Genomic DNA, 114,513 nt, shown 5'->3' on the forward strand with positions numbered 1-114,513 from the left:
TAGCAGGAAGTTGAAAATACAGATCGGGGGCTCAGCACATATATATGTGGCACTCTTCAATGTAAAGGACACAGTTGAAACATGGAGTGAAGTAGATACTCTCGTTTGGTTCATGCACATTCATTCTGACACATATTATGTTAGTCCTCTTGTACCATAGATGAAAAACCTAACAAAGTCATTTTCCAGGCACGTTTCCAAGTAGAGCTCTACATGTGGCCTGGTCCCATCAAGTCTTGTGTGAGTTGAATGTGAAAGTGAGCAACAAAGGCAGCTGGCAGTCACAAGGACAAGTATTTCCAGATGGGCAGGTGTGGTGGCAGAGGCCCCTGGTTCTTCTGGAATAGCTGTGGCAGTTTCTAGCCTCCCCTGCCCAGCATCAGGAATCTACTGACAAGCCACAGTGACTGTGGTTTAGACTGGACTTCTCTGCTGGCTGCATTGCTGCTGGTTTTATATCTCGGCCTAGTTCTCTGAAGTTCATATGAGTTTCCCCATGTTTTATGAGTCTCTTTATGTTTACCTGAGTTTATATTATGTTTACGTAAGATTTTATGGTTTGCAACTAGGAGTAAATTACCTAAGGCAACAGAAAAATAAGAGATCCAAGGTAAAGGCATTGGACAAATTGGGGGAAAAAAAAACTATATCCAAGAGGAGATGGTGAAACAAGAGAGCACAGGGTCCTTGTTCTACCCGCAGGTATTATACAAGTTTATATACTATTCTGACATTAGAGAAGAGATGAATGTCAGCCCTAGTTGGTCTTTGGCCAGGGTGTCTCATCCCGCTACAGCCTCTCTCTCTCTCTCCCTTGCTTGGCTCAGGAAAAAACGTTCTACACAACTATCTGTAAGGTCACATCTGGTATTGGGGGTATAATTTGCTACTGATAATATCAGATTTGGCTACCCCTGCTGATTACAAGGTCTCTGCCCTCTGTGACCTCCTGGTCCTAAACCCAGTTTTCTTCTCTTTAACTGCCCCTCTCAGCATTTCCAAGCCTTTTGTAGGCCCAGAAATTCTCAGGTGCTTTTTCCACCCTTCAAAGCCACCCTCAAATCCACATTCCAGGACCTCTCACTGCCCCTGCCACCATGCCATGTGGAATGCAGAGCCATGTCAAATTGGGAACTCTCTGGAGACTTGTCATCTCGGCAGAAAATGGCCAGGAGTGAGCACCAGACCTGATACTCTGTTTGAGTGAGAGTGATAATTCCATTGTCCTCACCCCTCCCCTTGCCAGAATTTTAACAGACTCTAAAAAGTCTAGTTTGAAGAATTCTGATGTATTTCCAGTTGGGAATGTATATTATTGCCACCTCTATGAAGGGTAATTTGGTAATATTTAACAAATTTTAAATACACATGGCCTTAAACAGCAAGCCCAACTTTAGGAATTTAAACTACAAATAAAATCATGCTCTCACAAAATGGCCTTTTTATGAGGTTATTCTTTGTGGGACTGTTTGTAATAGTGAAAGACTGGATAAACCAAATGTCCATCAATACGAGATTAGTTAAATAAAAATTGTAGTGAATTCATACAACAGAATATTCTCCTGATTCTCCAATAACATTGATTGTCTGTGCAGAAAAGTAGGTGAATAAGGTTCAGAAGAGGAAAGGAGAATTTTCACCAGATATTCTTTTATACTTCTTGAATTTTGAACCATGTGAATACTATAAATACTTGTACATGCGTTTTTAATCTTAAAAAATACATTTAATTTTTCAAAATCTACCTTTTTCCTTAAATCTTATATAAAAATATATAATTATATTTAAAATTACTCTATACTCTAAAAAGCAATTATTTTTTGTTCTTTGGATTTTCTATATTCTTCCTAAAGCTAAGATTGCTTCAGCTTTAATGATAGAGGGGCTTTAGGTCAAAGAGAAACAATCTTAGTTCTCCAGAATAAGCAATAACTGTTGACTAGAATTTGAAACATATTTATATAATGTTTTCAAAAATTGCCATCTCTCTAAACACAGTCAATAGTTGGAATTTTCATCATTCGTCACTTAGATTTTTGTGTGTTGACTTTTTTTCCTTTGTTCATCTCCATGTTTACATTAAAACATTCTAAACATGTCATTCTGTAGTTTTGTGTAGATTCCGTAAAATTATATCACTTGCATATAAAATAACAACCATGGGCTGGGTGTGGTGGCTCACGCCTGTAATACCAGCACTTTGGGAGGCCAAGGTGGGCACATCACGAGGTCAGGAGTTTGAGATCAGCCTGGCCAACATAGTGAAACCCCGTCTCTACTACAAATGCAAAAGTTAGCCAGGCGTGGTGGCGGGCGCCTGTAATCCCAGCTACTCAGGAGGCTGGGGCAGGAGAATCGCTTGAACCCAGGAGGCAGAGGTTGCAGTGAGCCCAGACTGTGTCATTGCACTCCAGCCTGGGCGACAGAGTGAGACTCCATCTCAAAATAGATAAATAAACAAAATAACAACCACGAACCAGTCTTTTGGCGGTTCTCATATAATGAAAAACAGCTAGCTGACTTAGAGAGTGCACAGTATATATCGAATATTTCCTAGGTTCTTTCTTTCTTTGTCACAATAACCCTATTAAGCTGATATTTTTTAATTGCATTTTGTAGATAAAGAAACTGAGGCACAGAAAAGTTTGCCAAGGACACATAGATAAGATGTGATGGAAGGAGGATTCAAACACGTAGATCCTGCTCCATTTATGATGATGGTTCTACTAACAAGTATCTAGGAAGCAGCAACTGTGTGTCAGTCACTGCCCTAAACACTTCCATGGATTAACAGTTTTTTAAGGGCTTATTCAATTTAATCCTTACAACAAAGCTATGAATAGGTACTTACTGTCTTCCAATTAGATATAAGGGTATCAAGACAGAATGTTTAAGGAATTTATCATGTTCTTAACCGCTATATTATAGTATTTTGTCATCGAAACAAACCCATGGGGAAAATTTATCTCTGGCTACAACTTAGTTCACATAGTAATGAGAGATGGAAACGGGGTTTAAATCTAGCCCGTCTGCCTTCCACAATCTGGGACCTGCCTCTCCCTAAAGAAAGATTCCTGGACTACATGGCAGGCAGCTCTGGCACTAACTAGCTGCTTGTTTTGTTCATGTTTTCTAAGCTCTCAGGATTCTAATGGGCACATTTTAATGGGAGAGGGGAGAACCAGATGGTGACTAAAGGTCATTACAACTATGGAAGTCTCTTCTGCTCAACTTTTCTACTCTATCCCTTTAGAAATTCTATACAAAGAAATCCCTATTTACCTTTCATGTCCTGATTCTACAGGATGCAGGAAAAATGTCTTATGGCTAAATTTTAAGCACCAAGTTTGGAGTTCCAAAAGAATTCACATTGGTCTGATAGACCCAAGTTTGAATCCCGGCCTGGTTTTAAGTTGTGGCTCTCCTGTGTATGAGCTGCTCCCAATTTAAACCCTCAGGGTTCTGTGCCCTTTGTTTCTATTATTCCTTCTCCTTCCCCTTTTACTTTGAGGGCCCAAATCCAACATATTCTTCAAGTTCCATTTTAATTGCCTTCTCCTCTAAATTCTCCTTTGTTCTTTCCTCTCCCTGCATTTGAAGTATGGTTAAATACTTCCATCTGGTGAAATAATTTGACAATGAACGTCAAAAAGACAGAGAAGAATGAAATTTTATTTGTTTTGTGCTTTCATATAACGTTTTTTCTGGTCAAGAAATTCCTTATTATCCCAAGTTAATTTTGCTTTTGTTAATTTTGCCTACAGTAGAAGCCTGTCGTCGTCTTCTTCTTCTTTTTCTCCTCCTCCTCTTCCTCTTCCTCTTTCTCCTCTCCTTCTTCTTCTCCTCCTCCTCCTTCTCCTCTCCTTCTCCTTCTCCTCTTTCTCCTTCTCCTTCTTCTTCTTGTTTTTACAGGTGAATGCTATGACATGGAGATTTATTGAACAAGCAAAATGATCCAGGTCCTTTGATCTTTTCTAAAAGGGGATTTCCTTCCCTGTTAAATACCTCGGTTTCTTTTCTGTGTCTCTCTCCATCCTCTCTCTCTGTCTTTCTTCTTACTCCTCATTTCTTCCTTTTTAAATGTGTAAATTCAATTCAATTTAATAATATTAAAGTTCAGCTATGTACAGGACTCTATCATTATTAGCATTCTAGACGTTAGAAAATTTTTAAATAATTTCTCCCCTCAAAGATTTTAAACATATTCAGAAAAAAATGCAACTACTAATTATGACACAATACACTTAAATGCTTGGGAAACAGAAGATTTATCTTGTTTAAAACAAATAATGCAATTCACACACACATAAAACTAATTTGAAAGCAAACTAAAGAAACTTATAAACTTTTTTAAATGTTATTAATTTTATTAACAGAAAGCTCAAGACACAAATTATGTGTAATTTGAAATTTCTACCAACTTTAGTAAGACAGAAAACAAAGTATATTTTTATTGTTGGTATGCAAACTAACGGGATAAATTTATATCTAAAAGATCAAAGCAAGGAGGGGAGGAGCAAGATGGCAAAATAGATGGCTCCACTGATCTCCGCCTGCCAACAAGGACACCAATATAACAGCTATCTACACAGAAAAAAGCAACTTCATACAACCAAAATGCAGGTGAGCACTCACAGTACCTGGTTTTAACTTTGTATTGCTGAAAGAGGCACTGAAGAGGTAGAAAAAACAGTCTCGAATCGCCAACACAACCCCTCCCGCACCCCCCAGCAAAAGTGGTATCTGGAGAGCATTTCTGTATGCTGGGGAGAGGGAGAGCACAGCAATGGTGAGACATTGAACTCAGTGCTGCCCTGTTATAGCAGAAAACAAAATTGGACCAAACTCAGCTGACGCCCGCCCATGGAAGGAGCATTTAAACTAGCCCTAGCCAGAGGGAAATCAGTGATCCTAGTGGTCCAAACTTGAGTTCTCACAAGCCTTGCCACTGCAGACTAAAGTACTTTGGGACCCTAAATAAACTTGAAAGGCAGTCTATGCCGCAAGGACTACAACTCCTAGGTGAGTCCTAGTGCTGAACGCAGCCCATAGCCAGTGGACTGGGAGCACATGACCTACTAAGACACGAGCCAGGGCAACTAAAGGAGTGCTGGCCTCTCCCCTCCATCAACCCCAGGCTACACTGCTTATGGCTCCAAAAGAGACCGCTTCCCTCCACTTGAGGAGAGGAGGGAGCAGAACGGGGAGCAATTTGTTTTGCATCTTGGATGCCAGCTCAGTTGCAGCAGGATAGGACATTGATCAGAGTTGTGAGGTCCCCTTTCCATGCCCTAGCTCCCAGATGACATTTCTAGACACACCCTGTGCCAGAAGGGAACCTTCTGCCTTTAAGGGAACCTCCTGCCTTTAAGGAAACAGCCCGGTCCAGGCAGCATTCACCGGCTAACTGAAGAGCCCTTGGGTCCTGAATAGCCAGCAGCGATAACCAGATAGGATGTTGAAGGCCTTGGGTGAGCCTCTGAGACTTGCTGACTTCAGGTATCATCTGGTCCACAGTGGAGTAGAGCACCAACCAGGCACTTGGGGTCCCAAATTACATGATTTGGCTCTTGGACAGGCTTCCTGGACCTGCCCTGGGCCAGATAGGAGCCCACTGCCCTGAAAGGTGAGTGCTAGCTAGGCCAGGCAAAATTCGCCACAAGCTGACTGAAGAGCCCTTAAGCCTTAAGGGAACATCAGCAGTAGTCTGTCAGTATTACCTATGGGCTTGCAGTGGTGATGACCATGGGGTGAGGCTCCTTTGCCTTTGGAAAGGAGAAGAAAGAGTGGGAAGGACAGCATCTTGTAATTTGAGTGCCAGCTCAGCTGCAGTACAATAGAATATCAGGTAGGCTTGTAAGGATTTTGACCCCAGTCAGTGGCTCTTGGATGAACCCTCTGGACCCACTTGGGGCCTGGAGGAACTTCCCACCCAGAAAAAAAGGAAACAGGCCTGACTGGCTTTGCCATCTGCTGATTGCAGAGTCCCAGGGCCTTGAGTAAACATAGGCCATAGCCAGGGAGTGGTTATAGCAGACCTTGAAGCAAAAAAATATACAATAGATACACATACACAAAATAAAAACAAGAAACAAAATCATATCAACAGAGAAAATAACCTTCACTAGAAGAGAGACAGGAAGGAAAGAAGGAAGAGATGATCACAAAACAACTAGAAAACAAAATGACAAAATGCCAGAGTAAGTCCCTATTATCAATCACATTGAATGTAAATGGACTAAACTCTCCAATCAAAGGACATAGAGTGGCAGAATGTATACAATAATAAGACTCAATGATCTGTTGCCTAGAAGAAATTCACTTCACTTATAAAAACACACATAGACTGAAAATAAAGGAATGAAAAAAGATTTTCCTTGCCAAAGAAAACCAAAAAAGAGCAGGAGTAGCTATGCTTATATCAGACCAAATAGATTTCAAGACAAAAACTGTAAGAAGAGACAAAGAAAGTCACTATATAATGATAATGGTGTCAATTCAGCAAGAGTATACGACCATTGTAAATATATACACACCCAACACTGGAGCACCCAGAAATATAATAATATTTATTAGAGCTAAGGTGAGAGATAAACCCTGATATAGTAATAACTGGAGACTTCAACACCCTACTTCCAGCATTGGACAGATCTTTCAGACAGAAAAAACAAAGAAACATTGGACTTAATCTGCACTATAGGCCGAATGAACCTAATAGATATTAGCAGAACATTTCATCCAATGGCTGCAGAATATGCATTCTTTTCCTCAACGTGTGGGTCATTCTCAAGGATAGATCGTATGTTAGGTTACAAAACAAATCTTAAAACATTTGAAAAAATTGAAATAATACCAAATATCTTTTCTAACCACAATGGACTACAACTAGAAATCAATAACAAGACGAATTTTGGAAACTACACAAATACATGGAAAGGAAACAATATGCTCCTGAATGATAAGTGGGTAAATGAAGAAATTAAGAAGGAAATTGAAAAATTTCTTGAAACAAATGATAGAAGAAACACAACACACAACATACCAAAACTTATGGGATACAGCAAAAGCAGTACTAAGAGGGGAGTGTATAGCTATAAGTGCCTACAACAAAAAAGAAGAAAGGTTTTAAGTAAACAACCTAATGATGCCTCTTAAAAAATTAGAAAAGCAAGAGCAAACCAAATCCAAAATTAGTAGAAGAAAATGAATAATAAAGATTAGAGCAGAAATAAATGAAATTGAAATGAAGAAAATAATACAGTTAATGAAATAAAAATTTGCTTTTTAAAAAACTAAACAAAATTGACAAACCTTTATCCAGACTAAGGAAAAAAGAGAGAAGACCCAAAGAAATAAATTTATATATGAAAAGGGACATTTTAACTGTCAGCACAGAACCTCAAAGGATCATTATTGGCTACCATGAGCAACTACATAACAATAAATCAGAAAATCTAGATAGAATGGACAAATTCCTAGACATGTACAACCTACCAAGGTTTAAATTCAAAACCTGAACAGACCAATAACAAGTAGTGAGATAGAAGCCCTAATAAAAAGTCTCCCAGTAAATAAAAGCCTGGGATCCAATGCCTTCACTGCTGAATTTTAAAGTAGAAACAATACCAATCCCACTTAAACCATTCTAAGAAATAGAGGGGGAGGGAATACTTCCAAACTCATTCTGTGAGGCCGGTATTGCCCTAATACAAAAATGAGACAAAGACACATAAAAACACAAAACAAAACAAAATTTGCAAAAACAACTACAGGCCAGTATCTCTGATGAATATTGACACAAACATCCTCAAAAAATAATAGCAAACCAAATTCAACAATACATTAATATGATCATTCACCATGACCAAGTGGGATTTATCCCTGGGATGCAAGGATGTTTCAACATAAGCAAATCAATCAACACAATACATCCTATCAGCAGAATGAAGAACAAAAATCATTTTAACAGATGCTGAAATAACATTTGATAAAATTCAACATCCCTTCATGACTAAAAAAAAACCTCAAAAAATTCAGTATTGAAGGAACATACCTCAACATTTAAAAAGCCATATACTACAGACCCACAACTAGTATCACGCCAAATGGTGAAAAACTGAAAGCCTTACGTCTAATATCTGGAACATGACAAGGATGCCCACTTTCACCATTGCCATTCAACATAGTACTGAAAGTCCTAGTTAGAGCAATCAGACAAGAGAAAGAAATAAAAGGAATCCAAATTAAGAAGAAAGAAGTCAAATTATCCTTGTTTGCAGATGATATAATATTTTATTTGGAAAAGCCTAAGGACTCCACAAAACCTATAGAACAGTTAAATTCATTAGTTACAGGATACAAAATCGCATACAAAAAGCCATAGAATCTATATATACCAACAGTGAACACTCTGAAAATGAAATCTAAAAAATCCTATTTACAATTGTCACACATAAAATTAAATACCTAGGAATTAACTTAACCAAAGAAGTGGAAGATCTCTGTAATGAAAACTGTAAAACACCGATGAAAGGAATTGAGGAGGACACCAAAAATGGAAAGATATTTCAGAGTCATGGATTGAAAGAATCAATATTGTTAAAATGTCCACACTACCCAAAGAACACTACAGACTCAATGCAATCTCTATCAAAATACCAATGGCATTCTTCACAGGAATAGAAAAAAACTATCCTAAAAGCTATCTTAAGCCAAAAGAACAAAACTGAAGAAATCACATTGCCTGACTTCAAATTGTACTACAGAGCTATAGTAACAAAAACAGCATGGTCCTGGTATAAAGACAACACATAGACCAGTACAACAAAATAGAGAACCCAAAAGCAAATTCACATATTACAGTGAACTCATTTTCAAGAAAAGTGCCAAGAATATACACTGGGGAAAAGACAGTTTCTTAAGTAAATGGTGCCAGGAACATTGGATATTCATATACAGAACAATAAAACTAGACACCTATCTCATACCATATACAAAAATTATATAAAAATGAATGACTTAAATCTAAGACTTATGCTATGAAACTGCTACAAGAAAACATTGGGGAAATTCTCCAGGACATTGATCTGGGAGAAAAATTTCTTGAGTAATACCCCACAAGCACAGGCAACCAAAGCAAAAATGGACAAATGGGATCGCATCAGGTTAAAAAGCTTCTGATTAAAGGAAATAATCAACGAAGTGAAGAGACAACCCACAGATGGGAAAAAACATTTGTCAACTACCATCTGACGGGAATAATAACCAGAATATGTAAGGAGCTCAAACAACTGTATAGGAAAAAATCTAATAATCTGATTTTAAAATAGGCAAAAAATCTGAACAAACATTTCTCAAAAGAAGACATACAAATAGGAAACAAGCATATGAAAAGGTGCTTGACATCACTGATCATCAGAGAAATACAAATCAAAACTACAATGAGATATCATCTCACCCCAGTTAAAATGGCTTTTATCCAAAAGACAGGCAATAATGAATCCCACTGTTAGTGAGAATGTAAATTAGTACAACCACTATGGAGAACCGTTTGAAGGCTTCTCAAAAACTAAAAATAGAGCTACCATATGATCCAGCAATCCCACTGCTGGATATATTCCCAAAAGAAAGGAAATCAGTATTTTGAAGAGATATCTGCACTCCCATGTTTGTTGCAGCACTATTCTCAATAGTCATGATTTGGAAACAGCGTAAGGTGTTCATCAACACATGAGTGGATAAAAAAAAATGTGATACTTATACACAATGGAGTACTATTCAGCTGTAAAAAGAATGAGATCTAGTCATTTGCAATAACTTGGATGGAACTGGAGATCCTTATGCTAAGTGAAATAGCTGGGCACAGAAAGACAAATATCACGTTTTCACTTATTAGTGGGCTCTAAAAATCAAAACAACTGAACTCTTGAAGATAGGCAGTGGAGGGTTGGTTACCAGAGGCTAGGAAGGGTAGTGGGGCACTGGGGGTGGGGTGGGGATGGTCAATGGGTACAAAACATAATTGAAAGAATGAATAAGACCTAGTGTTTGATAGCATCACAAGGTGACAATAGCCAATAATAATTTAATTGTACATTTTGAAATCACTAAGAGTATAATTGGATTGTTTGTAGCACAAAAGATAAATGTTTGAGGGGATGGATACCCACATTATACATGATGTGATTATTATGCACTGCATGACTGTATCAAAACATCTCATGTACCTCATAAATAGGTACACTTACTATGTACCCACAAAAATTAAAATTAAAAATTAAAAAAATCAAGTGACTTTTTTCTATAATTATTTAAGCAAAAATTGGCCAAATTTCAATATAATATAAAAACTTACACCATAAAATAAAATGTTTTGTTTGTTTTCATGTTGGAAAAGTATTAAGGCAGCCTTTCAATGGACCCTAAGTGTTTTATGACAATATTTGTAAGATAATGTTTGCTTTGTGTGGAAGAGTTTCAAAACAGGATGCTATATTTAAGTGATGAAAAGCTGTTTAGAATCCTAGGCAGTCGAGTACACATTTTTCACTTAGACCAAAGACTGCCTCTTCCCTATCTTGTATTTCTATATTCTAGAACAGGTGGCTTAAAAAAATCTTTGGAATCTAACCTCTGGTGGAGATCAGTGATCCATCTGAGCCAGACCTCCCCTCTTCACTAGTCACTTAGAACGCCCCTGAGGCTAGTCTCTTTGCTTGGCAGTGCTCAAAGAAATTTTATCCATTTCTCTGTCATCTTTAAATGAGCTGGTCCAGTGCCCCCCACACCCCACCACACACACACAAGTCTTCATACATTTGTTAATATATTAGGTCAATAACATAGCAATGTATTGTTTTACTTTTGTATTGAAGAAATACAGACAATCCAGATGACACTGCCTGGATAGTATAATGCAATTACAGCAATTGACATGATAACATTGTTAACTTTGTTTTTTGTTACCAAGATCAGAATATGTCTCAAAATTTAGGCATTATACTTATTGAAATAAATAAAAACGATCACACATATTACTTAAACATAAAAATTATACACATATGTAAGTGTAGATAGAAGAATCAGAGAGGCAAAGAGTTTGTTACCCTGCCACCTGTTACTTTACAAACAAAATCCTTCTATCAAATTGGCTTAATTTTTTTCTTAGCACCGCCAAAAACCAACATTCTAAAATATCTTACCCATTGAAAAGTAACTTAATACAAAGCTTAGGGAACAAATGCTCTACTGAAAACAATTTTGGAAAAAGAGTATCACTAAACTAAAGTTGTTCATCCATAGAGTCAGTCATATAGGTATTTATCATATTCCAATTCATCAGCTTAAAAAACTCAGACAGTATACAAGTGAAGCATACTAGAGCTCTCCCATTAATAACAAGGAAACATAAATAAAACCTCCTCTTTCATCCGGGGTATGCTTAGCAAGGCTTGCAATGCATTTTATTATTATATTCTTATAAACTATGCAAAGGGAAAGTTAAAGTAGAACATACAGGTTTGATATATTTCTATTCCTTTTCAACATTTCTTCTGATATGGCTTTGAAATAATGATAACACTTTATTTTAGTCAAGAAAACCAATATTCTGTTGTTACAAAATAGATTATAGAAAATTTAAAAATATGCATAATAGGAAAATAATGCATTGGCTGAGATTCTTTGTATGTCAAAACTTCTGTATCAACAGCATAAATATATTTTAGAGATATGACACATGATGAATTTTGTTTGGCCTATGAAGGTATTTTTATCTCTACATATCCTATTTTGAGGAACATTCAGAGAATGGTTTGCTTCAGACAGAAATGTTTAAAAAAGAAATCAAATAACATTTTGGAGTTTTTTCTTTATAAATATATACACACTAGATGCAGAAATTTTGTATAATACAGAAAAGTAGGAAGAAAAACAGTTGCTCATAATCCCACAGATGATTAGTAATTTTTATTTTATTTTTTTCTTAATGCACAATTTTTGCTTAGGAGGTTTATTTTTTCTCCCACGGTTAAAATAATACATTTTGGTATTTTCTTTTTTTTCACCTGCTTTAAGTGCATGGAAAGGGATAATTAGAATAATACTCAGATTTCTGTTCCAGTTCTGTCTCTATCTAGTTTTTATCACATTGATAAATTACCTATTTCTCTAAGCCTTAGATTTCTCATCTATAAAATGGGATAACAATGGTATTTATCAATCCCTGTTGAACCTAAGCGAATACTGGTCTTCACAACTACCAGGTTCTTTTTGGTGAATAGTGGTGACCTGCAATAATTAGGACTCCTCCGCTGCTACTTCTCTGTCAGGGGACCTATAGCAATGAAAGCAAGGCTCAGACTGATTTCTGCCAAACATACAAGCACTCTGTGGCAATGAGGGATGCCAGTTCTTTATCTTTACATAATCCCACAGAAGTTTTCTTAGAAGTGTTACTCAGAGACTACGCTGTTAACAATATTCCAAGATGAAGATCAGCTATCATAGTTGGAACAGATAATGAAATCTAAAGTATTGATCCAAAGGTATTAGGTTATTGGCCTTCCTAGATTTAAATATACCATTCAAGCAAGTTTGTAGGTATGTATAAAATAATTCCTAGTCAACATATTTAGCATATCACTCATTTCAACAATAAGAAATCTCCACTAAATGTCTCTGTCATAATTAATGAACTCAATAATGAAAAATCATACAGTGATACCGGAAACACTGGTATAGGCACATCTGAAGTCTAGATTCCTAATCAACGCCTTTCAGTATTAACTAATCACCTCTGAATGAGAATTTCCGATTAGAATACTTGAATTGTTGACTAAATGTCTTTGGGTTATATATAAAAACGAATATACACACATTTATATCTCATTATCTATGATAAAGCATTTTAAAGAAAATTAGGGACATTTAAAAACTATCTCATATGCTGTCATAAAGACTCAATGAAATCACTTAATAAATATTTATTGGGATCCTAAAAATATGTCAGGCATTATTTAAGGTTTTGGAAATATGGAAAAGAGTATGAAAAAGCTCTGCTCTCATGGACATTGTATTGACAGTGTCTAGACACTGTGTTCTCAATACACTATTTACCAAATTAATAAATGTTGGATGTATTTGCTGCTATCTTAAATATGGTGATGTTAATGATTTATGTTCCTACTGTATACATAGAGTGTTACACACACACGAGCATTTCTTCCTGAACATCATTGTTACTTCTATAGAGTATTCCAAAGTCTGAATATTTGCTTAACCAATCTTTTCCTTGGCATTTAAGCTGTTTTAACTTTTTTGTAATAAAAATAATACTGTGAGAAACATCTAAGTATTAGATATTCTTCCTTCTTTTGTTTTTCTGCATACCTCTCTTCCTCCTAGTACTCATATTTTTAAGATAAATTTTTCCTAAGAGAAGATTTCCAGAAATTCATGCATCTTTGCCCACAGATGACATGTCTAATACTAAAGAGGCTTCTGGGTGATGTAGCTCAAGCAGCCAAGTTCTTTGTACTCGGGTGGGTCTGCTGTAGAAAACCTTCCTTATGGCATTTCTCAATCAATGTTGGCAGCCTTTGTTATCACCTGGTAAATCAGTTAGAATCATTTTTCCAGCCTGGGAATATACTGCTTTGATAACCTGAAGTAGCCTATCTGTCCTTGTAATTTCTTCTAAATGGCGTGAGGTACAACATGCCATAACTTGTTCTCTGCTTCTGAGAGGATACCCCAACGTGCTTCAGAACACTGGAGTATTATAGTCTATATTGATAAGGACAAGTCTCTAAATCATCATAGGGTTTATTTCTTCCCTTTCTGGAATGCAGCACCTTAACAAAGCCTTTAATGTACTTGTCAATTGTTGCTCAGCTGGTCCAACTGACATATCATTGATTGGATGGACCAATGTGATGTTCTGCTGTTCATCTCAATAGTCCAAGTTCCTTTAACTATATTATGACAGAAGGTAAAGGTAAGATAGCTCTGGAGTAAGAGAAAAAATACATATACTCTTCTCCATCCCAAGTGAATGCAAACTATTTCTGATTGTCTTCCAGATAGGGCTGGAAAACAATGTATCACCAGGTCACTGGCAGCATACAACACACCTCAGGCCAGTAATTCTGCTCTGGCAAAGATAACACATTTAGCACAGTTCATTCTCATCCTTCGGGATTTGTCTGGTTTAAAGAGAATATGGTAGGAATCACCAATTCTGTATTCTTTAGGTATTTAAGGGCAACTCTAATCCCTGCTAGTCCCCAGTGGAACGTAAAAATTGTAGTAATTTACTGTTTTGGGATGGGTAGGGGAGCAGTTTTAACTCTTATTTCACAGACCAAGGAATCACTGTGGAGGATTTGCCAACTACTCTGTATGTCTATTATAATTATTCATTTAGGAGTGGGAAAATGACCACTTGTGGTTCTCTGGATCACTGTGAGGCAGGACCTGGGCCAAAAGTTTATTTATTACCCAAGCCTTCAACCATACCCACTATAATAAGGGCATTATGTTGCTACTTTGTGGCTAGTTCCCAAAGGGCAATGTGAAAAGGGTTAGATAGTACCTGAACATGCAGCAGAGTTTAGCAAACATGAGTATTTTTTTAAATTTCAACTTTTATTTTAGATATAGAGGGTACATGTGCAGATTTGTTACATGGGAATATTTCCTGATGGACCTGAGTCTTTTACAATGGGCAATAAGCATGCCTGCCCTTTGCTCTGTGGGAGGATACTATCTCAGTCTTCCAAGACTGTTGGTTACACAAACATCCTTGAATAGATAGTTGATACAAAGGGCAGTCAGCACCTCACTTCTCAAAATGTGGAGAAACATAACAGACTCATGGAGAATTGTGTCTGAAAACTGATAACATACACTTTAAAGATTCATGGCATTTGTTCAATTAAATATGTAGGATCTGTAGAAAAGTTACAGTGTTGGTCCAGGGAAGTAAAACCTTGATGAAGGAATCGCAGTGTTTATTCAGGGTAGTAATTTGTTAACGATTGCTTTGTTAGTTGAGATTTGTAACTTAACGGATTCTGTGATTTGAAGCCTTGTTTACTATGGAGAGGTTAATTTCCTTGATTCTATCTGAAATTATATTTCATTGAATCTAAGATCTCATAGATGTAATGTGTACCATTATTCTATTTACCACTAAGAAAAAATTGTCTAATAACTAAATGTTGCAATACTTTATCACATTCAATGTAAAATGTATAATTATTTTACAGGCATTAAATTATGAAATATATATATGTCTTCAAATCAATTAAATATAAAAGAAGACATACATATGGCCAATGGGAATATAAAAAATGCTCAACATCACTAAACATCAGGGAAATGCCAATTAAAACCACAATGAGATATCACCTCACATCTGTTAAAATGGCTGTTGTCAAAAAGACAAAAGGTAAATGTTGTCGAGGATGTGGAGATAAGGAAACTCTTGTACACTGTTAATGAAAATGTAAATTAGTACGGCCTTATAGAAAACAGCATAGAGGTTCCTATAAAACTAAAAATAGAACTACCATATGATCTAACATTTCTACTTCTAGATATATATTCAAAGGAAGTGAAGTCAGCATGTCAAAGAGATAACTGCACTCCCATGTTCATTGCAGCATAATTTACAATAGCCAAAATATGGAATCAACCTACGTGTCCATCAATGTACGAATGAATAAAGAAAATGTGCTCTATATATACAATGGAATACTACTCAGCTATTAAACAGTAAGGAAATCCTGCCATTTGAACGACATGAATGAACTTGGAGGACATTATGCTCAGTGAAATAAGCAGGGCACAGAAAGACAAACACTGCATGATTTCACTTATATATGGAATCAAAAAGTTGAACTTTAGCAGAGAGTGAAATTGTGAGTACCCAGGGGCTGGATTGGGAGAAAGGGGGTGATGTGGATATATTGATCAAAGTTACAAAGTTTCAGTCAGACAAGAGGAGTAAGTTCTGGAGATCTATTGTATAGCATGGTAACTATAGTTAACGTGCACTTGAAAATTGCTAAGACAGTAGACTTAAAATGTTCTCACCACAAAAAATGATAAGTATGTGAGGTGAAGTATCTGTTAATTAGCTTAATTCAATTATTGTACAATGTATACACATATCAAAACATCACATTGTACACTATTTATATAAAATGTTTGTCAATTAAATCTTAATAAAGCTGGAAAAAATCAATAAAATATGTATTTGTTTATTGCCTTTTTCAACTAGAATGTAAGGTCAAGGAAGGTAGGAATTTTGTTGACATTAGTCATTAATATATGCCTGGTGCCTAGCACTGTCTGGCACATAAAGAATATTCATGAAATATTTACTAAATTAATATAGGAAAAATTGTAGGCTCTATCTCCCTCCCTGTTTCCTTTCTCCTCACCCCCAACTTTGGTCTATAATAGTAGTTCTCAATTCTACCAACATACAGAATCATCTGGGGAGCTTTAAAAACGTACCAATTCCTGAGCCTCATCCACACTAATTAGATCAGAATTTCTTGGAGCAAGGCACAGACACAGGTGGGCTGTAAAAGCTGCCCAGGTGAATCTAATGCACATTAAGACATTCAGAATCACTGATCCATGCTGTTCCATTAGTAGCATATACATGTGCAGCAGCCACGTATCTCCACATTGCATCTTCTCCTCCGTATGTAGATACTTGGTCACTTGTTCGGTAAGAAAAAGCTTTCTAAAGGAAATTATTGATATTCCCTCAAAGGATAATAATCCAGTATGATTGCATAAGACATCCATATTAACTATACCCTCAAACAGTCAAGTGAGGAAGATAGAGCAAATATTATATACTAAAATTAGAATCTGAATCTCAATGATTTGCTCAAGGGAAAAGGAAGAGTATCTACACTTTTCTCCTCTTTTGTTTTATGATTTAAAAAAATTATTCTAAATTATCATTTTATCTCTGTATTGAAACAGCATTTCAGATCTGATTACTGTGAGCCATTCACTCATTTAACAGCTACTCATTGAATAGTGACTGGTTTGTTGAGTGCCTATAATGTTCCAGCTGTTATTCTAAGGTAAATTGAGCTTTCCTTTTAACATTTACTCCGCCCAAGCAACCTGTACCTTTTCTCACCCTTCTATCTTTCACCACCTTGACCTTCGTTAACCTATCCTGATTTACGCCAGTGCTTTAGATCAGCAAATAACACAAGTCTATTAACGACTGTTAACTTACGGTGTCCTGCCGTCTTCACACTTTATTTCACGATTCTCATCTCTTTTCTTTCCCTCGCTAGATTTTAATCAGTGAGTTTGGGGCCTCTTGAAAACAGATTAAAGAACGCTAAGAATAATATCCTATTAACCATTGGAAGATTAACGCTTGAAAACTGGGGTCAATTTTGGTTTTTGTCTTTCCAGAGAAAGCAAAGTCTCTATATCTCAAATGTGCTGGAAACCATTTTTCCTCGAGGGTGAAGTGAACCATTAAACTCTCATTATCATTTTACAAAGTAGGAAACATTCCCCAGCAACAGGGGAATCTGTACTTAAATGATCTTATGTCCATAAATGAATAAGACTTACAATAAAGCATTTTCCTGAAACAACCATTAAAGACTCTTAAAATCAAAAGTCCTCATGATGAAGATGTAGGCAAAATAGGCAGACTGTTCTAATGATCTTTAGGGGGCAGACCTAATTTCCTCCTGTGGTATTATAACATTATTAAAAACTTAATGAGATATCAGCCATCCTTAAAAACCTTTAATCCCAAGGATGTATGTTACACAATTAAGGTCCTCCTTAAAGAATGTAACATCATCCATAAACATTTGAATTTATATGGAAATGATAATGCCTTCTTTTGGTTTTTATGTGGTTTCCTTTAAAATTTGAAATGAGGGGGAATGTACAAAATCCATGATTTCTGAGTACATATCTAAAACCAACATTTCACAAACACTTTTAAACACAGACCTTCGACATATTCCACATATATTTTGGGGAGATGCTATATACTATTTTCTTCCCAAGCAAATGTTTATTATCATTTTAAAGATTCTAACATGACATACAATGAATTGGGTGACCATACTTCCATAGTTGCCTGGAACAATCTGATTCATGCTTCCCCTGGCATAATATCAATAGTGCTCTCTTTTTCTCTCTCTAAATTATCCCAGTTTGGACAATAAATCATGTGGTCACCCTCCCAATTTTAGTTTAGCATAATATAACCTAACATCTCCCAGCCTTACTTTTCTGTGGAAGCGTTTCTCCTGTAGTACTTATCAACTTCCCAGGGAAATACTATTTTACAGATTTCCTACTTAATACTTAATATCTGATGTTAGTTTAAATTTACAAAAATTTATTCTTTTCCCTTTTTGGTAGCAACTGTAAAAGTAACTTACAGGAAGCAGATGGGGTAGAAGAAAATGAAGACACATTGAGGCGTGTGGGAAGAAGAATGCAGTGTATACTGTACCCTTTTCAGGTTGAGGACATTGTTAAATTGTAGCTGTGGAACAGTGAGTGGTGGAACCCGGCCTATTGCAGGTTTCCAAACTCAGTTGAACCATAACAAACACGCTGGGTGGAATACAGCTGCAATCTGTAGCCAGCAGGTTTCTTCATGTCCCCACCTTAATTACCCAAATGTATTTCCTCCCACTAGCTACAGGCTATTAGCCCCCTTAAAATATCATTCATCCATGTCCAAAAAAAAAAAAAAAAAAAAAAAAAAAAAAAGTACTGCTCAGTAGCCAGTAGTGAAGTTGTACTCAGAAGCTTTGTAATTATCCAGCTTCCATTCAATTCCCACACTGGACTTGGTTGGTTTGGGGAAAGAAAACATCAGAATCAGAGTAATTCAACTGCTTTCCGTGGTACGGTTTTGTCTGTGGCAGTAGATATCCAAGGAAGTGTGGTTGTCCTGAGAAGTCAACAGCGGCAAAGGACTCCTCTTTGGAGACATGAATGAACATGAGACCAAGGTATGTTCAAGGTGAGTATTCCATCTCTTTCTGTATATCTTTTCCTATGGGGTGCAAGAGAGAGAGTTTCATAACCATTGTCACAGGACCTCACAGGGGGAACCGTTCAAACCCACATAGGTCAAAAACACACCAATAGCATTCAAATTCTTCAAATATTTTAAGTTTTTCCACCTGATTTACATTTAACAGCAAACTCAACACCAGAATAAATCATTACATTATCCAAGTAAAAACCAATCATTACATTGAAATAGACAAATGATACCTGCCAATAAAAAAAGCAATTGCTATCTCAAATAACTTGTTTATAACTACCAAGTTACCCAGTGTTTATTGGAAACCATTTTCTGGAGATTATTTGAATTTAAAAAGACTTTTAATATTGTCCCACACCATTATTAAATATCTATATGCATTAATTTCCCTTGTAGCAATAGCTATCACACAAAGGTTTACGCATCTAGGTACCATTCTAAACACGTTTCATGCATATACTCATTTAATCCTTCTAGCAATGATCTGAGATAGATAGAAATATTACTGACCCCATTTATAGATGAGGAAACCAAGATGCAGAGAAATTTACTAACCTGCCCATGGTTATCTGGCCAATAAGTAGCAATTTGTCTTTTCCTCACCAACTGCCTCTTTCTCTTTATATTATATAAAAATGTAGTATATTTTTATTTTAAAGCTTTTGAGGAAAAATACTATTTCTTGTTTGTGTTTCTGTTTGCAATATCTCATGCCCTTCTTTGGGTATTGCAAGCAATCAAAAATGAATAAGATAAATATTTCTATCAATAGTAATCTTGTTTCAGATAAACGAAAGACCAATATTCTATGAAGTGCTTTGGGCATAGTAAATGTTCAATAAATATTTGTGGATTCTTTCTGCTAAGGTATATGAAGACTACGCAAACATTTTCTAAAATAGCAATTATTATTATTCCCCAATTCTTTAGTTTGATAAAATTTAACAAAAATTAAACAATGTACTTCCCAAATGTAATTGCTTAACTACCAGTTCACAATATGAACACCAAAAATGTATTTTGGGCAGTTTTTTTAAACAGTCAATTTTTATTTGCAAAAGATATAACATTGTGCTGTGTTGAATAGTGTCCCCAAAATTTGTGTTCACCCAGACACTCAAAATATCATCTTATTTGGAAATAGGGTATCTGCAGATGTAATTAGTTAAGATGACATCATGCTGGATTCAACTGGACCCTAAACCCAATAACTGCTGTGCTAATTAGAAGGCTCAGCTGGGTGCGGTGGCTCACACCTGTAATCCCAGCACTTTGGGAGGCTGAGCCAGGTGGATCACGAGGTCAGGAGTTCAAGACCAGCCTGGCAACATGGTGAAACCCCGTCCCTACTAAAAATACAAAAATTCGCCAGGCATGGTGGTGGGTGCCTGTAATTCCAGCTACTCGGGAGGCTGAGGTAGAGAATTGCTTGAACCCAGGAGGTGGAGGTTGCAGTGAGCCAAGATCATGCTGCTGCCTTCCAGCCTGGTGACAGAGCGAGACTTCGTCTAAAAAAAAAAAAAAAAAAAAAAAAAAAGAAGGCTCTGTGCCAACAAAGAGACACAGAGGCATACAGAAAGAATGCCATGTGGTAATAGACAGAGATTGAAGTGATTCAGCTGCAAGTCAAGGAACATTAAGTGTTGTCAGCAACTACCAGTGCCAGGAGAGAGGCATGGGACACATTCTCCCTTCAGTCCTCCAAGCGGAATCAATCTTGCTCACACATTGATTTCAGGCTTCTAGTCCCCCAGAACTGTAAGAGTATAAATTCTTACAAGTTTGTGATAAGTTTCCCAGGCAGCCCTGGGAAACTAATGTAGACACTAATGTAAAATTCTAATATTTGCTCATTGTTAGATAGAAATTTGCTGATACTTCAGTTGCCTAGACATCAGCAAGAAAAAATATTCTATAAATATTATTCTTTATTTTAAAATATATATTTTTAAATTTGCCTAAAATGATCACTTTTCAAAGCAGTATTTAAATATCTTCCTAAGCTTTTAAATAAGCTTAATCTCTACCAGTTAATTATTATTGCTATGTAGTGATATGAAACTAGAGTTATATTTTCTCTGTTAACATCTATTACGGTTTATTTTATTTCTACCTCATAGGTAATGTTTAAAGTTTCTCAAATTGTACAATTAATTTCATAGAGCCCTTGGTAAAGGGCAATTCAAACCTACTCCCACTGTCTTTTCAAAGCAGATAATCTTCCTTGCCTTCTTGGTTATTCATGAAGATAATACAATAGCTTTGGAAATAATTTCAAAAGCTACGTCTAAACTATTCATTAATTAACTGTGAATAATAAATTTGTCAGCTATTTTTTAAGTTGACAAAAAAATTACTGAAGTCAATTCTAATTATATTAAGCCATTCTGTAATTATACAAAACGGCTTAATAATTTGTTTTATTTGCTCACAGCAACCCTTCCTTTTTTGTCACCTTGAGAATGTTTACTTTGAAACAAGGACAAAAAATATTACTCATATTTACATTTTGCTTTTGACACGATTTGGCAACTGCATTAAATTCTGAAAATATAACTCAAAGATACTTTAAATAATGACAATGTTAATTGGAATCTAGAGCTATAAGTTATGTTTTAATTATAGCAATTTCTTGGTTTTCTAAGAAATACCACTTAAGAGGCTAAGGGTATTTCCAAGCAACAGGAAGAAATATGTGATTTTCAGTTGGTACAAAAGTAATATTTACCTTTGGAATTTTTTTCCAAATTTTGCATTTGGGACTTAAGTATGTTTGAATCACTGGAAAAGCTTCTGGATCTTTGGTATCACCTACAGATTTAAAGATACACTAGAACTGTATCCTTAGGGAAATAACAGAGAAAAAGAAATGAGAGAGGAGTGTGAGTTGAAGATGCTGACTAGTTCTTTATTCTAGTCATAAAAATACAAATGACAGTTTATTAATTTTTCATATGTAAGGTAAAGATATGATCATAGTTTCTAACCCCAAAAAAATGTGCTTAAAGAGGCAGTATAAAATCTCATGTTTCCTTTTCAAATGTTGGGCTGGGAAACATGTACAAGTAAATGTTGTAGTCCCTCTTAATTCATCGGTTCTATATATGGATGACGATACTCAGCTCAGTTACTTCTTCATTAAAACTGATCATACGTTCATATTAGAGTTCACACATCAAATTCATACTATACTATTCAGTTTCCATTAGTAATGCCTGTGACATTCTTTAATGGCTATTGAACAGTCTATGCTAAATGAGAAAATTCTCTCTATTGTAGATATCAAATAAAATCAGTAGTACTATCAAGCCATAGAATGTCTGCTGTTCTAAGCTATCAAGAAACCTGAATTAGCATTAAGTTTCCTCCCAGAAGTCAATCCCTGGCATAATGTAGACTTTGTCTTGTTATCCTTCTGACATCAAATATTTTAAAAATAAATAAGTTCAGGAAACTATGCGATGTTGGCTGGTGGCTAGTTGATCCTCCACACTGAACTTTGGCTCACAGCATCTTGATGTCACCAGCCTGATAGTGCAAGGAGAATGAATGGTAGAGTGAGGAGGAAGGAAGCAAAGCCAAGCTTATCTATCCATAGGTAGCACACATCAATTCAAGAGCTGAGCGCAGGCCACAGGGAAACACCAAAAGGATTAAAGTGCATATATTCCTCTGTTCTATGTGCATACAAACAGGCATTTATTAAGTCAGCTGTTCTGTCCTCAAAAACCAGGAGTATTTCCAGGTGTGGGGCTAAAACAGGAAAAAGCAGAGGAGAAGGATGGTAATCACAGTCTCCATTCTATTAACCTTGACTGTGCCCATGTGCCTTCTTACATCTCTGAGGAAATGGAAGCCAAGATGCTATAAAAAGGGAGGATAGCAGAAACTCCCAGGCACTGTTAACACCCACTCCAAAGTAGGGATGCGGAATAAAGCTTCGAAAGCATTTGAAAAATCAGGGTCAGCAATCTGTTGGGATGAAAGTAAGAGAGTTTGCAAAGAGCCATAATCTTTAAACTGTAATGCAAAATATTTTTATTACTTTACTCATAGCTAAGGACAAACAGGGTTGGCAGCTTTAGGCACATGAGTCTTCAGTCCTCTGTCTTCGTTCTCCCACCTCTTGGCAGCCAGGATCCTCTGGCTCTTTACCCAGCGGCACCCTAGCTCCAAGTTACAATGGTTCAATGATATGCATTTTAGTTACCTGAGATTCTGTGGAGATGAATAACCTGCCTCATCCAGACAGCCCACTATGTCAACACGTTCATCCCTGATTGAAGACTTCAAGTCTTCGAGTCTTAGTGTTCAGTTAAGAAAATTTCAAATATTGGTAGGCTGGTTAGCAAACAAACAAATAAAAACAAGAAAAACTAAACAGGAAATAAAAAGTGGGGAGGCAGAACAACTGGGGAGCACCTGCTATGGTTCATTGATTTTTATACAGCCCTGTGAGATATTGCACTGGTAAGGCTTAGGGAGGTTGAGGAGGTGGTTCCCAGGACTTTCAGACAAAGATGCTTCCAACCCTGGCTATGGTATGGCCTAACCAACTCTCCATAGAGACTACATAACTGTTTCCTTAGCTAGGATAGTCATCTTATTTTCCTAATGTATTATTAATGTTTTGTTAGTTAAATCCATAAAAGTGAAACTTTCTTGCTTAAAGTAAGGCTGTGGATGGTCAGGTCAGTTTGGATTATTACTCAACCCACTTCGGCCAGAGCAACTGCTTAATGTATTTTTCTGTCTCCACCCAGAGTGTCCAAGTCACTGAAGATTAAAGAATGTTTCCTGTGGTTGAGATCACTAAATATTTCATATATTGAAAGCTCTGATATGCCCTAGCTACCACATGACATCATTCAACAAGAAAAGATGATAAATCCCAATTTAGTCTTCTGGCCTCCAATGTAAGAAATAGTACAGAACTTCCATTTCCAGTCTCTTTCTCATTGAGTCTTAACTTAAATGTAAAGGAAGAAAAGAGGAAGAGGAACTTAGGAATTGATGGAGTCAGATGATCCAGTGATTCCAACAACAACTTGAACATTGCTACAATTGTTCTTATTTGCAAGTGAGAAAGTGGAGACACAGAAAGATCAAGAAGCTCATCTAACTTCCGGAAGCTAGTGAATGGTATAGCCATGGGTGAAATTCCTATCTTTCTCCTTATGTCACAGCAGGGAGAAGCATAAATGCCTGGGTCTATTATTCCAGAGTAGAACCTGGTTCTATTGTCCCGTCAACGGTAATTGGCTCACCATCAGGGCATCATGATATAATGATGAACACTCCGTTGAAACACAATAAAATAGGAAAGACCTGCCTATGTTTCTTGAGACTTTTATTTTATTTATACAATATATACACATATATTCATACACATTGTTTCATGATACATTTATTTCTTCCTGTGGTCTCAGTTAGAAATAAAACTAATTAAACTGCCGAACAGCTCTCCTATTGGGATTCCGCGTTATTCTATAAAAGCCAGAGTTAATAGGTTTGAGAAACATTGTTTTGAGGGAAAGCAACTACACTAGTAGTTTTTCCTCTAAGAGCAGAGATTAATAAAACTACTGACTCATGCAATTTCCCATTGCCATACTCTAAAATTCCTCAGTGCGAGGATACAGCTGTGAAAGACAGCTGTATCTCACTTTTATATAATATTTGTAATTATTAAAAAACTACTTCACCATAGACAATGTGGCGTGCCTACAAACAAGGGTATGGGCATGTGTGTGGTTAGTGGTTAGAGGATAGTCAACTTAGGAGGTTAATATTGGTGGTGCCTAATTATGAATACACACCCAGCAATGGTTGACCAGCTCTTAATCTAATATAGTGACTCAATCCTGGCTCTACATTAAGATCATCAGAGGGCTTTCAAAAATATTTTAGCAGTTATACTATTTTATTTTTAAATTATCATACAATAGAATCAATATTTTATTTATTTGTTGTATAGTTTAATATTTTATTTTGTTGTACAGTATATTTTATTTCTTTTGTTGTACAGTTCAATGAGTTTTAATACATGTATAGATTTGTATAACTACCCCCACAACCCAAACACCATTTTACTACCCCAAAAAATTCTCTCCTGTGTGTTCTATCCCTTCAGAGTCCCAATCTTCTCATAACTATTACCCCTATCAATCATAATTTGTTGAGAAGCTTTTAAAAAATATTAATGTCAAGCTCTGCTCTCAGAGCTTCTGATTTAATTAGACTGGGTGGGGTCTGGAGGTCTTTTTTTAAAATGTAATACACAGCCAGGGTTGAGGAACTGGTGCTCTCATCAAAGTCCACACTCTGAAGGCTACTACCAGAAATGCTTCCAATATCGTCATCTCAACTCAGCATTAAGTGTTTCATTGGCCAGCACTATGGATATTAAAGACTTCTTTTCACTGGGGAAATAGTGTTCAAAATATGTGAATGAGTTGTAGGAAGTATGGTATGGCACCTCTACCCTCTCACAAATAGGTATGAGGATCTGATAACTCCAACACCCATTGCAGAAGAACACACACCACTTAAGGGAAGGCTTGGGCACAGGATGTAACCAGAGGTTTGACAGAATTCTGCTCCTGAAATATTATAGGATTTGTCCTGAGCAAATCCTTCATGCCTGTCTAGAATTCCTGAAAGGATTGGGAACTATAATTTCATTGGGCCTTCAGAAAACTTTAGATGTCTGTTTCGACTTGCCTGTAAATATTTGCTTTGCCGATTTGGTCTGAGACTTGCTTTCATTGTAATTTGCCATCTGGTAGAGAAATGTTGAGGTGGGAAGTTTACTCTTTCCAACTTCTAACTTACAAAGCAGTAGTTCTCAATCTTGGCTGCACATTAAAATCACCTAGGGAAATTTAAAAATCCTGATGCTCAGACTGCAATGCAGAGCAATTAATTCAGAGTCTCTGGGAATGGGATCCAGGCATCATTATTTTAAAACTCTCCAGGTTTGTAGCCAAGATTGAAAGGTTACTAATATCTGCCAAAATATTATCTAATAATTTTGAACATATAAATTGGCTTGAATCTATTCAGCTCATTAAGCTGAATTCCATCTTCCTTCACCAACACATCTAAACCTGTCTTCCAGCAGAGCAGCTGGCTGGCTGCCCAGTAACACCATGCAGCTGCAGATCATCTTTACCCTGACCTCTCCCTTTTGAGTCATAAACTCTGCCTAGAAGATATATCAGTTATCTATTGTTGTGTAACCAATTACTCCCAAACCTAAAAGAATAAACATTTATTTTCACATAGTTTGTGTGGGCCAGAAGTCTAGGATAACTTATCTGGGTGGTTCTGGCTCAGGGTTTCTAAAACGGTTGCAGTCATGTTGCAGTCATCTGAAGGCTTGACTGGGGCTGGAGGATCTGCTCCACGCTCACTCGTGGCTGTTCAGGCTGTAGGCAAAAGGCCTCAATTCCTTGCCACATGAACGAAGGTCACATTACAAGGCTGTTTGAATAGCCTTATAACATGATAGCTGGCTTCCTTCAGAGTCAGTGATCCAAGAGAGATAACATGGAGGAAACTAAATTGGCTTTTATGACTGAATCTCTGAGTCATACATGGTCACTTTCCTTCAGTTTTATTTGTTTGAAGCCAGAAACTAAGTCTAGCCTATGCTCAAGGGAAAGGGAACTAGGCTCTATCTCTCAAAGGGAAGATTATCAAAGATTTTGTTGACCAATTTTAAAACCATTACAGAAGATAATTGACCAGGTTTTATGGAATATAAAATGTATTTTGACTCTCTTTATGAAATAGAGTCTAATTCTACTAGGGTATATAAACTTAACAGGAATTAGATACCCACAGAACCCAAAACACTCAGAGCTAAGACCACAAATTTGAATTTAATGTATTAATACACAGCTATTGTAATTGGTATCCATACTTTAAATTTTGAAAGAAGAAAGGACACACCAGATCAAAAGATATCATCTCATCTCGTACAAGCCCATGTTCCAATGAACCAGTTCTTTAAAAGATATGTACTTTATGAGACATGCTATGTATGTGTTAATAACAGATAAACGGAAATGACCCTGAATTTCAAGCTCCATTAGTAACATACAGGGAATGAGGAGAACAAGGTCAGCCAAGATGGTAAAGGAAAAAGGATTTCATTTCCAATTACTTAAAATAGTGTACAAATGTAGCAACAAAGATAATGTTGAGTGCTTGCCAATTTAAAATAGAAGGGATTATAACAAAGAACCAGAAAGCCTTAATAGCTGATGATCTCAAAATCTTCTATTGTCTATAGAAATAACTGTTTTTACAACAAATATTTGGACCATGTAGACTAGGTGTTTACAGTCTGAAGACCAAACCTGACCTGCTTTCTGTTTATGTAAATAAAGTTTTATTGGCACACAGCCATGCTCATTCCTTTACGTATTGTTTCTGACTGCTTTCACAGTACAAAGGCAGAACCGAGTAATTTCAAAAAAGGCTTTACGGCCTGAAAAGACTAAGAGATTCACTGTCTGCCTTTTACAGAAGAAGTTTGCCAATTTTTGATGTAGACGAAAGAATGGGGATACAAGAGTATTCATAACTTCATTAACGATAATCCTTAAGCTTTTATCACAGATCCTCTGGGCCTCAAAGACAGATCCAAGAAGAAAAAAGATTGTTTGTTTGTTTTTTTTTTTTAAAAAAACCATGTCATTATTTATTAAAACTTACTACATTTGAGGCCAAAGGACTAAAAGTTAATCAAAATATTTCCTTTGTCACGCTAATATTGTTCTGCTTCATAAAATATACTATGCTGAAGTAAGTCAGTTTTCTTTAGTTTGGTCAGTTTAAGATGCTCAAACTAGTTACGATATAAAGGGTAGGGAGATTTACTGGCAAATAAAATCACAGGAAGGCAGAACATGGGAATTTGAACACCATTTACTTTCTTTGTGCCTTTCTCTGACTCTCTCCTTTTCCTGCCTTCTCCCGTCTCCTCCTTCCCTCCATTCCTACTCCTTTTTGTGTATTGGCATCATTCTTTCTTGCTGCAACTTGGTTTTCTCCACGTGATGAGGACTATGACTCCTGCAATCTCCTGGTGTATGTGTTTCACGCCATCTCCAAAGCATCTAGACGGCATCTCTCTTATTCAGCCTCAGTGCAGAAATCTCAGACTGAGAAATTGAAGGGCTACTTTGGGACATGCTTGCTTTCCTCCATCAATCACTATGGTCTAGAAGATGTGGTCTAGAAGATCAGGTTTTGGCCTGCTCCTGTGGTTACAGGACCTGCTACAAACGACGGGCAGAAGTGTTAGTGTGGAGACAAAAGGCCGACCAGTGGATGATTACATATCCTATTCCACCATAACAACTCCCATCACAGTCACAAGACCGAAGGAACGTGTTGCAGATATAGCATCTATTCCTCAGCTTAGGCAGGCCTCTTAACAATCACAATTAATTATTAAATATATTCTAATTTGAAAACCTCTCTAGATTTCACAGATTCATTCACTTGTTTCTCAAGAAATTCTTTATTCTTTATGCTACAATTGATGCTTCAAAGAAGACAGACATACAATGTTATTTCTCTCTTTGACTATCTCTTTCTTAGATCAAGTAATTCCAATTTCTTGGTTCCTCCTCCAGAGCCTGTGGCTGAGACTTCATTCATTTTTTGACCCTCTTAGTACTTGTTATTGCAGAATTTAATATATACCTTCTTAATATATGAAACTCAGAATGTGACAGTGGACAATGATCCAAACAATTCTTGATATATTTGAAATTAACAGTGGAATCTGATTGATCTGGGAAGAATTCCTAGCTCTGCCATTTATTAATGTGTGTCATATGGTGTTGAAATAATCAATATTTCCTTTTTACAGATGAGGACTCTAAGCTATCAATTTAAAAAATATTTATTGAAAATTTACTATATGCCAGTGCTTGGGATACAATAATGACAAGAGAAATATGGTCTCTACTTCCAGAACATACATGTCAAGGAGAGTATAGACAAATGTATAGACTGCTTCCATGCACTGTGATATGATATGGATAACATGGGTGCTATAGAACAGAAGGGTATGCATCCCAGACTTAGGAGTCAGAAGGGTGGGAGGTAGACTCTTCCCAGAGGAATTGGTATCTAAGATGAGACCCAAAGCAACCAGCCAGGCAAAAGAGAGGAGAGCAAATAAGGGTTGAACAGAGTTTCCAGGGAGGGTAGGTGGCAAATATACCATGATATAAAAGAACATGATGATTTAAAGGAACTGAATGTAATTCAGGTATTAGTCCAAAATCTTCAGGTGGCAAGTGACAGAAATGCAACTAGGTCAAATGAAACAGTAGATTTTATTAGATCATTAACTAACCTATAGAGAGACTTCGCTGGCATCAGGGATGGCAAGATATAGGGACTGGAAAAAATGCCACAACTCTCTCTTCATCTCTGCCTCTAACTTTTGCATTTCTTTAGAGGTAAAATTTGTTGTCTACTTTTATAGACTATTTTTTTTTCCACACAACAAAGTAAATGAACACCAGAAGCCCTGAATTCATGACATAGTAGTTTTGCCATTGGGAGAGAAAACAGAGCTGCTCTTTTCTATTTGCCACAGCGTGCAAAGATGCCAATGATTGTGCAGAGTATGAGATTTTATCCACCTTACAACTAAAAAGTTTGCCTGCTGCAGTTTCATGGATGGTGGCAGAAGGAACTACACTGCTGGGTCAGAGACAAAGGACTCCATTTCTCATGATCCAGCAGCAGTCGTGAGCTTCATGTTCACATCAGTTCCCCTTAGTCTCCGGGTGTCATGAGGTCAATGCAGAGCAGCCCAAGTGGATGTTGCACACACAGTGGGCATCTGTCATAGCTGAGGATCCCTGATCTTAGGAAACCCTCATCTTACAAAGAAGCTGCTGTCAAACCTGTCTAAACTTTTTCCCAAAGGAAGACATCATTATTTAAGTCAAGAAACAAATCTGCCCTCTGACCCAGAAAGAGATACTGTCTCTAGCTTCCAAGGCTTTTTGCTGTGCACGTATCATTGAAAACACAGTCTAGGATAAAAACTGTCACAAGCTGCGTAGAAACTCCATGGAGGGATTGCCTTCCAACAAAAAATTCCAGGGAAGGAATCAAAATTGATGTATTTTAGGTCAAGTGCCTGTCCTCTATCAAGCACTTTGTCCAAGGAGATGGGATAGTATTACTAGCTCTGCAAAAGTCAATTTCCCATCCACACATGGGTTAAGGTCAGACACCAAGACATTAGGAGACGAATGTGCTTGACAAATATTAATCACATTTATTATGATTCAGTATTAGAAGGGATAAGATAGGGCCAGATCATAAAGAATTATGCAGGCTATGTTAATTAGTTTGGATTTTCTCCTATAAGCAATAGCAATTTGTTAAATTTTATAATGGGGTAGGTGTGGTATCCTTAGAAAAATCACACTGGTACAGATTTTAGGGATCGGCAGTAGAGAGTAAATGAAGAAACGAGTTAGAGAACAGTTATATTAGTCCATGTGAAAGGTAACAGGGGTCTGAACCAGAATAGTGAGTATGGAGAGAAGTGGGCAAATCTGAGGATATTTTTGGTAGCAGTCAAAAGGAAAGAAGACAGAATCAAGGACAAACATCATGTTTTTGTTTTGGGAAACGTCACGAGTTGAGACAGAAAGCCTAGAAAGAGAAGCATGTTTTAACAAGATAAATTCAGTTTTGAAACTTACATATTTTACATAGGATGGGACACAGAAAGCTAGGCTAAGGAAATGGATTCAAGACATTTGTATAACACATGGATGGGAAGAGGATTGAACAGAAAAAATACCTCTAGTACAAAACCTGAGGAACACTAATATTGAAAGAGCAGGCATAAGAAGAACCTGTAAAAAAAGATAATGTAGTCAGTATGCTAGGAAAAAAACTAGGAGAAAACAGTAGAACAGAAGCCACAGAAGGTGATTGAGAAATAGAATTAATTCACTGTTTTTAATGGCTGTGTAAGATGACATAGTATAGATGTACTACAATGTAATAGAACTAAAAACAAAACTAAGCATTAAAAGAAGTTAAATGTTAAGTGCTTTGGAAGACAAGGTTCTTCAGTTGTGAGAAGCTGATTCCATCAACCTTACAGGAATACTGTGGGGATTAAAGTGGATCCTATTCACATACTTCTTACACTATGAGGGCATTCAATACACGTCAATAGTTTTCCTTGTAAAATTAAGTCACTGGCACATGTGGCTAAGATTATGCTTTTACTCCTAGATCTCTTCCAAATCACTTGCAAATAACCAGTCATTGCATGTGTACTAGTTTTGTTGTGCCCCGTTAGACTCATTGCTAATAAACGTGCCTTCCTCCCACAACCCCCACCCCCACCCCCACCCCGACTATATTCTTGGTACCAAATCCTTTGATTTACTGGTTGCACCAAAGTCACAGACTGGCAGGATGAATACTGGTGACATTTTATTTCTTGTCACCTCATTAACGTAGATCAGCTCAGGCTGATTAGTTCTCCTCTAGACATTAGTTAGAATGGCCCTGTAACTTGGTGCTATACAGAGAGTAGAATGGTTTGTGATTGTTGCTTTCCTAGGGGGATTTAAAGTTTTTCGTTTATTTTTTGTGTGTGCATGCACGTGACACTCTCGTACGTTCTGCCCCATTTCTTTTTTCTTCCCTCAGAACTGGCTCAAATAAACATCTTTAGCTCTTTCTTTAGAAAAAGAAGGGAAAATCACATGCCAATCCAAGCAGAGAAAGATACAGAAAACAGAAGCAGGTGGGAAAAGGCACTTTATAATTCATTCATTTATATTGGTATCTCTTAAAATTTTTCTTTTTATGAAAAAGAACAGAAGAATGTTAGAAGGTCATAAACTAGTAAGAGTCCACATAGTTTAAAAGATTTGCCACTTTTTTTTTTTTTTAGCTTTATTGACTATTACCAACTTTCAGTATGGTTCAAATAATTAAATACTGCAACTGGGACATTAAAAATACAAACTAATTTACCAAAATAATTGTATTCTGAATATTATGTACAATATTACATATTTTACATTACATAATGGGTTTTTATACATAAAGGTAAGATTTCTGATTATTGGAAATACAAAGTACAACTGAACAAAACATTCCTATGCGTACATACACAATCACTCAACTGGAACAATCAAAACCATCTATGAGTGTGGTTATTAAAAAATAAAATTACATTCATACAATGGTAGAAAATGAAATGTTTTTATTAATTTGATTATTAATACAAAACCACACATATATGAATTATATAACCTAGTGTTATATATTTAAAAATCTTTATGCTTGCAACTGAAATGTCTCTACTCCAAGGGAAGTTTCTGATTTTTAATTTTCTTATTTTAAGGAATCTATTATATTCACAATGACTAAAATGCCTTACACATAGGCAAAAAGCAGACTCAATCCCAGCAAACAGAAAAACCATTAAGAGTCTATCATATCACTATATGTTTCACCATATAGTTTTGAAAAATAATCCTATTTGCAGTTTGGTATGTCTTCATATTTATACTTATTATCAAAGTGATTGCATATTGAGGCACAGAGCTTAAAGAGGAAATATATATTACTTATAGGGAACCAGACACTGAAACAAGAATATCAATCAATGGCTTCAGACAAAAAAAAAAAAAAAATTGAGAATGGGTGCTCGCATAGAAAACACCACACACAAACACTCATTAGTTTTTAACCAAGTCACTAGTCCTTAAAAAAGGTGAATATGTTGATGTGTCCACACCTTGTTTGAACACTGCAATACCTGATTAAGACCAGGATACTGCCACATGAGTTTTAATACTCTCTCATTTTTAAATTCAATCCCTCTTAAATAGAACAGCTATGATTTTAAAGCAATGACAAACATTTTTCTAACTGATCTGAAAAGTCTGAAAAACAATGTCTTTACAACAAAAATGGATTTCCAATTGTATGTCACTTTGTACATAGATCTCACTCCAGAGATACATAGACTGGTGAAAATTCTGTCAGAGCTATACATAAAGACATCAGAAGGGCAGCAATTAGTAAACAGGCCATTCTCTTTAAAGTCTGCATGGCATTTTGCAGTACTCTCTGTTCTTAAATCTCCTGTATTTTACCAAAGGCAAACAAAGAACACCTGGAAACTGGAAGCCAGAAAGGTAACATGCTGAAACATATACAAAATCAATGACCTTTCCAACATCACATAATCTATTTAAAAAATTGGGACTTGGGGGCTCAGGTTTACTTTATTGTTTTTCTTCTTTTTCATGTTTTAGCTTGAATATAAAAGAAGCTCTAGACCTACGTTATCAAAATATATTCATATAAATGTATGCGCATTTCTAATACAAAAGTTTTAAAAAAGTCTAAGTTCTTAATTTTTGTAATTAAATATCCTAGAGTTCAGTAGGCAGATTTATGTTTGAGCAGCTTGAAAAGAATCCGTTGGCTGAGCGTTGTCTAGAAATTGGGTGCAGCTACATTTCAGCTCTTCGATGCGATTTCTCAGCAACTGCAGCCCCGTCTTCTTCCTCCTCTTCTTCCTCCTCGTACTGTTCCTCTCCGCCTTTGGGGCGGTTGTCATCTCGAACTTCCTGCTCTTCTCCATCATTATTTTTATCATCAGCCTTAAAATTAAAAGAAAAAAGAAAAACTAAGAGATAGTATAGAGTTAGTGATAATAATTCTCTCTAAAAACAGGATGAAAAATTATTCATTTTTGGAGGAAAAAAACAAGGAAGAAAAATGATATGTAAGCAACAGTGCTGCTGTCTCTCCTACTTTTCATGTTGTCACAACTTTTCCTAATTTCAGGTGGGCCTGTTAAATTCAGTTGTAACTCAGAGGTACCATTACCCACTGGTACCTATCCCAAATACATATATCTCTCCTATACACATGCACACCCACAAACACTCAAGTGCTCAACAGAAATATGTATCCCGGTCATACATTTTCATCATTTTCACCATAGGTCTCTTCAGCATTATGCTCCAGTTCCCTTTTTTTCTCTTCAGTCAAATCTTCCTGAACCTAAAACAAACCACAGATACCATTTAAACACTTTTGACTTTTAAGCACTTGCGATAATATATTTTGACAATGTTATCATTTAAACACTTGCAATAATATATTTTGATTTCCAAAAAGTTCACTCAAAATAGCAGAAGCAAAATTAAATATACAATTGAAAAAATAGGTCAACGATTTATCTACTAGGTGTGAAGAAATGTATAATACACCTATTACAAAAATCAAAGTGATTGATCCTGAATGTAGGACTTTTGTTTGAATTTCTGGTTTATTTGAATCATGGTTAAAATTCCAAATATAAAACATCTGAAGAAATTTAGCTTATAAAATCAAAAATTCTGGCCAGGCATGGTGGCTCACACCTGTAATCCCAGCACTTTGTGGGACTGAGGCAAGACGATCACTTGAGCCCAGGAATTTGAGTCCTGGGAAACAAAGTGAGGCCCTGTCTCTACAAAAAAGAAAAATTTATAAAATTAGCTGGGCATAGTGGTGCACGCCTGTAGTCTCAGCTACACGGGAGGCTGAGGCAGAGGATCGCTTGAGCTCTGGAGGTCAAAGTTGCAGTAAGCCATGTTTGTGCCACTGCACAACAGCCTCGCAGCAAGACCCTGTCTACCCAAAAATAAAATAATAAAATTAAAATTCCCATTTCTCCATATGGGAGAACTGTAGAAATTTGAGAGCTGTGACACAATGTAAGTTCTATGGAGGCAGGAACTGTCTGTCTTATTCAAGTCACTATCTAGATCAAGCTTGTCCAACCCGCGGCCTCTGTAAATCCTCTGTAAAGGCACAAAGAGTAGACACCACTGCCTACATACAATGTAGTAGAAATTTTATGTATCTGTTCTATACTTAAGAATATATTTCTCTGGCTAAAATATCTAGAAAATAAAATACAATCATTTCAATTTCTTTATGAAATAGTCTATTGAACTGCCTCAAAAATTCCTCTCTCTCTTTAGTGTTCTAATACAACCTTTCTGTTTTAAGTAGTTTTCATTCTTGTGCACTATTATTACTGTGTAAATGATCCCACTATTTATCTCAAAATGTAAACTAAAGCAAGCATCCAAATATTTGTGCTAAACAGTCTCTATTTAATGATCATATCTCACAGAAATACAGGGTAGGGCATTTTCTAACTAGTTAACTATTTTGAAAACCATACATATGCCAAAATGTTTAAGTCACTTGAATGCATTTCAAAAAAACTGGTGAACATCGGTTAAGTATAATGCAGTCTCCTAATACCAAAGAAAGTCCGATCTCTTCTAGGATCAGAGAATAAGATCCTTGAATAACACAAAAATCACTTATTTTGGTGGGGGGAGTGGAGGAGACTGTGGAAAAATCTAAGAAATGAACAAAGGAAGGAAAGTATACAGATGCTATAATTCAGAAGAAACAAATTACGTGCTGCCTGAAGGTGTACAGCCCAGGTGAGACAAGAATGAACTGCAGCCTCACAGAAGAGTTTTCGACAAAACTTGGCCTGTTGAGAGCCTACAAAGGTGACTCTTCAAAGATACCCTGGGCAGAGCCAAACCTTTGTGAACCTCTTCTAACCAGTCCAACGCCAGTTTGACCCACAGCCTCTAAACTAACCTCAAAATAAATACATTTTGAGGACAAAGGCATTGAATATCTATTGTATTCATATTTCCTGGTGGAATGAGCTAAAGACACCTATCTTGTCTCACCTTATGGTTCTATCAGTGGTCCATAACATCTCCTCTGCCCATAGTCGTAGAGCCTCATAGTGACATTCCACAGGACATTGGGATGAAAACAATGAAGTACTTACTTCAGGCTATCTTAAGGTCTGACTAATTGAAATGTCATTAAATTGCTGAAGTGTCCCTGTCAATTTTGATTAACAAAGACATGTCTTTTACAGCCTTAATAATGAAAATATATTATTTATAAACATTAAAATGTTGTAGTTGAGACTGGGGAAAAAAACAGCCTTGAGTCTATGCCGTATGGCAGGAAGAATATCTAAATCAGAGATCAGCAAACTTTTTGTGTGAAGGGCCAGATGGCAAATATTTAGGCTTTCTTGGCCATAAGGTCTCTCACAATACAACTTGACCACTCCATGTAGCACAAAAAAAAAAAACCAAAAACAAAAAAACAAAAAACTATAGACAATATGTAAACAAGCAGATATGTTTGTGTTCCAATAAAACTTTACTTCTGAACTAGGCTGCAGCCTGTAGTTTGCCAACTCCTAACATAAACTATGGAGTCAGAAAGACCTGGACTAAAGCCTTGGCTCTGCAGCTTTTCTGACTGTATAAATCATAGGTCAATTGTTTTGGTTATGAAAATCTTCAAGCACATGCAAACGAAGAAAATCATTCAATAAACCCCTTAGAGCCACCACCAATGTTCAAAAGCTATTTCAATATTGCCACACCTGCATCATCTATCACTTTTCTATTTTTTACAGTGAATTATTCTTAAACATTCTAGATATCATGTAATTTTACCTTCACATATCACAGTATATATATCTAAAAACAATAAACAACTTATATAATCATAATGTGATTATCACATCTGATAAAATAATTCCATAATAGCATCTGATGCCTCGTCCATACTTACATTTTTATGATTGTCTTAATGTCTGTTTACAGTTGGTATGTTCTAATCATGATTTAAAGGAAGAGAACACATAACATGGGACGCACTCCCCTTTTTTCCCTACTGCTATGGATTTGCAGTTCTGTAAAATGACCCACATTCTGAATTTATTTGCTTCTTTATATCACTTAACTCATTTCTCTAGTCCCAACATTTCCCATAAATGGAAGTTAGCATAAAAGTTTGAATGAACTCAGGTTCGATTTTAAAAATAAGGGTATCTCAGAGGTGATGGTGTACATTTCATGTATTTTTTAAATCACATCAGGAGGCACACACATTTATCTGTCTCACTTTTAGTAAGGCTAAGGTTGGCCATTGAGCTCAGGTGGTGACAGCCTGATCCCTTCATGGTAAAGTTCCCTGACCTCTGTTCATCTAGTAACATCATTCATTGATGACCGTTGCTTAGATCAATTGCTTCAATTAGGGGTTACAAAAAAAAATGGTCACTTTCTATTTCCATCGTTCTGTCTATATTCACTAATTTGTATGAAGAACTTTCCCATATCAGCTATATAGTTACTGTGCATGTTACACTTAATTATGGTAGCCTTTAAAATCAGACCTAGGTGAGCTCTAATCATGTTTCTAACAATAAATAAAACCTATGCAACCTTCCAATTTTTAACTAACCCCTCTGAAGCCCAAATTTCTTATATGTAAAATAAAAGCATTGGGTGAAAAATCAATGATCCTTAATTTCCTGTATGTATGTGTGGTTGGGGAGTCAGGGACCCTTTTAACACTTTGGTTAGAAAGTCTTTAGCAAATGGTCATATACACACAGATAGGAGTTTCAGACTTCCCAGATGCCATCCACAACTGTCTGCCCTAGGACTATTTCTCTAAACAGTATGATCCTGAGCCGTCAGGATCAGCTGGTGGTGGGTGGGTGAAGGGGCACTTATGAAGAACTCTGCTTCCTAGGTTCCATAACAGATAAGATCAAAATCTCAAGGGTAAGGGTCTGGTCCAGAAATCTGTGTATGCCACAAAGTCTTCAAGGTGATCCTTATTCACAGCAAAGACAAAGAACTATTTCCTTGAGTAACGATGGATGCTAGGTTATCTCATTAGTCTCTGGAGATGGGCTATAGAAAATTTAGCTTGTTCACCAGTTGTCAATATAATCTTATTTAGAGACCACTGATTTCAGTGATTCTTTAGGAAACCCACAAATGAAAATTTTCTAATTTTCCACACATATAGAGAACAGACTCTTAGTTAAATACACATTATTATTCTAGTAACATATTACTGATATTTGGGGCAAAAGCAATGCAAACTCATCTTAAAGGCAGTAATGCCTTTAAGTAATGCTTCTCAGTAAGGTAAAGGAACAAAATGATATGGAGGTTCTAACTGATCTTTAAAATATGACTAGACTAATAAGCAGAAGCCAAATGATATTCTTTTATAATGTAGACATACAGATTATGTCTCCCACAACTGGCCCTCTTAGCATCCTGCTAAAGCTATCACAATGCTTTGTCAGATTTCCCAAACAATGCTTCTTGTTACTCATTTTTATCTACTGAAATATGTTTTAGGCATTTTAGAAATGAGCCTTAACTGATGACACAAAGTTTAATAAATGGCCAAATCCAAAATAAAACAGGTCCACTGAAAAAGAGTCTGAAATGGGCTTTGGCTAGATACCCTCTCTTGGTGTCTATTAACACCTTTCTTTTACACATTGAAGATATTATGGGTGTGCCAGGGCAGAGAGCTGAGCCTCAAGTAGTTAAGAACAGTAGGATCCAAAGAGATAGATAGAATGTGATGAACAAAAGGCCTTCAGCAACATTAGCTACAGTGACAAACACCCTGCTTTAACAAGAGAGTTTCTTCCAATTGAAAAGCTTCTTGGCCAGGCATGGTGGCTCACGCCTGTAATCCCAGCACTTTGGGAGACAGAGGTGGGAGGATCACCTGAGGTCAGGAGTTCAAGACTAGCCTGGCCAGTATGGTGAAATCCCGTCTCTACTAAAAATACAAAAATTAGCCGGGTATGGTGGCAGATGTCTGTAATGCCAGCTACTCGGGAGGCTGAGGCAGGAGAATTGCTTGAACCCGGAAGGCGGAGGTTGCAGTGAGCCGAGATCACCTCATTGCACTCCAGCCTGGGTGACAGTCAGACTCTGTCTCAAAAAACAAAAAACAAAAAAAAAAGAAAAGCTTCTTGACACTGATTCACAGGCTGGTAGTCTCATGTAGGTGTATGTACATATTTGGCCAGTGAAGGTGAACAAATGCCTTGTACTTGTTCTCTTCTGCACGTTCAGATTAATCTGTTTTCAGTTACATTGAGGGAAATTAAAGTATTCTGATTTCTTGGTCATTTAATCTATATATTTTTGAACATGTAAGTAATTTTAAAGTGTACACGGCACTTTTTGGCAATGCCATAAATCGTCTTGTTTGCTTACAAGGCGATAAAACGTTTGGAATGTAAGCAACATAAGGAAGGGATCATGCCTTCCACTCAAACAATCCCAAACAAGAAACAAGAAATGCTTGTAAGTAATAATAATTTTTATGTCTTAGAAAGATGACACTACAGCACTAAGATAAAAGAAGGCAGGGTAGTATAAATTTCCTAAAATCATACTTCTTTTGGGTCCTCTTAGAGGCCAAGTCTGTAAGTTTGATGGGCTATACCTCTGAACAGGTGGGGCCCAGGCAAGATGCAATTCTTCCCCAGGAGGAAATGCTGACAGAAATAAGTTTGTGCGCTGGAGGGGAAGGGAAGTGATGGCAGCCACAGGCCATGCATTCTAGTGGTTAGCTGGGGCAGCTGCAAGACTCTAAGGTTAAATGGAGATTAAAAAACAACAACAACAACAACAACAACAACAACGCACAGTTCCATAACATTTCATGGTTTTCAGAGTGCTTCCACCAATGAGGTTTCATACACATATGCACGTATAAACAATGCAGTATGCGTTTCCATATTCTACGTTCCCCTTTATTTTTCTCATTTTGCCATAGTCTGACAAGAACTTTGTCTCTATCACTAGTGCTTAAATGGTATTTGGGAACCACTCTTCTCTCTCAAGGGAAGACCTGGGAACGATGGACAGAGGTGGGAAGATGCAAACATTAATCATCTCATAACCACAAAAATACAACACAGCATGAACAAGGGACACTCGGGGGCAGAGAGGAAAGTTTACACTGGGAAGAAAAAAAGGCACGTGGGACTTCCACTAGGAGCACATGGAGCAACAGTTCTCAGTGACGGGGTGGCAACCTGGAGCACATGCCGGAGGAGGCCTGAACACTGCTTTAAGAAGTTTTGGCAGGGACCAGGTAAACAGAATTAGGACCTGGGGCCAGGTGCAGCAAGAGGAAGAGTCCTGTCAGTCCAGCAGATCTGAAGGGGATGATTGGTGGGATGAGGAGCAGTTGCTGAGTTTAGGCAGCACTCAGCCAGGACAACCTCCTCTGTCTTAGCACCATTTCTCCTTTCCTCTTGCCTCTTTCTTCTCTTTCTACTCTTGATTCCTCTTGGATCTCAGGATTTCTCTCCTGTACCTTAACTGATCATAATATAAAATTGAAAAGGAATCAGTAAACACCGGTTAAAATTTTACGTTTAACCTTCTGAATTTTTAAAAAGAAGCCAAGGTGAACCTTTTCTCTTTTAATCCCTCAAAAATTCCTAGTATTGGACATAATAAAACAAAGTGGTATTAGTCTAGACATCCTGTTATATGAGAAGCCTGGATGAATATCTTTTTCTTGCCAAATGTCTTAATATTCAAGGTCGCTATTTTTTCTGCTGCTCTCTTTCTGACAAGACAGCCAAGGGTCTTGATTAGGATGAGAAACCAAAGAACAAAAAGATCAAGCCAGTTAAAGTGCAACTTATTAGAGATGTTGCCACTGACCTTAAAGAGCAATATCCTTTTCTGTTTTCCTGGTATAAGCACAAATTTTATCATCAGCTCTGAAAAGTTTACAAAATCAGTAAGAACAAGAAAGCAGACCTAGTCGAGGGAACTGTGTGTGTGACAGCACAGCTCATGATTTCTGCACAGGATCTCCAGTGGTGGGGTGTGTCTGTTTAGTCTGCCATATGTCCACCCTCCCATGGGGCTCCCCTTAGGGATAAAACCACACATTTGCAAGACACCTGGCTGAGAAGCAGCTCTGAACCAGGGTTTTAATTTGGTAACTACTTACTGGTCCATAATGAGACTAAATACAGGGTCTTGGCCTAATTTGTATCAGACTCTTAAATATTGCAGTTGTTTATGCAGCGGAATGCTGTGATAAAATGGCTACAACAAACAGCATTCACCAATTACACCACATGTAGCACCACAATAAATCAATTACACCATAAGTAGCACCACAATAAATGCTACTTATATCTAATTAACAACAAGATGCCCGAAGTTTACAATGAAAAGCAGACTAAAATAAAATATTAAGAAACTCTATCCAAATGCATTTTATTCAACTGAACTCTTTACATCTTTTTCCTCCTCTTTTATTGTTAAATTTAACTAAGATACTGAATTCTTACGAGGGAAGAGGCCAGAAGCAGAGACTGTAAAATTTACAAAAATGTTTGGAGGGTGTTAAGTGGATTCCGACAGACACTATGGGGTATTCCTGTGAGGTAGGCACTGGGGAGATGCCTGAAGAGAAAGTTACAGGGGCAGTCCAGATTCCCTCAATGCGCACAGGGAGACAGAAGAAAATATTCTTACAAAAGATCACACAAATCTAAGTCCACCATTCCTGGAAAGCCAAATGCCTTCTTAGTTCAAAATTTCAGGTGAGAACCAAAGAGATGGATTCTATTACCCTGCTTTTGTTATCTTCTAACCAAATGTCTCCAGTGCCATGATCCATTTTTGCTTTAAACCACCCTTTCTTATCCTGCTTAAATCTTTCTGAACATTTCTGTGGAAGGCATGTCAAAGTCAATACTGCTGAGGTTTGTTTAAGGTTAGTGTGTGTGATAGACCAATCTGATCAGTCTCTGGGATTCAATTCTTACTACCTCCTCTTCTGCCTCTTCCTGGTACTGTTCATCAACATTATCCTCCTGCTGGTCTGGATTTCCTGCCATCTGTTGAAACAAAAGGGCAGGTTCATGTTACTGTACATCAGAGATGCCTTTTACACAGTACTCTGGGACAAAGAACAAGCATGCCACCATGAAAAGGGCACTTTCAAAGCGTCTGTAGCCAGGAAATGATGAGTAATCATTTCCAATACAAAGCCCAGGATGTCCGCTACCCTCTCTCTCAGAGTACAGGCATATCATGCCATAAAGTGGCCTAAAAACCACCAAAGTGGCAAACCTTCCGTCAATGCAGAATACGACTAACCTTTTACATAAACCAGATGTTTGTTAAAATAGCCCAGTTAAATCCACCCTTCCTGGTGGCATCTGCTTACCACCAAATGTTCCTCCACTTCTGTATTTTCTTGCTTTTGATTACTTTGTTTTTGCTCTTCATTTTCATCTGGCAAATTTTCTTCTCTCACTTGCTCGGCTTCTTCAAATTCATCCTCACCTTGATTATTAGGGTCATCTGCTGGGTTTATATCCTCTACAGCTGCCCTCTGTAAAATTTTAATAAAAAGCAACTATCACTTCAAAACTGAGGATCAAGTTTAATTTCATTTGAAAAGGCTGCCCACTGGCAGAAAATGAAATCGCCCTTCCCTCAATTGTTCAGATCTATCCTTGCCAAGACTCACAAGAATCAAGCATTGCACTGTCAAAAGAGAAAACTCCTGCTTTACTTGTCAGAGGCTTGATGAATCAGAATGAGGTTCAAATAGCACTTCTTTCCTGCAAGTGATTTCAAAATAGTTCTCAAAACTCTACTGACACAAGTAATGTGAACAGAACTGAATAAACAAGAAAATAATTAATAAAAGTCAGAGGACCAAGTGAGGAAAAAAAATACTAATTTAGGTGGGGGATTTAGATGGACAATTAACTCTTTTTGCTGCTATGTTGATTTTTATACTAGCTTCCCTGTGCAAGCAATTTTTAACATGTCAGCAGGTGAAAAGTGGTTGATGGGAAAGAAGGCCCATACCAGAAAGGACCCATAAAAAGGATATGAAAAAGAGACAAGAAAAAGGCTAATTCAAAAGGAAATGGTCATTGTCTAGTATGGATCCAATTTCTTTATTAACAGTCACTCCCATGAAACAGAGAGATGTTGAACTGGCGAGGGATGGGAGTTAAAAAGGGCTGAGCTACCCACCTGCCCAATAGGGCAATATATTATGAAAAATGTCCTCCCCAACTCATCTCCCAAATTACTGTGCTCAACAAAGGCCCTTCATATTATCAACTTTAGAATTATTTCGGTTTTCCACATAAGCTCCCAAAGCACCTTCCAAATAATACATATCCTAATAAAGATTTAGATTTTAGAGCCTGAGATGGGGAGGAACAGTGATGCTTGTCATGAGCTTCCCCAATCATTCCCAGGTCATCAACAAGACACTTACTAAGGCTGTAAATGATTCTAAGAGACAGTAAAGCCACAGAGTAGGATTTGGTCTCTATCAGTATTCTCCAGACAAGATTCTACTTCAATTCACTTGAACATGTTTGAGAGTTCACTGCCGTCTCAGCTGATCTATTATCTGCACATCCCTGGCCATGAATGTTACTTCAGTGCAAATGACACTATTCTTGGGAATGTAGAGACTACCAAATTACCACCTTCACACTAAACTCTAATTACTCCACAATCTCTTGTCATATGGATTTTCTTTAGTGCACTATCAAAAATTTGTATGGAAATACAGGAAAAATGTAACATATTCTTTTCAGAAAAAAGTACCAAATATCTTTTGCAAACGTTCATAAAATTGACTAGCTCAACTCCGACCAAGTAACAGGTATGAATTAGCAGGCACAGTTGTTACGTCCAAATAAAATAGAAAAAGAGAGGAACAAGTGGGATTAACCATTTCTAATTAAAAGGAAGAATGGTACAACAAAGGCCAATGTTTCCCAGCATGTTCCCCAGAACAAATAAACAGACGACAGGAAAGTAAAGGATCATATAGTCAAGAAATCAAAGCCTACAGCAGTTCCCAAACAAGTGACTGAAATGCCCTTCCTCCCACCCCATGCACATTTGCAGGCCTTTGTACACTTGCTTTCTTGCTCTCTCCTGGATAGTCTCTTGCTCTCTCATATGTTTCTGCTCTCAAGTATTTGCTCTTTCCTGAAAATATTTCAGGACTAGGTGCCCTGGAGCATATTTTCAGAAATCCTGATGCAAGGAATGCCAGGGAAAGGTGTTCTGCCACATCTCAGTGCAAGTTAAGTGGAAAAGCTGTTTCCAGCAAAAGGGCTTTAAGTAGCTAGCAGGATGACTTTCTTGATGATTAGCAAGGACATGGGTCGTCCTTTTAATCAGGGCTCATGTGATAGCACAGACTGACTGTTATAAACATGGTAGTTGATCTATTAGCAAGAGATGACAGGGCAGCTAAAATAAGTTGTAAAAGTCATCTACACATACACACAGGAACAGGCTCACTAAACATTTGCTTGCTTCACTTGTAGGCAGGGCCAAGGATCTAGCCCACCCAGCTGAACTGGAGGTCTCAGTCTTTTTTGGTAAACACAAATAACAATGCTGGTTATTAGATGTCTACCTACTTATATTATAAATTTTCTGTGCCATTGCATACCTGAACAACTCTTCATGTCTCAGACCACATAGCCTTATCCACATATTTATTAAAATGGTCACTAGACTGCTAAGAGATTACAGAGAGTCACACAACACACCTAACACTCTAGCAGACTGCTCAACATGCTCAGGAAGGGTTAGTTTCCTTTCTCTGGTCCCATCTCCAACTTCCACATTTGCCTTTTATTCCTCCTATCTTTCAGAGTTACTACATATTTCAATGTCTCTCAATTTTGCTTTTCTAGGTTTTAGTTTTATTAATCTAAAAGTTATCAGAAAAAAAAAAATCCTGGTTTTGTTTTTTTTTCCCCAGAGCAACTTTTAAACCAGCTCACACATACACGTACACCATGGTTTACAGTTAAAAACACTGCTCATCTATAATTATGCAAGCCATTTTCCTTCTGGGCTGAGGATATAACAGAAATATCTGGGGCTGGAGGCTGGTGTCAGGCAAGTTTTCAACTCTCTTTCCCACCTTATGAGTTTACATGTGTCAGGGGCAGAAGAGAGGATACTTACATCTGCCTCAGATTCTGGGTCGGCTTCTCGGGGTCCTTGTTCACGAGGCTCATGTCTATTACCTGGATCTCCTTCTGCTTCATCTTGGTGCTGGTTGTCTCTTTCATAGGCTAGCAAATCAAAGGAACTAAAATCAGTCCAAAATGAATCAAACAGGATTTCCCTTTCAACTCAAAGAAAAGCTACCAGTGGACTTTTCTACAGACTATAATACCTCCACCTCTGTTAACTCAACATAAGGCCTATGTCCTGGCTTTTCTGAATAAAGTTATGTTCTCTTCACAGACTGTGTGTCTAAAGAGATGATATGGGTCAGACACTTTTCTTCTAAAATAAATATTTTTCACAGGGGCTGTAATTTTTCCCCCATATGCAAGAAAACAACAACAATCAAAACTCTCTCAATAAAAGAAAGCCCAGTTGATTGGACACTGCTGAAGAAATCAACTAATGTTTGATAATATCAGAGGAAGTAGCTGGGCTCCAAAAGAAGAAATTGATAGTTTCAGGAAATGCAAGGAAGAACTGCCCCATCTGTGGAGCTCAGAAACAAATATAGCCCATCACATGTTTTCTGATACAGTAATGATGACGACTGCCACAGCCCAGAAACAGCACACATTCATACTCAGACATTTACTTGCTGCTTTTTGAAAAAATATTTAGATAAAGAGAATTGTATGAGCATAAAAAGAGAAGAACAAATCACTTTTTAAAACAAGTAAGATAGAAGAGGAAAGTTTAAGTATATGGAGTGTACTAAGCCTAGAGAAAATAATGAAACAGGGTAACTTACCATCAGGCTTCAAGTGCACAAAGGGGTTTACTACACAGAGAAGAGGACAAGCCATTCTCTAGTCTTACTGATATTGGAACAAAAGAGCTTAAAGTGCCACATGGGGGACATAAGGAAAACAATTTCTTGACTGTAAGAGCTGTAAGATATCACAACGCGCTATTGAGGGAGGTTGTATGTAATCACTTTCTCTTTGACTTTTTAGAAAAGATACACATCTAAGTGTTAGTGGTGCCAGAGACAGTAAGTTACATTCTGGTTCTATTATAACAGTAAGCAGTATTTGATAAATTACATATTAAGTGCTTATCATAAATGAAAGCTACTATTGACTTAATTTGAAAACATTTTAAGGCAATGATGTAAGGACTTCCAAGGTAAGGAGAAAATGTAGATGTTTCCCAAAGCATAATAATCCTATAATAATTTGTCAGAAATATTATAAATATTTAGTATATAAAAAGCTTAAACTACAGGGAAAATGATAGAGAGGAAATAGATTATCTTGAGCATTTTTCACTACCAGCATGTACTGTTTAAGAGGATTAAGAAAAAGACACGATTCACAAACCTCCTTTGCACTTAGGTATGCATACAGCTCATTGATGTTATATAATATTGGCTCATTGATAATATACAATGTTATCAAGTAATTTATTAAAACATTCATCATCTAGGAAGTCTCACCACCTCCTTCCTCTTCTTGGATTCCCTGGTCCTCTGCTCCCTGAACGATATCATTATCCATAGCATCATAATGAGCTTGCTGCCTACGAGAGACACAAACATGATAAATCCAGTGAGACAAAATTCAGAGGCACAGTTTGACATAGGTCATTTATCTTTAAAGACAGTAATAAGTAATATTTCTCAACATTTTTAAGAAGCCATGAAAAATTTTTAAAAACCTCTTATGTATGCAATTAGGTATAATAAAAATTCCAGATACACTTTCAAAAGGTATCTTAAAAAGATAAAATATCTTTTAATGATAAAATAAAATAAAGTTGGCACAAAGCCTGCAAGGCTATTTGGAGACCTAACCTACTGCTTTTGAGCAGAAAAAAATATCATTTTTAAAATTAAATATTTGGTATTTAATTTTCAAGTAGCTGTCCTGCCTTGGCTATTTGGGCAATATGAGCCCCTTAACTTCATGAATCACAAATGCACAAAACTGTTTTTAATTTGCGTATGAAAACTGGAGCAGGGGCTGTCTTCATTCATTGAGGAAGGGGAAGGCTACCGGAGCTGCTCTTGGTGCTGCGGCCGGCCCTCCTCAAGCTCAGCCTGCCTCTGCAGGGCCATCTCTCTTGCCAGCTGCTGCTGCTGCTGCTGCTGCTGCTGTTGCTGCTGTCGTAGTAAGTGCCCCTGCAGCCTCTGCTGGTGCAAAGCTTCCTGGTGTTCCCGCAGCCGCTGGGCCTCCTCTGCCTGCTGCACTGCCAGTCTCTGCTGTTCCAACTGTTCCTCATAGGGTGATTGGAATTTGATCATTGGCTTGGCTGAAGGGTATACCTAGGGTGAAAAAGAGTTGGTGCAGAGCAAGAGGGGTTAGCTCCTCTGGGTTTTCTCTTCATTTATTTCTCCTGACAAACGCAGGAGCAGAGCTGGTTTATTAACGACTATCTGTCAGGTGAACTGTGATTATACATGAAGTCCAAAAACTCCTATTTCCCAACTTTCTCTGAATCACCCTTGGCTTCTTTAGCAGCTGATATTTCCAACTGTTGGTATTAAGGCAGATTTTCAATGTGCTCCCTTCTCAAATGGAACAGAAGGCACAACAGAAGATAACGGTTTCAAGCTATAAAATTTATGTTCACAAAGCTCTGATATAAACAAGTAGTTGGTAACTTTGGTAACTTCACATTAACTGGGCAATCTGTGACCTGATGCTATGCCTAAGGCTTTTTCCATGAACAGTTAAAGACTGAGGGATGCTAATTAACTCTAGTAATGTATATACCAATACCAGGCTAAGCATAGCCAAAAAAAAAAAAAAAAGCCACATTCCAGATAATAGTGGAAAAGCAGATATTCAATTTTTTTTCAAAGAAACTAAGAATGGCTGAGAAGATGGTGCCTTCTGATTAAAGGGAAATCTGATACAGCAATTCTTAAAACTCTGCTTCCCTGAGATATTATCTCACCCCAGTTATAATGGCTTTTATCAAAAAGGCAACAACGAATGCTATGAGGATGTGGAGAAAGGGGAACCCTCATACACTGTTGGTGAGAATGTAAGTTAGTATAGCCAATATGAAAAACAGTATGGAGGGTCCTCAAAAAGCTAAAAATAGAACCACCATATGATCCAGCAATCCTATTACTGGGCACATATCCAAAAGAAAGGAAATTGCTATATTGAAGAGATACCTGCACTCTCAGGTTTATTGCAGCATTACTCACAATGGCTAAAACATGAAATCAACCTAAGCATCCATCAACGGATGAATGGATAAAGAAAATGTGGTACATATACACAGTCATAAAAAAGAATGAAAACCTGTCATATGCAGTGACATGGATGGAACTGGAGGCCATTATGTCAAGTGAAAAAATTCAAGCACAGAAAGACATACATTGCATATTCTCATTCATGTGGGAGCTTAAAAAAGGGATATTGATAAGATAGAGTGGATTGGTGGTTACCAGAAGCTGGGAAGGGGGATGAAGAGACTGATGAATGGTACAAACATAGAGTTAGAGAGAAGGAATAAGACCTAATGTCTGGTAGTTCAGTAGGGTGACTACGGTTAACAATAATCTTATATTTCAAAACAGCTAGAAGAGAAGAATTTGAATGTTCCCAAAATAAAAAAGAGATAAATGTTTGATGTGATGGATATCCCAATTATCTAGATTTGATCACTATACATTATATGAATGTTTCAAAATATTGCACATACTCTGGAAATATATACATATATTATGCATCAATAAAAAGTGTCTGTACCCCATTGAGCTACTACCCATCCTCCCTGCCATACCCCAACTAACAAAAGCACACACAATTCTCACTAAAGGAAAGAGGTAGAGGGTTGGGAAGTAAAGCTGGTGGGGAATTACTTCCCCTATTGGGGAAGGACACAAGACTGGAAGAAGCTTTCTGAGGTTAAGTTTGCAACTACCTAAGAGGGCAACTACAGAGGTCTTCACACCTGCTTAGCCTAAAGCCTCAAGCAGCTTGAAGTCTCCGAAAATCTGAGGCCAAATAAAACGTCAGAGTTATAAATAGAAGGTGATCAGCATCCATGTAAAGACCAGGTAACCAACTATTGAGAATCAGTTTAGAGACAGTAAAAGAAAGGCATCTAGCTGCACTAACTGTTGGTTTAAAAGAAGAAAGGGTAGAGTTTTCTTTTAAAGCATCATTTATAATAATCCTGGCCATTTTTTTTAAGAAAGGGAAAAGTCTTACGTGTAAGTGGCGTGCCCAGTAAGGGATCCTGAGCAGAGGCTGTTTAGATATGCTCACCAAGTAGAATATCTCCAAGTAGTAAAATCAGATTTTTGATAATTAAATAACCACCTTGAAGGTGAATGCAAAAGGCAACATACTGACAATAAATGAATAGGGAGAGGAGGATGCCTCTTCATAGAGAATAAGACTTTTCTCTGCCTCAAGATGCTCAAGACAAAACTTGGGTACAAACTGGGAAGGTGCCCCATCAGGTACCTGTTCTACTCTATTAAGGTGATGTGAGAATGAATCTCTGACTGTGTACAACTGACAAAAAGAAGAATGCACACATACAACAGCTGTGCTCTCTCATCACCAATCATCTTTCTGAGGTATGCGAATAGCTATGCTATTAACATTACAAGAGAAAACTTAAATATGAGCACATAATGTTTAGTAGAATCACTCACATTTCTATTTTAGAGATTGTGATGTATTACCTTAATATGTAAAAATAAAGCCAGGTTTTCCATCCCAGTACACCATACCAGAAGCAGGTGACCTCATACCTCAGCACGTGCATGCCCTTCCAGGAGGTTGGCTGCTTCTCGTTGCTCATGCTGCTCTTTCCACTCCCGATCCTGCTCCTCTGGTGATGGATCGTGTTCCTCCTCAAGATGTTCTGCTTGCCCAACCTGCTCCATTTCTTCCTCCTCCAGGGCCTTTCTGTGCTCCTCTTCCACCTGATGCTCCTCAGGTTCTCTGCGTTCCACTTCTTGTTGGATTGGCTCTGGGGGAGCCTGAAATTCTGCCTCCTTATGGGTGGGAGCATAGAGTTTTGTGTCTTCTGCTCTTCCAGGAATTGCTTCATGGTTGTGCCACACATCACTATTTCGAGACACCTAGGCCAAGCATATCACTGGGAATGACACTCTTCCATTTCAAAAGCAATGATGTAATTTCTTTATTTCTATGTCTGTGGGGCATGGGGCTACAACAGAAGAAGGTGTCTAGAAATATATACAGTCCTGGCTTTATGGCTGCAATGGAGTCACTTAAGTTTCTTACTGTGTAATCTCACTTATAAAATAGATATAATATAAGCAAAACTTCATCTGTGAAGAATACAGTAAATAACCTGGAAAATAAAACCTCCAAGTAACCAATATCACAGAAGTACTCTAATTCCTATTTTCCCTTAGAATAAAAAGGAACAAAACCTCAAACTTCAAGTGATGAAATGTTTACATAATTTTCTTCAATGTAAATTTTGTTTTCAATAATTATTTGAAAAGAGAAGGGTAACATAAAATTGAGGAGTTGGGTTTAGTTTTTACTAGTTTGGTTTACTAATTTAAAAAAGAATGCCATTACTAATGAACTTCCATGTTAGTTCAACATAGTGCCTGTTAAACAAGATACAATAAAATATTTTTAATGTATCAAAGTAGTAATTCTTTGTAAACCAGCAGCAGTCTTTTGTAAACATTTTTTATTGCTAATATTGAAAACCCTAAGCAGAAAAAAAAGAAATGTCTTTTTCAGAATATCCCTCCTCTAAAATTAGTTGACTCAAATCAGTTCTCCCTGTAAGTTTCAGCGATCTCTATATGATCGGCACTACCTAGAAAGTGAGGAAGAAAGAGAATATAGTATATCAACAGAAAGAAATGTCACCCTTTTTTTCTCTTTAACCTTCAGTATCAGAAAAAAAAAAATCTTCTTTGGTCAGATTGCTCTCCCAAAATTGAAATAAATGTGAAATCCTATTCTTAAATTAGCCGAGATATAATTATCAAATCTGATAAATTGGACTGTATTAATAAACTGGGGAGAAAAGTCCTTTCTCAGACATTTGAGGACAACTGGAGTTGCACTTTACACTGACATCCTCACATATCTGGCAAGTTTGACATAATACTGCCCCGGCTTTACAGAAAAATATTTCTCTAAAGAGCTCTAAGTACTTTCAAACACTTGTCATTTATCTCCACAATATCCTAGCGAGGAAGGTTAGTGCAGATAACTCCTATCTCCACCTCAGAGATGGAAAAACTGAAGATCTGAGTCACTGGAAGATTAATCCAGTAAACTGACAGTCTGACAAGGGCAGAAAATAGAACTAACTGCCAGGCCAGTGATCTGGTCATGCTCTCTTTAGTTATTAACATAAGAACCTGAGAAAGAATAAGAGTCCATGAGGATACTGAACCTGTCTGTTGAAGGAATACCCTGAACAGAGTGAAGAGGCTCACATATGAAGTCTACTCATATCAACTTAATTATTCCCGTAACTTGGAGGAAAGTGTTCTCAGTCTTCTCTTTAATGTTAAAAACCACTTTGTGAGCAAAGGACGTGAATACACACTTTTCAAAAGAAGACACTGATATGGTTTGGCTGTGTCCCCACCGAAATCTCATCTTGAATTCCCACGTGTTGTGGGAAGAACCCGGTTAGAGGTAACTCAATCATGGGGTCAAGTCTTTCCCGTGCTGCTCTCACAATAGTGAACAAGTTTCACAAGATCCGATCATTTTAAAAAGAGGAGTTCCCCTGCACAAGCTCTCTCTCTCTGCCTGCTGCCATCCATGGAAGATGGGACTTGCTCCTCCTGGCCTTCCACCATGACTGTGAGGCTTCCCCAGCCATGTGGAATTGTAAGTCCAATTAAACTTCTTTCTTTTTTAAATTACCCAGTCTCGGGTATGTCTTTATGAGCAGCATGAAAACGGACTAACACAAACATATATGTGGCCAACAATCATACAAAAAAAAAAAAAAAACTCAGCGTCACTGATCTTTAGAGAAATGCAAATCAAAACCACAATGAGATATTATCTCACACCAGTCAGAAGAGCTATTATTAAAAAGTCAAAAATAACAGATTCTGGCGAGGTTATGAAGAAAAAGGAATGCTTATACACTGTTGGTGCGAATGTAGATTAGTTCAACCATCATGAAAGACAGTGTGGAGACTGCTCCAGGACCTAAAGCTATAAATACCATTTGACTCAGCAAAATTCCATTACTGAGTACATGCCCAGAGGAATAGAAATCATTCCATTATAAAGACACATTCACTGCAACACTATTCACAATAGCAAAGACATGGAATCAACCTAAATGCCCACCAACTATAGACTTTGATAAAGAAAAATGTGATACATAAACACCATGGAATACTATGCAGTCATAAAAAAAGAACAAGATCATGTCCTTTGCAGGGGCATGGATGGAGCTGGGGGCCATTATCTGTAGCAAACCAACACAGGAACAGAAAGCCAAATACTCCATGTTCTCACTTATAAGTGGGAGCTAAATGATGAGACACATAAGCACATAGAGGGGAACAACACACTCTACAGCCTATCAGAGGGTGGACGGAGAGGAGCAGGAATATAGCTAATGGCTACTAGGCTAAACAGCTGAGTGATAAGATAATCTTTACAATAAACTCCCATGACACAGTTTACCTACGTAACAAACCTGCTCATGTACCCCTGAACTTTAAAGTTTAAAACAACCACTTTGTCAGAAAGATAACCATATTGCCTATTTTTTTATTACAGATGATTGGAAAAAAAAAAACAAACAACAACCTTTGTAGAAATTAATGGTAATGGTAACTACTTCTGATGTCTCACTCATGAGATAGTCTTAAGTAAGGCTTAATTTTTATAAAGAACAAGAATATAAAAAGGTGTATTATTTGACTAGCACTCATGCCCGTAGGAGTGTCAAACAGGTCATTTAATTCAAATTTTGACATGCTCTGTGTAGATCTAGCACTGCTCCAAGTTCAAATATATTATTAACTTTAATATTTGAGTGGGTTGACTATCACATAAAATCCTCATGATCATTTAACCTTCTCACCCTAACCCCCCAAAATCCCCAACCTTGAAAAACTCAGATACTGCAGCTCCTTGAAGACAAATAAACCTACATGAATAAAGACAAAGCCATTGAAGTCTTTCTCAGAAAATACTAGCAGCGGCCGGGTGCGGTGGCTCATGCCTATAATCCCAGCACTTTGGGAGGCCGAGGCGGGCAGATGACCTGAAGTCAGGAGTTCAAGACCAGCCTGGCCAACATAGTGAAACCCTGTCTCTACTGAAAATTCAAAAATTAGCCAGGCGTGGTGGCGGGCGCCTATAATCCCAACTACTCGGGAGGCTGAGGCAGGGAGAATTGCTTGAACCCAGGAGGTGAAGTTGCAGTGAGCCAAGATTGCGCCACTGCACTCCAGCCTGGACAATGTAGCATGACTCCGTCTCAGGAAAAAAAGAAAGAAAATACTAGCGGCAGTTCTCAAAGTGTGCTACTCAGACCAGCTAAATCAGTTAGAAATGCAAATCTTTAGGCCTCACTCCAAATTAACTAAATCAGAAACTCTGGGCCTGGGACCCAGTAATCTGTGTTTTATCAAGCCCTACTGGCGATTCTGATATACTAAAATTTGAGAACTACTGCCCTCGGAGAAAAGTTGGCAATATTAAAAGCGGGTCACCTCTTGGCAGCTTGACAGAGAAAGTGACCTAACCATAGATTACCAGTTCACGCCTCTTACCTCCTGCACCTCTCGGGTTGGCTTCTCCCTTGCTGTGTTGTAACCTCGTGGAGAATGTGCCACCTGGGTCACATTTTGCTGTTCTGCTGGATCAGGTTTTCGAAGGCTTGGAATCCTATTCAGAGTATCTTTCAGTTGTTTATATTCTGCAACTTGAGTCTGCATATAAATTGCACAATTTGAGGAGGGAATCTATGAATGCCCATTCATAGATGGGCATTTGGGTACACTGTAAAACTAGACAAAAATATTGTACCTAAATACAAGTTAGAAAAATATACAGATTGTTTCCATGCATTCACTATTCTTACTTGGGCATGCTTAATCATTTTTGAGCACATGCAAATTAGAAACAGAGCTGAAGGAAACAGAAAAAATATCTAAGACAGATGTTAGTTTCCCATACTACATTGAAGTCAGAACTTTTGTAAATAACTTACTAATATAAATATCACTATTAAAAGACTGTTATGTGATGTTTTATCATATTAAAAAATCCATTAAAAACTCACACAATTATAAAAATACAAGTGCAGATACCTTTTACCAAAATGATCTGAGTAAAATCTTTCAGTAGAAAGGAGTCATAGGTTTAAAATAAATTTTAAATACACACACACACACACACACACACACACACACACACACACACAAACACACACATGTATAAATTACTCAGGCTACCATTTTCCCCCTCAGTTAATTTGTGCTCAAATAGAATCCCTTATTGGCTAGAATGTTTCCTACACTGTGCTCTGTGGTTTCTGGAAAACAGTGGCACAGCTGTGATATAGACTGATTTTTTATCCTTGATTGTGAATGATCTTTTCTTCTAAAGTGACAAAGGTACTAACACAGATACAGGACTAGAATCTGCTCATACAGCTGCATCTGTGTGTACATGGGGTGGGATTTGTGGATGTCTGTGTAATATTTTTAATACAAGGAGCTAGAAAATTAGAAAAAAATCAATTACTTTAATTAACAAAATCAAGAGGCATTGTGTATACTTTGCTCATTCTATACACCAACACTGTTATCCTGAAAACAGAATGTTGTGTGTGTAAACAGACATATAAACACATGCAGAAGTCTTTTTCTGAACAAGCTTCCCAGACAGGGCCACCTCCACAGTGTGTGGGGCACATCAGGTGAGTGGAGCCAGAACCCACCAGCATTCCTGCTGCCATAGCTATGCACCATGGCACACTGCTCTTCCACCCCAAAAGTGAGGTGCTTTTTTTGCTTCTTTCTAATGTACACTAGGGTAATGAAGTTTGCTTGCTAAATAATTCCCAGGGCACTGCCTTTTAATAATTTTGTACAAAGGTGCACCATATGACTAGCAATGGCCTTTATCTGAGAAATCTAAATATTTGCAAACCAACTTTGGAGGTAAAAAATAAATGACATCCACATAGCAATGCTTTTAATATTTGAAGATAAATATGGAGCAATACACAAAACTCAATTCTACTCCTTCTTTCTCCTAGATACATAATCTTTGAAGGCAGTAATTGTGTGTTGCACAATTAGGGACCACATTAAAAATGTAGGCTCCTGGTCCCCTACTCTTGAAATTATAATTCAACAGGTCTAGGGCAAGGCCCAGGTACCTGTGATGCAGGAAGTCTCAAAAAATATCACTTAAGGGTTGAGCGTGATTTCAAAGTCAAGATAACCTGAGGTTCAACCTTGGTTCTGGTCATTGATTTTGGGCTAGCTACTTTACTTCCCTTTTCATCTCAGTTTATTTAATTATAAAAGGGTACAATATTATATAACTCACAAGGTTGTGAGGATTAAAATACTCAACTACATTTAAAAATCAGGTTGTCAAGGCAGAATGTCCTAAGATGATTTACATGAGAAATGCAGGTGCCTGAAACAGCATTTTTTTTAAAGGAGATTTGGGGAAAGTCTTAATACGGTATTACAGACTGAATGTTTGTGTCCTCTCAAAATTCATATGTTAAAATCCTAACCTCCAATGTGATGGATCAGGAGGCAGGGCCTTTGGGAGGTAATTAGGTCGTAAGAGTGAAGCCCTCCAGAATGGGATTAGTGCCCTTGTAAAGGGATCCAGGAGAGCTTTCTTGGTCTCTTTCTGCTATGTGAAGATACAAGGAGAATTCAACAGTCTGCAACCTGGAAGAAGAGGGACCTCACCAGAATCTGACCATGCTGGCACCCTGGTCTAGGACTTCCAGTCTCCAGAACTGTGAGAAATACATTTCCATAGTTTATAAGCCACTCAGTCTAGGGTGTTTTGTTATAGCAGCCCAAAGTAACTAACACATATGGCTCGAATTAAGGATTGCACCTAGTTCTGACACTCTTTTTTAAGGCAGGACAAATCTTGAGCATCCTCCCCAAAAAAGATATTTCAATAAATAGAAAATTATAACCATAGGTTAAGTTAAGAAAAAAAAATTTTTTTTTTTTTTGAGATGGAGTCTTGCTCTGTCACCCAGGCTGGAGTGCAGTGGTGCAATCTTGGCTCACTGCAGCCTCCGCCCCGCTGGGTTCCAGCGACTCTCTTGCCTCAGCCTCCTGGGTAGCTGGGATTACAGGTGCACACCACCACGCCTGGCTAATTTTTGTATTTTTAGTAGAGAAGGGGCTTCACCATGTTGACCAGGCTGGTCTCAAACTCCTGACCTCAGGTGATCCACCCACCTTGGCCTCCCAAAGTGCTGGGATTACAGGCATGAGCCACCGTCACCGGCCAAAATTTTTTTTTCTATTATAAAACCCTGTCAGTAATACTGTCAGAATGCTACTCCAGAATTTGGTTTTAGTCATCAAATAAATGATATTACTTATCTTTCTATGGATTTTCAAATTGTTGCTTAGTCTAACATTTACGGCCATTACAGCACACAGAGCTCTCAAATCAGTTTGTCACATTTATAGTATGAAGAACAGCCTCATATAAAATAACACTTGACAAAATTTTTATAAAGAAGATGTGAAATGAAATGATCCCTGATGTCAATTTCATTTATACACATGTAAAAAATCACTACACAGCTACAGCTTAGGAGGAGACACCTAATCAATGACTGTCTAGAAAAGGAATCTCAAACACAGATGCTACAGCCTCTGAGATGGGTCAGGGACAGAAAATTATACCTTTTAATAATTTTATAAAGAAAAGAAAACCAACATGGGTTTCCTGATAAGCATAGATAGTTTACCTTTGCTCTTTTATCATAATTCCTCCAGTAAGAATAAAAGTGAAGATCTAGTTTACAGCAGCAACTAAACTAGTCATTCCTGTTCCCTTCCTTCTACTAGAAAGCTGCATAACACTTAGCATGAAATCGCTTTAATAAGCTCTCCAACACTTGTATTTGTTCCCCTGTTCATTCAGTAAATATATACTGAGGCCCTGCCTTGTGCCAGGGGCTGTTCTAGGTTTGAACAAATAGAGCTTATGACTCTTGTTTTTCCTTCTCTGTTGACTCTTCTACTTTTCTGTAATTTGATCAACAACATGTAAGCCTCGTTCCAAAAGGAGGGTGTGTAGGCTGGAATGTTGGGAGCAAGGCAGGCACAGAAGAACAGAAGAAAAAGTCTGACAATAGTTTATTTAGGTAGCTAGCAGCATAAAATCCTACAGATACTACACCAAGAGTCAACACAGATCAGATAGTTGCAAAAGACCATATATGTGAGATCATTTCTGTGATTTAAACAAGTATTAGACTACTGCATGTAGAGACTAGAGTAGAAAGAAATGATCATTTATGTACCGCACAACCAGTGCAAAAAATAATCAAAAGTTTAATATTTTATTGATTGAATTTTGAAAGCATGCATGATCCTCAGGATTAGGATAGCTCTGTCCTAAGGAACTCACTGAAGATTGGCTTGTAAGAGACTACATGCATAAAGGAATTAAGAAATGTTAAGCAGACTTGTAAAAGAACCCACAGAGGCTGCTACCCTTCTAACCTGTGCAGCAGCTAGTGCACTCTTGTGGTCTTCCAAAGTCACTACAAGTTGTTCATGCTCGGAGAGTAAATTCTTATGCTGTTGCTACACAAAAAAGAATTTTACATGTTGAGCTTTAACATTCTACGACAAATTCTTCTTTGGCTGATCGTGATATGGCTACCCAAATGTTACTTGCTTATCTGTTGTTGTAGCAGCATGTGTTAAGTTTAAAAATCATCGTAGAGAGAACACTACGCTTTATGTAGTATTCCAAAATCTAAAACGTACTACCCAAATATCATAATCATTTATTTACAATGAAATCAAAACCAAAGAAACAAATCTCTCATTATTAGTAAACTTTTATAAATAAAAAGCTTATTAATATGTAACTATTTAGCATGAGAATAATTTCAGTACTAATGAGAATATTCAGATTTTCAGACCATCTTTTAGCTTACAATGCTGAAGTGGTAAAAATATTAGGTACACTCTAGTTAATGCAAAGCCCACAATAACAACGTGGATTTGTAAAGCAGGCCAATTAGGGAATGACTTTCAAAGTCATTCTACCAAATAAAACAGGCAAACACTAAATAGTGAAACGTTTGGTTTTCTTTTACCTTGACATCTTGAAGCTGTGTATGTATGTCTTGGTGTGCTTTCCTTAGTTGTCTATTCTCTTCTCTCAAATTGTATACAGTTTCTATTTTAGAAAAAGAAGGAACACACATAAAGCCTTGAAACTTTCAGGATTCTGTTTCTATTATTTTCATATCTAAAGCCACCTATAACTTATTTTAGAATGTATTTTGAACTCAGACAATATAATATTCAAAATCAACAAAAACTATATTGTATTGGGATGTAGCATGGTTTTAGCTGGACACGCCAATCCACTCTGGTTCAGTACTTTAAATGCTTTTAAACAACTTTTGCATTATAGACAAAAGATAAGGAATTTTTGTTACCTAGGAATTAAAAATGAGATGTTAATGTCAATAAGCATACCCTTAGGAATAAAATATAATGGGTAGGTGTACTCAGATTTGAGTCGCTTCACAAATTAAAAACAAAGCTTCAGCATTTCAGTCAAATTTTTAAGAATTTAAAATTTTAAAAATATATAAAAATAAAATAATCAGAAAGTATAGACCCTTAACCCTTTGTAGTACTGCCTCAAGACTATTTAACTCCTGCATGACTTCTTGTTGTAACTTACTTTTTTTGAAATGCTATATTATAGAGAAATGTTGCAAAAAACATATAGAGTGGTCCTAAGGACCCAACACCCACCTTCCCATCATGATGACATCTTATACAAATACAGTACATTACCAAAACCAGGAAACTGTTGGGGTCAGTACAGTGAACTAGACTACAAACTTTATTTGGACTTGACCACTGTTTTTGCATGCACCATATGCCTCTTAAAACCAATTATCTCACTTTAAACTTATTTAGCACCTTTTTTTTTTTTTTTTTTTTTTTTGACAGAGTCTTTCTCTGTCACCCAAGCTGGAGTGCAGTGCAATGCCCCAGCAATGCATTTAATTTTAGTGCGATCTTGGCTCACTGTAAGAACCTCCATCTCCCAGGTTCAAGTGATTCTCCTGCCTTGGCATCCCGAATAGCTGAGATTACAGGCATGCGCCACCATGCCCAGCTAATTTTTGTATTTTTAGTAGAGATGGGGTTTCGCCATTTTGGCCAGGCTGGTCTCAAACTCCTGACCTCAAGTGATCCACCCACCTTGGCCTCCCAAAGTGCTAGGATTACAGGTGTGAGCCACCGTCCCCGGTAGAAATGGGGAAGACATGTGTGTCTTGTGATTAATCTGGAGTTCACCTAAATATCTGATTGCAGAATGCACTAGTTTCTTTCTCCAGGACTCACATGCACTCAGAAAAGTGATATATTTTGTTTCATATTACTATGAAAATACCTGACACAGATGTTGATGGGTAGCAAATTTATGAGCAACTATTCTAGATGCTTTATGTAAATTATTTCTCACACCAATTCTACAAGGTTGATATTTTTATGATTATCTCAATTTCACAGATAAGACAATGAAGCCCACAGTTGTCACACAACTTACCATGGTCACATAGCTAGTGAAGAAGCCAAGATTCATCTGGGCAGTCTGACTACAGAACTTGAGCTTTTTTCAGTTACTACTGGCAATCAACAGCAAGTCTCTGTTCCCTTGGAGATTTTTAGAAATATATGGAGCAATTTTTGATTGTGGCAATAACTGAGAAGCATTATAGCATTTAGTGGGTAAGGATCAGAGATGCTATATGTCTGGCAACCCAGTTAAGAGAAGAATCGTCTTGCCCAACAGGGCCATGTGCCCCACTGAGATACAAGAGAATACGCTACGATACAACAGAACACATAACATATTCTATTCTGCTTCCTTAAACAAACCCCAAAAGATGAAGACACATGTGAAATATTACAAAGAAAAAGTGGCTGGTAAAGGACCACATGATAAATGTAAATCAATCACCACTCAAAACAACAGTCTACAGTTGCACTGAAACATTAATATCAGTACTTTTTTAGAGATAAACTGGCTAATCAGATTTCCAAATACCTTTTAGCTTAGAAAGTTCTTGTTCTTTTTCTTGTTGGAGCTGCAAGTATTTTTGCTTATGGTCATTAAATGTTCTACTGAAGTCTTCCCCTTGTTTGCGATGTTCCTCTTCCAAGTCACTGTGCTGTTTCTTTAGCTCCTCGTGTTGGCTCTGCAAAGATGAAAACTTGAGTAGAAATACACGTTCTCTGAATTATACGAGTCTATTTCTTGACAGCACAGTAAACAAAAACAAATGAAAGCAAGAAAGCACAAACACATGAAGAAACAGGCTTCGTTTTTCTCAAGTTGCTTTAATTTGTGCAGCTTCCCTCCATTTCCCCTGGATTTCAAATGAACAGTTGGGATCACAGCCAAAAATAATTTTCCCCTTAATTTTTAAGAAGTTAGCATGAGAGATGGAAAGGGGAAAAATGTGGGAAAGTTCCCAGGGACACATATTACTGTGGAAACAAGGTAAAGCTAATGGCAAAATTATCCCTCCCTGGGTATTATGGATTTCCTCTTTCGATCTGATGTTTTCCCAGCAATGCATTTAATTTTTCTTCTTTGGTATTTCAGCCTTTCTGGTAACTCAGTTTAAAAGAGAGAGAGTAAATGAGACTTTTCCCTTTGGGAATAGTAATCAACTGTTTAGAGAATTGACTTTTATTTACCTTATTTCTGATTATAATCCTACAATGTAATCATGATCTAGATAAACACTACAGTCTCCAAGTGCTTAATGTGAAAGCATGGTTTGCTTTAATTCATTTACTGCTCTCTGGATAATAAGAAAAGATTCCGGTTTCAATAAAAAGTGCATGCCCTACTGATATTGGAGGGAAAGACAATAGCAAACAGAAAGCGAGGGGCAGGCACGGTGGGGTGGAGATGCTGGCATGATCTGCATCCTGCGAGAAGGGCATAACTGCATGCTGCCCGTCTCTTCCAGCTTGACAGAAACAATGATCCTCTTCCTGACACACAATAATGAGTTTTACTCAAGGACCAAGGAAGGAGAATCTTTAAACAATAAATTGTGTTCCTGTGGTAAGTAAAAGGACATTTATTAAATATTAGTAACAAGAAGGAAGCATTTTAATAGTTCTACAGCCTCCAGTCTGTGTAAGATAAAAGAAAATGTCTAAGGAAAACCACTGTGAGAAAGTAAACAAACATAAAACCCTAATGGATAGAGAGGAGAAGAAAATTAAAAATGAGGTAACCGAGAGCCTGATTTATAAGAAAATGTGTAATAATTAAAATGTTCTATGTAATCGAGTGATAAATATGACGAGCCATTACAACTATACATTTTTAGCCAAATATGATTTTAATATGCCATATTACAATACAAATCAAATTCTGTAAACTTTAATCACTTTAAAGGCCATTAGTCAGTTCAAGTATTGGTTAATCCTTTCTTTTATTCATAAATAACAACTTTAGATTACTCACTTTCAACATCTGATGTTGGACATTCAGTGCACTGTATCTGCTATTGGAATCTTGCTGTAAATAAAAAAAAAAAGAAAACACAAAGATAAATATGGCTCTCTTGTCAAACACAGCTTAAAGCATTTTAAAATATAACTTTATTTCACTTGTGTACAGTAAAATGGATTCTACATTTGAACCAAGATGTCGCTGGAGCCATCGATTTAACACAGAAATGAAGTTTTAACATTCCCCTTAGTTTGCTAGATTTTAGAATAAAAAAGCAGGATATGAAATCATAAAATGGGGATAGCTTGAAAGAGCCCTTAGAGATGATTTCCTTCCACTTTCATATTCAGAAGAACTGGAGCCCAGACACACGAACTTGTCCTGAGACACAGAGTCACCGTGCAGGGCTAATATATGTGCTGGGTGCTTGAGGTAAGAGGGAAGAAGAAATAAACCAATGAGGAGCAGGCCTCACAAGCTGAGCATGGCTTAAACGTGGAAGAGAAAAGGCACTTTCTTTCCCTGAACTTCAGCAGGTAAGAAATTCTATATACATGATTTTACCCCAGTGAGGCTCTATTTTGCAGAGTGAGAAACTGAGTAAAGATTAGGAACCCGCCAAGAGCAAATATTTCATTAAGTAGCAGAGCCAGGACTGAAACTTGAGCCTAAGTCTCTGGCTGAACTGCATGTCCTGAGCTCTAGGTTCCAGGGGTATATCTTTGTGTTCCTGTGGGGCATCTTCACATATGGACCCAATAGTCCCGGGTAGCCATAACCAGTCAGTATGCAAAACACACCTGATTGTTTTCCCTCCCTGTGCTATGTTGTTTATGTTTAGGTACCATATCCCTCAATTTACCCTGCCAGCACAAGTATACACTCATGCATTTTTTTCATATTTTTATTAAAAACTTCTAAAATGAACTGCATTTTTGCTTCCTCACTTTACTGCTTTAATTTGTAAGGAAATTACAAGTGCAACACAGCTTTGGTTAGTGCTGTTAAAAGCAAGTAAGTGTTGAAAGCTGATGGCCTCCTGGGCTATCCAAAGAAGTGACTCTTCTCAGTTTTTTTATTTTGAGATAGGGTCTGCCCTGTTGTCCAGGCTGGAGTAGAGTGGTGGGATCATAGCTCACTGAAGCTTTAAACTCCTAGGCTCAAGTGATCTTCTGCCTCAGCTCTCAAGTAGCTGGGAATAGAGGCATGTGTACCACCACGCCCAGCTAATATTTTGTACTCTGAAGTCTTGCTATTTTGCACAGGCTGGTCTCAAACTCCTAGCCTCAGGCAATCCTCCTACCTCAGCCTCCCAAAGTTTTGGGATTACAGATGTGAGCCAACTCACTTGGCTTCTTCTTAGTATTAATATCCCAAAATATCAATGTTTTTCAATTAATGCTTATATACTTTTCTTAGAGTAAGAAAAAGAGTAGCTTTTATCCAGTTAATTTGGACTTTAAAATATTTTTAAATGCCAGTATCATTCATCCCTTCACCCATTCCACAAATGTTCTTACATGCAAACTCTAGGCCAGGTCCTGTGTTGGATGTTACACATGTGAAGGCAAACCAAAATAAATCTTACATTCTATAAAGAGAGACTGCAAACAAATAAATGAAATAACCTTCTTTTTATAGTTGAACATTAAGGTTATTCCCAGTTTATCCCTATTATCAACAATGTGATAAGCAAAGGTAAGTTTAAAGTCTTCCTTTTAGAATTTTTTGGCAGCCAAAAAAAAAAAAAGGGTGTCAGTCCTATAATCCCAGGGATCAAAAAGTAAAAGAGTTTGCAACTGTATTTCTCTCTCTTTCAAGTTTTATGAAAACAAATTAAGGAAAACAAACAACAACAAAAAAACAAAACTTACCCTTCCTTTATTTAATGTTTCTTGTGCTTCTAACTTATAAACAAGAAAATCTAGAAAATACAAGATGGAAAAAAACAGTGATAATTCACTACACAGATTTTAAACATCTAAAGAAATAAAGGCAAACTTTACTCATGCTTGCAAAAGTGTGTTAGGTTTAAAACAATCTACTTGGTGATTTACATACTTTATTTTGGCTCTCATTGTTTAGAAAGAATTGGAAAAAACATACAGCTTCCTCTTTACCTTACAGCTGTAAATCTTGCATCCACAAAGTCCAAATTATAGCCAATTGATTAAAAGTGCTTTTAGAATATCTCTGTGATTAACTCTCCTTGAAATTTAGTGGGGAAAAAATGGAGCACATCTGAAGACAAAGCTGATTTATTGCTATCCACTAGATGGCACACGAAAATCATTCAGTTCCTGAAAACAGAAATCAAGCCAGCCAAGCCATCTTTAATGCTTTGAAAACCGTATTACCCACTAGATGGCTCTATAAAATCACTGCATTTGAAGACAAGGAGAATCCAAATCTTATCAAAGCATTTTAATGATGTTGAATTTCTATTCTTCACACAGGCTCAATCCAAGGGTCAGTAAAACATCCTAACCAATACTGCCCCTCCTCTGCTATCCTCTTCCTTCCCACCAAGGTAGGCAGACAGAATACATAACTTAAATTTCAAGGTTTATCATAAAACATGAATAAATAAATATCAGTATGCAGATAACTTCAAATCATCAGCTGTATAAGGCCTGTGTTTTATGGAAAAATTCTGATAAAAATTGACAGCATTGCCTAGTGGCTGTCCTAAATGTTAACTTTCAAACTGAATCAACTGATGTGTCAATAAAAACCTTCACAAGGTAAAAACAGGTGCATAACTTAAAATATAATGGACAATGGGATCAATTCATTACGGTATAAATATATATGTATGTGTATAAAATTTGTCACATTCTGGACAATGCATCCTGTTACTTCCCCCCCAACCCCAGCCCCCTCAATATCTGTGGACAGAAGTTCCAGGTGTAAGTAATATATACCTGTTTAATACTCAGATGAAAAATTATATGTTATTCCTGAAATAATAAGTGTAACCAATATATGAGCTATCACAAGGTGGCATAAACTGAATACAATATTCTGAATCCAATCTTGTATAGGGATTATTGCACAATGCATAATATATTACTTGACATGTCTTTCTCTGTCCACCTATCTGACTTTGGGTTGATTTGAGAACTATCTTAGCCAAAAAAAAAAAAAAATTGTAAACTAAGTATATGATACGTCAAAGAAGAGTACTGGAAAAACACAGAACACAAATTATGTATTTACTTACCTTCCTTTGCTTTTTTATGTTCAAGTCTTTCCTTTTGCAAGGATTTCTCTAATCTTGATCTGTGTTCATACACAACTGGAAAAAAAGAGTTAACATTTTTGTCTTCAAAGAATTAGAAATTTAAAAGTAAAATTAACATCAATTTTTAAAACAGGAAGAAAACAGTGTAGAGTCTTTACACAATTTAAATAAAAACATATGTGTTTTAAGTTCCCCTTCCCAGGTAAAGAACAGACATGCTAATAGGCATTATTCTGGGCTGGCTCCCATCCAGCCTGCCCTTTTCTAAAGCCAATACTCTGAATGATGCTTCCACCTTCTTTGCCAGCTCCATTTCCTTCTAGGCCTCTTAAATGCAAGTGTCTTTTTGAGATCTTTTTCCTCCTGTCTTCCTGGGCAATCTTGCTCAATCTCATGACTTTTAACCATCATCTGCACAGCAGTTACCCCCACAACTACACTTCCACCTCTGGCTTCTCTCTGACTCTAGAAGGGTATTTTCTCCTAAATATTCCATAAGTACTACAAAGTCAACATATCTGAATCTGAATTAAGGCTGCCTGGATCCATAAGGAGACCTCAGCAGCATACCACTGGAATGAAAGAGGAGGTGTATCTCCTCCCTCCTCCCACATCAAGGAAAACAGACTAGAGAAGCACAGAAATAGAGAAGGAAAGGACTCTCCAAAGAATTTATAAAAGGGTCCACAAAAGAACTAGTCAGGTTCACCATCAGCTACAGCCAGAAGAAACCAGCGGCAAACCAATGTTCAGTTCTGTAAGACCTTTCTGCCCTTTATCCTCCCTCCCCACCCAGTTTACTCTGAAGAATCCAGAGTCGCCTGGTGAGTAAGGGAGGAAGAGTAGGCATGTTTGGCAGACAACAAGGGAGAAAAGGCATACCACAACACTCCTTCCCACTGCAGGCTCCACACCTACAGCAAGCAGAAGCTGGACAGGAGGGAGAAGCCTTACCTTTGAATTAACTGTCCTGGACTAGACCAGACATAACAATTAATGAACCAAGACTGTGTGTTTATGAATACAAGTTTTGAACTATTTTTTGCTTTTAATCTGAGAGAAGTTAGTGAAGCAAACAAGTTTGTCTAAGATTTCATCCAGGAACAGAAAACTCAGCTTCACAGAACGGTTTGAATTGGCACCGAGGGAGAAGAGAACAGAGTAAATTAAAATTCTGATCTACCCTTTGAATCCTGTTTGTTCAGCATTATGGTCAAATATGATCTCATTCTTGGCAGGCTAAGCCAAATGTGTTACTCCATTCTTTGGCCAGTCACAAGCTCCCTGTGACTACATACAATTTAAGCATCAATCACTGGTTGACCATATACAATTCACAGAACAGCCCCAACACTACTGCTGCTGCCAAAGTCATCAGGATCCCAGAAAACTCCCTTTCCCCATCCCTGCAGCAACCACTTGCTGCTTAAGGGATTCCCTGCCTCTCTTCTTGCCCTTTCTCCATTGTTATGGTGGCCAACAACCACCATTGTCCTCCTTCCAGGTTGGCCATCATCTCCTGAGTTCTAACCTTCTCCCCACACTGTGTCTTTCCTTGTCATCCCATATAAAACTTCCATTCTCAGGACTCCATCTACTATCACCATAGACCCTACCTCTATTCACACCTCTGCTAACATCTCCATCTCTAACTCCTAGAATGCCTGTGACCACTCAAATTGGTAAGGTGTGGTCCTCTGATGACATGCATACCCCAATCTCAACTTTCCCCTCATCCGTAGGCAGTCATTGCAATAATCCCTGCCCCATCCCCTTCCTCTACCAGGGTTCTTTTTCCATTCACCAGATGATCCTCTCACCCTGCATTATTATTATAAAGGAATTCAATATAACTCTATATTTATGGCATCTCTACTATGTACCTGGACAGAAGTGTAAAACTGGGATAAAAATAGTTGTGTTCCAAAAAGTTTGGCTGCAAGTCCACTGCTAAGAAGTAATATTTTTTTCAAACATATACATGTATGGAGTATAAGCCCCTTGGACAATTACTAAAATCCTTTCAAAACTAAGAGGTTCCTTGGATTACTACTAACAGCCCCATCTTAAATTAAGTTTGGAATAAAGAAGGGAAAGTGTAAGATTAGCCCTATAGAACATCACGAAGCCAAACCCTGAACTGTGCACTCACAGTCTTTGAGAATTTTACTGAGGTGGGGGAAACATATAGGGAAAGAGCTAAATTACAATACTATCATCATAAAACAGAGGCAAGAATAGGATGCTCGGGAACACGTAAGCTCCCCAGCTGGAAGGAAAAACACTCCCTTCACCGCCAATCCACTGGCCAAAGTTCTCACAGTCTGGGTAGAAAGTTATAAGGGCATAAATATGCCAGTTAAAAGGGAATCTGATTGCACTAATGGACATATTATAGACTGAATTTCAGCAATCATGCAAAACTTTCAAAGAAAGGAACAGGTGAACTATCCAAGATCCTACAGCAGCAAAGTCCCCAGTATAGGCGGAAACAATTCTAACCCAGCAACACCTATAGTAGTAATAATAATAATAATAATAATAATAATAAAACCTAGCAGCATAGTCAAGAAAAACACACAATGCAGACTGTTCATCACCCACCCCAGTCACCTCAGACTAAATATTAAACATTATTGTAGAAGGTTAAGGATAGAGAGGAAAAAAGCTGAATTTACAAATTACAATCTGGTGGAATTGTTGTTTACTTAATACAATGCAGCAGCAATCAGGGTAAACTCACTTTTGCAAACTTAATATTGTGTGGTACCAGATAATCAGGTCATAATTATCTTTGGCTTAGGAAGGATAGAACTCATCAGCATGATTTCATCTTCAGTAAGAGAATGGAGGCTCTGCTAGATGAAACCAAGTGTAGAGGGAGTGTGGGGGATATGGGTGAAGAGTGCTGGGTGCAGGATGGTATTCCATTCTTTATTCTCTTCCCTGGGATTCTAGTCAGGAAGATAATGCCCTGACAGCTGGCCCAAAGTACCCATTTATCAAACTGAATCATACAACTGTCTCTGACAGTTCCACACTAAATGGAAATTTACACATTCAACATATTAACAGCAGTGTGTCTCAAGAGCCAGGAGATCGTAGGACACAGTTATAAACTTTCATAAATAACCTGCATAAATCCTATAAAATGTCCACAGAAAGGCAAGCATGTTTGTGAATTATTGTTAAAATTCAAAGGTCTTTGAAAAGCTGAGAAATACTCATGACTACACAGCATGGCATCATAATAGCAAACTGTTAATGCAAGAAGAATGTATTTTTGCAAATACAGGAGAAAAAAGATGTGGCAAACAGGAATAGAGTATATATATGTAGAAACTATGAGGTAATTGTGCTATTAATACTATCTTACTCAGAACTGGACAAGCCATCATTATAACAGCAGCTTCTAATCCTGATGTAATGTAACTTAAGAATTCAGAAATGGTTTGAGGCTGGAGAATATCACCGAGGAGGAGGAGGGTGAAAGAATGGAGCAGCAGTGACGGATGGAGATGTGGAGAAGGGTTGTTCTTCACCAGGCTCAAGAAAAGAATAAAGGAAAACAAACTGAAAACGCCTCAAACTACAGGCTGAAGAAACCACATCAGGTAAAGGGAAGTCAGAGTGAAAACTGGCCCTTCGAACTGAAAAATCTAGAAAGAAGAGGAGGAGAGGGAGAGAGGCAGGTGCTAATATAAGGGCTGAAGGCACAGCCTTGATGCCTGGGTTAAAATCCCAGCTTCATTTCTCATGAGGTGAGCTGCTGAACTTCTGTGAACTTCAGTTTCCTTGTACGGTTTGTGGGGATAATAATAGATGTATCTCTTTGGCTGAATGTCAGAGTTAAATGAGTTCATATATGTCAAGTGCTTAGAATACTGCCTGGCACAGAGTAAACACTATTAAAATGCTTAAATAGCTTAAAAGTGCCAGAGAAAAAAATCAGGCGATCTCCCCTGAGCCCTTCCAACCCTACAGTTAAAGTCTAATAACAAAGTAATTGTATGTGTGTGTATATGCATATATGTGCATATATACATATATACATACACACACTCTCTCTCACACACACAGATGTATACACACACATATCTGACTTAAAAAGGCAATGACATTGGTCTCAGTTTTCTTTTACTTAAAAGATTTCTTTAAATAAAAGAAAAAGCAAACAATAATTCCATAGGTTATTTAAACCCTTAAGTTTTTGAAAATAAAAACTGAAAGACAGTAGAACAGACCAGATAGAATTTTTGTGCTTGTACCTCTTTTAGAAAACTTCACTATTAAGCACACACACACACATACGCACTACCTTTATTTCTTTTGCCATGCATTCTCCAGGCTTTTGAGCTGTGATTTATCTAGCTACGTTTACCGTTTCACTTAGAATGAGGATAGCTAATCAATCCTTGTCACCTATCTCTATTTTTCTATTTATACTCTGAAGTCAAGGGCATCAGTCAAGATGAACTAATGCTGCTAAAATCTCTGCAACAAAAAGCTATATATTGAATATTCTCATAGCACCAAACAAGTTTAAGGAAAAATAAATATGAAAATAATGGTTCAATCTCAGCAGTCAAGATCTTTAATGCAGAATAACACTGCAACAGGAATTAGGATTTGAATCACAAGAACTCAGGAGAAAAAGATGAAAATCCATAATACTCATCTCGTCTCCTGCTTACTTAAAAGGGGTTTAATATTTTCCATGCAACCAGGAATGGAAAGAGGTTTCATTCCCCCCAAAAGCACTCAGGAGTTTAAAAATGTGCCAGCTTCCTACAGCAATTTTCCATTTTAACTCTGACTTCCATCTGAAAGTCACACGAGAAATCAGCTGTATACATTCACTTATGGGCAAAATGCATATCTATGCAATTTCAAGGCAAACTGCTCCAATTCAGAATCAGAAAGCAACACTCCAAAATTAGGCAGAAAACATTGCTAAGTGTTTTGACATCTTAAACCAAGAGAGGGCAATGTTTCTTTGGCAGAAGAAATAGCCTGTGAAATTTTGTTTTTGGTCCTGACTATAACATAATGTTTTATTTTTAAAAAACAAACAACAAACAACAGAAGCTTGGTATGAAAGTCACACAATTCAACTTGTGAAAACATTTAGATTTGCAAGTACCTCTATCTTCTTATATATAAAACAAAAATTAAAATGAACAAAGTATGCTTTTGATAATTGTGACTGAAGAATGTTTAAGCATTAATAGTAAGAAAGATGACACAAAAAGGAGAATAAATTGAAATTAATATAGGTCTCAGACTTCAATACTTTTGAGGGTTTCTTTGGGGCTAACATCATAGAAATTAAGAGCCTTTATGTAACAGTTTTTGGTTGTAATTCTAAATCACCAGAGGTGGGGTGGAAGCCAGCCACCTGCCCACCCCGTTCCTCCATAAAAGAATGAGTTGATGGGTCAACACAAAGTCAACATCATGCATTCTTCCAATTACTTTTCCTTCCTTCTTCCATAATTTTACCTTACAAGAAGTCTAAGAAAGAATACTGGAGATGTCCTAGAAAACAACCCCCATAAAAGAAAGAAATAAAAGGAAAATGGAGGTGGACTACTATTACCATTTTAAGGCTGACACAGGACTCTCCCTCCAGTGCCCGGGAGTAGGGAAGGACATCGCTAGGGCACAGACTTTGGTTCCTCCTCTCGTTTCCTTCAAAAACATCTCCTCAGAGTTCTGCGTCCATCTTCAAAATTTAACTACAACCTCTCACAGATGACTCCCAAACCATGAAGCCCAGATTTTACTTCTCACTCAATTCCAGTTTCATTCCTTCCATAAAATTCAATCTTTTGAGTCTGCTTCATAATTTATGGCTGAATTTAACTTTTAATAAGCCCTTTCCCACACATTCAAGGCCCAGGCCTGGGGGGGCAAAACCTCCCAGTGGCTTCTCACCACATTGGGAGTGAAACCCCACAAGGCCCTCACAGAGCCTTACCCCATCGTTCATCCTGCCCGACCCCAGCAGCCTCTCTGTTAGGCTTGAACATGCCAGGCATGCTTTCCCCTCAGCCCCTCCTACTGCCCTTCCTTGAGCCTCATTGCTCTTTCTCCAGGTATCTGAGCAACTAGCTCCCTTACTTCCTTCAGATCCTCACTAGAAAGATGCGTTCACACTCAAAACATCCTGTCTAAAATTGCAACTAGCTTCCTGCCCTCAATACTTCCAGTCTCCTTTCCTATGTTATTTTTCTCTTTAGTGCTGATCATCATGCTTTATTTTAACTCATTAATTAAATATAATTTATTAATTATAAATAATAATTTTTACTATTATAAATAAGTAAAATAATAATTTTTCCTTATTAATTCCCTGTCTATCACAAAAGAACAAAACCTCGATTGAGGGCGAGAATTTCTGAATTACTTTATTTCATTATCGTAACCGTGTGATATGCTTTGGCTGTGTCCCCACCCAAATCTCATCTTGAATTCTCACATGTGGTGGGAGGCACCCGGTGGGAGATAATTTAATCATGGGGCAGGTTCTTCCCGTACTGTTCTCCTGAGAGTGAATAAGTCTCAGGAGATCTGATGGTTTTAAAAAGGGGAGTTTCCCTGCGCAAGTTCTCTTCTTTTGTCTGCTGCCATGTGAGACGTAACTTTCACCTTCCGCCATGATTGTAAGGCCTCCCAAGCCATGTGGAACTGTAAGTCCAATAAACTGCTTTCTTTTGTAAATTGCCCAGTCTGGAGTATGTTTTTTTCAGCAGCATTAAAACAAACTAACACAGTAAATTGGTACCAGTAGAGTGGGGTGCTGCTGAAAAGATACCCAAAAATGTAGAAATGACTTTGGAACTGGGTAACAAGCAGAGGCTGTAACAGCTTGGAGGCTCAGAAGAAGACAGAAAGATGTCAGACAGTTTGGAACTCCCTAGAGACTTGTTGAATGGCTTTGAGCAAAATGCTGATAATGATATGGACAGTGAAATCCAGTCTGAGCTGGTCTCAAATGGAGATGAGAACTTGTTGGCAATGGGAGCAAAGGTGGCTTTTGTTATGTTTTAGCAAAGAGACTGACAGCATTTTGCTTCTGACCCAGAGATTTGTGGAACTTTGAACTTGAGAAAGATGATTTAGGGTATCTGGTGGAAGAAATTTCTAAGCTGCAAAGCATTCAAGAGGTGACTCAGGGCCAGGCGCAGTGGCTCACGCCTGTAATCCCAACACTTTGGGAGGCTGAGGCGGAGGGATCATGAGGTCAGGAGATCAAGATCATCCTGGCTAACATGGTAAAACCCCGTCTCTACTAAAAATACAAAAAAAACATTAGCCAGGCGTGATGGCAGGCGCCTGTAGTCCCAGCTACTTGGGAGGCTGAGGCAGAAGAATGGTGTGAACCCAGGAGGCGGAGCTTGCAGTGAGCAGAGATCGTGCCACTGCACTCCAGCCTGGGCGACAGAGCGAGACTCTGTCTCAAAAAAAAAAAAGAGGTGACTCAGGTGCTGTTAAAGGCATTCAGTATTAAAAGGGAAGCAGAGCATAAAAGTTCAGAAAATTTGCAGCCTGATGATGTGACAGAAAAGAAAATCCCATTTTCTGAGGAGAAATCCAAGCTGGCTGCAGAAATTTGCGTAAGTAACTAGGAGCCGAATGTTGATGCCCAAGACAATTGGGAAAATGTCTCCAGGGCATGTCAGAGGTCTTCACAGCAGCCCCTCCTATCACAGGCCCAGAGGCCTAGAAGGATAAAGTGGTTTCATGGGCCAGGCCCAGGGTCCCTGTGCTGTGTGCATCCTAGGGACTTGGTGCCCTGTGTCCCAGCTGCTCCAGCCATGGCTGAAAGGCACCAACATAGAGGCTGGGCTATGGCTTCAGAAGGTGCAAGTCCCAAGCCTTGGCAGCTTCCACAGGGTGCTGAGCCTGCGGGTGCACAGACGTCAAGAATTGAAGTCTGGGAACCTCCACCTAGATTTCAGAAGATGTATGGAAATGCCTGGGCAAGTTTGCTGCAGGGGCAGGGCTCTCATGGAGAAACTCTGCTAGGGCAGTGTGGAAGGGAAATGTGAAGTTGGAGCTCCCAGAGTCCCTACTGGGGAACTGCCCAGTGGAGCTGTGAGAAGAGGGCCACTGTCCTCCAGACCCCAGAATGGTAGATCCACCAACAGCTTGCACCATCCACCTGGAAAAGCCACAGACACTCAACACGAGCCCATGAAAGCAGCTGGGAGGGAGGCTGTACCCTGCAAAGCCAAAGGGGCGGAGCGGCCCAAGACCGTGTGACCCCACCTCTTGCATCAGCATGACCTGGATATGAAACATGGAATCAAAGGAGATAGTTCCAGAGCTTTAAGGTTTGACTGTCCTGCTGGATTTTGGACTTGCGTGGGGCCCACAGCCCTTGTGTTTTGGCCAATTTCTCTCATTTGGAATGACTGTATTTACTCAATGCTTGTACCCTCATTGTATCTACGAAGTAATTAACTTGCTTTTGATTTTACAACTTCATAAACAGAAAGGACTTGCCTTGTCTCAGATAAGACTTTGGACTGTGGACTTCTGAGTTAATGCTGAAATGAGATAAGACTTTGGGGGACTGTCGGGAAGGCATAGCTGGTTTTGAAATGTGAGGGCATGAGATGTGGGAGGGGTCAGGGGTGGAATGATATGGTTTGGCTGTGTTCCCCACCCAAATCTCATCTTGAATTCCCATATGTTGAGGGGGGAACCCGGTGGGAGTAACTGAATCATGTGGCAGGTCTTTCCTGTGCTGTTCTCATGACGGTGAATAAGTCTAACGAGAGCTGATGATTTTAAAAAAGGGAGTTTCCCCGCACAAGTTCTCCTGTCTGCTGCCATGTGAGACGTGCCTTTCACCTTCCACCATGATTGTGAGGCCTTCCCAGACATGTGGAACTGTAAGTCCAATAAACCTCTTTCTTTTGTAAACTGCCCAGTCTTGGGTATGTCTTTATCAGCAGCATGAAAATGAAATAATACACCCTGGTACACTGAATTGTAGCCATGTATTAGTCTATTCTCATACTGCTATACAGATACTACCTGAGACTGGGTAACTTATGAACAAAAGAGATTTAATTGACTCACGGTTCCACATGGCTAGGGAGGCCTCAGGAAATTTACAATCTTGGTGGAAGAAGAAGGGGAAGCAAGGCACCTCTTACAAGGGGCAAGTGCCAGTTTTAAACCCTCAGATCTTATAAGAACTCCCTCACTATTACGAGAACAGCATGGGGAAACCACCCCCATGATCCAGTTGCCTCCCACCAGGTCCCTCCCTCAACACATAGGGATTACAATTCTAGATGAGATTTGGGTGGGGACACAGAGCCACACCATATCAAGGCATTCAATAGATACTGCATGAATAAATTAATGAGTGAGTGAGTGAAGTAATGAACAACTAAGTACCTTGAAGGTTGGGACTAGCCACCTTTTTCCTTTTCATCTATATCCTAGCCCCTCACTACCACTTCAGTCTCAATCCCTCAGTTCCTAATATCTAGTGAAATTAGACAGCACTCGCTCAATGATTGAATGCATTTGGAAGATATTTCATTCTTTTCCTCCTTTGCCTGTCATCTTTTATGCCCCAGCACTTTTTTAACTAAATTCCCAAATAGATAGGCTCATTAGTACCACATGTCCCAGAAAAGAGACAGATAAAAAAATAGAGATTAAATTTATATGTTGGTGTGTAGGCTCACTATTAGCATTAGTTAAATAATAGTCTTGAAATATAGACACTTTCAGAATGCTGAGAAAAAAATGAACAGTCAGATTAAGTATTTTTTTACTGCCTGGCAATTGCAGTATTTTTTTTACTGTACAATAAAGTTCCTGTAACAGTTCACACAAGTGTCTGTTTTTAAGTTTGCTAATGCATACAGTTTGTAAAGTAGCTTATATGGAAATTTTAACCATGACTTGAATTGGTGCTTAACTGCCTTTTATTTTGTGGATAAAACTATATCCAGGCTTTTCCTCACGCCACTAATTGAGATTTGGCTTTTTCAAATAAGTATTGTATGAGCTGACTTAACATACATTTCTTCACGCTGTTCTTTTTGGCATTCTTTCAAGTGCTGAGCTACTAATAATCATTCTCATTATCAGATGAAGTCTATTCAACTTCTCATGAAAGGATTCTTCTCTTAGCTGCCCTGAGCTATTATGTTATAACCCAGCAATGGTCTAGGCACCTGGAAAACACCAAAGTATAGGAGTTACTCTTATACAAAAGCTTACAATGAAGAAATACACGTTGTGAGAAGAGACTAAGACAGGTGAAACATAAGACAATTAGAGATCACCAAAGGTTAGCCAGGCTAGGATGACATAATGAACTGCTGAGTCAGCAGATTCTTACACAGAATCTCTTTGAGAGCTGAGAGGAATAATATCCTCCTCTTCCATAAAAAGGCTGCACTCTACAAAGCAAATAGTATATTCTCAAAGACATGTATAAGTGTATATACATATATATTGGAAACTTAAGGACTCACAGTAATAGAAATAAAAGTTATTCTAAAATTAGATGTCTATAAATAGAACCTGTACAGGTTCTCTCATCTAGCAGTCAGATTGCAGCTGAACAGCATCACAGTATTTCAGAAAATTATGCACAAGAGAAAAAGAGAGGCGGAGGGGAAGTGAGAAGAGGGGGTTGTTTCTTGCTCCCCAAATTGATGCAAACGTGTAAGAATGCCCTTAAGATGGATAAAATATGCAAAAGCACATTGCTTTTAAAATGCAATTATGAATAGTTTTCAAAATCGATGTGCTCGAAACAAACCTAAAAGACATCTAATTTCCATAAGTTGTCTGATTTTTTAATAGGAACTTGCCTTTATGGACGCTGCAAGTAATGCTAGCAAAAAGGAAACAACCTAAAATCCAGTACTCAACTATTAACCTCTAAAAGTTTTATGTCATATTGCTGAGAATACCCTCAACTAGGTTGGAATAAGCCTAACTATCACCGTCTTCTCCTTCAAATCAATGTAGCAGCACACACAAGTTAACTCACCTTCATTCAAACTTCCAATTTCAAGTTCTACTTCAAAATTAAAATATGCAACATATCTTGGAAAAGGTTTCATAAAAGTAAGGCTTGTAAAAAGATGCTATTTAAGATCTCTTAGTCTTATTTAAGGTTGCTACTGCATCCCAAATATTTCATTCAACAAATCAAACAAATATTAATTGGGCCCCCACTATATGCCAAGCAATGTTCAGATATTTGGGGACATACTGTAAGTAAAACATAAAAAACAATTTGCCTTTGGGAGGATTTTATTCTGACAGAGAGCTATAGATGATAAATAATGAATAGAATAAATAATATGCTAGCAGGTAATTATTGCCACAAAACAAAAAAGAAGTAGAGTAAAAGAGATTGAAAGAGACTGGAGGCGTGGGGAGAATGGGCCAGGCTTCATTTTAAAATAGAGTGATGAGGGCAGGCCTCACTGAGAAGGATATTTCAGTGAGGACATGTGAGTCAAGACTTGAAAGACTGAAGGGGTCAGTCAGTACTACAGATATCTAGGGGGAGACTGTTCCAAGATAGAGGGAGTAGCCCATAGGAAAGCCGTATAGTGCAAGCACACTGGGATGTCCTAAGAGAAGCAGGCAGGCTAGAGTGACTGAGGCAGGGTGAGCCTGGAAGGTCAAAGTATAAGGGAAGGGGAGGGGGCAGAGTGCAATGGTCATAGGGCCCACTGAGAACTTGGGATTTTACTCTTGGAGAAATTGGGAACCATTAGAGAGGTTTTTTTTTTCTTAGAGATGGGGTCTCACTATGTTGCCTAGGCTGGACATGAACTCTTAGGCTTTAGCAATCTTCCTGCCTCAGCCTCCCAAGTAGCTGGGATTACAGGTGCATACCACCATGCCAGCTCCAGTGCAGAGATCTGAGCAGAAATGATGTTGACTTAGATTTTAAAATATTGATTCCTCTAGTCAGACTGCATGGGTACAAGATGCAAGCAGGGAAACTAGTTCTGCAGTAATTGAGGAATGAGGGTAATGGAAGAAGAAGACCAGTGTGCATGCTGTGGAGGCCATATAATATTCAGATTCTACATTTATACTCAAGATCAAACTACTGCATGTTATCAGCTGAGATGGGGAAGGCCAATGACGTAATGGTTTTGTGAGGGAGATCAGAAGTAAGATCTGATTATAGAGTGATGTGCTCAGCCTGGAAGAGTCAAGTTAGACTCCCAGGGGTTACATTTGGTTGGGTGTTGACAGATGACAATGGAGGAAGGATAGAGAAAAATCCAGACATTGGAGAGGGAATGTGTGGGAACACTGAAACAAAATAAAAAATAATCTGTGGTATTCCTCAAACTTTCCTAAAATAAGAATGTGGAGTGCTTGTTACTAGCACAGATTCCCAGGGCCCAACTCAAATCTACTGAATCCGAATTTACTGGCAATCTGAAAGTTTAGTAAGAGTGCCTCACCCACTCCCCATGAGCTTTTCTAGGGGAGTTTTGTCAATACTATGTTTAGCATAGGATTGATGGAAAGGTGGATAATAACAGCAGGGAAGAATGAATAAGATAGGGCTAAAAAGAACTTAATCACATCTGCATGATTGTAAAATTAACTTTATATGTGTAGAAGATAGAGCATCTGAGACAGAGTAGAGGTTAATGGATTCATTAGCAGATAATCGCAGCAACCTAAAAAAAGTATGATGGAGGTTAAACTTACATGTTGTTTGAATATAACATGACCTTCAGTTTTGCCAATAAAGCAAGCATATTAAAGAGTTGATTTTTTTTTTTTTTTTTGCCAAATATACAAGATTTTAGAGAAGCAAAAAAAAAAATGGGGCAAAGAATAGGAACAACCACTTAAATATATCCTACTGGCCACGAAATATATGAAAAAGTGCTCAACTAAATTAATTATCAGAGAAATGCAAATTAAAATCATAGTGCAGTACTACCATTCTCCCATCAAAACAGCTAATATAGAAAAAGACACAAAATACCAATAGTTGGCAAGAATGTGGAGGAAGGAACTCTTCTACTTTGCTAATGGATGTGAAAAAGGTACAACCATTTTTAGAAAACTGGTAGTGTTAACTAAAGCTGATGAAGGCATATCCTAAGACCTATAAATCCCACTCCTAGGTACGTACCCAACCCAGTACTTGACATTTATTCACCAAAAGTCATACAGGAGAGTTTTAATTGCAGCACTACTCATAACAGCCCGAAACTGAAACCACCACAAATATCTATCATAGTAGAACGGATAAGCTGCGGTTGTTCAAAATGTAAAATATCATTCAGTAATGTGAACAAACTAAATAATTCATAGATGAATTTCACAAACATAATATGAGGAAAGGAGCCAGACAGCAAAGTGGTACTTACTGAATGATTACATTTATAAAAAGTTCAAAAACAGGCACAAGCGAAACTAATCTCTGATGACAGAAGACAAGACACTATTCACACTGTGCGCATGGGGGCGGCGGTCGGGCAACAACTGGAAGAGAGTAAGAGGGAGCATTTTTGAGTGCCAGTGATGTTCTGATTCTCATGCTGGTGGTGTTCTGATTCTTGGTCTGAGAGCTGGCTACACTGTTTGCTTTGTGAAAATTCACTGAGCTGTTTACTTATGATTCGTGTACTTTTGTAAATGTATAATTCAATAACATTTACCAAAAATTTACAGACTGTATGAAAGAGCTACCTGTTTATATCACATCATGCATTTGTTATTTTTAGTTACATAAATAAAATAGTGAAATATGCAAGAAATTTAGATATGTCACTTTTTTCTATATCCACATCTCCCAAAACACTTTGGTCCAAACTCTGCACATGCATGTCTGACATCTGTGTCTGTGTCAACTCAAGTTAGGTTTTTAGCTTCTGACAGTTTTCCCAAGCACAGCCATCATCACCCGAGGTAAAGCATTAGTGGAATCTCTGCCTGGTGCCATCACTGGAAATCTTGTCCTAAGCCTTAGATAGGATTTGGTAAAAATCAGGATAGTTGCCATTTCCATTTGTAATGTAGGAACACATTCATGCTTTCTATATCCCTAATTTGAATGTATTGGGGCTTTTTTTTTTTTTTTAGTGGAAAGGTTTGTTTATAAAGATACTTTGTATTTACAACTGTGAGGACACATTCCTAAGAATAAATTCCCACACTATTTTCAAAGCTGCCATACCCTTTTTTAAAAAGATTTTGTCAGGTGCCCTCCATAATACCTAACCGCATTAAACAGGGTCATGCGGGGCTAATGTGTCTTCCTCACAAATGATCTATTTAAAATAAAGCCCTGCAGAAAGCACCCAGTAATAGCAGAGGCTTTGCACTGACTCCACCTCAAGACTCCCTCTTCTCTGAGGAGTAATTTTGCAGGAAAAGGGGAACCTCACCTCATATTCAAGCACACGTGGTAATCATTGACAGAGGGTGAGGAATGCACTGAAGCAAACTATATTTAGGAAATAGAATCAAAATGCCTGAGAGATTGATTCAAAGTGTACTATGAAAGTAGCTCTAAGGACGGTGCCGATATTTCTGGCTTAGCTACTGTGTGAAATGTGGATCCAGGTCCAAGGCGGAGGGAGTGAGAGTCCACCGTGCCTTCCGTTTTAGACATGTCTAATGTTTGATAGAGTTATCAAGATCGAAAAAGAAGCTTAGATCATTTAATCTAAGAAACAGGTTGCTGGTAGCTAGAGGTCACAGCTGGAATCCTGCTTTCACCACCACCTGCATGTCTAAGGCCTAACACAAGTTCTCCTCTGAAATAACCCCCTGCCCACCCACCACTGCCACCTCTAACTCTTCCTAGAATTGTATTTCCCAACACCACCAAACTACTTAACTTCTTACATTTGCCACTGAGGAATCTTAAAAAGATGTTACTCCTAAAGACCATGAAGACAAAGTCAACACTGGGGATAAGGTCAACACTAGATATCTAAAATCTGCTTCTCCAGTTTGACTAGAATTCTTAGTGATATCCTACATTTTCTTTTCACTTTCAGATACTTCAAGCTCTCCTTTGGGATGAAAACGAAAGTATACTTTTTTAAAGATTTTATTTTTTTAATAGCACTTTTAGGTTCACAGCAAAATTGAAAGAAAGGTACAGAGATTTGCCCATATACTTCCTTTCTTCATACTGGCTACAGAAAATGAATATTTTCCTGGTGATGTGCTATGAAGAATACATGTGACTCTGAATAGGGTATCTTCCCCACTGAGATATTGGGCATTGCCTGATTTGGGGGAAGAGGGAATATTTTAATCACTATCACTGCATAGCATGTAAAAGTCTTCAAGAGTGGAAGGCTGAGATCACTGGGTGAGACCCTCAAAGGTCAAATATAAGAGTTATCCTTTCTTCATCCTTTAAGAAAGGGCAGGGGAGTGGGGGAGGGGGGTGGGAGAACATCAGGAAGCATAGCTAATGGATGCTGGACTTAATGCCTAGGTGATGAGTTGATCTGTGCAGCAAACCACCATGGCACACGTTTATCCAAGTAACAAACCTGCACATCCTGCACATGTACCCCCGAACCTAAAAGTTGAAGGAAAAAAAAAGAAGTGGCATAGTATTTATGGAAGTGTGGGTTTTAGGTGGATAGCAGGAGACTTCTGAGGATGATATGACATAAAGAGGATTTGGAGGATTTTGTGAAAGTTTATTCTGGCAAGCAGGCCTTGAGATACTTCCACTATACCGCCCTGCATCATGTAAATAATATCACCCAAGATGGTAAAGGTGAGATTGGCATTTGCCTTCACCATGGTTCTGGGAGGCTTCCCCAGGCAGTGTGGATGTCCCTGGATGTCCAGTTTAAATATCCTATGGGATATTCTCCCATAGGCCATAGGCATATCTCTGTCCACAGTCTTTTTATAATACTTTAGGTAGAGATTTGTCAATCCCACTACTACATTGTGGGGCTACTTATGAGAAATTCAGCTTCTTTATGATCTGCAAATTGTCATCTCCTCTTGAGTCTGGTACAATGTGGTTACCTGCTGAATGTTTGTTAAATGACTGAATTACACAAACAAATAAATCCAAGACAGCACATAATGTTAACAATGTACTTTTCCTATCAATTATTTCATGAAATTTACATAAGAAAAGTGTTAATGGTTACATACCAAGATAAACTTTTGAGTCCGTTATAAGAAGAGTTGAATTTGACAGCCTGACTTACGCCAATATATGCATAGGAATTCATTGGCAACCTCTAAAGTTTTTACATGAAAATCAGAGAATACATCTGTACTGTTTAACAAAATACTTGGGGATTTTTTTTTTTTTTTAAGAGACAGGGTCTCGCTATGTTACCCAGGCTGGTCTCAAACTCCTGGCCTGAAATGATCCTCCCACCTCGCCCTCCTGAGTCGCTGGGACTACAGGCAAAATCCATGCCTGGCTTCATGGGAAATTTTTAAAGCAGCACAGTAAAATCAATAAACAGTCCAGATCTGTGGAAATGTGCATGACTGGATGCTAAAGAAAAAAAAGAAAAAGAAATCTTTGATGATACATATAAGTATTCTAATTAGACTTCCAGATTTTTCTTTTCAATCCCATTTCACAGAATTTAGATTAAGGCTACTGAATATAACTTAAATAGGACTGAGATGGTTTAGCCCAGAAGGAAAAAAAAAAAAAGGAGAGAAAAAGACAAAGAGAAACAGATGGTGCCAAGAGATAAATTAATGAGGATTTTTCAAGTAGTTTGGGGAAAATAACACAGGCCCAAGAATCCTGACCTCCTGGCTGCTTGACACTAACAAATTCAGTGTTCACAACTAAGAAATTTCACCTTCTTTTTCCTCAGAAATAAAATGAAGCTGTTGTAGAGTTAAGTCACCAATGTCCTCGTGATGTTAAAATTCTGTGATTTTAAATATTCATGTTTATAGTAAAGGAGAAGAGTAGTGGCATCAGCTATACGTAATTCATTTTAAATTGTTTTTGAATACTCTCAGTGACTTAAGTTTAAGTAAGAGAGGAAAGATTCAGTTTAGCACAATGCTAAGAAAGGCTCTGATTTTTCAGGAAAAGCCTTTTGGCAAAAGAAGATTATTTTTTATTTATCTGTCACCTATGATTTTCAATAACTTGAAAAATATTACACAGAAACTAAGACCCTGCTCCATGCTTAAGGTGTCCTACAGTGAGGCTCTCTTTTTCTGTATGTATGACTGTGTAAAATACGAACACATTATCCTTTTCTGACACTGAATAAATAATAAGGCAGTAAATGCATACAACTGCCACTCTAATTGCAAATGGGTCTAATGAGATGCTTGCTTGGTTTTCCTTGTCTTGTATATGACATTCCATTCACTTTTCCCATAATAACTCTTCCACATACTGGGAAATAAACAAGCATATTTGGTGGACAACCTGGACACAGAGGTAGAAGAATCCAACCTTTAGGTTCCTCCATGGACTAAGCAGAGCCCTGCATGTCTGCTTGCATGTTTCTGTAAACAACATGTCATAGAAAAACCGGCCAGAGGCTAGAGGTCCAGAGATCTGGTTTAATTTTTAATCTGAAAAGTACTTCATACCTAATATTTCATCATTAGTAAAATAAAAGAGCTTATCAACTGATTTCTAAAGCCTCTTTCTGCTCTAACATCCTCTGATTCTCTGATCTGGTTTAGAAGACTAGGATACAGAATCAGAATTGTGAGTGACCTGAATAAATGTTTAAGATCTTAGAACATAATAGTGATGTTCAGAAAGAATACTGACCTGACTAGACAGAAGGACTCAGCAGGGATACAAAAGAAGACAAGAAGAGAAGGGGTAACATCTTTTTAGCTGAAGGACTTATGGCCCTTGATTAGGGCCGAAGGGCTTAAGATCTTTTTTTTTTTTCTGCAAAGTATCTGAAAATGATTAAAATTATTTTGACAGCTGCAAGTAATTGGGAAGTAGGTGAAAACAGGAAGTTCAGGCACAGAATAACCTCACTAGTTCCAGATTCCACCAATAATTCAGTATTCATAGTAATTTGAACATGAGTAGCTGATGTTTATTATTATATTACATATTCATTTTCAAGCAATAGAGAATAAAACTATAACTATCCTTTTCAAGTAAGACCCATTAGAATAGTAGACATTTTACCTTTATTTGCTGTTATTTTTTCATTGACAAAATGTAAATAAGAATTTCTCAGGGAGAACAGTTATTCCACTAAAGATCTTGGTTCTATCTTTTATCACCTTGCAGATAAACATGTCACTGTGAGATAAAGTATACTTGTAGATGAATGTTCATATATTCAGAAAAAAAGTGTCCTTTAATACCTACTTTAGTATCAATCATAACAAACTACACTTTTATAGTCCTTTACAGTTTATATACAAATAACTTATACCTCCAATTCACATGTACTTTGTGGGTACACAAGTGAGGTGCTGATTAAAAATTGCTAGTATCTATTCATTAGAAGATCTAGTGACCTTTTTGTAGCCTTAGTTTATCTTACATGCACAGTGCTTAAAATGCATTAACTTAAAAAACATTAAACTTTTTTGGTGATTTAGTATTGTCTTCTTTCAATGTTCTGAATTTCTGAAGAGTTACTTCATAAGAAAAATAAATCACTTAACATGGTAGTTTTTGTCTCATTCAAGACACTGTGAGAAACACACTAGTATCTTGAAATTTACTTTTAAATCCTTTATACAACCTATCCTCCTACCCTCCATAAAGCTGCATGAATACAAGTAACTAAGATAATTAAGACAATTTTTAGTCAGTATTCATGCTTAGTTCTTTCACTTTTGCTTTAGCATCTTGGAAACACACTGAGTAAATGTTTTGTTTAAAAATTTAAAGTGCCCACTATTAAACGCCACTCCTAATGAGCATAATTTTGTGACAACTTTATTAGTTATTCAATGATGGAATAAAAACTATCATACTTACAACTAGTCCATCTCTTCAATACCACAAATTTATGAATGAACAATACTAGCCCTTGACTCAAAGCAACAAACTTAGGAATACACATTAAGCAGTTATCTAAATGGATACATAACTAGCAGTATATGTAGGCAAACAAAAAATAAAGAGGTTATTAGCTTTTCCTCAGGGGCCACCAAACACACACACACATACACACACACACACACACACCCCCACCACAATACAAAAAGAGCAAAAACCAACAAAAACTCTTCTGATCTTAAAGTAGTTGCCTTTAATTAAAAAAAAAACACACACAAAACAATCTTTTTCTAAAAAAAAAAAAGAGAGAGAGATAGAATGGCGTATTTTATTCTGTGTATTTTGTTTTTCATTATTTAAAAATCAATATTTTTCTAAACTGAAACATACTAAATGTTATAGTAAATAAAAGTAATTATAGAGAATATAAATGAATGAATGAATGAATGTAGTTGCCAAAGTACTGACAGAACCCAGCAAATCATCCCCATATTAAATGCATCAGAGAATACAACATAGCCATTTGAAAAATAAAAACAAGGCCAGGATTCATTAAAAATTCCCATAAGGCAGAAAGAACAACAACCCTATATTATCGACATGCAAAATATACATGATATTTATTGTGTGGGGCAGAAAGTATTTCCATCATCTTTTCTTTCAGAGTTTTTTTTTAATGAATCTAAACAGAAACAAAATATAACCAGAGTATATTAATATTTTCTGGGCTGGTATTTCACTAGGAATATACAAAATAATTTTACACGTTCTTAACTTCAGAACTGAAAAATAAAAAAAATGCTAGGAGCTTAATTTCTCATTCTGAATTTAAATTAATGTATACAATATCACTATATATTTGATGAAAATATATATGTGATACTACTGCACTATAGAATTAAAATAACTTTCACAAGATTTCAACAAAACATAGATCAGTAAGTAATCTATGTAAGATAAAACAAATATTGAAAATTCATGGATGCATTTTCCTGTTAGGCTTGCAATTCCTTATTGTGACGAAAATAACTGAAAGCAAACCAACACAAAAATCACTGTGACAAATACTGCTCATTCAACACTTTGTGTAAGAAAATAAAATTTAAAGAAAACCTCTTAAAATGTGGCTTCTGAATAGTCACATTTTTTAAAGCAATTTTTTTCTGAATTTTAAAAAACAGGTATGCAACTTACTGTTTATACGTCAACTTCTTACAGGATAAAAATATGTTTAAAAACAATCTGTTCTTTTTTTCTGCATATCCAATAAGATACCACAATGTTAACTTAAGGATAGTTTTTTTTTTTAATACTAAAAACGGAAGTTTCATATCTGTTCATCTATTTTTTTCTTATTTCTCTAAAATTTAAAATGGAAATATTAATACATAAAAAGCAAAACAAAACAACTTAGATTTTAAAAAAAAGAGTTGCATGCCCATTTGCCATTGATTCTGTAAATAAAGAATAAACACTAAAATTTTATAGAGATTCCTTTGTCAATTATGAATGCCTTATTTTACCTCTTAAAACTTTTCTGCACTTTAATTTTTTTTTTTTTTTTTTTTTTTTTTTGGTACAAGAGTTTCACTCTTGTTGCCCAGGCTGAAGCTCAATGGCGCGATCTCGGCTCACCACAACCTCTACCTCCCGGGTTCAAGCGATTCTCCTGCCTCAGCCTCCTGAGTAGCTGGGATTACAGGAGAATGCCACCATGTCTGACTAATTTTTGTATTATTAGTAGAGATGGGGTTTCACCATGTTGGCTAGGCTGGTCTTGAAATCCTGATGGTGATCCGCTCACCTCAGCCTCTCAAACTGCTGGGATTACAGGCGTGAGCCACCATGTCCGGCCTGCACTTTTAAAATCGCTACACAAACTATTTTTTAAAGTTTATATCATATCATTAATATGCTGATTTTCTTTTCACTAAATGATGCTCATTTAAAATAAGTGGAGTTTTATTTTACACTCAATTTTTGGAAGAAAGCGAAAGATAAAAATGTACTCATATGGCTGGAACACTGCTAGGTCCAAGGGACAATATACATTTAGTTGAATCTTCCTATCTGATCTATATTGCCAGTACTGGAAGACAACTGATGTTTCCAATGATGAACATTTTTACCAATGAAGTCAAGCAATTAATACTGTTTGAAATGCTTTTCAATAATATAATTTGAAACAAGAAGTTTCTTTAATTGATTTTCCTTCATTTTTCTAGGAAAAACATTAGCAGAGATTTCCATAAAAACTCAAATTCAGTGGAATGATTTAAATACAGAGACCAGAAGCCATATGGGTAGAGAAGGTAATAAGCTTTCTATTTAACATTGCCACCTAAATTCACCAGAATATTTCATTTCCTGACTATTCTACTTAATTGAGTTTTGCTGCTTTGATGTTCTGTCTTTGAATAAAATGAATTAACTACGGAAACAGCAGCCTTTCAAAGAGCATTCAAAATATACTGCATAAGAGAAATAAAAATGCCTGTTAAAAAATATCTTGTAATATGCTAAACTAACTTTCCTTAAAGGAAATCTTAAAAGGGGATCATTAGTGATTTATGTCACTTCTATTTTTATTTCCTTAGTGTTACATAAAATCATTAATATAGTTAATTTTCAACTATGAAGTCTTTGTATAGAAAGATGGTGCTACTAATTCACCATTAGTAAGGTAAATACTCTAACTTGTTTTCCTAGAAGTTGTAACTTACCATTACACACATAACTCCAGAAAACATAATCCTTACTTTACTAGGCAACGACAAAGGCCAAGTAGCTAGGTAACTTACCAAAGGTCATCCAGGTATTTAACTATAAAATCCAGGCCTAGTGCGGTGGCTCATGCCTGTAATCCCAGCACTTTGGGAGGCCTAGGTGGGCGGATCACGAGGTCAGGAGATCGAGACCATCCTGGCTAACATGGTGAAACCCCATTTCTACTACAAATACAAAAAATTAGACTGGCATGATGGCATGCACCTGTAGTCCTAGCTACTCAGGAGGCTAAGGCAGGAGAATCACTTGAACCCGGGAGGCGGAGGTTGCAGAAAGCCAAGATTGCACCACTGCACTCCAGCCTGGGCAACAGAGCGAGACTCCGTCTCAAAAACAAAACAAACAAACAAAAAAACAAAAAATCCAAATTTTATAGACCTGAACTCAGGTCTACACCATTCCAAATTGGGAAAATACAGTTTCTTCATCTTCCTGAGCTGGGTGTTCACACTGTGGCAACATTAGTCTCTAAAGTAATCTTCTATCTGGTGAAACACAGACTCAAAGGTAAAGTAAAATTATACATTATAAAACCCAAATGAATTGTTTTTACTATTCTCTTCCAATAATACAATTAATCAATAATTGCCAATGGTTTCAACCCATGGAAACTACCTTAATTTTCATTAAGGTTATTAAAGAAGTTCAAACAAAAAAGAAAGAAATATTAAATTCTGTGAACTTTCTAGAAGAGGGTTGTTGCGTTTAGCTTGAAAGGGAAAGGTTATTTATTCAATGTAATGCCTTTGGGATTAAAGATCAAATCCATATCTTAAAAAACAAGTCAGAGGTGAGTTCCTCAACTTCTATACCTTTAATAATAAGTTCGCTCTTCTTTGTTAGTGGGGGTTTTCTACTCTAAGTTGCTAAATCTATTCTAAGATTAGTCCTTTTTAATTCAAAGGTGATAGCTTTTTTGTCTATTCTACAAGCCAGGGGCTGGAAATTCAGAGTCAAACTGGACCCAGAGAATAGTACCTGGGGCACACTGATTACAGCAGCAGTCACCTGAGCCTGGGAGGGAGGATATCAGTGGCACAGGCTCAAGCATGACTTAATGAAGGCTTCCAGCTCGCATCCCATCATCAGTGATTTTTAACTTCTTGGCATGCATGGAGGAAAGGGGAGTCATGCTAAAGTAGAGAGAAAACTGAATTTTGAGTCAACAGATTTGCATTCAAATTCCTTCTATCTTTTACTACCTTTGTCATTTTGGACACATAACCTTTCTTAGCCTCATTTTTTTTTAATCCATAATGTTAAATATAAGGGCCTAATTCAGTGCATGGCACATTTAATAGATACTCAATGAATTTCAGCTGAATTTAAAAGAAGAAAAGGACAGAATCTTAGCACTGCTCTCTAGGCAGGAATGATGAATGAATACAATAAATACAACATTAAGAAGAGAACAACCTGGAGTGAAGAAGCTGGCTGTCATGGCAAGTTCTTGATGGTAGGTGGAAACTGTCCCCCACTTTCCCCGGCACCCCCCTACCTCTAGGAAAAGCAAGGAAACATGGCAGCGGAAAGAGGGCCAAACTGAAAAGAGATTTTCTGGGGCAGACCAGACAATCTAGCAGGCCAGGGAGATGACCCATTTTTGCTTGATGACTAAAAGAGAATGCCGACTTCACTGATTTTGCTACTGAATGAGTCACAAGGGTGGGTAACTTGAGAAAGTATGTGAGGGAGTGGAAAAATGTAGGTAATTAATGGATGCTGTAGAACTTACTTTAATTAAAAAATTCCTTGCTCTGAATGTTTTGTTAACTTTAAGTATCTACCGTAACTGATACATCCCCCTATGAAACTCCCATCATCTTACTCTTTTCAAAGGCTGAAATGCCTGTGACGGAGTTCCCCCGTTGTAAACTCCAGGCAGGGAGTGAAATACAACATAGCACTTAAACCTGCTTCTGGGTGTCAAATCTTGGAAGGATACCTAGAGAAAAAGTTTAATTTTGTGGCTAGTCTTGGACTCTGGATTTCCAAGAGGGCCAAATTCTGGTACCACTCTGTGGTGAAACTCAACTTGGATCATGCCCCAAATTGCACTGATGATCTTAGGAAACAAAAGTGCCTGCAGGAGTGGTCTTGGGCCAGCCCTACATTGCAGGAGATATACTGTGACATTTCTATGAAACTGGTATCCATTACCGATGCTGTTCACCAAGGCATTTGTCACTGGTCACTCAGTGATGGGGTGGGAAGTCAATTCAACCTGGTGAATGACTGGGGAAGGGAACAGACTGCCAAGTAACAAATTAGCCTTTAACATATTCATTGACTTTGTATACCAACTTTGTAAAGAAGATGTGATTTTTTTTTAAAAAAAAAAAGGTTCTGAAAGATTCAACAACTTGCTTGAGGACATAAAACTAAAACTTGGCAGAGCTATGAGGCATTCTGACTCCAAAGCCAACTACAGTATATTGAACAGAGGCAAAAAGTTCAACAGAAAACTTAAGTAAAATAACCCTCTGTTAAGAAAAGTTGTTAAAAGCATAGGGGAATATCAGACAGACGTAAAAATGGGCCATAAATAGCTAAACTAAAAATAAAACCTCCCTAAAACTTAATTGAAAAGAAAACTTTTTGGAGGGGGTGTCTTTTATATTCTTTTTATATATAATTTTATCCAGGTTGGTTATTTGGCTTTCAAGTCCACAGAAAAATTAGATGAAGCAACTTTAAGGAGAGGAAGGAAGAATTACTACAGTAAGAAGCTAACAACAGCAAATAATACTATAAAAAACAATCACTACTCAGAGAACTTATTCTAAAGACACACTGATCTAGAGCTATTTAATGTATGAACAAACTGCTCTATATATGATGATCATATATAATGAAACACAGTTTCATGTATTTTTAGTCATTTCAGTGAGGTGGTTGTTAAAAATATATAATTAAATAATTTACCATTTCTATAATACTTACGTAGACCAGGCTTCCTAATTTTTTTGTTGTTGTTAAAAAAATATGGTTGCCTTCTTTCTTATATTCTGAGGATGTTAAAAGGAACACAGTATTCCAGGACAAAATAATAACTGCACTAACCCTAAAATATCAAGAAGGCATTCTATTGTGTAGCCTTCTCCAAGTTTCACACTTCCCCAGCCTTGCAATTTTACTTGTTCTCATATGATGTATATCATAGTCTGCCATTCCTTACCAATAGGACTTCTTGAGGGTAGGGACCATGTCTTCTTTGTGTTTGTAACTTCAGAGTATCTAGCATAGTGCCTTCTATATAAGGTAAACCAGTAAATATGAGTTAAAGTAGTAACATTCATGTTTAGTAAACTCATTTAGAATACAGGAATGCATGTGGAAACACAGCCATATAAAATGTCTAAAATAAAACTTCTGGGGCTTGAAAAGGCCAACTATTTCATCCATTTATCAAATAATCAATTACCTACTATATTTCAGGCATTGTTTTAAGTTCAATTATTAGAATAGTGGGCATGGACATGAAATACCAGTTTTTGTATTAAAGGTCCTTATAATCTCATGGTGGAAGACAGACAAATAAGATATATAATAAACAAGGAAATACAAAATGAGATTTCAGCTAATAAGTGCAAATATGAAAATAACGTAGGATAATGGGATAGACAGTACTTGGGTGGATGGACTATTATCATTTTTCTGCTTATATAGGGTATTTTCTTATACACAAAGGAAGAGGTATAACTTCTATAGATTGTTCAAAGGTGAAAATATAGCAGGCATAGGCTTCTTAAAAGCAGCTGTGAGATCTCCAGGGATGGCAGGGCTACCGTAGGAGCTAATCTTCCAGATTGTCCCCAGTGACCTCTAGCACCTGGTACTCACATCCTGTGAGATCTCCAGGGATGGCAGGGCTGCCGTAGGAGCGAACCTTCCAGATTGTCCCCAGTGACCTCTAGCACCTGGTACTCACATCCTGTGTACTCCCCTTCTACATGGTACCATAGTGGGGCTGGCTGACTAACAGCCTATGTCCCAAGTAGTGTTACGTCACTACCAAGATGAGGTTATAAAAAAGTCTGTGGCTTCCATGTTGGGCTCCTCCTGTCTGGGATTCCTCATTCTGTGGGAAGCCAGCTGCCATGTTATGAGGACATGTAGGCAACCCGAGGAGGGGCGCACACAGGGAGAAACAGGTATCTGGCCAACAGTGAGGAACAGCCACGTGAATGAGCTTGGAAGTGGATCCTCCCTGGAGACTGCAGCTTGATTACAACTTCCTGAGAAACCCAGGACTAGAACCAACCAGATAAGCTGCTTCTGGATTCATGACTCTCAGGAAACTGTGTGAAACAGGAAGTGTTTATGTTTGTTGATTTAAGGTGCTAGGTTTTTGGAGTTATTTGTTACACAACAAATAACTAGTCAACTTTTCAGGAAAAAGCCTTTCTAAATAGTTGAAATCTGAGCAGAGGCCTGAATAAAGAGGAACCAGTGATGAACAGACATCAAGGAAGAACATTCCAGACAAAAATAAGGGCAGTTATAAAGATCATGAGAAAGGTGTGAGCTTGAGAACAGCTAAAAAGCTCACATCACAGCAATCTTGTTACTGAAGTATAACAAAGTAGTAAGAGAAGAGTTAAAATTTCCTTCAAAGAGAGATGGGAAGTAACATTACTTAATTTACATGTTACAAAGAATCATCTTTGTAACCTACTGGGCTACTATGTGGAAGGTTGGGGTGAAAGCAGGAAAACCAAGCGACAGCCTACTACATTAGTGGAGCCAAGAGATATAGCTGTCATATCTAGTAACACAGAAGAGGACGTTAGAAATATTACAACTTGGGAAGATCCTAGATATGTATTTGGAAAACAGTGAACACAATTATATGAAAAACTTATCCATGTGGCCCACATCATGCCAATAGGTTCTGTTTTTTGAGTGACCCAGTTACCACTGGAATAGTCCCAGACAGAGAGGAAATTAGATGTGATCTAGTGAGACATAAATCAAAATTCAAGAAATAATTTGTAGGTGTTGTAGTTAAAAATTATAACCTCTTGTCATTAAAATGCTATGGAGCCTAGAAAGGAGATCTTTTCCTTTTATGAAAGAATTAAGTAGTCAGTAGAAATGTTCCTTTTGTTCTGATTGATGCCAACCAGACGAAGTAAGTGCTTAAGCAATCAACCAGTGAAGTTTAAAAAAAAAAAAAATCAAGTAATAAAACAGAGATGAGAAAAAACAAAAATAAAGCTAATTTTCTTTCCAGATAAACATATTTCTAAAGGGACAAAGTTAATGACAAGAAGTATTTCTTTAAGTTAGAAAACAAATACACTGGTAATTGGTGGACATTCACTAGTTTTATAGAGCCTTTAGAGCTTCATTTATTAGGCCTTAACAAGAATCTACATGTTCCTACTCTGGAAATTTTCTGAGCAAGCCCTGTTCACAAAAAGATCATGTCAAAACACACCTGCTTTTCTTATTGCTTCTTCTATCATATGCATAAAAAGCATGTCAAGACGACTCATGGGAAACAGCCACTGACAAATCAAGTCTATGTTTGTGGACCTAAAGACCAGTTTTCAGTTTCTGACATTCTTAAGGGGACATGGAGAATCAAGTTTTAAAAGATGAAATATAAACAAATTGCTATTTGGTGATCTTCTAAAGGCCAATATAATAAGTGAGTAGTCACTTGCTCACTCTCACATATACACAAACATACATATATAATAATATACACATGCATATATATATATACACACACAAGCCTCACATTAAATGGAAGAAATTAATGAATGTGCAACTTGAAAAGAGTGTTTAAAAGAAATGCTTACAATCAGATACATTCTTAAAAACAGAGAGACGACATCTGCCTTTATAAATTTTCCACAACCTTTTCCCAAAGTCTTGGGTATGAACATTTATAGTTGCCATAGTAGGTGCTAAATCATTAAATATTACTGACATATTTTTCACTTAATTTTTAAATAAAAGAATCTAAGTGAATATGCTAATTTTTTAAAAGTAAAACATTACATATGTTCACCAGAAGTTTACATAAAATTTAAAATGCTCAAGCCTATCTGTGGGGCCATGCTCTAACTTGTTCTGGTTTTTGTTTGTTTGTTTGTTTCTTTGTTTTTAATCCACATAAATTAGTACCTAAAAAATAAATCCTGGCCAGGCATGGTGACTCATGCCTGTAATCCCAGCACTTTGGGAGGCCAAGGTGGGAGGATCACGAGGTCAAGAAATTGAGACCATCCTGGCCAACATGGTGAAACTCCGTCTCTACTAAAAATACAAAAATTAGCTGGGCATCGTGGCGCACACCTGTAGTCCCAGCTACTCAGGAGGCTGAGGCAGAAGAATTGCTTGAATCTGGGAGGCAGAGGTTGCAGTGAGCCAAGATTGCACCACTACACTCCAGCCTGGGCGACAGAGTGAGACTCCGTCTCAATAAATAAATAAATAAATAAATAAATAAATAAAATGGTTAATCATATCATCTTCTGCTGCTAAAATCAACATATTAAATGTCAAAATACTTAAGTAAAAATGTTCTACTTATTCTATGTCACTGAAAGAATAGTCATAAAAATCCAGTATGAAAGCTTTTCACAGACTACTTTATTTACATTCTATTACTTGATGGCAGCACTTGAATAACCAAATTTATATTATCCCAGAAAGTTACGGACACCAGGTGCTTCAGGAAGTTTGCTGAATTAAAGGACAGATTTACTTATTGCCTTTTGTTTAGAATTTACGCTAAGTGCTTATTCATTATTAACTCATGTAGACAATTTTGACTAAAAGTACACAAATGTGACTAAAATTATGTTGATGTCAATATTTTAAAAGCCTGTATCACTATAAAATGATTCTTCAAATAAGGAAGTTTTCTTCTTTTATTTCACACTGTACCTATTTTGAAGCTGACTGTGGTAGATGAACTCATCATCATGCCAAATTCTTCATCCCTCACTACTGTAATGATACATCCACATTCTGCCATGCATTCTGCAGTGCTTACCACCCGGAGGGGCAGAGAATTCTTCACCATGCCATTAATGTCTGGCCAATGGAATGTGGACAGAAATAATGGTGTGCCCATTCCCAAGTGTTAACACTTGCCCTTTTGTGGTTCCTATGACCCGCCATCTGAAGAGCATTTCCAGGTAATGCAATCCTTTCAGCCCAGGTTGTAAAATGGAGGCATGTGGAGCTGACCTGAAACTGATCAAAGACCTGGCAGGCAAATCAGCCCCGGCCAAGCCCTGCCCACCATCACCAAACCACAGCCAAACTGCAGACATGTGAACACAATTATATTCATTATTGCAAGTTTGTGGTTGTAGGCCACTAAGATTCTGAAATTGACACACAACAAAAACTAATATATTGACTCTATATCTTTATATGGCTACTCATATAACATGAGTTGCATCAAACTACACCTTTTAAATTTACCTCTCCTCAACTAATAATAATTTTCCTTGGCTATATTGTATTTCAGAAAACAGAATGAGAATTTTTTTAATAAAGATTTAAGTTGTCACAGAAAGAAATTCATTCTATTGCTAAGGCCTTATTTCCAAAAATAAACTATAATATACAGAATAAGCTACACTTAAACTCAACTTATAATTTGGTATTCTTAAATGTTTCTACAATTTACAGTCTTTCAAATGAATTGAAAGTAACACACCTCCCTAAAATGTTTGATATACTCTAGATACATTTATTTATTTATTTATTTATTTTTGAGCAGTTTACCTCCAAACTTCACAAGTATAACTAGTATTGGGAGGTGAAACCAGTATGAATCTTGAATTTAAAAAATGTCACTAGGTACAACTTACTACTTTTGAATACCAATATTTTTAGGGTCTCCCTCAATTACTAGATAGGAATCCCCTGTTAATTATTTGAATATAATGAATAGACCTTTCCTTTTTATGTTCTTCAGTAATTTAGAACATTGTTATTTTAATAAAAAATTAAATAGGACATATTTTTGTTTACACAAATATTTTGTTAACTTTTTCTATCATAATTTGTATGGTAGCAAACTTTAGCCTAATGCAAGTTAAATTATCACAAGTAATAAAAGTAAAATCAATTACATTTTTATACGTCAAAGATCACCATTGCCCTTTTGCCATTTATATATAATAAAGCAAGACTACTGAGAAAACAATGTATGTAATAAATTGCTGAATATGAGTCACTACAAGTAATCCTTATTCTCATCACTGTTCACTTCAGCTAGCACATCAGAATTTAAAAATCATAAAATTTTAACTTAGAAACACTTTTACAGCTAGTTTAACGACTCACTAGATATTTGCGTTAACTCTATAATATTCCTCTCAACTGCTCAGTTATATTCTGAATTTTTCCAGTGGTAGAATTTCTCAACCAGCATTTTCCAGAGGTAGCATTTCTAAACCAGGGTTTTGTTAACTTGTTTCGGGAAACTGATTTAACAAAAGGCAATTGGTGGGTCTGTTGTTATTGTATTTTTATAAATAAATAATCATTTTTAAAATGACCCCTTTAGAATATAGAAAGAGAAAAAGCACGTGCCCAGTAAGCATGAATAATGGTTAACAAAGAACAGACAAGCCAGCTTACATGTCTAAGCAGTCCTCTGGGCAGCTTATCCCCTGGCTTAACAATGCTACAAATGCTTGTGTTTTGAACATTTAAGTTTTAGTTGTTTTTACTTTTGGTCATATTTAAAAATTTGTACTAACAGATCAGGACTTATAGTTGGGTTGTATGAGGATATTAAGTAACACTAGGAAAGGAGCAATAATAAATTTTGTAAATGCACTCAAAATAGTCCTTACGTTGCATTATCTTAAAATAGTCACCAATCATATCAAAAAGCTGCTAGTCCCTTAAAAAAAAAAGTTAAAAGAACTAGAGCATTCATAGTGGCAGCAATCAATATCCAAATGTCCATCAGCAGTAAATTGGGTAAGTTTTGATAGGCTTACACAATGGTAATAATATAGTAATAGAAATGAGCAATCTACAACTACATGTAACAGTCTGGATGGATCTCACAATGTTAAGCAAAAGAAGCCAGACACAAGAGTATATATTGTTTGATTTTACTTACACAAAGTACAAAAACAGGTGAAACTAAACCATGGTGCTTATTCTTTGAGGTTGGAAGACAATTTTTGAATGAGATGAGTGCAACAGAGCTTCTGGGGTGCTGGTCTTGCCATGTGTTTTGATCTCATTGCTGGTTATACAGTTGTGTTTGTGAATTCTCATCAAGCTGTTTGCTTATAATTTGTGCACTTTTATGTATGTAAGTTACAATTCAAAGTTGAGTAAGTAAAATGTCAAAAACAATTTTATTTTATCTAAATTGTTATATCTGGTTGGGCTATACACATGCCCAATACTTTGTTAAGGGTTTTAATCTTTTTATCTTATCATTTAGATAACTAAAAATACAAAATTTAAAAAAGGGAAAGATTTCTTAGGTATAAAATATAAGAACTCAATATATTAAACGTAAGTAATTTCTGTCTAGTTTTAAAGCTACAATAAAATATATCATTAATTTTACACTATATTTTAATATATACCTGTTCCAAAATCAAACACAATGTCATTTGGAACATGCTGAAATTGTTTTCTTAAATAAATATTTCAGAGAAAATTGTCAGTCACTTAAAGTAAAAAAAAGTCTTTGTCATGAATATTAAGTTTAAAATTAATCTCTAAAATTATCTTTGTATTATTGTTGCTAATACATGATGCTAAATTTTCCTTTACATAAAATCTCTTCTCTGTCATGTGCTACGTAAAAATGAGGAAAAACTAATTCCTATGGAAGTATATAATAACAAAAAGTTTCAAGAATTAGAAGAACAGTTGGGTAACATTTTAATAATGGAGAAAAAAATATGATTAGAGCTGCGGAGATCTTCTGACAAATTCCAGACCTGCCATTAAGAAGCTGGGAGACTTCTGTCAGGTCACTGCTGTCCAACAGAAATACACTCTGAAATGTCTGTAACTCTTAAATATCTAGTAGCCCCATTTTAAAAAGTAGAAAGTAAATGTGCACTGTAATATAGCAATAATATCTTGTAAGACACAACACAATTAAAATGAGAGTTGTGTTTAACAGAAAAATATTTCATATTGCTATAGTTTTAAAATTGATATTTAAATTAATGAAAATTAAATTTAAGATTCAGCTCCTCAGTCACACTAGAAGTCACATTTCTATACAGGACCCTAGTGGCCACCGTATTAGATAGCACAGTTGTCAAGTCATTCCATCTCTTTGAGGCTTACTTTCTTCATTGATAAACTAAAAATGTTAGTCAAGATAAAGAATTTCAAACTTCGGTGCTTATATAGGCCAGGCCATTAACATAAATGACCAAATCAATGGCAGTGGGAGTTTTGGCCAACTGAAGCCCATACGCCCCATTCCAAATAGGCAGCAAGTCATTCACCTGACACAGAAATGCAGGTCCAGTGTTGCAATAGGACTTTTCCCACAATGTTGGAAATCTAGATGTTTATATAAAATATTTTTCTTTTTCCATACATAAACTACTGTGAAATTTTTCAAAGCACTGTGTGGGCTAAACCAAAACATACCCATATGCTGGTATGTGCAACCTGGGCTCTAAGAACTTTCTTTCCTGCTTTTACCAATCTCTGATTTATTTATAGGAGTGATTTGACTTTGACACCTGGAATCTAAAACACACAGCTGGAGACTCAGTTGAGTGGTGAGCATCAAACCACCCCACTGTGAAGTCAAGATAAGCTAAAGATGCTACCAGGTAGCAGCCTGTGGTGAATGTCAGCAGGATTCCAGCATGAGATGAAGTCCTATTTACACCCCAGAATGCAGACAAGTCTGAAAAGAAATCATACCAAGGGAAGGGACAGCCCAATCTCCTAATGCTGGACCAAGGACAATGTGCCAGAGATATTAACATAAAGAAAGGGTAGTGAAGCTGAATTCTCCCCAGTGACTATCGCCCTTGTTACCCTGGGACCCAATCCTTATGGAGCCTGCCTGGATCCTCCAGCACATGTGAGACTGACAGCGGAAAGCTGCAGAGGTGAAACAGAAATTAGTAGCATGAGCAGCCATCAGCATCTTCCATGGATATAGTAGGCAGGGTTGGGAAGGGGGTAAGGGGTAGCAGATGGACTGGGAATATTCTTAGCTGTTTGGCAGAATCTAAAAAAAGGTAGAGTGCCCTCAGAGGTGGCAAAGTCAGAAACTCAGTTTTGTAAGTCCTGTTAAACCTATGTTTAGCTCCAGGGTAAGGAAGCCTTGGAAACAGGATTGTGTGAGTAAGAGCCGGAGTTAGGATTCAAGTAAACTGAGCATTAATCCCACATGTGTCACTGTCTTGCTGTGTGACTTCTGCTTCCTTAAATTTAAAATGGTAATAACACAGTATATTGCTTTACTCTGTAACACAGGGTTGTTTTCAGGATCAAATATATCATGAATACAAGGCAATTCAGAAAGTACACATTTCTCATGTAATTGCAAGACCTTTTTATTTTACTAAGAGATTACTAATGGATCCTAGGAATGCAATTTATTAAAAGTCGTTTAAGTCTCCAATCAGAATTATTCTTTAATTTGGAGATGGGAGTGTAAGGGGGTTAATAGTCAGGGCTTAAGGGGAACAGCAGCAAACACACTGACTACTCCATTACAAACTCTGCCACTTACAGTCATGTCTAGAGGGGGTTCATGGAGTGGGACTAAGGGAGGTCAAATTCCAAGATGGACTTGAAAAGACTTCAGGAGGAATTTGCCCTAAAGCAGTGGTTCTTAACCTTTTTCAGGTCACTGATGCTTTGAGGAACTGATTAATGCTACGGCTTCTGTCTTGGAAAAAGACACATATACAAAATTGACATATATCTTCAGGACGTTCATGAACCACCCCCGCCAAGGATCCCAAATTGAAAATGCCACCCTTAAGGAAGACAGGATCACAGGAAAAACAATCAGTTGGTCTTAGGCAATGAGCTGGTGCTGGATAGGAAGCAGTTCTAAGAACAGCTGGAAGCCAACAGTAAAGACAAAGTCGACTTTCTCTAAAGCTCAGCCCCTACTCAAAATATTGTTACTGTGAGACCCTTAGATGAAGACGTCTTAGAGTCTCTCTATAAAGGGCCACATATGTACTCACAAATACTACCATTCTAGGTAACTAGTAGCTTCTGCTTCCTTGGACAGTTTCAACATAAGGGAGCATACTCTAGGCTCAGTCCACATGGACCCTGCTCAAACTCAGCGCAAAAGATACGAGAGAAAGAACAGTATGTAAGTCTCTCTAAGAATGACACAGCACATTATCAATACATTATAGAACATGCAGGGAATTTTCCTCGTTTTGATTTTGGCAAAGAGAATAGAGAAGAGAATACATGTTACAGAGAGGGTGACGGTGTCAATATGAATACCACCAAGAGCAGGGGTTTGCAGCAACTTACAATGCCAGTGAACATCATGGCAGAAACCTGGCACCCATACACACAGCAATGGGGCAGAAGAGAAACACTGGTTCTACAGAAATTCAACAACAACTTCTCACTGACAAGAGCAGAACAATCTTTAATTCTTGAATGAAATACAGCCTCAAACACATTTTGACAAAATATAACCTATCCACTTCCCAATCCAATCTCTTATAGAAATATGTTTTGGAAAGTACAATGGAAGTCAAATAAAAAGAACATTTTTCTCATGTATTTGTAATAACTAAACTATGTTTAGGTGAATGAAGACATACTATGAATGTGGAATTATAACTGTTCAGAACACACTTAATGACCTTTTCATAACATATTCTTATATTCTACTTTTGACTTTATTAATATCACAAAAGAATACTCATATATTGCAATTTTTAAATGACTTTCAAAGTAGGAGTGAATGAACAAGTTGAAATTACCAGTTACAATTAATGTTTTCTTTAAATAAAAAATATCTTGCTAAGACCAGTAAAAGTATCAAAAAAATCTCCTATAAAACAAAACTTCACCAAGGACTGCAGTCTATAAAGTCAAAGAACACGCTGCAGTGCATTCCTATCTACTTGCCAAAGAAACGGTTCGCATATTATCAATGGGTTTTGAAACTCCCCAAGGACATGATGTCTTCCACTTGGGTATTTTACTTAATGAACTACCGACTGGGTTTATACTTCAGAGAGTCACATGGATTTTTAATTTTCCCAGGTCAAACGGTTTAAACACCAGGTAATTTCCCTGTGAAGCTATAATTTTAAATGTCACTTATTGCTAATATATTTCCAATTTAATGGTAAGTCACATTTTAGAATGGAGTAAAACATTTTTACGAAAGTATTGAGTCAGATAATCCAAGAAAATGATTTAGTGCAGTGGTTGGTACCCAGCAAGTGCTCAATGAATGTAAGCTTATGACAACTTTGGGAATAATGATGTTGCCAACAATGACAATAATACTATTCAAAGAACTATACTCACCTTATAGGTAGCCTTGGTAGGCTGCTACGAAGGCTGCCCCCAATGATCTCCACTTTCTGTAATTCACAACCTCACTAAGCCCTTCGCTTGTGCTGAATCCGGCATGTGCTGAATGTAGAGATCCAATTCTAATGAAGATAATATGGCGGAAGTGATGGGATACCACTTTCAAGATCAAGTTATTAAAACACCTTCACTTTTGTCTTCAGTGCTTACACTGTTTATCAGTCTCTTGGATCTCTTGCTGATATAGTTTGGATCTGAGCTGTAATTCTCAGTGTTGCGGGAGGGGCCTGGTGGGAGGTGACTGGATCATCGGGGTGGATTTCCCCCTTGCTGTTCTCATGATAGTGACTGAGTTCTCATAAGAACTGATGGTTTAAAGGTGTATGGCACCTCCCCCTTCACCCTCTCTCTCCTGCTCCACCAGAGTAAGACATGCTTGCTCCCCTTCGCCCTCCGCCATGACTGTCAGTTTCCTGAGGTCTCCCAGGCATGCTTCCTATGCAGCCTGTGGAATTGTGAGTCAATTAAGCCTCTTTTCTATATAAACTACCCAGTCTCAGGTAGTTCTTTCTAGCAATGTGAGAACAGACTAATACACTTGCCCTGGGGGTAACCAGTTATGATATTGTAACGTATTCCTGTGGCAGGACCTGGAAATGGATTTTCTAAGGCCTATTAACAACCACCTGAGTGAATTTTGAAGCAGATCCTTTAATCCCAATCAAGTTTTAAAATGACTAAACACTGATCAGCAGCTTGACTGCAACCTTGTGAGTGACCACGGCAGAGTCACCCAGTTAAGCCCAGGTTCCTTTCCCACAGAAGTTGTGAGATAATGTTCATTGTTCTACGACAGTTAAGTTTTGAGATAATTTGCTATGCAACAAGATAACTAATATAGATTTTGAAGTAGGGTGCTGTCATAAAAATCTAAAGGTGGGAGTAGCTTTGGAACTGTGTAGTGGACCTTAAGAAAAGTGTTAGTGAGAATGTGCCTCAAACACACTGTTTATAGAATTTTGGAATTTAAGAAGGCTGATGGAAGGGCTTAAATGAAAGTGAGAAAATGTTTATGGAAACTAAAAATTATGTAGTGGCTAAAGTTTAGCAATACCCACACTTAGGTGTAGTTAATGTGACCAGCAGTCACTTACAGTTATATAGGAATTAAAAAAAATCAAATGTGCCAGATGAACTGAGTTATCCAGTTAAGGACATTTACCAGCAAAGTGCTGAAGATGTCACCTGGTTTCTTCTTACTGTCTTATGGTAAACTATGAGAAGAAAGAGATACATTGGGGGAAGGACTGCTAAACAAAAAGAAGGCAGGACTCGATAGTTATGAAAATTCTTAGCTTCTCTAGACAGCAAACAATGTTGAAATTAAGAAACAGCTTTTAAGAAAAGATCAATTCCAGGACACTACCAGAAAAACATGGTCTAAAGACAAAAGCGGAGGGTGTCCTATAAAATCGGTTTGTTAAAATCTTGGAATGATCAAAAGTGATATCTCAGAGTACTATTTCATCAGAAGACAGGACCTCCTAAGGGTTCCTCAGATCCTCATAATGAGCCTTTGGGAAATTTAAGGGCATGCATTGTTTCTCCCCGATCTTGGCACAAGCCCAAAGTAGAGAAGACTTATCTCCAGGAGATACAGGAATGTGGCTTTTGTCCAATGGAGAAAATTCAAAGAAGTTTCACAGGAGACCCACAAACTTTTTGAGAAGATTGTATCAGCAGAGCCACTGCCTATTTGGACCAAAAGGGGTAGAAGCAGTACTAAATTTAAAAAGGCCACGGGTCCTTAAAATTCTACCGGTAGGAAGCAGGCTGAGAAAACCACTCAGCTGCAAACATATGCCACCTTTCACGAAAAAGGAAAGATGACTCAGAGTAGAACCAAGAAACCAAACGGTACAGTCAAGAGCCTTGGAGAACTATTCCCAGGCTTTGAGACCTACTACAGGAGCACCTGCCTCAACAGACTTCAAAATTCCTATACACAGGTGACTCCTATTTTTCTCACATTTCTGCCTTTTTTTTTAACAGGAATATCTAGGTATTTTATGTCTGTCCTACCACCGTATGTTGGCTGTGTTGAGGGCAGGTAATTTGACTCTGGTTTCACAGATCTACAGATAAAGAGGAAGCATACTTGAAGAATTATAGTTAAAGATTGTATGGATACCTAAGGGGCCTCACCCACACCTGGATCAAATTTGGATGACGTCTAGATTTTGAGGTGATGACTGCCTATACAGTAAAAAAAAAATTATTTTTCATATTTTAATAAAAGTGATGTTTGACATCAATACAATTTAATTTGTTTTATAGCATCCAAACCTCTAAATAAAATATAAAATACTTTAAAACATTTTCTGTCTGTTAAAAGATTGAGCTATTGATGCAGAAGGGCAAGCATCATAGATTTCTAATATTAATATTATTTATTAATAAATCTCACTAATATAAAACTTGATAAACTTCTCTAAACCAAATCAATTATCAACTGCCAAATTTTAATCTGTTTATAATATTTATTTGAGAGCATCATAACTATTATCAAGAGAACACATAACATCAAAGCTGTCCTAAATATCTTGATTTGCAGATTATTTTTTCTGTTTGTAACTAAGATTCCAATTAAAGGAGGCATTTTAAATGAGATGTGAACTGGAAAATGAAATGTTTGACTCTCCTAAAATGATTATAATTTTTTTAAATTCACACACTCCCAAAGAAAAGCAAATAATATCATTCCAATGTTCTATAATGCCTATCCTTCAGAATGACAGCACATCTTAATTTTCTATTCACTATCATATTGTGACATTTTATATATGAAAAATAGTTAAAGCAGTATTTTTTAAAATGTCATACGGCTATAGAGGGCAATTTATTTCATGCCCATGTCCCTCCAGGCTATGAGCCTATTTAGTAAAGCTTATCAGTGAAGGACAACGACTGGCATGTCTTCTGCATATGCACTCATGGGCCAATAAAAACAAAGAACACAAATATACCATTCAGAAATACACAGCATTGTTTAAAAATAGCAATGCCCATTTCTTCTCACAGAGAAGAGGGTCCTAGTCTACAGAGACAGCACAGGGCAGTGAAGGGGTATTATCTTGTACTGGGAGTCAGAGTATGTGGGCTCTCAGCTTAGCTTAAGCTACCTGGTAAGTGACTTATCCACCTTAGAATTCAGTTAACTAACTGTAAAATTCAGTGTCTGTATCCAATTTGATCAGTCAATGCATTCCTAAACTTCAGACATGCAGGCACCCCTCAGGCGAGTTCTTACCATACTCATGCAAAACCTGTACAGTTTTTTTGAATCTACCAAATATTCACTTAAATAAGTTTATTTTTCCTTAAAATAAACTTTAAACAGGAAACTTTTACACCACTACTTTATAAATGAAAAATCTGATTTACATAGCATTAATGATTGGTAATAGATTTAATTTTAAAATTAAATACAATAATACAACAAAACAATTATTAAATTCTAGCTATCAAGTTGTTGGCTGCCTAACGTCTATTCTCTTTGGAAAAACAGAGAAGCAACTCTCTAGGAGAGAGATTCTAGCATCAAACTGAGAATTTCTCCATTACTTGTCAGGGAAGCATTGAAAGGAAATAAGTTTTTCATTATGTGATTCACTGTTATTTCAGGCAACATCTACACGCCACATAAAATCAACTCCAGTATCAACCAAAATCATCTTTCATACCAGCAGCAAATTTCTTGTACCCTGGAAATGCTGCATCAAATAGTACACCTGTTATTTCTGATTCTAAATTTTATCATGAATCCCCATATGACCCACCTAACCTACTTTCTTAAAACCATTAATACTGTCATGAGAGACACTAAAATAATTTTGAGGGCAATGATGCACTATGGAAAAAGTTACATTAGGGTTCTAAGCTTAGTTTCATTAGGCTAGATCTTGACACTGCCAAGTTAATTAACCTCTCTAAGCCTCAGATTGCTCATTCAGATTAAAGTGCTAGTGTCACAGTTAAATGACATAATGCATGTAATAAGCTTAGCATTGAACCCGAACATGGTAGGTACTCAATAAATGTTATGGACTAAAAATAATTTAATTTCCTCAAATAAGTTTTCAAAATTCTACTAAAATTCACTCCAAAGAACAGTGGCTAAAAAGAAAATATAGTTTATCATTTTTCTTTTATAATAAAGCTATATGATATATAACTTTCACTTCAAAACAAAGCTATAAAACCCATAAACCATCTACTGGCAAAAGTAGCAAAACCACTTTGTCCTTAATGATAAAAGAAGAACCCTTGGCTATCAAAATGAAAAACAACAACCCTTAGTTGCTACCATGTAAAGCATTTTCAGGTTTTTTCCGCCCCAAAAACGGCTCAAAAGGGTAGAAAAGACAGAGTGAGAATATCTTAATCAATAAGTTTCAGCCAAGTAGGGCACATAGTGAAAGGAGCCACTTTTAGGCCAGCACTAATAACACTCTTACCTACTAGATGTAGTAAAGGCTGGGCAAAATAAAAAGAAGCCCAATGTTAATTCAGCAACAGTAGTTCTGGTCACCTAATAAATGATGGTAGCAACATTCTCCCGGACTCATACTAGTCACTTTAGATGCACTATTTCTAATCCATACAAGTTTGCAAGTTAGACATTGTTAACCCAAATTCAAACACGAAGAGGCTGAAGTTCAGAGAGGTTATTTGCCTGCTCAAGGTCACCCTGCTGGTAGATGCCTGAGTTGCACTGAAACCACATCTGATGCCCCAACCAGCTCTCCCGTCACCATTTCCTGCTGCTTTTCTTTTAGATGTGCACAAAACTCTTCCTCAGTACTTTGAAAAGTCACCAGGTGATATGTGTCCCCTTTTCTCTCCCCGCCCTCTTCTGGTTTCTCTCCAATCCTTTGCTTTTTGATTCACACCATATTTAGTCAGTATTCATTTCCCCAATTCCAATTCACTTATTCCTTCAGCCACGGTAATGTGGTATTGTACCCCAGCCCTTTTGGAAAATGTCCTTCCTAAGATAAGAAAGAATAAAAAGAAATCAAGGCAAGGCTTCCAATCTACTTGGAACTTAAACTAAAGGCTCCCAGATAACAAGTAATTCTCTTACACAGCAACCAATTATTTACCTGGACACCAGTACTCTCATTAGAGTTGGCATGTTACATATTACAGGGATGACTAAGGTGGGCACAATGTGTGAAGTCAATTATAGATTATGTGCAAATCATACATATTCAAAAGAATGCTTCACTGAATCAGAGCTTCAAAAGGTATTTGGAAGCTTTTATCTTTTATTCAGGGAAGGAATTTACATACAAATAAAAATTACTGAACTTGAGAGTATTTTTGTTCCATATTCTAAATGGTACAGGATCAAGCAAAAATGATAGTCTCTTCATTTAACTCTAAGTTGTACTTCAGTGAAGATGTCCATTTAATAGACAATGTCTAGTTCATGTTTTAAGTTCTAACGTTGCACTTGAAAATTAGTACACCTACCACACATTGCCCACACTTGTGGTCTAAATTGCTGAGGTCTATGAACCACTCTGTTGTATATGTTTCCTCAATCATCCAAAATGCAAGCTACACCCTTCTAAGCACTGCACATCAGCTAACACTATTGATCCTCATGATAACCTTTTGTAAGCACTATTATCCTGATTATTACACATGAATAGACCGAGGCACAGAAAGGTTAACTAACTTGCCCATGACCACATAGTTAGTAAAATAAGATAGCAGGAAATCAAATCCAAGTGCCCTGACGCCTCAGCCTGTATCCACTATACCTCACTGCACACAATACCACCATATATATGCACATTAATAGGCCAAGAAAAAGTACTACATAGGTATAAAGTATTTATTGAGCACCTACTATATGCCAGGCACCAGACGCTGGAGATGAAGGAATAAAAAAAAACAAAAAACAAAAAGCCTGGTTCTGTGCTGAAGATGTTTCTCTCTCTCTCTTTTTTTTTTTTTTTTTTTTTGGAGACAGAGTCTCGCTCTCTGTTGCCCAGGCTGGAGTGCAGGGGGGTGACTGGGCTCACTGCAACCTCTGTCTCCCAGGTTCAAGCAATTCTAATGCCTCAGCCTCCTGAGTAGCTGGGATTATAAGCATGTGCCACCACACCTGGCTAATTCTTGTATTTTTAGTAGAGATGAGGTTTAGCCATGTTGGCCAGGCTGGTCTCAAACTCCTGAGCTGAAGTGATCCACCCGCCTCAGTCTCCCAAAGTGCTGGGATTACAGGCGAGAGACAGGGTGCCTGGCCAACGTTTCCCTTCTAAAAGTAGATTTAGGGAGGGTTGAAAGCAAAGAAGAACCAATGACAAGATGTATTCATGCTTAGGCCAGTGGGCCATCCTAAGTGTTAGAGGAGCCCAGTGCAAAAAACACTTCACTTAAATAACAAATGTCTGCACACCAAAAGAAACAACAGAGTAAACAGACAGCCTACAAAATAGGAAAAAATATCTGCAAAGTATGCATCTGGCAAAGGGCTAATATCTAGAATCTACAAGGAACTCAAGCAGCTTGACAAGAAAAAAAAAATTAAAAACTGGGCAGAGGACATGAAAAGACATTTTTAACAGGAAGCTAGACAAGAAGACAACACACATAGGAAAAAATGCTCAACATCACTAAGCATGAGAGAAATGCAAATTAAAATCACAGTGAGATACCATCTTACACTAGTCAGAATGGCTTTTATTAAAAAGTCAAAAAACAACAAATGTTGGCAAACATGCAAAGAAACGGGAATGCTTATACACTGTTGGTAGGAATGTAAACTAGCACAACCTTTCTGGAAAACAGTATCAGGATTTCTCAAAGAACTAAAAACAGAGCTACCATTCACTCCAGCAATCCCAATACTAGGTATATACCCAAAGGGAAATAAATAATTATACAAAAAAGATACCTGCACTTGTATGTTTATTGCAGCACTATTCACAACAGCAAAGACATGGAATCAACCTAAGCGTCCATCAACAGAGAACTGGTAAAGAAAATGTGGTATATATATACCATGGAATACTACTCAGCCGTAACAAGGAATGAAATCATGTCTTTTGCAGCAACATGGATGGACCTGGAGGCCATTATCCTAAGGGAAATAACTCAGAAAAAGAAAAGTCGAATACAGCATGTTCTCATTTAGAAGTGGGAGCTATACAATGGGCACACATGGACATAGAGAGTGGAAGTGGACACTACAAAAGGTGGGAGGCTAGCAGGGGGGTGAGAGTTGGAAATTTTCCTGTGGGGTAAACATGTCCATTCTTTGGGTGCACTGAAAGCCCAGACTTCACCACAACTCAATATATGCATGTGAGAAATCTGCACTTGTAACTCTGCACTTCTACGGGTCACATTTGTGACCTTTTTTTTTTTAATTTTAAATAGTTGTAACACATTCATCTGGAATAGGAACATACAAACCTTACATAAACTTTTTCTGGATGGTTTCTCCTTATCCCTGGAAGTCCAAAAGCATTGCAATACTATGTTTTAGGAATGTCAGGCTCTTTGCCTCTATGCTAAATGCCTTTTATAAAAATTTAAATAGTTATATCTCTCTCCCAGATCTTACAGCACATAATTATTACCTTAGCAGTCACACCTTCTCCTAATCTGATATGATCCAGAACAGAGTTAATCAGTAACCGTAGTCCAAGTTTAAATTGTCAAAGAAGGTCCTTTCTTCTGAGTAAAGTACACTGGATGTTTGCATATTCCTTGATGTTCATTTAAGGTACAATAAAAGGAGGTGGTTAGCTACATAAACAAATTCTGCCAATTTCAAAATTTGAAATTACCCATGACAAACCTGGCAAGAGAAAAAGGGATAAAACAGCTTACCTCAAAGAGGGATTCTGATAACAGCTAACTTTTAACGAGCAGTACCTACTATATGCCAAGTATGTGCTAAGAGCTCTACAGTCTATCATCTTCATTAATCCTCACAATACCTCTATAAAATAGGTTATTCCAATCTCCATTTTATAAATAAAAAAAAGTCAAGGTTCACACAAAAGGTTGTAGAACTAGAATTTGAATTACAGTCTAGAAAACAGTCTGCTTTCAATCAAATACTCAGATAAAAAATTCAAGTGTCTCTGGGGCCAAACAAGTAAGGTAAATGCACGGAAAGGCTCAGTTTTAAGATTATAGAGGTGTGGCTCTCAACCTTGGCTGCACACAGGAATCACCAGGGGAGCTTTAAAGACTTTTGAAGCCTGGGTTTCACCCCCCATAGACTGTTATTTAATTGGTCTGGGAGCCACCAGGTGATACTAATGGGCAGTCTAGACTGAGAAACACTGCCTATAGATACAGACAATGGAGCATGGCTCACTTGAAAGCAGCTTAAAAAATTTAAAGGTTATATAAGCACTGTGCTGGCCAAAGATTGTTATTACCTTTGCCACCAGTATGTGACCTCTGCCCCACTCCTCAGTATAATTAAGGTACCAGTATGCGAGATAAATAGATGACTGATTGCTAAGAGGGACAGATAAACAGGCAGACATAGATATTTTTATAGTGGAAGGGATTTGCCTAGTCTCTGACCTTTCTGCATGCCATCCCCACCATCTTCTAGTTATGGGGCTCTTCTACAATAAAACTTGTAACTTGGGGTTACAAGTAACCCACTTTCAAAGGAATCTATGGAGTATAATCTATTCTTAAACTGAAGTGACCTAAATATGCTCACTTAACAAACGCATATCATCAGGTTATAGGTCTAAACTACTGAAATTTTTTCAAGAGTCATTTTTAAAAAGACCACTCTTTTTAAAGTCATTAATTCTGATCTTAATCCAAGCCAGGTCAAGCAATCCCACCTAACTAAACAAGTATTAAGATTGGAGAGCCTGATGTCCTAAAAGCCCATCTATGCAGGTGGCGCACAGTGCTGTTGAGTAAAATGTCATTTGTCTTGGAAAAGGGAAGCAAAAGTTGCATACCACCAGAAAATGTTCATTAAAGGCTTACACATGGGAAATCCAAAATAAATGCTACTGAAGTCAAAAGTGAATCCACAAAAAACAAAAACAAACAAAAAAAAACTTTAGCCTGCTTGCGAAATAATTCTTCATGCACAATTATACTGCAAGTTTTGTAGCACCATAATTAAAGAGGAAATGACAAAAGAATAAATTAAGAAAGGGACTTTGAAGCCACTTATTCAAATTAGGTAGAACATTTCCATCTGCTGCAAAACAAAAGTTGTATATTTTAATGATCCTGTATTACCATTTACCACCTCTCTTCCCCACCACCACCACCACCACTAAAAAAAGAAAAGGCAAATTAGGAAAGAAATTTCTAAAATTTCAAAATGAAATACTGCAAATAAAGGCCATTATTCAGAAATCAGGGCCTCAGTCAACAATATCCATCGTCCATCATAGGCCGTTGAGGCAAAGGAGCTACTTGAACAAAATATTTTCTTGTTGTTTCATTTGGCTTTCAAAAAGCAAAGACACAGAAGCAAAGTCTCAGAAAGACAAAAGTGCCTGGGATGAACTTACTCGCCACAGTTCAGAATACTTTTTGTTTGTTGTTTGAATAAACATGCATTGATTCCCCTAATGAGTGTCAGGCACAGTGTGGTGCTGAGGAGGTAATGGTGAAAATGACAGCCTTTGCCCTCATGGGACTCCTAAGAGACCAAGGCACACACAACCTCATATAATCCACCATACATGCCCCTTCCAGCCATGTTTATGAAAATCTAGTCCTGTTGTACTATTAGACAGTAAATTTTTCCCTTGGTCTAACTCCATGGAACTTCACAGGGAAGCAACTGATATCTTCTAAATAAATAAGTAAATAAATATCCATATTCTCATACCAACAATAGCTCATGGGTAAATTTCAATGAGTTTAAAGAAAATTTTTTGAACCTAAGAGCGTATCAAAATGGGTTTTACTTTTGAACCAAGCCGAGCCATATATTTTCATTGCCTGTGGCTATGCAGCGTCAGTAAGCTAAAAATACTTTTCTTTCTTCTAAGTTGGGAAGAGCAAGTTAAGTCCAAAAAATCAGATGTGTATCATTTTCTCTCATCTTAAATTTTTTACTAGAAAACAGAATAACTGAAGCAAAGAAGAGGCATCTGTTTCATATCTGCACACACATACACAGAAACATCCCTCTAGCTTGCATCTATCTACCTAGCAATATTAAACAAGCTATATTTGCATCATCAGCAAAGTCTGCCAACATTTCACTACTTATAGCTATTTATTATTATTTTTTGGTTGGGGAGAAAGCTGCAGAAGTATTGAAAACTAACCACAAGTAAAAGCTTACAAAAAGAAAATATGTATAGGATACGTCCTTAACAAGAGGACATGGTGCTGACTTTGAATTTACATTAAAAGTAAATTCAAATTCAAATTCAAATTCAAATTCTGAATTTACATTAAAAGTATACTATGTTTGTGAAAATTACATTAAATTAGATTCTAAAAAAGAAGGATACAAACTTTAAGTTCTTCTACAGGTCTTGCTCAAGTTGGGTTTGCTGTGCATGGCAAAGTGAAAACCTGTGTTTCTCCTCTTTGACTTCCCGAAGCTAACTGTAAAATACATACATGCATCTCTGTGATGAAGTAAAAGCTACTTAGGAAGACAAGTAAACCTGTTTTGAAAGAAATAAACTACTGCAGGATGGTGAATGGTATGTAGTGTGGACTTTTCCCACACATCCAGCATCTCTAAAGACATCCTATCAAATTAAAAGAATAAGAAATAAGAAACTAGCAGGTCCAGATCTAGGTTCCTTCCATTCGACTGGGCCATGACTTTAATTAAGCTGCTGGGTCATGGCTTAATTTTCCCTTGAAAAACAGCACAGTTTGAGAAATCTCTGCCAAACTCTTCATTTTTTAAGCAACTGACAAAGTCAACAAGAAAGCAAATACCTAGAATCCACGGAACAATGCTCCTTAGAGCAGGGCTGGCAGAAGCGGCGGAGGGCTACTAGTTTCCCTGCACCGATTGCAGCTGGGCCTTTGACAAGCGCTCGGGTAAAGGACTCTCTGTGCACCCGCCCACCAAACGCCCAGCGGGACGATGGGCTGGTGCTACTAAGTTCTAAATCTAACCGCCGGGAGGAAGAAGCGGGAGGATGAGAATGTCATCTCCCCTGACACTCTGGAGCCGGCAGTCCTGAAACGCTCACCTCTGACGTCCCTGAAGGTCAGAGGTGGCAACCACAGTGCCAATAGCTCACCAAAACCACTTTTCCTGCCCGGGTGGAGGAGGCGCGGGGCAAAGTTGGCCACCGGCTGCGCGCGTCCCGTTAGCCGTACCTTGTAACTGGGCGGAGAGGGACTCCTGGTGCTGCTGGTATTTGAGCGCCACCGCCTCGGCTTTCCGCAGCTGCGTCTGCAGCTCGTAGTAGAGCATCGCGCCGTAGAGAAAGCCGAACACTACGGTGAGCAGCAGCAGCGTCTGGAAAATCCGCTTCTGCTTTCGCGAGCACATCCCGTTTCCCATAGTCCCGCCTGGACCCAAAGCCGCGGCCGCCCCCGCCGTCTCCTCCCCTTGGTCCGAGCGAGCGTCTCAGCAGCGGCCGCCGCAGGAGGTGGCCAGACGCAGCATGAGGAGGAGATGCCAGACACAAAAGCCGGCCCGGAGGGGAAGTGGCGCCCGCTCAGCCCCCGCGCGTCGCGGGGCGCGCAGCCATCGACGCCGCCCGGGCAGCTGCAGCCAAACTTCTGCGAGGCTCGTTCTCCGCGAATGCACGGGGCCGGGAGGGGGCCCTCCGCATACTTCAGAGCCGGCTGCCCTCGCGCCTGTCCCCAGATGCCTCCTGCCTTTTCTCCTTCTTCCCACTTTTTGGCCCCGCTGCCCCAGGGCAGTTCTTGGAGTCTCGCCCTGGCCACTCCCCGCCCCCTCGCGGCGGCTCCCACTGTACGACTTTGTTGCCACCTAAGGGAGGGGGTGCGCGCCCAACAAAGGGACCAGGACTCCGGGCCGCGCCCCCGTGCGGCCCGCCCAATGGGTGGAAGGGTAGGGGCCAGCTGCCTCGGCTGGTTTTGTGGACGACACAGCGGTGTCACTGACGGGTCGGCTGGAGCCTCTGCCGCGCCGACACCTCCTGCCCAACTTACGTGTCACCCACGGCCCGGCTATTCTGGCCAACGGGATTCCGGGAGGAAGTCCCACTCGGGCTCCTTGTTCATTGGGCCCGTCCGAGCAGACGCTCCCTCCCTTCGGGGAGGCAGTGCCGGGCTCGATTGGATGCCCGCTTTGTCCGTCCGACCCCAGGGCCGCGCCTTCCCTCCCAGTGTCGGGGCCGGCTAGGGGCTCTGTGGGCAGCGCGGCCGCCTGGCGCCGGGGTGCGCCCACGTGGAGTCGGAGAGGGTGGGAAGAGGCAGGCGGAAGGGCGAGGGGCGGGGAGCTTTGGGTGGGCGGGGGACTTGTCTGGGCCTGAGTCTGGGTGAGGTTCGGTGAACACGTGTGTGTGTGTGTGTGTATTTGAGTGTGTGTGTTTGTGATCCAGTTCTCGGAACGCACGTGGAGAGCGGAGTAAAATGTATGTGTGAACGAAAGAATGGATGGCAGTAACTGTGTGCACTCTGCTGAGTACACTTTCTTTCCCTGTCCAATAAACAGATGCGGCAGACACAAGGGATAGCTACATAGCACAAACCCGGTAGTCAAACCAGAGATGCCATGTCGACTGCCTTACCCTATCCAGTGTACTAGCCTAGATGTGTGTGTGCCCACAGATGGCCCGGCAGGAGTCGGGAGACTTGAAGCACGCTAGACTTAATGTTCAATTGTCCACGTGGGCTGGGGAAATTGGCTTGCCATTGGCAGAGAGGAAAGAAATGATCTCACATTTCTCCTCTAGCTGCAAATAGAATAATTTAAAAACAAATCGTACAGACTGAAATGAGTATCCATTCATTTTGTCATATATATTTGTTTTATTGGTGGCAAAACGCATCAGTTACATTTCTAAATTACATTTTAAAGGGCAACAAAGGTTCCCTATGTAAAAACCAGTACAGCACAGGAAAGGTAATAACCACAAACCTCTTCGAAGGAATGTATACTGCATTTATTTTTTCTGTGTACTTGAGGGAAAAAATTAAGGTTATGCACAAATGATAATTTTTGTTTCTGCTGTTGACCTGAATTCTAAGAAAAGTAAATTTTATCTGTCTCAATAGTGTGGTATAATTTATGATACACTGTATAATTTTTATATTCTAACTGGACTTTAGTCGTTACCATTGCTAATGGGCGTGAGTGCTCAAAATGGGGATAAATCTTTTTAGCTAAATGCAACAGAAAGACAGTTCCTGGTGCAAAAGTTTTTTTAGGTGGACTCTGAAATTACAGGTTGCTAAAGCCAAAAATAAACTGAATTTATAACGATGCTAGCCTGTGGCATTTATACCACTGTAAAAATAAAATGTGTCTTGCATGTGCTTTTCCTTAATAAATAATAACTTGCATTATATTATTCAAAATGCTTTCGTGTACAGATACACTATCTCACTGATCACAGCCAGGGTGTTAGACTTTCATGTTGGTAAAGAAGCCAAAGTTTATCAAAGTGACTATGATAGCTCTAGGACCTTTTAGATCTTGCATAAAGTTAGCTACTCAGCAAGATTAGAATCCAGATCCAAACCCTGCTCTATGTCTTTTTCTTCAATAGAAACAGTGTTCTCATTCTATTAAACAAGTTGCAGTAAGAAATTGTATCTCCATTAACATAAGAATCTGATTGTAAAAGAAAACAATCTAAAGGAGTTTGGGAGTTTTGTTGTGTAAATACTACATAATCTTCCTTATTATTAAATCTACCACTTTAAATTCCTCTTTTTTAGTTTGACTCTCAGAAATTAAGATTGGATAATTACTGGAATCCCTTTAAAATTCCTCATAACTAAACATTCCTTACTGTTGTCAGAGTACTTTGTTAAACAAACTCTTCCTCCAAAAACACTAATCCAAATTTAGGCTGGGCATGGTGGCTCAGTCCTGTAATCCCAGCACTTTTGGGAGGTTAAGGTGAACAGATTGCTTAAGTTTAGGAGTTCAAGACCAGCCTGGGCAACATAGCAAAACCCCCTCCTCTACCAAAAAAAAAATATAA

The 114,513-nt window shown here is 37.6% G+C and overlaps 1 protein-coding gene across 4 annotated transcripts; it reads right to left on the minus strand.

The window, feature by feature from the left end:
• Positions 1–32,337: 32,337 nt before the first annotated feature.
• Positions 32,338–112,532, minus strand: GOLIM4 (golgi integral membrane protein 4). Of its 4 annotated transcripts, none has more exons than XM_024245219.3 (16): positions 111,707–112,532; positions 65,014–65,088; positions 63,665–63,714; positions 61,803–61,856; positions 60,363–60,513; positions 58,384–58,466; positions 57,779–57,862; positions 53,819–53,977; positions 49,817–50,149; positions 47,091–47,359; positions 46,532–46,614; positions 45,049–45,158; positions 42,251–42,418; positions 41,850–41,918; positions 34,091–34,171; positions 32,338–33,765 (listed from the first exon to the last, which is right to left on the minus strand). In XM_024245219.3, exons 1-16 carry the CDS (start codon positions 111,891–111,893, stop codon positions 33,616–33,618), a joined length of 2,106 nt encoding a protein of 701 aa, XP_024100987.2. In that variant the 5' UTR covers positions 111,894–112,532; the 3' UTR covers positions 32,338–33,615. The 4 variants fall into 4 exon arrangements, with proteins under 4 accessions (XP_024100987.2, XP_024100988.2, XP_024100990.2 ...); XM_024245220.3 differs by having other exon boundaries at positions 46,535–46,614; positions 111,707–112,337; XM_024245222.3 differs by lacking the exon at positions 57,779–57,862 and having other exon boundaries at positions 46,535–46,614; positions 111,707–111,893.
• Positions 112,533–114,513: the final 1,981 nt, after the last annotated feature.

The sequence above is a fragment of the Pongo abelii genome, chromosome 2, assembly GCF_028885655.2.
Source record: "Pongo abelii isolate AG06213 chromosome 2, NHGRI_mPonAbe1-v2.0_pri, whole genome shotgun sequence".
In the NCBI taxonomy this organism is placed as follows: Eukaryota; Metazoa; Chordata; class Mammalia; order Primates; family Hominidae; genus Pongo; species Pongo abelii.

Excerpts from the sequence above, each read along its gene's own strand:
- GOLIM4 (XM_024245219.3), bottom strand. The coding sequence starts at position 111,893 with ATGGGAAACGGGATGTGCTCGCGAAAGCAGAAGCGGATTTTCCAGACG. Across the intron at positions 45,159-46,531 it reads CCAAGAAGAGGAAGGAGGTG|CCTATGAAAGAGACAACCAG; the intron begins GTGAGACTTCCT and ends TTGATTTGCTAG. Across the intron at positions 34,172-41,849 it reads AGGAAGAGGCAGAAGAGGAG|GTTCAGGAAGATTTGACTGA; the intron begins GTAGTAAGAATT and ends GGTTTGTTTTAG.